Below are 126,391 nucleotides of genomic sequence, written 5' to 3'. Positions count from 1 at the left end.
GGGTTTAAGTACAAATTCAGAAACAAATCAATGTAGATCAATCTTAAAATGGTCCTGTAAAAATACAGAGAAACCACAATAAGTCAATCTGCTGAAAAGATTTGCCCTATATAATACAAAACAACAAATAATACAACAAGCTCTAGGATGGTAATGCAGATGATCAGGAAAAATAAATGAATGTTAAATTTTATCAGATGATTCTCTGTAACGAGCATGAGCAAGCCATCTTTTCCTACAATACCTTAACAAGGGCAACCTTACTCTAAGAAGCATTGGGCAAGGGTATAATCGGAAGGTGTTGGCTTTCGGAGTCTTCTGTAGAAGGCACTCTAACCACGGGTCAAATAACATTTTTCTTTTTTTTTTAAGTAGCATAAAGCTACACAAGCAAAAACATCGGTCTGCTCTCAATGAAAACCACCTAAGATGACTCCCCTATCCCTCTCTCCATTCAGCATGAAATATCAATTACAGCCACAGTAGAAAATCACACGTGATCTATGCAAGTGAATTTCCATAGCTGACAGTGGTTATGTCCCAGAAGAGGCGAACAGTGTTGTTTCCCTCTCAACAGAGATGTGCCAGTTTGAGCTCACTCCTCGTCATGTGGAGCTCCTTCCCTGCAGCTCACTGACAGTGTGAGGACCCTCCTTGTAGCAGTGCCACACCAGTGTGAAATACCGACAGTGTGAGGACACTTTGTAGCAGTGCCACACCAGTGTGAAATACTGACAGTGGGAGGACCCTCCTTGTAGCAGTGCCACACCATTGTGAAATACTTAGTGTGAGTACCCTCCTTGTAGCAGTGCAGCGTCAGTGTGAAATAGCATCAGTGTGAAATAGCGTCCGTGTGAAATACCTAGTGTGAGGACCCTCCTTGTAGCAGTGCCACACCAGTGTGAAATACTGAGAGTGTGAGGACTCACCTGGTAGCAGTACCACATCAGTGTAAAGTACTGACAATGGGAGGACCCTCCCTGTATCAGTGCCACACCAGTGTGAAATACTGACAGTGTGAGGACCCTCCTTGTAGCAGTGCCGCACCATTGTGAAATACTAACAATGTGAGCATCCTCCTTGTAGCATTGCAGCGTCAGTTATGTAATCTACATTGAACGAGCAGTACTGCCGCAGACGACTCTTCTTACGAGTGGTGATTCTTAAAATATTTCAACGTAGATACTCACATTCTTACTCGAGAGAGTGGCCTGGTACCTCCCCCATAAGTGAGGCCCCATCCGGGAAGATGGCGGGCACATTAAGATTGTAGCTGATAAAATTATATCGATTTGGGACCGTTGTGCAATTTTGGCATTAGTTACCATTGTGTCGTTCTGACAACTGGATCTAATACAAGTTTCCTTTTGCCCCAGTCCCGATGAAGCCCTAATTAATCGGGCTGAAACGCGTCGACACCACACTGTGGAGAAGCCCTTAAAAATCAGAACTGAGTAGAAAGAAATTTTAAGCACAGTCTAATGTTCCAAGAGGGCTTATTATTTTTCCCTCGTTTATGCTTAAGTGCATGGGCTATCTTCTTTGATACAATAATTATTGTGTTCTAAAAATCTTTTTTCGCATCCGTGATAACAAATAGGGTAACAAAGATCCATTTTTTGTACAGATATGTCTTTTTTTGTGCAGATAAATGCGTGATTGTTTATATGTATTGAACTCTGTGCGTATACATGTTGTGTATTCTACATGTGTATTGTCCCTTTTGAAAAATATAGATATATCTAAATACAAATAGAACTTTGGATCATGTTTTGGTGCTGGTCTTTGGATATATAAAAAATCGTTTGGACATAAAATTCCATGTGAAGGATTAATATAAATTTACTTCCAAAATAAGAGATTTTGAGATCTATTCTGCCGCATCAACTTTTTGTATTTCGGTGTGTCAGTGTGAAATACTGACAGTGTGAGGACCCTCCTTGTAGCAGTGCCTTCCTTGTAGCAGTGCCACACCAGTGTGAAATACTGACAGTGTTAGGACTCTCTTCGTTGCTGTGCTGCATTAGTGTAAAATACTGACAATGTGAGGACCCGCCTTCTAGCAGTGCAACACCATTGTGAAATACTGACAGTGTGAGGACCCTCCTTGTAGCAGTGCCACATCAGTGTGAGCTACTGATAGTGTAACCAGCCTAACCATAGCAAAGCCATGTCAGATAATATAAGGAAACTTCTTGTAGCAGTGCCAAGTTCATGTGAAACACTTACAGTGTAAGGGCCCTCCTCGTAGCAGTGCAATGACAGTGTGAGCTACATACAATGTAAACATCTTCCTCCTGCAGTGCCACACCAGTGTAAAATACTGACAGTGTGAGGACCCTCCTCGTAGCAGTGCCATGCCAGTGTGAAATACTGACAGTGTGGGAACCCTTGTCATAGCAGGACCACGCCAGTGTAAAATACTGAGTGTGAGGACCCTCCTCGTATCAGTACCACATCAGTGTGAAATACTGACAGTGTGAGTACCCTCCTTGTAGCAGTGCCTCATCAGTCTGAGCTATTGACAGTGTACTTGTCCTCCTCGTAGCAGTGCCATGACAGTGTGAAATACTGACAGTGTGAAGACCCTCCTCATAGCAGTACCACGCCAGTGTGAAATACTGACAGTGTGAGGACCCTCCTCATAGCTGTGCTGCGTCAGTGTGAAATACTGACAGTGCGAGGACCCTCCTCATAGCAGTGCCATGCCAGTGTGAAATTCTGACAGTGTGAGGACCCTCCTTGTAGCAGTACCGCGCCAGTGCAAAATATTTACAGTGAGGACCCTCTTCGGAGCAGTGCTCCGTCAGTGTGAAATACTGACGGTGTGAGGACCCTCCTCGGAGCAGTGCTGCGTCACTGTGAAATACTGACAGTGTGCGGACACTCTTCATAGCAGTGCCTTGCCTGTGTGAGGTACTGACAGTGTACTGGCCCTACTCATAACAGTGTCACGTCAGATAGTGTAAGGACCCTCCTTTTAGCCACATCAGTGTGAAATACTGACAGTGTCAGGGTTGTGAGAGTTTACCACCAGTAGTACCATCTCAGTTACTGCTCCTGCCCTGCATAAGGGTCTGCTGATTATCTTGTGCTGTCAAGTGAGGAAACCACAGTTCTTAGAATTTCTGGTAAATTCCATTCACAATCCACCTGCTGAGTTTGTTAGTAAAAGAAGGTCACTACCTCTGAGTTTGCCCGCGATATACTGAAGCTTCACCAGTGATAATGCATTGTCACTGAAAGAAACTCACTTCCTCTAAATCGGTAACACTGTGCCTTGGGCTCTGCTGCTCGTGAAAGTCAGACAGAGGCGTTCACTTCTGTCAGGCTGGCCACACTGGTTTACATTCTGGAGGTGGACGTTTGCCATTGAGAGATCAGTGCAGCCTGGATGGAACTACTCGACCCATTGGTTTGTTTTATCATCTGCGCACCCTCTATTAGACTAGATAATAATCCACCTCCAGCGAGATGGATTATTATTGGGGGAAGCCCTCTGTCTCGGAGGGTCCACACAGCCAACACTGGGATTAAGTGCTTGGAAAGGTTCAACTTAATTTTGCATGGAACATTCCTTATTTGCAGCCTGCTACAGTGCGACATCTACTGCAGAAACCCAAACCTCTCCCCCTCTCCTTTTTTCATTCAACATAGAGGGAGTTTCTGATTGGGCGCTTTCAGTGCCGGATTAAACCCTGTGGGTCCCCCCACCTCGTAAATTACCTAATAATAATTTTTTAATTTTACCAACCAACAATTTTAATAGTCAACACGTACGTAGTTTGCACCGGATTTATTTTTACAAACTGACTGCTGCCAGAAGATGAGCTTTTAAGGCACAAACTGTAATGTGAATCTGATTTCTCTGGTTTATGTACTTTAAGTTGTTAATGGGTACATTACATTAATACAGTATTTTCTCTAGAGAGTCTTTTATGTAATTTTTCGTTTCTTTGAGTCGATTCATTTTTCTCTCTTTGGAAACAATTTAAGAAAGCTTGATTGTAATTTTCTTTCCAGATCAAATCAATATTATTTAAATCTGTTGTCACAGGGCCCCTAAAAGAAGTGGGTCCTATAGGCAGGTGCCTACTTTGTCTATTTCACGCTGTGTTAGGCGTGAAAGAAGCGTGCAGTGGGTGTTGTGGTGGGCGTTCCACCGCAACACCTATTGATTTTGACAATACCACCTATTCACAAGGGCAGCGTAAATAGGCGGTAGGGCCAAAATGAAGACCAGGTAAACCCTGGTCTTAAAATGACGAAACGAGGAAAAATGCTTATTTTCTCCTTGTTTTATCTTTTTGTGTGCGTGCTGCTTTGTGCAGCACACATGGCAAAAGCAAAATGCCATGGTTTGTTTATGTACAGGAAGGTGTCCCTTCCTGTACTTAAACAAACCTTTTTTTTAAATGCTGTTTTGTAACTTACATGTGTGCTGCTTGAAGCAGCACACAGGTAAATTACAGACTGGCATTTTAGGTTTGTTTATGTGCAGGAAGGGACACCTTCTTGTACATTAACAAACCTCCCTGCTTGCAGACACCCTTGCACTCTGGTGCCCGGGTGCCTGCGTTGGTGCTAAGTTTTGAAAATTAGGGCCATCGCAGGGGAAAATGCAAGGCTGCACCATATCCTTGTGAATATGGTGCAGCCTCGCATTTCCAAAGTGGCGGAGAGAGGCGTTAAGCCAAGAAGGTTGATGCCTCTCTCCGCCACTTCCTTGTAAATATCCCCCTGGGTGCCTTGACATCTTAGCATTGGAGGGGGTGTTGAGGGGCAGGAGTGAATGCTTTTGCCTGGCAAGCAAATGAGGTTCATTGATGTAGGACCTGAAAAAGGTGCAAAAAAACAATGAGACAGAAGAAACTTAAGAGTAGGATAGGGAAATGTAGGAGAGAATAAAAGCTTAAATTGAGACCTGAATAAGTAATAGGTTTTCAGATTTTCACAATAACCCAGGCTTAATTTTGGTCAACTGTGTGTGAAAATAAAGACATTATTTTAATTCAAATTTTATTTCATTTTTGTTTATGGTAAATATAAAACCGTTACAGTTGACTTTCCCTTCCACGGATACAAGAAAAGGAACAGCAGGGTCAGCGTTGCGCAAAGTGATTCTTTCAGGTGCTGATGATTGAAACAAAAGACAAATGGCCGTCTCATGACATTGTGGGTTCTGCTTTCATTCTTGCATCTGGTGAGCCTCATTCACAATCCAGCAGTTTAGTCTGTCATAAAAGTCAATACCTCAGGGGGCGCCAAGGCATATACTAAACTCGACCAGTGGGGGTGGATTTGAGGTGCAGCACTATTCCTTGGGGTCTGCTGCTCATGGAAGTCAGTAAAAGACATTAAATGCCCTTCAGGCAAGATACACAATGGCTCCCACCCTGATGTTCTTCCCTTGGCAAGGAGAGAAGATCAGTACCCTTGGGCCAAGAACCATCTACCTTATCTTCTGCTGGTTATGTCAGTGAGAGAAGCAGTATCACATCTTGTACTTATTTAAAGTACTTTTATAGCAGTTACAGGAAAATGCAGTGATTAACTCTGGAGTATTGTACAGATAGAAAGAGGGCAGGCTGAGGTAACATTTAAGTCAGTCGGGGAGATGAGCTCTGAAAACGTGAGCTTTTAAGTCTTCCCTGGACACAAGAAGGTTAGGATTCACCCTTATGTAGTCCGGGATAGAGTTCCAAAATCCGGGACAGAGTTCCAACGCACAGTTCAACCAAACTTGCAAACACCCTCATTCTGGACATTGGACCCGGAGAAGGATTTTTTTGGGAGAATTTCCAGCCTTCGAGGGTCAACAAAAAGCTGCCATTAGGCATATGTCCAACGGTTCAAATTTCTTTTGTATTGCACCTCATTCCTGGCTTGTAATCTCAACTACATTGATAGCTCCAGCCTAGGAATCCAAATATTTTCTTCTTTCAATGTGGAGGGAGTTGTTGAGTGGGTACCCTCACATCTCAAACCTGCAGCATGATGTGGTGCCGAACCTAGCTAGCTATGGCGTCTGCTGATCTAGTCCCGGAAGCATGTGCTAGAGACAGGCAGAGGTGGCAGAAAATGGACAGCGGGATGCGGGAATGGAGGAGAGAATGAAGGCAAACTTCGAGGCATTGATATGCTTTCATTTGTGGATTTGTACAATCATCTAGACTTAAATTTGGTCACAAAAGAGTTTGTTATTTTTGTAATTTGAAATTGTATGTTTGCTTCTAGCCATCCCAACCGAAAGAAAGGCAATCTCAGCCACCACTTTATCACATTCTGATTGAATATATAAGAGGTTCCTCTTATGGGATCTTGGCAACTAAGTAAGTTGATTGAACGGGATCGCATGGATTTCTCCTACAGTCGAAGCGCATTATGTCCATGACACCTCTCCGCTTCTCTGAGGATCCAGTGCTGTGAGATGGGTGCAAGAACACCCTCTGAAATTTTACATTTGCAATGCCTTGGTGTCAGAAGAGGTCAGAGTGTCAGAGAAGCATCAGCAGTAAGACTGTCATAACAGGTATTGCTATGCCCAAAGTTCTGGCCAGACCAGAGAAGAGTTTGTGCCCTCGGCTGATGTTGAGAAGGACTGTATTTTCTGCATTCAAAGTAATGCTGGGAATGTACTGTTTGATCCAATCGGTATAGGATGTAACACGTGTGTAGACCCCTGGCCTGTTTGCGGCGGCGCATCCATAGCCCCAGCTCACGATTCCCGCCAGCAACCAGGTGCTGTTCCACTTGCAGACGAGTGGACCCCCAGAATCTCCCTGGAGAAAGAGAAATGTCTGTTAGAGCAGAGCAATCACTGACTAACTTCTCCACAAACACAAATCAGATGCAGCATTAATGACAGAAAGCACACCTGTACCACAAGCGTTACAGGAAAGCAAGAAGCTGGATCCATGATCAACAGGTTGATGAGCAGAAGCCCATTAATAAACACAAACATAGTGACACAAGGATTGGAGCACCACCATAACAAACGCAGAGACAGTATCAGACACACTTTTCTATAAAAAACACATATAATTTTAAATATCTGATTCAGGTGTGCACTGGAGATTATGTTAAAATTGGACACATTCTGTTATCGAGGATTTAACGGACACTGAGCTTATTATTTTGGGATGTGTAAATACTATTCCTGATGGGTACGGATTAGATTGTTTAAATACTTATATGTAATCTTTGAAGTTCCCCTGACGAAGGGTTATGAAACCCGAAACACATTGGGAAAAGAAGCAAGGGCAATGAAGCTTTCACTCAACTGAAATATTGACATTGAATATAAGCAATGTGATGTAACATTGTTAGAGATTTAACAGTATTTATTTATGTGTAATCTTTACTGACTGAGATCAAGAAGTACATGATTGGATATGCTATCATGATATAAAAATTAAAAAGTTGATTGCAGAAAGAACAAAGAATTACAAGAGTGGTTTAATTGTATTTACTTTGTTAAGTTTGTTTACTATGGTTAGAACCTCAGTGGTCGATGAGTATTGCTCTTTGTGTTTAGTGTACATTTTATGTACACCAATGTGGAGATGTATGAGCTTTACATCTCTATTTAAGAAGGAACTCTATGGGAGCCCTGCAGAAGTCCAAGAGGACGAAACGCGTTGGCAATGGTTTTAATTGAGTAACAACAGAAGAAAATGAATAAAGAATTGATAATAAAATACATCTGAAGGACATTTTGTACTGTAATGAATATGTTTTATGAACAGTGATTGCTTGTGAGAATTTTGCTGAACACTTGCTAATATATGGGATACACTTGATCAGTTCAGGGTGCTGAACTGTTAAAGATTAATGTGAATTTGGGAGTTTTTCTCCTTTAGAAGTTGATAGGGGTTAAACTTCTGGTTTGGTGCACCCCGCTTAGGATATATACAGTCACCCTTACTGTATGGTAGGTATGGTAATCTATTGCCCTAACCCCTTTTTGAATTTAATGTCCCCACATTTTTGTTGTATGCATGTGTACTAATATGCATACTTCTTCCTCGTGGGTGTCCATCAAATTTCAAAGTTACAAAGAAAATGTTGCTCACATCTGGTTTCCGAGGCACAAGAAAATGGAACATCTCTTGGCTGTTCATCTGATAGGAAGGTAGATGGAGCAAATGTTTCTTCATAACATTGACCATGTGATTCCCTCCCTTTCTAAAACCCATCAGTTTATAGCACTGGCTTAACCACTTTTTTTTTTTAATCTGGGTTTGACACATTTAATTTTTATGTCCTTTTGAATAATGTTGGTTGTGTTTTGTCGTATGTAGGATACCACAATTTTTTGTGTGTGCTCAATGACCAAGCTTGCGCTTGGGTTGTGCTGACTTGTCCAAACTCTCTCCTCTTGTTGCCGACAATAATGCAGTTAGTTATTACTCTAGACCCTTATATATCATTTAAATAAATATTTGTGCCAAAAAAACTTGGGATAAATGGTCAAAAGTCAAAATATGGGGCTTAATGGTCTAAAACCAACATTTTGCAGTTAGCAGGAATAAAGTAAAAGCCAAGTGGTACCTGGATAACACAGGCTTGATCAGGGAGATAATACCAAAGACCTAGGAAATATTTCTATGAAATTCTGGTCCTCTGTAGCATGCTTTGCTTTATTCAGTAGTACAAAAGGGGTGGTGATGGACGGAGCATCAGAACCAATCAAACACTCACACCCAGTCAACAGATCTGGGTTTGATCCATCACCGTTCTTTATCCCACTCTGCCACCCCAGTTCAGACATGGCCATATGCAAATCAGTCTGACCCTGTGCCTCATGGGAACAGTCCAGCCCGAACTGCCAAGCCATGCCTTCCCTGGACCGGAAACAAGCTTCCTAGGACCGGTTTCTGGCTTTTCAGCCGTCTTCAGCCAGGCTTGCTTGAATCCAGTGGCAAAGTGAGCAAGGGACTCACGTCTGAGCATACCCTGCCAACTTATGGCAAACAAGGCAGTACAAAAGGGGTGGTGATGGACGGAGCATCAGAACCAATCAAACACTCACACCCAGTCAACAGATCTGGGTTTGATCCATCACCGTTCTTTAGCCCACTCTGCCACCCCAGTTCAGACATGGCCATATGCAAATCAGTCTGACCCTGTGCCTCATGGGAACAGTCCAGCCCGAACTGCCAAGCCATGCCTTCCCTGGACCGGAAACAAGCTTCCTAGGACCGGTTTCTGGCATTTCAGCCGTCTTCAGCCAGGCTTGCTTGAATCCAGTGGCAAAGTGAGCAAGGGACTCACGTCTGAGCATACCCTGCCAACTTATGGCGAACAAGGCAGTACAAAAGGGGTGGTGATGGACGGAGCATCAGAACCAATCAAACACTCACACCCAGTCAACAGATCTGGGTTTGATCCATCAACGTTCTTTAGCCCACTCTGCCACCCCAGTTCAGACATGGCCATATGCAAATCAGTCTGACCCTGTGCCTCATGGGAACAGTCCAGCCCGAACTGCCAAGCCATGCCTTCCCTGGACTGGAAACAAGCTTCCTAGAACCGGTTTCTGGCATTTCAGCCGTCTTCAGCCAGGCTTGCTTGAATCCAGTGGCAAAGTGAGCAAGGGACTCACGTCTGAGCATACCCTGCCAACTTATGGCGAACAAGGCAGTACAAAAGGGGTGGTGATGGACGGAGCATCAGAACCAATCAAACACTCACACCCAGTCAACAGATCTGGGTTTGATCCATCACCGTTCTTTAGCCCACTCTGCCACCCCGTTCAGACATGGCCATATGCAAATCAGTCTGACCCTGTGCCTCATGGGAACAGTCCAGCCCGAACTGCCAAGCCATGCCTTCCGTGCTTTATTCAGTGGTACATCTTCTGTTCATCAGTTATCAGCATGAACTGCATGAATGGCAACTTACCCTGCTAGGTGTGAAATCAGTACTAATTGCAAAAGTGGAATCCATTGCCATATACAGGGCTATGGTCTGAAAGATGGGGTGGCAGAAACTAACCCACTTTCAGCTTCAAGATGGCAGAAGGGAAGTGGCATTTAGACAAAACAAAACAGACCTCTGGTTAGTTGACAAGGGTGGAAATGGGCGAGTCTAGTGTGTTGTCTTTGCTTCATGCCTATGCGCACCCAGTGGTTGCTAGGCAATTCTCTAAATAACTGGTGATTTACCACTTGCTTTTAAGTCACTTGGTTCCTACTGCACTGCTCATTGGATGTGAAAGATTTCTATCTGGCAGATGACTCTCCAATAAATAGAGTAATCAAAAAAGGGTGGCTTACTGTAGGAGGTGAGGAGGATTTGTAACTCAAATACAGAATGGCAAAAATGTATAGCACTCGAAGGCTGCTGTCCAATCAGAGCTACATCTTTATAAGACTGTAGGTCTTTATGTACAACAATAAAATGCTGAACAGGAAAATTTGAATGCACAAATAAAGCAGGCAGTTCAGTTGCTCCTTCCAGCTCACCTGACATGCCGCTACAAAGGATGTCTAAAAATTGATTGCTTCTGGATTGCTTCCAAAACCTCATTTTGAAATTAATACATTTACGCATTTGATATTCCACAGACTCAGTGCTCCATTATCTGAAAACTGGCAATGGTAATATTTGGGTGGCAGTCATTAGAAAATATTTAAGATAAAAAAAATGTACTACTTTATGATCTTGGAAATGGTTAGCAGATCCTAGGCCCCTGTGTGTCTGACCTACATAAGTACAAGGACTGTGTGTGCTATATATGTGGATGCCACACAAACATGCACCCAAGAGCTTTTATCAGCTGCAACCAAGGATCAACCAGTACGCCAGAAAAGCCAAGAAAGGCAGGGCATCCCAGTGTACCAATCTCCAGGCTCTCCAGGTTTCTATTGGATGTTTTATGTTAAAAAAAATATATTTGCTTTATATAACATTTGTCTCCACCGTAGCTTCTCAGCTATGGAATAATCTGACTCTTAAGCTTAAACCTATCTCCTCCTATTACATTTTCAGGAAAAAACACGCTCAGCTAATTTATCAACGTTACTGTCAGGAACTTTATATAACCATCACATCAAGGGACCACGGGATGTACATATAATGTATAAATATCCCTTGTAACATAACATCGTCACACTAGTTTTTGTGTGGGTATGTGTGAGAACTATGCCAGTGAAAGTTAATGAGGAAAGTAAACTGTTCTAAACATCACTAGAGGAGCAACCCTTAAAAAGTCAACAGAGAAGTGAGGTAGAGGTGTTGTAGGGCAGTATTCTTTCACCAAGGACATCTAGGTGTTATAGAGAAACACGGGCAGAGAAACACGGTTTAAGGCAGAGACGAGATCACACTTTGATGCAGCGCTTAATTTGAGACGGAGGATCCGTGAGCTCCAAACTGGCACTGAATTGTCAACACCGCACTTATGACAGTCTGCCACATGGTAGCGCTGCTCATCTGATTTAGAGATGAGAAGAACAAGGGTTGTTTATGTATACAAAATATATTAAAAATAAATAATACCACCTCCCCAACCATTCCTTTAGCTTTGGGGACCTCGAATAATATGAACTGTTGCACTTGCAGGCAAGAGAGATGGTTAGTAGTTTATTTGGTACCGTCATTGGCAGTGATGACAGGGGCACTGGGTGGTGCAAGCTGCAGTGGCCTCCTGGACAGGGCCCGGCACTTATTTGACAAATTAAGCACTGCTTTGATGATTGGTGATCATGATTTCTCAACTCTGGACTGTGAAAGCTCAAACGCAATAAGCGATACCCATAGGAATGTTGGTGCTTCCTTGTTCACGTACCTTGCAGGCATCCTTATTGCCCTCTTTGTACCCAGCACATATCATATCTGGATACACAATGGGGATGGTGGAGCTCACCGTTGAGTCGAGGTGGTACCACTCATCACACGTCTTCGTATTGATGATGGGGAGGTCAACCTTCTGCAGTACTTTGGGGAATGCAAGACCACCTGTGAAGAAACATGGCATTGCAATGAGTTTCATATATATGTCATTGAGTGAGGGTCTAGAAGCCCCATGTGCAGCACAATATTAAACATGCCTCCATCCCCCATTGTCATGCATTCATAAAACTAACACGTGAAGAGAATCTGGTAACATCATATATGGTGTCATAGAGTCTTGATTCTTCAGCTATATCAAAAGGTAAAGATCCATAGCATATGGAATTCAGCACTGCGGTTCATCCTATATAGAGAAAAATTCCCTCTTTCATGTAATATATTATGATATTACTAATTCATGGGCCATCACAATGCCGGGTTCTGTAGGGAAGGGGTTACAAGGTAAGATTTGTTAGAGGAAGCTCATGAGGAATATATGATATTAATCATAGAAGAGGGAGAAAATGTTAGAAATTGACTTTCAGCAATTTTGCTGAGGGCATAAATCACTAATATAAATAAAAATATATATTATACAGTCTCCATCTTTTGTTGCTCTCTCATGTGTTAACTGCGCCACACGGCTAAGGGCCTTATAATGAGGGAGGTTGTAATCCAGTTTCATCTGGACATGGTAGGTTCCATCTTTCGACCCCAATCAGAATTGCAAGTTATAAAGGCAAACCCGCCCTTTGTGTACACTTCACTGTAACACGTTGTAAGGAGAAACCTGATGGAAAATGAACTGGGAAAACTTCAGAAAAAGCCAACCCAAGCTGAAACCATGTGCCAAACCTGATTCCACATGACATGCCTCATTCTGGCTTGAACAACTCACAGTGCTGCTGCAATACTGCACCTAATTATTACTGCAACCCTCGGTATCGATAAATCCTAAGGGATAAATGTATTATTTTTTTCATGCAATGCAGCGCAGCAACCACAAGTGATGCGCTGCGTTGTCTAAAAGGCAGAAAGAGCAGGACAGCACCATATCTAAAACGATATGGCACGGCTGGTCTCTTTGAAGCACTCGCACACTTCCTGGCTTCTTTGCACCAACCACTACTTTACACTATAGTGCAATGTGTGTGTGGTGAGTCTAGCCTAGGGTTTGTACTAGAAGCTGGGCCAGACTGACTGTAGTGGACACAGGGCGTTTACCCAGTGGGCTGGAAAGGTGGAGGCTGGTTTTGGACAGGTGGGGCTGTTTTTGTTACTGGGGTGGTTTTTCAGCAGTGTTTCCCACCAGCACCCCGCCTCCACACCCACCCTTTTACTCCAGAGTAGGAGATAGAACTGAGGCTTTGCAGGGCTTCTACCTTTTGAGCCGCATGTCTGATGCTTTGCTCATGCTATGCTGACCCGAACCGACCTCTATGGAGGCTTCTGGGGTATAAGGAGTCTGCCAGCAGCCTCTCCGATGCAGCAGGGCACCGAGCCATCTCACTGCAATCACGAGCCATCTCACTGCAGTCACTGCCACTCACTCCAGACTCGGCCCCGTTATACCTGATGACCTCATCTTTCTTTCCTGCCCAGAGAGATGCTGCTTACATTTCCTTCTTTGGTTCTCAGCGGTGCCTGAGCAGTGGCGGCTGGTGGAATTTGAAACTGGTGAGGCGTAAGCAGAACTAATCAACGTATGTGAGTGAGCGCAGCGAGCGAGCCCGAAGGCAATAAGGGGGATTCAGGGGGGTTCTCTCCCGTGAAGAAATTAAAAAAAATTGGCATCTTTTTGGTGTGATTTTCAGCACTATTTCTGTGATAAATGGACTAAAAATTTAGTTCTTCTAGGCATTCATAAAAGAAAACTCATACATTATTTCAGAGAATTTCTGGGTTGCCAGGCAAGTCTGACTTCTGAAGGAGGCTAGGGTACTAAGCAAGAATTGTTTGGCTCTACCCTTTCCAATAGAAAACACTAGTTAGTGATATGAACAAGTTCAATGGACAAACCTGGGGTCTAGGGAGAGTCCCTCTCCTGAGAAAGAAATTTTAAAAAGATTGGCAAATGGTGCATTTTAAAGCAAATGAATGCAGCGATAAAGCAAGGCTTATTAAGCAGTGGGAACGTATGTTCTTGAAATATTAAACACATCAAAAACTGCCCAGTATCTTCTTGTATTAATTTGTTCAACAGTTACTGTAATATGTCAATTGTTCTGCATGACAACAACTTTAGCCCTTTAAAATGTATGCTTGCCCAGTGTCTTGCACTGCATGCAGCATTAACTTTGGAAAAATATGCTCTAACCAAACTTCGGGAAGCACCCACAGCTGCTGGCTGTAAGCAGTCATTAGAAATATGTGCAGACAGGTCTTTAAGTGAGATGAAAAAAGTGGGTGCTCCCTATAAAGGAACATGCCAAATACATGTCTGTGATTCCCATAGTGTGCCATCAGACCGGTATTTTGATTTCTCTCTGAGATGTAATTTTATCCAGATAAATGGCACAGCAACTGACATATACCTAAAACCTGTCAGTATGATTGGCTTTGTCATTGGGTTTATTGCTGTTTAAGATAAATGAGTAACAACAATGATTTCTTATAAATAATTAACATTGAAAAATTTTACATTCTGAAATAGTGAGTCTGTGAATTAAATAGCATTGAGGCCTAGGGAAGGAGCATACATACTGTGATGGCCACAATGTTGTGTAGCAGATGTTCACAAAGACACACATATTCATTTCAGATTGAAAAGGTTCTATGGAGGATGTACACCCAGCTGCTTGAAGCATTAGATGAAACAAAACGTACTCTGCCTGAACAGCCAAATGACTGCGACCACCCTCCAGGCCCTGCTAGCCCATCTTTGCCTCCTATCACTTGGCTAGACTCTAAGGGATTTTCAACGACTTCAACTTCCAAGGTGCAGAATGAGGGTGACTTGGTTAACAAAGATCTCACTTTTATCCAACAATTGAACAACATTACCATGAATGTATTCTGACATCTCTGTCTGGCCTGTGGTATCCTCACCGTATGTCTTCTTTCACAAAACGTACCTTGTTACTTCCATTGTTCTCATCTCGCCTAGACTACAGCAACAGGCTGCACATGGATCTGCCTGAGTAGACAATTAACAAACTGCAAAACTATCATGCTTGGTGTACATTTATTGTAATACCACTGGGTCTTCTAATACTCATGTTTAAGATCACCTCGGCCTCCTATCCTTCCAAGAGCAATAAACTGAGTGCATTAAACTAGCTAATTGAAATAAAGGCAGGGTGACCGGATGGGTGAGCAGAATCTGGTTATACAATCAATAAACCAACAAGTGGGCCTCCCAATGTAAAACATTTTAAGAGTCCCTCAGTGCAATAACCTTCACAGCATAACTCCATACGTGACATGCCAAATCCGGCATTGCAATTTCTTTTATATATTTTATATTGTGAGAAAATATGTTTTACATAAACAATGAACCCAGTTTGGGTGCATAGACGATGCAGTGGACTGTGGTCAAAATGTCTACAGCTAATAAGTGGTTCCAAGAATAATTTAGACATTATGTTTATGTGCAGATCAAATCTCTGGCCTAAATATTTATTTGCCACTTATTCAATTCGTTCTATGGGATTAAGGGCTACTTTTGTACTGCAGATACAACACTTATCATTGCAAAGAGCTTTTCATCGATTTGTACGTGTCCCGTATGGAGTTATTTATGCTAATACCATTTTGAAGAGATTTAATCGAGGTAAACCATTTGTTGCTTTTTAGATTACATTGGGTAATAGCAGCACCTTGTATTTGCAGCGCTTCAAAGCATCAGAAAGCCATTGGTCCACGCTGCCTGTTCCATTCCAGTTTTTTCTTTCCATTCCTGTGCTTGTAGTCTAATTTATCCCACTACAAAACAAGGATCACAAGCTCCACAAAGCAAAGTAAAAACCTGAACTGGAACAGCTGATCGGTAGTCACAAGTGCAGTATGAAGCGCTATACAAACAGAAGTTAGTATTATTTAAATGTGCCCTGTACCGGCTAAAAAAAAATGCTCAGATAAATAAATAAAATTACCTTTCTAGACAGTGGGCGTCTAGTTAGACTTTGTTGACGGATGCCTCCTTTTCGAATTCAGAAATGTGTGACCTCCTTTTGAATGATAAGGTCAAATGGGGGAGATACATCCAACTGGTTGCTAACGCCCTGGCTCATGGCGCACCTATTCCTGGTGCGTGGAAATTGGCGGAGATAATCCCGGTCTTCAAAAAGGGGGACCGTTCGCTCCCGGAAAATTACAGGCCTATTAGCCTGATTGATGCTACCCAGAAGATTATAGGCAGGTTGATCTTAAATCGTGTTCACCTGTGGGCAGCCTCAAACAGTATTTTGTCTCCATTTCAGGCGGGCTTTCGCCAGCATATAAGTACGGTTGACCAGGTATTCCGATTTGTCCTCCTTTACTGGAAAACCGTGACTCTGGGTAAGGGGAGCCTTTATGCGGTCTTTGTGGATCTAAGGGCAGCCTTCGATCTAGTCCCTCGTCTTAAATTATGGAAGGTGCTGAAAGATCTGGGACTTCATCCAGGGCTGTTGTCCCTAATACAGAGGCTCCATGATGATAATACCGCCAGAATTAGGTGGGGTGGACAGGGTGAGACAACAGAAGCCTTGCCGGTAGAACGGGGGGTTCGCCAAGGATGCGCAATGGCCCCTACATTATTTTCTTTATACATTAACGGTATAGCCGAACGTCTTCTAGCAGCAAGTATTGATGCCCCATCCCTTGCGGGTGTTAAAATCCCGATTCTAATGTTCGCGGATGAGACGCTTTTAATTACTAAGTCTCCTAGCGGCCTCCAGCAGGCATTAGTTATTTTTTAGAACTTTTGTGTGGAACGTGGACTTGAAGTAAATGTAAAGAAAACTAAGTTCATGGCTTTTAATCCTCACAGACATTTTAAAAACACGTTCTTATTGTTTAACCAATCCCTAGAACAAGTACAGGCTTTCGCGTATCTAGGGGTTAATATCCAAAATAATCTTAAGTGGACGCATCAGAAGGAGCTGGCAGCTTTAAAACATAGACAGCTCACTGGAGTAATAAATGGTGAATTTAAGAAATCCCTAACGAAACCAATTAAACTTGTGCTCCAGGTCTATAGTGCCAAAGCTGTTAGTGCAGCACTATATGGAGCTGAACTGTGGGGCTTCGAGAACTTGTCCTCTTTAACCATCTCAGAGAACAAGTTCTTTCGAGACATTACATCACTCCCCCAGAGTACGCCCCTAGTTCCCCTTAGGCATGATCTGGGGAAGAGCTCTATTGCAGATTTAGCCAGATTGCGCCCAATTTTATATTGGCGTAGACTGTGGTCAACTCCGGCATTAGCCCAGTATGCAGCGGGTTTCCTGGATGTTCTGTCCATGGTTGGATCTCGTAAACATTTTTGAGGCTTTGGGTATGAGTGATTTATGGGTGAAGCCCTCGGGTGTTCCTTTTCCATCAAAAACCCTGCTGAAAGAAAAATACTGGGAGTTGATTAATATAAAGATAATGACTGATGGTAACACTCCTTCTCTAACTGATGGCTTTCTGAATATAAAATCTGCCCCAAGGTCGGAGTCCTTTTGGGACCTTATTACTAAAGTTCTAGATAGGAAGTTGTACTTCCAGTTGCGGGTGGGATCATTGCCTTTGAATTCATTTACTGCCCGGTGGTCTAGTAATGTTAATAATTTATGCCCATGTTGTAAGTCTCAAGAAGAAACAATAACTCATATGCTCTTTGCATGCCCTGCTTATTTATTTCCAAGGCGGGTGTGGTTGAGACCAATATGTAAACAACTGGGCACTAGGCAAAGTGGCGTGGCAAGAAGGATCCTATGTACTAGTACAGCACCGGCTATAGTTGTGGCTGTGGCAAAATTTCTAGGATGGGTCTGGATTATAAGAAACCGCAGTATTCGAGAGTGATGTACTAGTTGCTCCTGGTTGCGTATCTGTATTTAACCTCGAGTATGTTTGCAATATCTACCTTTTAATCCTTGTATAAATTTTAAAGTTTGTTTTTAACTTCATTCTTAAGTAAGTTATTTTTTTATGGTCTTTTATGTGATTATGAATTGTATACTTGTTGTATTGTTGTTATAGATCTTTGTACTTGTCTTGTATTGCTTTTATGACAAATGTCGAATAAAGCTGTCTTTGGATTGGATTGGATTGGATATGTGTGATTAAATAGTCCCCGGAATTCTTCCTCTTCCTGCCCGCCCATTCCAGCATCTAGACCGCCCTCTGCCTTAGTCACGCATATGCGTGGTCAAGGCAAGCGTTGTTTGGGTTCAGTGGCGGCTCTCCCACTGGGGCGTGGGGGCGTCGCCCCACTGCTTTCTCGCCGTGCGAGAAGGGAGAAACATAAACGGTAAAAACTACCATTTATGTTTCTGCCTTCTTGCATTGTGAGAAAGCAGAAGTGCCTCTGTGCCTGGTTGGGGGCGGGCGGGTGGGCGGTCCTGCTCGAGAGCAGGGGTGGGAGTGGCTTTCCCACTGTTGTGGGTACTGACTGTTTGGTCGGCCCTGGAGCCGACCAAACAGTCATTACCCACAACAGTGGGTAAGCCACTCCCCCCCCCGCCCTTGAGCAGGACCGCCCACTCTCCCTTTCTCTCTATGCAGAGAAAATGTCCCGGCTGGGGCACTCGCCTGCTGCGCCTACCAGCATTGTAATTGGCTCGTGTTGCGTTGCTGTAGGGGAGGGAAGCTGCCTTCTGGCTGCTTCCTGCAGCAGGAACACGCGGAGGACCCACCAGTACAACGTGGCCGGCCGCGGTTTGGAGCGGAGACGGTGCGGAGGTACGTATTTTCACTGTTTAATTCCCCGCTGGTGACACCCTCCCCCTCCCCCCCCCCCGAGCATGCTGGCCGGCGGCCGCCGCTACTCGCTAAGGTCCCATGAACCCAGTACAGAGAATGAGAGCTTGGCTTTGGGCAAGGGGGACCAGGCAAATTCACAATCCGATTTGTTGACAAGATCCCGCTCCTGTCACTAAAAATGATCCAGACATGAACCTGAAAAAAAACACAAAAGGCAGCATGCTACCCGACATAACATCCCACATGGTGGTTTGCTTTTCTCTCTTCCGCAGTGGAACCCTCCCCTGCGCACGTATAGCAGGGTACTGGTCTCGAGACATCACACTGCAGGGCCTGTGATCTCTCAAGTGTTTGGTTCCCAGAGTTCAGTTACTGGTGGTGCTGCGGAGGCACGGCCGCTTTCAAATTTTAATTTACTTTGAAACCTTTTTTAATAAGATTATATAAAGAAAGAAAACAGGTTGACATCATTTCAAAAATGTTTTAGAATGTACGTATTCAACATAACGCTCCTCCTCTCAAACTCTCTGCACAGAGCACATTCGATTTATATGAAAGGATTCTCAAATCAATTTTAGAATGTACGTTTTTTTCTCACTTAAAATTAATGACATATTCAATATTAAGTTCCTCACAAACGATCTACACGGAGGGCATTCGATTTATGAAACGATTCTCACTAGGCCACATCCAGATCTCTGTATCTCATCTGCTACTCTCCTCATGACCAGTAATGTTGTTCAAACTTAAAAAAATACTTATTAGGAAAGACACTCATATATTCTTAAATTGCGCTTTTTTAACCCAAGTGACAAAAGGGATGAATCTATGACTCTCGCCTCAGGAAACCTGTAGCTCGAACCCTGCGTCATTTCGGTAGTCGCCTCAATCTACTCTTGTGCTTCTGGGGATCTGGCTTCTCTTGATGGACCTGGTTCTGCTGATGAGGTCTGGCCTGAGGCTGTGATTAGTGCAATATGGGCCTCATTTATGGGATTTGGGCTTAGGGTAGTGCAGTAAGGCACCTTACTGCGCTGCTCTAGGACAGAAGTGAAAGGGCAGGAATGCACCATACTTAAGCAATATGGTGCATTCCTGTTTACTCTTTCTGCTCTTGCATTGTTTCAGCATCCGAGCGCCAATGTAGGGGAGTGTTTTTGTGTTGTTTGTGACAGATCAGAGGGGTCTGAGGATGCGTCGCAGGACGTAGAGTGCAACGAAGGAGGTGGTTAAAGATAGAGTGCTGTGGGATATGGGTGCATTTTTGGCAGGTAGATACGGTTAGCAGCCCCTTAGTATGATGGTTTTATTTAAGTTTTCTGGAGAGGTGCATGAGTGCACAGGGAAAGGACGGAGACAAACAGATTATTATAAGGTCCCAAGTAGAGCAAGGGACAGAGCGATAGATACGAGATAAAGTTAAAGGCAAAAGTGAAACAGATAGGAGAGGGAAAGACACAGTGACTGATGCAGAAGGGGCACAGAGAGCAAAGGATCTAGGAGTGGTGGATAAAGGCAAAGGGGGTTGCGAGGGATAGGCACAGGGAAAAGAATATATACAGAGGAGTGATCTGTAAGGGCAAGTGGAGAGGCAAAGACACAGAGGTGTGATGTATAAGGGCAAAGGGAGAGCAACGACACCGAAGAGTGATATGTAAGGGGTCTGAGAGAGCAGAGACAGACAGGAGTGATATGCAAGGGCACAAGAAGAGGAAAACAAACAGAGGAGTGATATGTAATGACACGGGGAGAGCAAAAACACGCAGTAGTGATATGTAAGGGCACATAGAGAGGCAAAGGCACAGATGAGAGATATGTAAGGACACGGGCAAAGGAAAGACACACAGGAGTGATATGTAAGGGCACAGGGGGAGCAAACATACAGAGGAGTGATATGTAAGGGCACAGGGAGAGCAAAGAGACATATACTGAATAAGCAGCTACCTATGTTATATGACATCTCTTTATTAATGTAATAAATGCACTTTCACAATTACTTTATTAACCTTCCTGCTTTCTCAAATTCGCTTGAAAATGCACCATTTGTCCCCTCTTTTTTCAAAATTTTCTCGGGGGGGGGGACCCTCCTGAATCCTCCGTAGGTAGTTCCTGCTCGCTACGCTCGCTCGCTGAGGTGCATTAGGACAATAATTTTACGCCCCTACCACTTTTAAATGTCACCAGCCGCCACTGTTTGGGTTGCGGGGAAACGGCACACGTGGCTTAGCCCGTATTGTTAAGGCCGTTTCCCAATGCGCACAGCTGCTCAGGCCCAGCAAACACAAAAAGTTCCAGAGGCCAAGGAAAAAATTTGCAAAGGGAGATGAACGACCACCCTTGGAGAAAAGTTCCCCAACAACCCAGGGCGGGAGTAAATTGGAGAGCTGAGCTACATAGACTCCCACAGAGGGTCAGCCCTGTTTATTTAATTAATTAACTTAGAAAGATTTCTCTTGCAACAAACGACGTCACAATACCCCATTATACACAGATATTCCTGATACAATAAATAACAATGTGAGTTACACAGGGTCATTAGGGCGTACTTTGCAGGGATGGTAACACAGAGAAAGAGGAAGGCTTTCATCATCACTTCAAGCCTGGTGAAGAGGCCAGCAATAGAATGGACACGAGGGCCGAGCATCCCTAGTAGCACCCCTGGAGGAGGTGATCCAGGTGAGGCCAAGACAGGAATGGGCAGGGAGGCTGAGCCACCTTCCTCCTCACATTTGATCACCAGAGGCCAACATCTACCCCCACCGTCCCCCATTGAGGCCCTCATCCCCTGGCTCCCACAAGAGGTGGAGGGTCCAATGGGCCACGTTTCTGAGATACCAACGTATCGAGGTGGCCCACAAAGAGGCCAAGAGTTGCAAGGGTACTGGGGCCAGAGAACAGTGTATGATCAAACCGCAGCTCTGTAACTAGGCTTCGGGTCGTTGCTTGGAGGTGTGTGGCTCTCTTGGACCTCTGCTTGGAGTGACATCCCCCCGCGTTTTATATAATTGACTTTACTCTATTAGCAATAGGATGGAATACATACACTCAAGAATTACATCTTCAAATTGTTCTAATTTAACCAGTGCGTTTATTAATATTGTAAATGAACAGCAGACACAGGTTGCTCTTTGGCTTGATTATGCAGATGAACTTTCCGAAGCAGGGGAGCCGATTATAATTTGTTAATATTAATAACTCGCGGGGGTCGTGCGGAAAGGGGGGGGGGGGGGGGGAGATAAAGAAAATAAATTAAACTTACCTGACTGGGGTCCCGCATTTTCTACAGGAACAGCAGCCGCGTCACTGGAGTGGCAACCCCTCTCAGCCAATACTGGAGCTGCTCCAGGATTGGCTTAGAGCAGGGTTACTCGCTGCCCGCCTGCCCATTAGGAGACCGAGGTTTGAGCCTTTGCTCAACCCTCGCTCTCCCAATGGGCATGCGCCAGCCAGAGCAGACACTAGTGCACATGACTGGGCACGGCGGAAAAATTTGACGACCATCACCAGTCATGCGCACTTGTGCTGCTGCCCCTGGTCTGACAATGCATGTCAGTCAACATGACGCCTGACCGCCCACCCCCTTCAGAGTCTGAAAGTCGGAAAGTTCATCTGCATAATCAAGCCAAAGAGCAACCTGTGTCTGCTGTTCATTTACAATATTAATAAACGCACTGGTTAAATTAGAACAATTTGAAGATGTAATTCTTGAGTGTATGTATTCCATCCTATTGCTAATAGAGTAAAGTCAATTATATAAAACGCGGGGGGATGTCACTCCAAGCAGAGGTCCAAGAGAGCCTCACACCTCCAAGCAACGACCCGAAGCCTAGTTACAGAGCCGCGGTTTGATCATACACTGTTCTCTGGCCCCAGTACCCTTGCAACTCTTGGCCTCTTTGTGGGCCACCTCGATACGTTGGTATCTCAGAAACGTGGCCCATTGGACCCTCCACCTCTTGTGGGAGCCAGGGGATGAGGGCCTCAATGGGGGACGGTGGGGGTAGATGTTGGCCTCTGGTGATCAAATGTGAGGAGGAAGGTGGCTCAGCCTCCCTGCCCATTCCTGTCTTGGCCTCACCTGGGTCACCTCCTCCAGGGGTGCTACTAGGGATGCTCGGCCCTCGTGTCCATTCTATTGCTGGCCTCTTCACCAGGCTTGAAGTGATGATGAAAGCCTTCCTCTTTCTCTGTGTTACCATCCCTGCAAAGTACGCCCTAATGACCCTGTGTAACTCACATTGTTATTTATTGTATCAGGAATATCTGTGTATAATGGGGTATTGTGACGTCGTTTGTTGCAAGAGAAATCTGCTGACTGACATGATTGTCAGTTCTCCCTCGGCGTCTCTGAACTTAAGTAAACTGGATCAGTTTACTTAAGTTCAGAGACGCCGAGGGAGCTGCGGGTGGGGGGGGGGGGGGGGGGGCAACGCCCCCAATGGGCGCACCGCCACTGTGCCTGACACAAAGTTTAAACAACCAGTGAATCTGGTACAGTCAGTCTTGGCACGCTTCCGCACACGCGATGAATACTTTATTTCCCCATTCATCTTTCCTCCCTATTTTCTTGTTCTTTCTTCTCTCTTTGCTCTTTCATTTGTGTCCTTTTGTTCGCTACCTTTCTCTAAATTTCTAATCTTTGCCTTCCTTTTGTATTTCTTCAGGTTTCTCATTTTCCTTTTCTTTCTAGTCCCCTTCACTCTTTCTTCTTTTTGATTATACATTTTTTCCAAGTTTTCCCACCTAGCCTTTTCTTCCACTGTATTTTCTTCCTATAATATTAGGATCAAGGGAAACCACTAGCTTTTGCCCTGTTGCCTGCCAGAACTGGAAGATTCTTAGGACTTCACAGCATGAGAGAAGCCCCAGGATTGGAGGGAGTGGCTTGACTCTGCAATCTCAAAAGCAATGGAGGCCTGCACTTTCTCTAACACAGCTGTTTAAGACAGCCAGTTAAGAGAAGTTTAAAATGCCCATTTCTGGCTGGCTATCCCAAGACAGCTGGCCAAAGAGACATGTGCATTTCAAAGTGCACAGCTCCCTGCTCCTGCTGCTCGGCAGCACTGGCCCTGCCCCTTCCTGACACTTAGGGCCCCATTAGGATGGCGGGCGGATCGCCCCCGCCGTGCCGGTGGTAGTCACCGCCGGCCCGGCGGGGGCGATCCGCCCGCCAACTGTGCAGCAAAGCCCCCCCGCCATATTACAATGGCTGGGGGGTCCGCGGCAGACGGAAAGACCGTCTGCCGCTTTTCCGCCCGGTCGTCAAGTTGACCGGGTGGAAAAAAAGTTCAATATGGTGGCGGTGTCTGTTAGACACCACCAGCCATATTACAATGTTGGCGGGAACATGCCTTTCGGTGGCGACATTGCCACCACAGAAAGGCATGCGGAGTCTGCTTGCGGGGGCCCATTGTGGGCCCCCAGGGATTCTGGAGGGTGGGGGGTGCACATAGGGGGTACCTATGGTACCCCCCTGCCTTTCAATGAACAACATGTCAGGCACCACGCGGTGCCTGTCACGTTGTGCATTGAAACGCATAACCTGCCTTTGTGGCATTGCAGCGGGCGTTTAAATAAACAACATGGCAGGCACCGCACGGTGCCGGTCACGTTGTGCATTGAAACGTACAACCTGCCTTTGTGGCATTGCGGCGGGTGGTGCTCTCTGCACCGCCCGCTGCAATGTTGCAGATGCGACATGCGCCCGCCAGTGTGGCGGGCGCATGCTAATCGGGAGTGCGGGACCGCCGCACCCTCAGCGGGCGGTCCCGTTTCCCGAGGGTATGCCGCCATACTAATGGGGCCCTTAGTTCGGGACGGGTTGCTGAAGAAGAAAATGGTAATAAATAAACTTTATTACCATTTTATTTTTCAGCTCTGGGGCTCGTGGGGCGACACTCTTCCGCTCAAATGGAGGAGCAGCCCCTTCGTACTCTTACACACTTTTGCAAATTAACCAGAAACATCGAGCTCCTCATTAATAAAAGTGCAGAAAGGTCCCAGTCCTTTTAATATGCACTAATTGTATATGAATATTCCCTGATCATTCCTAATTTTCCAAATCCATGTAAGAGGATGTAAAAGAGTACTGAAGAAGTACAGCTAGAAATACTTTAAAATGCCTCTGTGAGCAGTCCCCGGTATGTGCAACATAAAATAAACAATAAACCACACAAATACCTCCTGGTTGGATGGAGCCCCAGCCGGTGGCCCAACATTTCAAGCCCATGGGAAAGGTTGTGGTCATGGATGGCAAGCAGACGGGCAGTATGTAATCGGTGTACCGGACCACATCCCGGAGCTCGATCAGGGCAATATCCCCACTGGAGCCCTGCCATCTGTGCGTGGGGTAGACGTTAATGGCCTTTGCCGGGATGGTAACGGTAACGGGCATGTAGAGCTGAAAGGCCCCGAGAACAACTTCATATTCCAACAGTTTAAATCCCCTGAAATGAAAAAATAGGTTGAAGTGCCACAGTATATCAGGAGCTTCGGGCCCTCCTGCTCTGAGCAATACCAAAGCTTTGGCATGAAAGGCTTGGGTCTGACTTGGAGCCAGGAGCACCGGAGGAGAATCTTTCTGGTTTGATGGAGGTTCTTTCACCATATTACTGACTAATATCCACCACTCAAATTACTTTCATATTTCACTGTAGTAATTCACCACTAATTCTCTATGGGTTCCTGAGTAGCGTGCTACTTGCCAAAAAAGCACTTCAACCCCCCCCCATCAAGGGTAACAAGCGATATATAAATGCACACCTTTTGTCCTCTTCTATCCCTCCGCTATCCTTCTGAATCCAAATAACTGATTAACATATCCACCACTCAAATTACTTTCATATTTCACTATACTAATTCACCACTAATCCTTTATGGGTTCCGAAGTAGCGTGCTACTCGCTGTAAAAGCCTCGTCAGGGGTAGTAAGCACTAAATAAATGCAATTAAAATACAATATTATCTACATAGTGGAGGAAGTACAGCCAGTGATTTTCCTCTCTATTTAGGTTTTCCTCGATAAATAAAGTAAAGTACCACCTGAACCTACCAACTCCTTTATTTCAAGTGGGAATTAGGGTTCTCTGTACAAGGGCAGCGAGTAACGCGTCTAGATAAGACAATGTGCTTGGCTGAGTGTTTTCTTAATTCGGAGTTTCCAATTGAATTGTTGATGATGTGAACCACAGGTACATAACAGTGAAATTGACATTAAAAACAGCACAAATCAAAATGGAAATTTACTGATAAATGGACACAGATGCAGTGGATGAGGTGACGTCGATGAGCAGCCTATCTTTGCATCCAGTCCTTAGGTGAAGCACAAACAGTCAGGCATGATGTATAGAGGCACCCAGTTTTATAAATGAGGAAAGCCTGCATGACATTTTTAATGAACAACATCTGCCTACATGGAATATTTATCTAGCTTTGCTATGTGAAAATTAAGCTGGTGGACTTCTACTACCCAACTCTCGCCTCACAAAACCAACATCAAATAAAGGATCTAGATAAATCGTGGAAGTTCATCCCGGTGGAGTTACTTAAGGACATTTAGCTGACCAATTACTCATTTCCCTGAAGTAAATCTTGGGTAAGCCATCTGGTTGGTTGTGTGCAAGCCCAACAAGTGAAATGGTGAATTCAGAACCACACTGGATAGCTTCTGATCTCTGGTCAATCAGGGTATGACTGGTCTCACACACTGAGACCTACAAGAGACAAAGGGCTTGATTACACCTTAAGGTGTTATATAACGCACCTGATAAATAACAATACCACAGGGTACGTTATTCATCGGCTGCCATAAATATCATCATCATCATAAAAATCTTTATTCGATTGTTACATCATGAAAGATACACTACAATAGAAAAATAATAAAAAGAATACAAATAGAAACGAATACAAAAATCACAATTCGTTATGAATATTAGAAAATCTCTAAATGGGTCCTGCCCTAGAGATCAGTGCTAAGCATAAATAACCAACATAGCGATCTTCCTACCTTGGTAAAAATGATGAAAACTAAAAGTGACAGGGCAACTAATACATTTATGCATCTAAAACTTGGAGATCTAAAGGGTTGATCCTATTCTCCATAGATCTACGTATGGCCCAGGTCCAGCTAAGAAATTTGGCCATAGCGATAACTATGTGCTCTCGAGTGTTAGTTCTCAAGATACGCATGGCTGTTTTATGCGATCTAGTACCTAAGTTAGAGCAAATCGGCATAAGCCATATTTGCCTAGGATGAACAAAGACAGGACACGCAAACAAAACATGAGTGGTTGACTCTTCCTGTGTTGCACAAGTGGGACAATACCTATCAACTCCGCCCTTCCACTTGTACCTGTAGGAATTCAGAAGGAGAGACCCCACTCTAAATTGGTGAAATAGTTTGCGGTCATCTAATCTGGAAATAAAATTCCAGTAGGGTTCGAAACTACTTATGTACTTGTGGTCCATAAAAAGGCCAGTTAGTGAGCTGCTATTTGTCACGGGCCATAGTTTCCGAGACCTGGATTCCCAATATAGGGCTTTAAAGTCTAATTTACTGGGGAATTGATTACCCCTGGGATCTGACCACAAGTGGCCCAGCCCCATATCAAACAGGCCACTTCTGATATATTGAAGCCAGACTATTCTTCTATGTATGTCTAGGTCCTTAATATACCAGATTGCATTGGTGTAAGATAGTAGTTAAGGAGTAGTCCACAATCTTCTCCAATAGGAGAGAGGTCTAAATCCGGTGTCATCATCGAACGCCCTACACCCCAAGTCTAGCAACAAAGGCTGAATGGGTGTTGACTGGGGAGGGCGGTCAATATGCGCAGAAACTTATTTTGGGTTTTGACTAGGGGCGATTAATTGTCAAAGCCCCATATCTCCGCTCCGTATATAGTTGATGCTCTTACTTTCCCGTTATACAGAGTGATGGCAGGTCCCACCGGTTTTGTATTGGAAGCTCTATATTCTTTCAATAAGGCACCAGCTAGTTGATTGTCTTTAAGTACAAGTAAATCTACTTGTGGCTTCCAGGTCAACCTTCTACTCATGGTGATACCCAAATATGTAAATGTGTCAGTTTGTTCTAGAGGTATACCATTCAATGACACTTCACTCTTGATTATTTTGTGTTTGTGCATCACCATATACTTAGTCTTATCAACATTGATTACCAAGTCGTAATTATTACAAAAGACCATAAATTGATCCAAGGCCCGCTGCAGACCTGATTGTGTTTTGGACAATATAAGCGTATCGTCTGCAAACATAAGAAGTGGGACCTTGGAGCCATCTAATGAGGGAGCATCGATTGGATAATTTGCAAAATAGGAAATGACCCTATTTATATACAGGGAGAACAGTGTTGGTGCTAAGATGCACCCCTGCCTTACGCCCCTATTTACAGGGAATTTATCAGTTAGCTCGCCCTGTTGGCCCCATCTAACTTGTGCATAGTTAGAAGTATAGAGTTTAACAATAAGGGATAGGAGCGCCAAAGGCATGCCTGCCTCCTTGAGAGAATCCCACAACTTGCTGCGGGGGACTAGATCATAAGCAGATTTTAGATCTACAAAAGCTGCAAACAAAGTCCCCCCCGATAAAATAACCGTTCGCCAATAAATCATTATGAACCTAAATACCTGGTCAATTGTGCTTACATGTGACCGAAAGCCAGGTTGGTAGATAGATAATACCTGGAACTCGTCTATCCATTCATTAACCCTGCCTAATATAGTCCTAGCCACTATTTTTTGGAGTGAATCAATTAGACTGATGGGTCTATAATTGCAAGGACAAGAATGATCTCCTTTTTTAAAAATCGGGATAATTTCCGCACCTTGCCAAGTAACAGGCAGTGGTGCACCCCGAACCAGAGCATTTAACAGAATAAAAATGTAATTTGCCCAATTTTTTTTATCAGATTTAAAAAGGTCCGTAGGGATACAATCCGGACCAGGTGCCCGACCTACTGGAGTCGCTTCTATGGCTGCCTCAATTTCCGCCAAGCCGAAGGTTAAACCTCCGTGGATGCTATATCATTGTAGCCAGACACGGAGGTTAAAGGACATGTAAACTAGGCTTGATAATGGGAGACCCATTTATCAGGAGGGACATTATTATGGGGGATGGGCTCAACCGCTCCACTACCCCATTTTATTAGATGCCAGAATTTCAGCCAATTCTTCTCATGGGAAGCTTTCGTTAGCTCCTCCCATCTATCCTCATCAAAGCTCTTTTTTGCCTTAAGGAGCACCCTTTTATACACAGCCCTAGCAGATTTAATTGCCTTTACGTCTTTTGACTTAATCGCTAGGGGAAGCAATTTAAAAGCTGCTGAGCAATCTTGGTCATACCATTTGGCTGCCTTCGATAGGGTGGGTTTACTTTCCTTTCTTTTAGTAGTGAGTAATGATTTCATTTTACTAAAGAGAGCCTCATGTTCTGAGGAGGTTCATCTAGAAAGTTAAAAGCTGAAAGGGTCGAGAGTGTTTCCTCAAGAGTCTTTCGAAGCAGACTTTGGATACTTATATTTTCAGATATTAAAGCCCACTTCAATCGGCGAAGATCGTTTGTTACTACAATGTCTCCTACCAACATTTCCCGCGGGAAACTATTACTCACCGGTGGCTTCAGTGCCAACCTCATAGAAAGAGGATCGTGGACACTTTCTGGTCTATTACCCTCAACCATATCCAGCACAATAGACCATAAATCTAAACTAACAGAAATGTAGTCGATCCTACTGCCACTCTTCCCATTAAAGAAGGTATTACTACCATTAATATCTGATAGGGTTCTCCCATTTACAGCTCTCAAACCCCATCCCAAAGAAAAGCTTTTGAGTTGGAGGGCCGCCTCAGTCCACTTTTTAATAGGAACTATGGACAGAGATGGAACACCCCAATTAGAGTCCTCATCTGCGCTAAGATTGCCATCTTCGAATCCTAAGGGCTCAAAAGTGCAGTTAAAATCACCCATAATCACCAATGGTTTAGGGCCTGGATGCTGGATGGTAGGGGATGATCTACCCCCCGCTAGCCCTCGCGAATAGATGTTAATTAAGATGAAAACCAGCACGCCTTCCCTCATGATTTTTAAGGCCAGGGTATCACTATCGTCCTTAGGCATTTCTCTAATGTGAAGGGATGAATGCTGCCTAACCCAAATTAATAGTCCCCCACTAGGACGTCCTTTCCCTTTAGTAGTAGCCGCTTTCCCAAAAGCCAAATAGCCCGGGCGATGGATAGTAGTCATCGACCAGGTCTCTTGTAGCGCTACAAAGTCATGGCTATCCACCAGGTCCGACCATTCAATGGAAGGAAGTTTGGAGGACAGACCAGCAACATTCCATACATCAAAGAAGAGGAATTCGCACAAAATATATTCTCACTGGGGACCTGTGTTTCCATGACAGGAGAAATCGGTTTTGCTCTTAATGATTGAGAACCTTGATCGAGTTTTGGGGCTACTAAGGGAGAAGACAGATGGCTGTGACCTTTTTCGCACTCCTCTATGGAATCCATAGTAGGAAGAGTACATTGTAACGGTCAATCGCAGGCGTCTAAGTCAGATAGTGGTGCAAACCTATTGTGGACAGGGGCCTCATAATATCTGGGGTCAGGTCTCAAACTTGCTCTCGATGGGCCATATCCCTTAGTGGAATTCCGGGGACAGGATAATTGAGGACCTTGCTTATAGAAGAACCCTAGTGGTAGAACCACAATTGAATCAGCTTTGAACCTTGAAGGCCCACCCAAGATGTCCAGTATCACTCTGGGAGACTGAGTGTTATCAAAGTTAACTATCACACAGTCACCCTTCAGTTACTTCTTTCGAGGGCCGACCCACGAGCTACGTCTTGCCATGATCATATGATTAAGGATATCCTCATCCCAGAAACCAGCTCCCTTGAGTTTAGTATTGAGCCAATGTCTGGTTTTGAGGAGGAGTTGCCCTGTAGATTCAAGGTGGCTACTCTGACTCTGAGGCACATTGCTCAGAATAACCACTAGGGGTACTGCGGCCGGCGGTAGGTGAAGGGATCCGCTATTCGAACTGGAACTTTGCATGCACCTATCACCATCCGTATAGGCTTGTAAGGGAGTTCTTACACTAAGTGGGAGATTACTATTTATACCATTACTACCATCATATGGGAGACCATTAGTCTTGCTAACTGGGGTCATTTTAAGCTCCACAAGGGAGCACAAGGATGTTTGAGCAAATTCTCCCGGCGTGTTACCCTGGTCGGCCAAGTTCCTAGGAGACGAAGGCGGCCTATTAATTGAGGTTAGAAACTTAACAATACCCTCCCCCCTAATAATTGGATCCCTGGCAGATAGTCTTAAGGGATCTACTGTGGTCTGGGGTAGAGGAATACTATCATACCTAACATTGCTAGAATCAATAAGGGGCTGTGGAGTGGCCTGTTGGCCTTTTTTAGCAGAAAGCTCCTTGTTTACAGAGTTAACTATCAAAGAGAGCTAGGTTAGATTTTCCTCTATTTTATTCAATCTGTAGGTGATAGGAGTCAATAAGGTGGACATAAGATTCTCTAATCTACGCCACTGTCCAGTACCCTGATTAGTTGTCGCCGCATTAGCTTGGATGTTAAGCCTCGAGACTTTGGCGGCAGATGGTCTTTGTGGCCCACCACCCCTCTTCCTTTTAACAAAAGAGTCTGAGATAACATCGGAGGGCTTAATCTTGTTGACAACAGTAGCTCTGACAGAGGCTCTTTTCTTTTTACTACGAGCAGCTACTTGCACAGAAGGGGAGGAGATGGGGGAATTCTCAGCTGCCTCATTAATGCTAAGAAGTTGGGTGCCCGGTAACTCAGTGACCACCGTCTGCAAAGCCAAAGAAGAGACGTGGTCAGGGGAGCGAATTACGGCTAGTGGACCCAAGGTAGATCTCTTATTCAGCAAGGGTTCCAAAGATAACCGGCGCTCCGTATGAGCAATATCTTTTTCCAGCACTGAGGCTGCTCCTATTATAAATTGGTCAAGAGTACCCACCACTCCTCCCCCAGAGACCCTGGCAGCCTTTTTGTTATCCCTCCTATTCATTATTACAATACTCTAACAAGGCTGATATGGCACAATCAAATAAGTAACTTTCAGCAGATAAAGACACCGCCGGGGCAATGTGGTAGCGTTGGGGGGGTAGCCCAACCCGACCTGCTTCGACCTCTGACGGCCACAGACGGGCCCGCCCTTGGCCCGGGCTACGCCCGCGCGCGTCTCGCGCAGCGGGAGCAGCGAGGTCCTAATGAAGCCCCCGGCACAGGTGAGGGGAATGAGAATGTCACAAAGGATCCTGGGACTTCGAGTCCCTCGTAGCGCTCGGCAGCGTCAGCACAGCACAATATCAATTATTGCTAGTTTGTGGGGAATAACGTGAATTTTGGTGTTTAACGCGTCAAGATTGACATGATGCAGTAATTACCATATGCTTTTGCCCATTAAATTTTGGCAGGTTTGACCTGCCGAAATATAACAAAGGTTGAGTTATTTTACACACCCGATAATTACTGGATGCTTTAAATACCCTCAGTAATCCCATTAATGCGCAAACAGGGGTTTACACATGGGTCGGAATCTACCGATCCACTTGTAACCAGGCCCTAATCTATACTGCCCCGTATGAGTTCGGAAAAGGCAAACAGCTTCCAATATGGCACAAGTAGTGTCACAAATCGCCTGCTTTACCTATCGCCTGTGGTTAAATGGCTGTCTAAATTAACTAAAAAAGCTCTGAGATGATTACCTGGCGCTCACGCTGCCCCGAGTCCCCAGGATATCTTCCCAAGCTGCTCCCCACCCGCTAGCCATATATTTATAAAACATAACAAAATTACGTCACAAATCTGAGAACTGCCAAGCTAGGATGATGGAATGCGGGGACACCGCTTACCTTATAAAACAGTGAGCTGCTGTCACCACCCAGGTTTCTGCAATCAAGGACCCTCCACAGATGTGCACCCCGTTCTTGCGTACGCTGGCCTGCCAGGGCCACTCCCCATTGGTGGCGTCCTGTCCACCCACAATTCTGTCCGCGCTCAACGGTCTTCCGCATCCTGTGGATCAAAGGTACATCCTGTCTGTTTAAACCAATCAGCGTATTTCTTTACAATTGATATAGAGTGCCATCTATGCATGTCCCTAGGCCAGCCACCTATGTGTTAGCTTATACTGGTTAGCCTAGTCCCGTTGTGTGCTGCGCCTATTGTCAGGTGTGCACACTCTGTAGGGCAGTGCTCGTGTGAGTGCCTGCAATATGGCTGCCAGGCTGCAGGTTGGAATGCAGAACACGGCTAACCATGTGCGCGGCCAACGCGGAGGGCCAGATGGGGCTGGTGCCCTAGAGTGGATAGAGCAGACTCCTGCTGCAGAGAGAATAGATGGTAAATATATTTGGCTTGAGGATTCGAAGACTGCCCTCTCTTATTCAAATCCTCACCTTTCCCTCTTCCTCTCCATATCGCATTAATTAGCGCAGCACTTTGGCCTGGCGCTTCTAAGATAGTCACATTTAATGTTTATGCAGAATAAATCTGATCTAGACCTCACCTAGGAAACAAGCATTGGCAAAGCCAATAAGTCCAGTCCTTGCAAACAACTAGCTTTGCCAGTAATTTTTAACAGTGCTGTAAAGCATCCCTGATGCTGTGCAGATTGGCTAAGGAAAGCAAAACTATAAAAAGAGCTATGATTCACCAGTTGCATTACTTTGTAGCACATGCACTGCAATCTGTAAATAAAACAATAAGTAGCACAAAAGCATTTCTTTAATTGCGGGTGGAGGAAGCAACGCAGAGAGAGCAGGTGGGGAAGCAGCTTGGTGGGAAACAGAAGCAACATCGAGGGTGGGGCAAAGAAGCAACAGGTGAGACAGTAAGAGGGTGCAGGTGGGGGAAAGCAACAGAGAGGGTGGGGAGGAGAAGCAACACACAAGAGAGCAACATGGAGTGAGCAGGGAGAAGCACACAGGCAAGAAAACAATTGGGGAAGTACATGAGGGCATGCACAATATGGAGGGGGTGGAACGAAGCAAACGGACGACAGAGAGAAACATGGAGGGCAGTGGAATGATTTACGAGGGGGCGACAGCTGAAAAAAGATCATGCAAGCTCATGGAGTGCTTAACCCAAAGGAGAAAAAAAAGTGCTTGAAAGGCAAGCAGTGGAAGCATAGAAGTATGACAGTCAAGAGAAATGGTAAAGAGTCTATGCTCCATGGGAGGATCAATGCAAGACTGACAAGCTAGAACATGAATAAGAAGCAGGCAGATGAGTGAGGCAGGAAAGCCAACCAATGATAAGCAATCCACGGGCTCCAAGCCCCTGTATGTTCCTGGTAAGAGCACAATATGTCTTTGGCAAATCGACACCTGTGTTGTCTGGTAGGCTTGACCTAAAACTGGACCTTGCTAAATTTGAAGTATTTCACCAACAGGATTGAGTCATGTTGATTTTTTGCCATTCCAAACTGCTGACCCTTTTTCCTCTCTTTTGCATTTGCTAGGCTACATGCAGGGCATAGGTCACGGGGCTTGAAATGCAGAGGTTAGGACTATCTGTGAGTTTGCTCCTGCTAGGTCCCTGCACTTTGAAATGTATTTGGCTTGAAAGTTGGCACCTTAGTCTCACACTCAGCGTGATTATAATCTGGCTTTTGTTGCCTCACAATTACTAGTTAATGTGCGGTGTTGTCGGTCCCGCTCTGTATGAGTGCAACGCCTGCGATGTGGGAGCCCTTGCAAAGGCCAGGTATCAGAGTACACCAGGAGCCACAGGGTTACCATGGGAGCAGAGGAAAAAAGGCAAGTATAAAATGTTTTGGATTGTTGGGTTAGTAACTGTGTAGGATGTACTTATGATTGTCTGAATGCAGGCAGGTGTGCATGTGTTTTTTGCCACCCCCACCATCCTTGAAAGGGGAGGTAAAAAAGTGTTAATTTACCAATAAGTTTGTCACTGTGTAATGATTCTGCACAAAATTTGACAGAAGCTAGAAAGGATAGTTTTCTATTGGTGTGTCACGTTTTGCACTAATCCATGAAGGGGGGCATACAGAAAGGGGGGGTAACAGCATTATCTTTTGAGCAACCTGTGTCAAATGTGTCAAGTATTTATCAAGTGACACTCAGTGCAGGTTTCATGAGCATCCAGTGGTGGAGGGAGGCAAAGTTAAAGAGAAGGGGGTCAAAAATACTTTTGATATAATAATACCTTTGCCACCCTTTTGTTGCTTTTTAGCCTTCTTTTAGCATTGGTGGGTTTGTACAGATCCACCAAGAGTGAAAGTTGGATGGGTGGGTGAACTAATGGGGCAGTTGTAACTAAATGACCATTTTCTAAATACAAGTGGCACTGTGTGATTGATCTTCACAAACTTGACAAAAGGTCTGTTTTTTGATTGGTATATCAAGATTTGTGCCAATCAATCAAAGGTGACGACCAATAAGAAATCCACTTTTCTCATAACTTTAGCTTTGTTTGATGAATCTGCATCAAATGTGGCAGACTGCCAGTCAGTTCAGGTATTTTAGGTTTTGTGCAGATCTAATGGGGGAAGGGGTTAAAGAGAGGGTCAAAATGTTTTCATTTATTGATAACTATGGCTCCATCAGGTGGATTTACACAAAATGTGGCAAAGACTTAGCATGTTTAGCCTACTCTGTGTGTTCTCATTTCATGCAGACCCATCAGGGTAGTGACTTTGACTGGGAGATGAAACTGGTGTTCAATTGCTAATAAATCTGGCAGTGTCTGATGGATCCAGAAAACATTTGGCAGATGTTTAGTGGGATTAGCGTTCTGGTGGTTATATCAAACTCATGTATCTTTGCCCACCAGGGGACAGAGATAAATGTGAGGGAAATATTAGTTTCCTCACTTATAACTTTGGCTCTCTTAAGTTATTATGTATGAAATTTGGCAGGGAGTAAAAACAAAGCTCGGTGGAACTCCAGCACGGCCTTAACCTGCCTCTGCTGCACACAGCTAAGGGTGGGTGGCTGTGGCAGGTTGGGCACACTATCTGGCCCTACAGCCAACCCCGCAGCACACAGTCAAAGTCATTGCACAGCATGGGTTTGGCGACCATGGGGAGTTGGGAGTTGACAACAAGCAAGCAAGGGTTGAAAATTAAGTAAATCACAAAAATAAATCATGGAATTCAATGGAAAAACAAGACAGTTAAAAACAGAGTTATATTTGAGGCTGTTATTATTTTGGTGACATGACTAAGCTAGTAGGCCTGGCTTTTAATGACTACACCCTATTATCTTGTGTACAGTCTAGGCGGTGAGGATTCTGTTCCTCACCTCTGCTGCACAGCACCCCTTGCACGTTAGGCGCAGGGTCTGAACTTATATTCACATGAAATGTTGTCCACAAATAAGCACATAACGCAAACAGTTCCACCTTTTTTCTGCTGAATGAAAACCCACCTCTACGCAGTGTTTTGCCAAAGGCAATACTTTGGGTCTTGGAATGGCAGATCTACAGCTTGCCTATCACTCTAATATGCTATTGTGAAGAAAACCAAAATAGATGAAGCTCTAAAAGAGCAAAGTCTTTAGCATAAAATGGGGCAGGTCAATGAATTACCCCCCCCCCCCCTACCCCAAAACTGGTTGGATGATTAACCAAGACTCTCAACTTAACACCTAGATCACCAATAAATAGATTCAATAAGATGTGTGCAAATGTGCAACTCTGTGTTATACAGTGAGTTGCAAGACCTTGCCTGGCCCTCATCATGCTCCTCTGAGATCACCCAGTTGTTACAATAGAGAGACTGCATCATTGTAAGCTGTAGTACTGCAAAGGGTGGGTCAAGATGCAATGGAGAAAAGCAGCTGTCTGAATCGAGTAGGAGAAAAAGTGAAATAAATGTGGAGCTTGAAGAGTTGCAGAGCCACCTTTATGATGAGCTGAAAAAATTAAGAGGACTCTATACACAAGCTTTAATAGTTGACAACTGTTGTGTAAAGGGAGACTTTAGAAAGAAATGTAGGTGTAATGTTTGGTGACTCCCAGAGTCACCAGAGGGAGAATGTGGTGGATAGATTTTTCATATGTATTTGACTATTTTAGTGACCTTAACAAGTACTCACGCAAATGCATTTATAGTGTGTTATTCAAGTTCAGATTGACCATAGCTCATGTAGGCTTGCATTTAGATGATTATTGTCTGGCTGCCATCTTGCTTTCCCAACACATCTTTCTTTTTTCCAGGATAAGTTGACTCCACATGTTTTTTTTGATGTGGCCTTGAATTTGTGTTCTCATGTGAAATGTTTTCTTTTACCTGATACTCATAAAATGTGTTAGTAAGCTGTTGCAATGTACCTGCAGAGTGCAGCCGGGTCAAATGTATCTTAATATGTTGCCGATAGCTGTAAGTTTGAAAAGCCGCATTGTGTAATAACTTGAGAAAATAATGAGATTATATTATCGGTTTATGCTTTAACATGCTTAGTCCAGTGTGTGGGAACCATGTGTTGGTGTATCAAATGTTAGAATTGTGTGATTTAAGCTAATGCGATGCAGACACTTGCTCAGGAGATTTGTAACTTTGCTAATCATTTAATGAACATTTATGGTTTGAAACTTAAACACTCTTTCTTCCTTGTGGAGCCTGATTTACTTCATGTTATGGAGATGTATTGAAATATGATGATTAACCTTACTTGGAACTAAATATTAATTGGAGATCACGTTCACAAACCTGAATTTGTACCAGAGTTTGTAAGAAGCAAAGCGCTTTATCAAAGCTGAGAAGTGAACTTCTTGAAGGCCTATTTGCCTCTGTGCCTACCTGATGGCATGGGGGCGGGAAACAGCCATCACATTGCATGCGAAACAACTCATGCAATTACAACGTGGTTGTTACAACAACCGCATTGTTACATCGCAATACCATTACAACGCAAGTCGTTTCAGCGACTTGCTCTAGGGGGCTCTCTAAACTAAGGAATAGTATAATTTACTATTCCAACACCTTCTCTACTGTTGCACACACTGACGTTGGAATAGTAAATTATACTATTCCTAAGTCCAGCTTGCCCCCTAAAGCAAGTTGTTGTAACGCATTGCGTTGTAATGGTACTGTGATGTAACAACGAGGTCGTTGTAACGACCATGTTGTAATCGCATGCGTTGTAACTGCATGCAGTGTGAACGCCTATATTCCATTGGGGCAAATGAAAAGGATTCCTTCATTTGAATGGGGGCCATCATTATTAATCAGCCCCAGTTGTCTGGGTATCATCAGCGTATGATTGTAAATAACATTTTTACAGGGCTGACATTTCCACCAAGAAGTGCTCGTATATGTTGACGAACGAGGTTTAATTTTGTTATGTCATAGAAAGATGGACGATTGAGTATGATTGGAGCTACTGACACCAATAGATCCACCTAAATGCCCATCAGAGTAGTTTCATGTCTACTCACTGGTCTGGTTGATGGTCATGAAAGAGGTCTCAGACCTCCTTGTTGTAAAAGGGAGTTCACAAGTGAACTCCTTAATTTCGAATCAGAATATCAGAGATGGGAAGGTAGTTAGACATGTCATTGATATCTTCAGTAGGGACAATTAGCACATTAAAAAACATATCTGGCCCCTTGCCTTGTTGTAGCGGGTTAGTGAAGATTTCTCTTTGTGCAGGGTCAATTGCTTTAATCTGGTTATTGAAGCTGCTGACTGCACAAGGCAGTGTTGGGGTACATGAAGATGTGATGCCCTTTACTGTTCTGGTTACTGCTTGCAAATCTATCAGGGTTAAAGTTACGAAGAACAGTGCACTCTCGGGGAATGGTAGGCTCATCTGTGCTGGATGATTTCATTTGTTTGGGAAGTAAGATGACATTGTCTCCCAACTTTTTGGACAGGGTATTTAAGTCCTTTTTATCTACTCTGGGGCACTGTTTTCTTTGAAATCATTCATGGGTTGTGCCGTATTGCTGCTTTGAAATGCATCGTAGCTGGTATGGTACACATTCTTTTGGCGCCTCGCTGCTTTATGGTAACAATTGCCATGTATTTTGCAGAGTAATCTGTCTATATCAAGTTCTGATTTCTGCCTGTGTCCTTCAGGTACCCTGTCTTGTCTTTTCTGCGCTGCTAACTTTGCTGTACCCCTTGTTGGCTACCTTCCATTCCATTCGACACTGGATTCCTTGAACGGAGCCCCTATGTCTCATTTGTTCTGTTTAAAAGCTGCTCAATCGTTCACTCTGGAGCACAACATCGAGTTTGGTCAAACACAAAGGTATTGTGGGATGTTGCTGAGGCCATGTTGGAGTGGTATATACTTCTGAATCTTAGGTTGCTAAAGAATGCCTGGAGCTGCAATTTAAATTGTGAATTTACAACTTGGAATCTGGGTTTGAATCCTAGCCTCTACCGAGCATCATGTGTTTATGGACAAATCACATAAACTTCTTGCGCCATACAAAATATGTAACATAGTCTGGTTCTGTTGTAAAGTTCTTTGATGCCCTTGGGCTAAGTCTGTGCTAAATAAAACTGGGAAAAAACTTCACATCTGTTGACAACACATTTTTAGGAGATTGCACGTAATTAGGGTATGAATCGACCAGAATTGTGGAATTATCTGAAACTCATCAATTTCCGTTCCAAATGTAGCAGCAAGTTATGTGCTTGCCGGCTGGTGCGTCAGGTCATTCTTTAGATGGGTGGAACCTCAAATGAACCACAGAAGAGACAACATATTGGAAAAGTTTGTTTAAATCATAAATGCCTATAGCTACAGATTCAAAACAGTAGCACCCCCATGAACCTGGGGTGTGTCTCCCTGGGCACAAACCAAATCCTGGATATAGGATTCCCAAATTATTACTTCTTTCCAAATAGCAACAGTAATCAAAACTTAATCTTTTGGTAGTTCAATGTATTGCTTGTTTATTCGTCACAAGACATAAAGTGATTATTCAAGTCGAATTGTGGTGTCAAAACCAGATGACTTCGATATCCATAACGCATTGTTACATCATCTTCAGTCGTAAACATGAATTCAACTCATTAAATTGTCATATATCCCAATGCATTTTGGGCATTTCGCCCTTCATCAGGGGGTAAATTCGAGTGATAGTGAAGACCTGTTTCCATGACTATAGCTTCAGATCTCATAGAAAGATAATCTTACAAGCCAATGGCAGAAAACGTAGGTCATATTCAGAAATTCATCCAAGAGTGTATATGATGGCCAGCATGTTGGAGTTCTGGTGGACTAGAATACATCCAAGGAGTAGATGTTAAAGGCTATTTCAGATTTTAAGCAGTGCTTACTTTGTAAAAAAATTAGTGCTGGGGCTCTCGTCAGGAGGCCTCTGAAGATTGCAACACCTATTGCCCCTGCTGCCAATAATAGTACCACACAATTACTAACCATCAAACTTCTACAAGTGAAATAATTCAGAGTATTCCAGTCCCCCAAAGCTATAAGAATGGCCAGGGAGACAGTTATTAATAGTTTTTAAAGTATATTGAATTAATAAACAATCGTTGTTCTGCTCATCTCTGATTTACTCAAACAGCACCACCATGTGGCAGACTGTCATAAGTGCCTGTGTTAGCAATTAAGTGCCGGTGCTGAGCACCGGAAACCACCAGCACAAATTAAGCACTGATTTCAAGTAGTAACACGTTTTATTGGCATTTGAACTCAACCCCACAGCACAAACTCTTGTTTAATAAGAATAAATGCAAAAGGAAAAAAAGTTCTCTCTCCCAACCTCACCATTCCAGCTGCTTTTAGTGTGAAAGTACAAATAGGAGTTCTGAGTTTAAGAGTTTTTAAAGAGTCTGGCAGGAAGAGCACCATGGGAGCTGGGGGACAGAAATTGAATACAAAATGAACGTGTAAACGGTATAGAAGATTGAATAAGTCATGGTAAAAATAAAAGAGCTGGAAAAAAATACAAACAGAACTGATGTATGTAGACTGAAGTTGAGAGAGAGAGAGAGCAGGAGCCTAGTGAGAAGAAAGCCGAAGTAGCAAATCCTCTCTGTACGTTGTGGTTCGCTCCTGTCATGTGTGGCTTACAATGTGAGGAGACAAAGTAAGACTTCAGATTTTTTGTTTGCGGAGTTCTACAGTGTTTAGACACAACGGAGGTGGGAAGAGAACTTCCGGCATAAATGGAACGTCGCAAAGAAGAATGTGGGAGTAAGATGGAGGTCTAGGGGCAACGGGTTTATAGGCTAGAAGCAGAAACGAACTAATGATACTGCACTCATGTGCATTTCACAATAATGAAATATTCCTTACCTGAAAATGCCCAGGTGCTGTGGAACCCTAAAAACAAAGAAATGTAAATTAAATGTAGGTTAATTCAGGATATGGGGTACATTTTGAATACACAGACCAAGTGTTATTGCTTTGGTGAGCATCACTCCCTCTCGTGTAAGGAATTATTACAAAACGTCATAACAGTGAGACAAGTGTTTCTTGAGATATTGTGTATTTATCATATAACGTGCAAAAATGATTATAATTTCTATTCCCAATGAGAGGCCTATAACCGTAGAACCACAGCTCCTCTTAGTAACGGCCAATATTAATAATATCAATAATTAAAAAGTGACATTATTTGTATCTGCTTTTAGATTGCTGCTCATCAGGAGCGGCCCGTGCAGATAAGAGCAGTGGGGCAGTGGGGACGGGTGGGGGGATGGGCGGGATCGGACAGACAACCGTGAGGGAAAATTAAATGAATAATTAATTTTCCCTCGCCGTCAACTGCCAAAATCCCCCCCCACACCACGCACCACGCACCACCGCTCTTACCTGCACAGGCCACGGCTGCTGCTCACCAGAGCTAGAGCGGCCTTCCGGGACATTGGGCAATCAGGGGTGATCAAGGGGGCTACAGACTCAGACCCTGCTTTCTCACAGCTGTATACCCTTCCCATTGAGACCTGAGACGGCAACCGTTTGAAGCACATCCATTACTAGAGCCAGTGAGCCCCAGCCCAGTTACCGCTGTTTATATTGCTCTTGGCTGCCATGGTTGGTGGGTGAGGCACCGCTGGCTCCCCAGCACAGATGTGTCGTTTACAGAGTCCACTACCTCTGGGAAAGCTGCAGCCCTTGCCTGTGCCCATCAGCCACAGGCACACAAATGTGGACCCAATTCACAAAGAGCCTCTGCACTCGTGGGGAAGGCTCCGCACTCATGCCGGCATCATTGCGGAGATTCTGCCACGACTGCCGAGCCTCCGCCACAAGAGTGAAGGACATCTAACATGGGCTTCAATTGGAATTCCATAGAGCATATTATCAAGCCCATTAGCGCCGTTTTAGCTGCAGTTTTCTACCGCTAAAGCGGCGATATTGGGCTTGATAATATACTCTATGGAATTCCAATTGAAACCCATGTTAGATGTGAAGGACATCTAACAAGGGCTTCAATTGGAATTCCATAGAGCATATTATCAAGCCCATTAGCGCCGTTTTAGCGGCAGTTTTCTGCCACTGAAGCGGCGATAATTTTATCGCCTGGCTTGATAATATGCCCCTAAATACTTCATACGGCATTCTATTTGAGCCAAGAAGGAGAAAATAATTTTGAGTTAACTTGTAGATTTCTTAAATAGTAAGCCATCTTTTTGATGAGAGGAAGTACCATGGGGCATATTATCAAGCACAGCGTTAAAATTATTGCCTCTTAGCGGCAGAAAACTGCTGCTAAAGCAGCGATAATGGACTTGATAATATGCCGCAGAGAATTCAAATGGAAGCCCATGTTGACACCAGAACATGGGCTTCTATGGGAATTCTCAAGGGCATATTATCAAGCCCATTATCGCCGCTTTAGCAGCAGTTTTCTGCCGCTAAGAGGCAATAATTTTAACGCTGTTTCTTGATAATATGCCCCCATATTTTCCTAAACCCTGTGTTTACCCACTTTTGTACTATTTTGGATGGCAATTTAGTCCCTGATTCCAAAACGAGTTATGACAAGGTTGCTGCTGCATTAATATAAGGGATAGTGTACCTCCTAAAGAAATCCCTCAGTTTCGGAAGGAACCACTGCATACTCTTATATCGGACGTTTTAGCCTGATTTAACAATTTTTAGCACATTACCTATCTGATGCTCTGTGCAAATCAGCTGCATAAAATAATTCGAAAATATTCCCATGTGGAACTTTGCTTTTAACCTGGACAGCTACTGTGCAGAATAAGTGAAATAATAATCCCTGAGATTGGGGGCGCCAACCCCTTTCTCTTGTTTCTCATATAAAGTGCTTAGTGCAACTCTGGCTATTTTTTGTTTGCCAAAAAGAGGACATAAAACATAGACTCTACCTTTTAAAAAAAGAATACAGTTAAAACACATGGGATAGTGGAAAGTAAAAAGTTAAACAGCGGAAGAATAGACATCTTAATCAAGGGGACCCTCTCCAAAATGGTCAAAGGGGGGGAGATCCAGCGTGAAAATAGAACTTGTCTTTTTAAAAGTAGCAAATAGAGGTTAAGATCATATAAATCCTCAATACGTGATGAGAACCTTATTCCCAGATATCTCTTTGGATGCGAATTCATGCATGAGACAATATCTGCATGCAGGACATCTGGGTTGCACCCACTTGATAATATTTCGCATTCCTTTATTATTAATTTTCTAACCTCCCAATCTCTCGAACTGTGCAAAGATCTCAGATCCATTCTCCTGGGCCCCCTTACTGTTGTCAAGGATTAACATAATATCATCGGCATGTAGTTTTATTTTTCCCATTTGTGGAAGAGGTAGACTAATATCCTCATTTTCCATTATTCCTATTGCCAATGGTTTAATAAAGTAGGCAAATAGAATAGGGCATAGCGGACAGCCCTGCCGCGTTCCACGCAAGACCTTTATTTCTCCCGCCTCTGTTGTCTTAACAGTAATATTGCCTTCTGCATTACGATACATCATTTGTATCAACTCCGTGATCTGGGACGGTATACAAAATCTTAGTAGTACACAAAATAATGTTTCCCAGGCCACGGGGTCGAATGCTTTCTCAGCGTCCAGGAGGAGCACTAAGGCAGATGTATTATTAGTTGGGAAGTAATCTAATGCTTCAGCCAAATAATGTGTGTTAGTCCCCAGCTGCCTCCCAGAGATGAAACCATTCTGGACTAAATGGATTAACTTTGATGCGATTAAATTAAACCTATTAGCTAGACGTTTTGTGATGATTTTATAATCCGTATTTATTAGTGTGATTGGGCAATATGAATTTGGGTCCTCCTCATCCTTCCTCTTTTAAAAAAAACTAACAACATTCCCCTTAATTTATGATGTTCGTATAGGGCCCCCCTCTAGCATTCTATTGGTGACCAGTAAAAAATATTCGCTTCTACAAAAGATTTTCAAAATTCTGCAGGATGGCCATCTGGACCACAGGCTTTACAGTTTGGGAAATTCCTGATAACCTCGACCAATTCTTCTTTAGAGAAGGGTCCCATGATATACGTCCCATCTTCTTCAGATAGCACCGGGATATTCTGTTCCGCTAAAAACCTTTCAAGGGATTCTTTATTGGTTGATTGATTTTGAGTATAAATCTGTTGGTAATGTTCCAACATAATCTCCCCCACTTTTGCCAAGTCCTTACACCTGATACAAGTAACGGGCCATTTTTAAACGTTATTCCGATTATTAGCTGCTTGCTCATGGGTCTGCCAAGCTAGAAACTTTCCAGTAAAATTGCTTTCCTTGTATACTTTTTGCGTTTAGGCACAATTTAGTGTTTCGCATTTTGCATAATACGCCTTGCTTAGCACCTGTTTAATCTTCTCCAGTCTTCTTTTATTTGACAGCTACTGATTTTTTAAGAAACATTCATAGCTTTGCTGCACATTCTTTTCTAAGTTTGCTTTTGTAATTTATACTTTTTAATGTTTTCAACGTCCTAACCTATCCCTAGCCCCTGGATACATGCCTTTAAAGTATCCCATACAATACCAAGGGGAGCCGTACCCTGGTTTAATAATAAGAATTCCTTTATTTCATTTTTGCAAAATTCCACCCAACCTTCCTCCTGTAGGTACTGCTTATTAAAAACCCAGGGCCTAGAGTGTACTGGGGCTTTCCCTATCTCGAACTCTAGAGGGATAATGGCATGGTCTGAAAACCCGTTTGGTAAGATTTGTTGAGTGTTAAATACCAGAGCCCTGCAGAAAAGGAAAAAATCAATACAAGAGGAGGTGTGGAATCTTCTGGAAAAACAGGTATATGCAATTTTTGTAGGAAAGGCCTCCCTCCAGGGGTCAATTAATCCCAAAGCTTTACAATAGTTATGGATAACTTTAAAGGTTTTGGGTTTTAACTGCCTCTTTAATTTAACTGAAAAGTCAATTTTCGGGTTTTGCAAAAAGTTGTAGTTCCCGCCTATGATTACTTCAGCGGGAGTTTGCAATAAGAACTGGAATAACTCCTCATAAGGCATGGCATTATCTTCAACTAGGGCATAAAAATGTACAAACGTCAGGCGTCTTAACCCCACCATGCAGCTCACCCAACACCACTTTCCGTTTTTATCACTGGAAAAATTTACCACTTCAGCACCAAGCCTTTTCCTCACAAAAATCGCGGTGACCTGGTGTGCTACCTGAGAGAAAGAGAAGCCCCTATATACTGCCCAGGTTTTAAACAGAGAGAATTCTGACAGTTTCCCCATCGTAATATGAGTTTCCTAAACTAATATCACTGATGGGTTCTCAGTTTTGATCCAAGTTTCTATAGCCCACAGTTTTTTTTGTTAATGAGACCCTTGACATTGAACGAGATTACCTTCAAAGTATTCTTCCTTGTCATCTTATCGATCTAGGCCGAATGAAATCCAGAATTAGCAATGGCTAGATCAACAATTAATCCCTTGAAAATAATACAATTGGGTTTAATTGAACCAGGCACCTACTCTGTACCTTTAGTATCCATTCTGCACTAATCCCCATCATTATGCGGGATAGTAATAAAATCAATGCAGTGGTAATACCCTCTTTTATTGAAAAAATAAAATGTTGTGTCACTACCATTTATGCATGTAATTGCAAATTCGGATCTCTTTTTGCTAACCCATTCACCCCCAACCATCACCAACCATCCCTCCCCCCTTTTCCCTGACCTTCCCCCCTCCCTAAGCAGCAGTGAGTGGATCGCTCTCTCACTCACACCTGACATGCTTACCACCCCCATTCTGGCTGGCACAGTGACCTTGCGCCAGGATTTATCTGCCTTCCTCCACCAACCTAACCCCGTCAGGGCATTCATAGATAGAAGGAGAAAAAAAGAGGTTTCAGAGATTCATCCAATACCAATCAGAGCAACAATATGATCATAACTCCAATTAGGTAAATAGTAGAAACTTAGACTTGTGAAGATGCATCGATTAATTAGGACTTAATAGAAATTTGCTGTAGGAGTTCCTGTGCCTCAGATACATCACAAAATAAATGGAATTGCCCTTTCACCAGCACCTTCAGTTTGGATTGCAGCGCAATCATTGCCTGGACGCCCCGTGCTTTGAAAAGGTAAAGCATTTTTACAAACTCCTTCTTTCGTTTGGCTGCGGATGCTGACATATCGGGGAATATGCGACATAGAGGTACTTCTGGTACATTGAACTGTCTCTGTTTAATAGCTTTCGTTACAACTTGTTCTTTCACCCGATAGTCTACAAAGTTGACAAGAACTGTACGAGGAAATTTCTGACTTGGAGACTGATGTGCAGACACACAATGAGCTGTTGTTAATATGGGGTCCCCAGAGTATTTCGGAAGAACACGTGTTTTAATAAAGGCATCGACCCATTGGAGTGTTTGCTGTCCCTCCAGACCATCTCGGATCCCCACAATCTAGAGATTGGAGCGGTGGGAGTGGTTTTCCAATTCCTCCAGCTTGAACTCTAATGAGGATTTTTGTTTTTCAAATATAGCAACCTTTTCTTGCATTACGACAACTTGATCTTCTAGCTGTGAAATCTGGTCCTCCGCATTTTGAGGCTTGCCGGTATTTGAGCCACAGTCTCCTTAATTTTGAGAGTCTAACATATGAAGCTGCAATCTCTGCTTTTTGTGAGGCTTTAAGATCCCTTATTTCCTCCAAGATAAGATTGAGCATAGACTTGGTATCCTACTGCATAATGAGTGGTGGATCTCCAGGAGGTGAACCCTCTTGTATCAGGCCCGGGCCGATTTCACTTTGCGCCTTTTCGCTTCCAAAAGCATTTTGCTTAGTTTCTCCTGGCAGGCATGGAACTACAAACATTTGCACAGGTGAAGTTGATAGTTGTAAACTGGTGGAATCAGAGCCCAAAGAGAAAGTGGTGGTTGTCCGTTAGGGTTGTAAAGCGACAAGATGCAATTTCTCTCACTTCTCCAGATCTATGCCGGGACTCCAACGATATTCAAGCCGGATGTAGCCTTCGTGAATAAAGGATATTCTATAATTCCCTTGGACTTTAAAGTGCTAACATCTTGTCCCTCCCGCTCCTGGGAGGTCTCTGCGGGGCTTATCCGGAGTGGTTCTTTAGTGTTGTTGAGTGAAACTGCATCTACATCTGGGCAGAAACCACGGGGGGTATTTACAGTCTCCTGGTCTTCCTCCTGGCTATAATCCTGGTGTTGTCCTAGAATACTTGTGTTGTCTTCTTCTATATTAATGGACACTGTGCAATCTTTGCATGAAGAGGCTGTGCAATTAGCGTGTATCGTTGCTTGTCCTACTTGTTTTTTACCTCGTTGAGTCAGGACCGAAGTATCAAAGTGAGTTGCAGCACCTGAAGTTTTGGAGTGGCTTCGCATTTTTAGCTACTTCTTGTGTTTTGCTTATATACTTTTAATAGGGATTGCTTCTCTGATAGTAGACAATGCTGTCTTACAAAATACCTCTTTTAGAAATGGCAAGTAGATGATTGAAAACACCCTGTGGCCGGCCTAGTGACTCCCGACCGGGCATGCTCTTCAGCAAGCAGAGCATGTGCACTTACTCCCCCGGTGGGAAACCTGGCGGCCACTGCTGCGAGGAGAAGTACCATAGACTCACTTGTCTTCCTTATCCTTTCAGACTAGGTGAACAGGAGGTAGTTATGCAAAAGTGATCATTCTTTAGGAATCCAAGCCGGGTGAGAGACAGGAAGCTCCCGGCAGTAGACTGAAATTACTGCTGTCGCAATGGCATAGTCTTAGCCTGCCGCCCTACTTGACAGAACCGAAGACGCACCACATCCTTGCCACCATGCGTTCACCCGTCGAGGTCCATTTTCCCGCTACGAGATGACGAAGCTGTGATTTGGCGCATCTCCTTACACCCGACAGCCATGATCCACCATCAGGGGCATGCATCACAGAGCATAGCACGTAGCGCCTTGACGTGGCAGAGGAGGAGCACTGGAAAGTTCTGCTGAAGTTCACCATCCCAGATCAATCTGCACTCGTCGCGAAGGCTCCGCAGTCATGCTGGCATCTCCTCAATGAGATTCTGCCATGACTGCGGAGCCTCTGCCAAGAGTGCGGAGGCTCTTTGTAAATAGGGCCAGATTGTGTTTAAAAACATTCCATGGTTCTTAGTAATGCTGTGCTATATAAATACTGTTTACAATACTGAATATTGACAGAATTGACCAACAGGTCATGCTCCCCCCTAAAATAGCTTTCTGCCTATCTGTTGATTTAATAAGTATACAAAACAGTGATGGATGGAAAGCTTGAATTAATTTGAGCCACTGGTAAGCACTTGGCCTGCTACCCAATCCATTGTTAATCTGCACACCATGCCACCTCAGTTTGGACCCAACAGTATGCAAATTGGTCCTGACCCTGCTCCAATGGGAATAGACCAGCCCAAACGGCCAAGCCAGGTCCTTCCTGAACTGGAACACATGTAACCCATGACCGGTTTTGCCCTAGTTATGGGTTCATCGGCCTGGTACATCTTGGTTCCAGTGACACAGTGTGCATGGGACCCATGTTTGTGCACGTCTCAGCATACCCATCCCACTTAGGTCCTAGGATGCTTGATTTTGGTCCAGGGAGGACCAGGCCTGGCAGTTCGGGCTGGACTGTTCCCATGGAGAGCAGGATCAAGATTAATTTGCATATGGCTGAGTCCAATCTGGAATGGCATGGTGAGCAAAAAAACTATGGATTTAGGCCCAGATCTGTGACTGGGGCCAGTGTTTGGAATTGTTCAACATTCCGTCCATCAACATTTCTTTTTGAATTTGCCACCCTAAGTGGGATGGGTATGCACAGATGTGGGTCCTATGCTCGCCATGCCACTGGAATCAAGCTATACTGGCTGAAGGTGGGTGATACCCCAAAACAGGTCCTAGGATGCTTGTTTCTGGTCCAGGGAGGACGTGGCCTGGCAGTTCGGACTGGACTGTTCCCATGGGGAGCAGGGTCAAGACTGATTTGCATATGGCAGGGTCCGAACTAGAATGGCATGGTGAGAAAAAACAATGGATTTTGGCCCATATCTCTTTTTGGGGTTGAATGTTTGACATTGTACAGGATTCCATTCATCAACTGTTCTTTTTGCATTTATCTGATGAGTTAAAGAGGAATTAAACACTAATGTCAAAGGCTTGACATCACTGGCTGTGCATCAAGACCCGAGCTACAACAAGCACTGTGAGTCAGTACTACCCTGTTCTACATGTCCCACAATTTATTATTTCATTTTGTCTCAAGACTTTCCCCATAAAATCAAGATTAAAAATTAAAGCATTAGTATAAAATGACAGATGGAATGATAGTAACTTCTAAAATGTTTCAGATATGTGTTAAAAACAAATACCCAGAAGAGAAAATATTTAAAATTAAGTTGAGTTGATTCACACACTCGCCTCGCCCCACACAGAGATGAAATACTGTTATGATCTCAGGAGATGGGCCACTTTACTCATCTTGTGGTTCCATCCATTTCGCGCCGCTGCACTCTGTTCTTGCCGCTACTACGGTACTTGGTTTTATGAAGTCTTGTGCATAGTTTCCAAAGTTTATTCAGAAATAATTCCTCCATGCTAGGCATAAATAGATCTTGTTCCCAAAGGAGAAGCGGCTTTGCCATTGCTCTGTCTCTAACACCCTTTTTTCTCATCCAAGGAGCAATGCTTTGTTCTCAAATCGCTTAATATCGTGGCAAATTAAGATAGATGTTGTAAACTTTCAGGGTGTGTCAAATAAGGTTTCAAAATATCCCCCATTTTCAAGCTCCATCTTACCTAATTCTTTGCCATTGGCCACACATTACAAACATCCAACTTTGCTAACCAGTCACCAGCATCTGTGCATAAGGTTGTTGATAGTTATCAACAGTACATACATCCTTCTAGCCAAGTCACACTATGTTTCCCAATTGGAGCTCTGCATTTTTCCCTGTGGGAAAACTCCTGAGTCTTCATTGTTTTTTCAGATTACTTTTTTCCTCTTGTTTAGATGGACATCCAGATGAATCCAGGCCAAGATTTACTATGATTTGGCATCAGAGTAGTGTCAACTTTGTGGCAAAGTCTCGATGCAAAATCATTTTTGCCATTTACTAAGCCACGCTAGGTCTCTTTCAATGGTTTAGTAAATACAAAGTAACGCAATGAATTGCATAGCGCTGCTTTGGGTTACTTTTCGTTTGGGTAGGTGTTACATGTGTCAGGGATCAGGTGCAGCGGCGCCTACATTGTGGAATCCCTAGTACAAAACTACAACTCCCATGATGCTCTACGGGGGGAGGGGATAAAGGCGCTGTGAACGCGCGGGCCAGAGCGTGTAATTCTGACGTTGTTCCCGTCCTCGATTGGTAGTGGAATTGCGGGCTGGTTCTGGAAGCTTTGACCTGGCCGTGCGGAGACTCGAAGACGGTTTCTGGGACTGGAGAAAGTCGCGTCCCGAACTGTGAGTAGCCTTGTGAGTTGGCCGCTGCCTTTCACGGGGTTTCTGGGATTCTTTTGGAGGTTATCGGAGCGGAATACGGCGAGCGGCTGCCACGTATTCCCGAGTAAGGAGAAAGGGACACTGTTCTCCTTTCATCTTCTTTTCTTTCCTTTCCATGGCATAGCGGAGTACAGCGGTGAATTGGAACCGCATGCTACCGTGGGTGTCCTGTGACTATTTGGCGGGACTGCAGAGGTACATGAGAGACATACAGCGGTGAAGGAACCGCGGACTTCTATGGTGGTGTACAGGGTTGGCATCACATCAAACCCAGGGGAAGCATAGCGGAGTACAGCGGTGAAGGAACCGCGTACTTCCGTGTATGCTGGGGGCTCCTTTTACGAACCGTTTTCGGCTATTCCAAGACACTCTAAAGATGTGTGCATTATAATAGTGACTAGGACAAGTCCCCCGCAAATACCTTGGTCTCTTGAACCGTGGATTCTGGGGCTGGAGAAGGAAAACGGTTTGTCTTCTCTGCTCTCAGACATTCGTAATTCACTCCTGCTTCATGAAAGCGGGCCTCTGCAGAGGGTTTTTTTCCTTGAGTCTGCACCACCGTTTGCTTCAGAGGAATTAGTGCCTGGGGGTACGTGTGTATGAGTACCTGTTTTTGCATGATTGCATGGCTTAGGGGAAGTACCATTAATACTTGTAGTGTCTCGTTGCAGATATGGTGCTCATCGACGGACGTTGGGGTTACTCCGTTGGATGGTAGACGGCCTTGTCCCTTCCCAGGTACATCAGACTTCTTTAGCGAGACCGAATGAGAGTAGAAGTTATCTGCATAATTATTATATCTGTGTTCTTTTATGTTACAGGTTCTAATTCCCCTGCTGTCCCTTCCCTATCCTTTCCCTCGCCTGATCCCTCGAACACCCTGTCTTATACCCAGGGGTGTTGGTGATATCAGGAGGTGGACCTTTTTCTACTGCCGCTGGATCCTGTGGAGCGTATCCTGACAACATGCGCGGAGCATGAGAGTTCCAATGTATTTTGATTCATCCCCAGATTCACAAAGACTCGTAAACCTGGGTTGGTGCCAAATTGGTGCGCCTACCTCTAATCTTTATTTTTTGTCATTACTTTGTCTTTGGATTCTTTTTGTACAGGAAGGTATCTCTTTCTGCACACAAACAATAATTCCCGTAATGCAGGCAGCACACTGCACTAACACAATCAGAGAGCAGAAATGCTCCTATCTTTGTAAATATGGAGCATTTCTGCTCTCTTCCTTTCACGCAATACAGGACAGCAACTTATTTGCTAGATTGTGTTGCATGAAATAATAGTAAACGTGTCCCCAAACTTTCGATATTGTATGCACAAAGATCTTGAGTATGAAATTAAATAGTCATTGTTTATTCAGTTTTGAGATGCTCTCCTCATAAACTATTGATCAAATTGTCAATACCAGTTGTCTCCCATTTCACAACATGCATCCCCAGGCTATTCTGTACCCTCTTTTGAGCTGACTTGTAAACAAAGTCAGCCTCGAGAAGAGAGGGGCATATTTACAAGAGCTTATTGCCTCCAGAACGTCACTTTTTGTGACATTCTGGTGGCAATAAGCCGTTTGCCTTATTTGCAAGGTAGCGTTAAGCCACTTAACATGGCGTAACGCCACCATGTGAATGAGGCCCCCTTTCATGCAGCACTTAGCGTGAATGGGGTGGGCAATGGGTGTTGCTGTGGGCGTTCCACCGCAACACTCATTGCATTTTGACGCTGCTCCCTATTTACAAGGGTGGCGTAAACATGGGGCCGCGCCAAAAATAAGACTAGGAACAACCTAGTCTTAACATTGCAAAAAATTATAAATCTCCCCTCGTTTTTGCTGTTTCCATGTGTGCTGCATTCTGCAGCACACATCGATACAGCAAAACGTCACTGGTGATTATACATGTGCAGGAAGGCGTCCCTTTCCTGCACATAATCAATCATTACAAAACGGAGAGTTACAACTTCTATGTGTGCTGCATAAAGCAGCACACATAGAAGTTAAAAATCACCATTACTGATTGTTTATGCGCAGGAAGGGACGCCTTTCTGCACGTGAACAATCATTCCCCATAATGCAGGCACTTTTGCACTATGGTGCAAAGGTGCCTGCATTGGCGCTGGGCAGCTAAATTTAGCGCCAGCGCTAGGGAAAACACAGGGGTGCACCGCATTCTTGTGAATACAGCGCACCCCTGCGTTTGGAAGTTTGTAGGCTAACGATGCGTCTGCGCAGCGTTAGCAGTCTTGGCTTAACACCGCGCTCTGTCAGTTTCCTTGTAAATATGCCCCAATGTATAGAAAGCCTTTTGATAATATCCACAGGTTTCCGTACTGCTCTTTCACTTGCTCCAGCGATGGATACATTTCTGTCCATTCCCCAAATGTTGGCACCATGTGCCAAATTATTGTCATATTTGCTGTCAGAACTTCGTCTACATCTGGAGAAAGAGCATAACCATGTTTCCCAGCATGCCTGAAGACCACGCTGCCTGCTGCTTTACTGTTCACTAAATTAATTATTATATTAACAATTTTATATCTTGCAAACCCATTTGTAATTTATCAAATGTCCAAATTACTTCTGGTGATAAATAAAGGTTGATCAGTGTAATCTTTCTACCTGGCCCGATCATTACTTAAAGGCAGCCTCCAATACTAAACCCAACTCAGGCTGAGAGTGTATGTAGAGCCGCTGTGGCCTACCTGACTTGTACTAAGAGTTCACAGATCAACACTGGCTGCACCTTGGCAGTGATGAGACATTGATTAAAAAGAATCAAAAGTTGCTTATGGCTAGATAGATATCGTTCCCAGTTTCTTATATACATGCATACTGATGGCAATGTCACAAATAATGTAATCCTTAACCCCAGCAGTGAGATGAATGCGGAACCCTGCGATATTCCAAAACAACATTTTAAGTCAAAACAAAGTCCTCGTAGGATCTGTGATAAAGAACTTTGAGCCACTTCATAGAATGGTGACCACAGTAGTGCATCATGTCGGTGTTTCAACTGTTCACATCATTAGTAAAGCTTCATCCGGAGTCTACAAATACTCTCTGATAATTTTACCATTGTTTATGCACCCTATGATGTCTCTCGTTGACCCTTAGACGTGTTATTTAATTTTTGAGGTCATCTGATTTTATTTTTCTGACCTTTAAGAAGTTATTCCTCTTCCTTTACTTAACTTTTCTGAGATCAGGTATCTAATTAAATGTGGAGGAAGAAAAATGTGAGCATTTGGGATTGATAAGTAAAATCTTGGGGTAAACCACAGCCTTTGCTGAAGCCCATCTCTCTGCTTTGTCTCCTCTTTCACGATCTCACTCCCATGAGTTCATTTCTGTGGGAGGAAATAACTAAATAACTGATCTTAGTTTAGCCACAAATCTGTGGGCTTGGTAATATGAAGTTTTATTTGAGCAGAAAGTCCAAATTTCTGAAAGTTAACACCATGCTGTGCCACTATGTCTCTTAGAGATGAGTAACAGAGCAGCTTAGGTACACGTGCAAGTGAAAATGGGTAAGTGTCATAAAGAATTAACAACACATACAGTAACTAACGACTTCAGCTGGATGCAGTGATACTCAGTGGTTGGAATGAGCTGTTGACTCTTTCATAAACCATAGTTTTCATTTTGTAGCAATCATGACAGTTTTATTATCACTTGTGAATGTGTTAAGGGTCACTAGACTGAGTACCAATCCCCATCCCGTTTGATCCTCATTCTGAAAATCTCAGAAATCACAATTTCGATGGAAACTGGGGTTCCCAGCCGATTCCAAGGACAGCCGTGACACTGCATTTGTGGGTTTCTGCAGACACATTTTGCCAGGTTAAACATGGCGGAATAAGTGCCCGAAAAACAGCCCAAAACGTTGGAATTGGCATTGAAAAGGGCGTGCTGCACGGATTCCCGTATGCAAAGGAAAACACTTGGAAAAGTCCATAAATTTGGCATCCTAGAATAATCGGAATGGGGAATTCCTGTGCACTGACCCTCATTACTTACAATGAGGGTCTTTGCATTGTAATTGGAGATGATGATGGGGAAATTAAGCGTATACATTACTAAGCCAGGTGCAGTTTATTCATTAACAGAGCTACATTCCCGAGCACTCTACTGACCGCCGACTCCTCAAACATTGCCCGCGACTAACTAAAAGTACTGCCATGCTGTACCAATGGTAGATTGTGTGATAAAGGAGTAGTGCTGGAAATAGGAAAACATGCTCTGGGATCACACAGATTTAGGGTGCTGGGATGGCTTCAGAAAAAATGGGGGGTCATGAAAAGCCAAATTTTACTGTAAATTTACACATTTATTTAAAACAAATAAACTCAGCTGGAAAGAAATTAGCAAATAGGGCAAATATGATAGTACCTCTTACTCATTGTCACAAACAATCTGCATTTTAGAATTCTATTTGAGGTTAAGACGCCTGCTCCAGAGATCTTTGTGAACATGGCAAGTTCTCTGGTGGTCAATGCACTCACTGGCAATATCTGTATGGAGTGTACTCACAACGTTGACTCACTGGCATAGAGGGCTAATGTGCCTGCTGCGTAGCACTGGTTATAATAGGCAGATTCACAGGTTTGTATTTTATGTTGATACCTTAGTGAGATGCTGCTTCTGTTGCAAAATTCCTTGCAAAAGCCCTAGCCAAGGGGGGGCACCAACTTGCTTATATCGTGTTTAAGGAGAGAGCAATGGCGGTGGAGCTAAAAATATGGGTAAACCATACAAAAAAGGCACTTCTCTACACTTATGGGCCTTTGAATGAGTCCTTGTGTTGGACCCAGTTCCAACTGAAATGAAGAGCCCTAAGTCACCCCCTGAAGATGGGTACGCTAACAACAGAGCACACAACTGCAGCTGGCCCGGATCCAAGTCAATAGTAGCTGCCGGGTCTAAGATTTGAATGGATTCCGCTCATTTCCAGCTCTGTATACAAGCGTCAAAGAAGAAGAAGAACAAAAATATGTACAGAAGACGGCACTTGGTGTTATTGGCATCCAGTGCTTAGAAATTAAAAAGTAAGCAAGGTGATATCAGTAAACAAAGACTTGAGGACATTATGATGCATGTAATGTATAGAGGAAATGTTCATTTGTTCATTTCTTTAATGTTAATAACTTACCTACACAATCACTCTACAATATCAGCTTTGTATAGTGTCAGTCCCACATATACTCCACTTTAACCATATGTACACAATATAAAGAGTGAATATAAATAACACTCATTAAAACCAAGAAAGACGACTGATAGGGATGGGATCATCAAATCAAATCAAATCAGGTGTTTGTTATGCGTGACTACTCACCCGTAAGGGTCTCAAGGCGCTAGGGGGAGGGGGGAGTCGCAAGTTGCAGTCCATCAAGGAGGGGGTCTGTCGAAGAGCCAGGTTTGGAGGTTTCTTGCGAAGATGGGGAGCGATGTTATTTGTCTGCTGTGGAGCGGAAGGTCATTCCAGGCTCTGGCCGTGCGGAAGGAGAATGAGCGGCCTCCCGATCTGGTCTTTCTGGTGCGGGGGACCACGTCGTAGTAGAGCAGGGCTGATTGTAGGGTCCTTTGGGGTGCGTGGAATTTGAATCGGCTATTCAGGTATACTGGTCTGGTGTCGTGGAGGGCCTTGTGAGCGTGGGTTAGCATCTTGAAGTGACTCTAGCCTTGATGGGGAGCCAGTGGAGTGTGCGCAGGTGCGGGGAGATGTGGCAGTGTCTTGGCAGGTTGAGGACCAGTCTTGCGGTGGCGTTTTGGATGTTCTGTAGCTTGCGGGTGAGGTTTTTGTTTATTCTGGCATAGAGTGCGTTGCCGTAGTCGAGCCTGCTAGTGACCAGGGCGTGAGTGACGGTCTTTCTGTGTTCGAGGGGGATCCATTAAAAGGTCTTATGTAGGAGGCGGAGGGTTTGGAAGCAGGAGGACGAGACGGAGTTGATCTGGCTGTCCATTTTGTGCTCTGAGTCCAGGATGATTCCCATGATGCATGCGTGGTCTGTGGGGGTGGGCGGGGGACCACCAGGTGTCGTTCCAGGCATCTGAGTTTGGGCCCATGATGAGTACTTCCGTTTTGCTGGTGTTTAGTTGTAGGCAGCTGTTTTTCATCCATGTGACGACCGTTTCCATGGTCATCGTTTAATCTGTCTGCAATACTCATCAGGCAGAAACATCTCTGGTAACCATATAGTTACGTACGGTATGACATTGCAACAGTTGATAACAAAACTGGTTACCCTCTGTTGTTAAGTCATAAAGGCGTGCCAGGCCAGGCTGCCAGGGCTCTCTGAGAGCCTGCCAGTGCAGTTCTGCTCCTCTGCTTTGAATGAAAGCTGAAATCACATCTGCAGGAGGGGGAAGGAAGGCAAGGAAGGTGGTTGGATTTGGTTAGGGATTGCTGGTAAGTTTTTATTTTATTTTTTTATTTGGGACAGGGAAGAGAGGCTGTGTTATGTATGGCTCTCCCATCACTCCTCTGCCCCTGCGTAGCAACTGAAAGGTGGGAAGATGATTTCGGGGCCATACATTACATAGAATTATAGATTGGGAAAAAAATGAATTACGGGGATGTTTTTCAACTCTGAGTGACATCAGAGAACTCGAGCTTCACTCTCCTTGTCTATTTGATGTCAATCAGGGCCCCTCCATGAAAACACCCCATAATTCACTGTTACCCATCTATATTCTATATATTAGGCATTTTTTCTTGCTCGTCCGCAATGTAAACATTTCCAGAAGTCAGTAGAATGTGTGGCGGGTATACTACTCATATCTGTAAATAATTTTTAGATATGGTGTTTTTTAATATTTAAAATATATGTGGGTGTGTGCGTGTGTGTGTGTGTAATATACATACTCATAGGGGCTTTCTGGAAGCCCTCTTCGTTCATTGGTCTGTTGTTGTGCATTCACATATTTCTTCCACCCACTACTGTATAAAGCATGGAGCAGTAGGTCAGCCCTCTTCAGCCATTGGCTAACTTCACAGTCAGTGACAGCCTTATGCTCTTTCATGAGGAACACATCTCCACACAAAGTAGTTCCTTTTGGTGCCAGGAACTGCTACTATATCTGCTTTCTAAGCAAATGTATTAAAATTTGTTTGATTTCCCCCAACTGTAAAGATTTTTAAAAGTCATGATAAAACAAAACAAGCATCAGCAACACCAGTATGCTAGCAAACAACACCAGCCCTATTGGCTTTGCCAATGCTTGCTACAAAAGATTCCAGCTGACTTTAGCTGCCAGAGAAGAGATCTGGAAATTACTGGTGGAAGCCATGTTACCACCAGTTGCCCTCGAGTCTTTCTGGCCACCTCCTAGGACAGTAGGCTCGAGATAATGAATTTAACCACATTTATTGTGCGAGGTTTAAATTGGGGCCTAGAACTAGTTTCAATTCACACAAGTTGCATATTTGGAACCGTTTTTTGTTGAATTTGGAAGGTTTTTGGTAGATCTCAGACCACCAAAACTGCAACTTGGTTCTACCAGACTTGACCAGATAGTAGGACTTTGCAGTTAGCCTCAGGTCGTAGACTTCCAGTAGCAACTTTATTTTTGGTGTATATGTGACGATGCCTATGTGGAGGGGCAAGACATAATATATGTCAGATGTAGGGCACATAATGATTTATTTCACATGTGGATTTACGTTTGAAACACTGACTTGACTTGAAACCCTTCTGAGCTACTAAAGCTGCAACAGTAAAATTATGATTACAGTCTCTGAGGCCCATGGCCAGCATGTCGCCTCTCCAATAATCCTAAGGGATGTGCAAAATGTGGGAAATTTCCTTCTGCACAATGACACGGAATTTGGGAAAAATTAATTGAAATTACCAGAAATGAAAGTCAAGCATTTAGCACTATATTTCAACACGAAATGCGTTCTTGGTCCATTTTGGCCATGAAAACACATTTCCCCTTAAAAAAAATGGACATTGTACAAGTGCTGGGAATAGCAGTTGACCGCACTGTGTATAGTATTTTACTTGAATGGACGTGTAATTATGCCACGTGGCATTTTGGCACCATTTCAGGAATTTCGCATAACAAGCATAATGCCAAAAGTTATGCAAGATTATGCCACCGTAATCAACATTTTGCAGGTGCCTTTTGTAAATACTTTCAGCACACATATCCAATTTATGCATAGCAAGAATTTAGCCAGTAGCAGATTTTTTGGCAACTACCCTGTATCGGGGATGGTGAAAGAACGAAGAACATCTGACAAGAATACATTATATATATGCAACGCTTGGGAATCCTTTTCCCTTTATGATGCAAGAAGGGGGCAATTAAAGTGTTTTCTCCTTACTTTTATGCAACAAGAACTCGGCCAGACTCATTACAATGCTTTACAACAGACCCAGACCTTGCACGTTTTTTAAGGGAGGGGAGATTATATGATTTACCCAGAATCAGAGGATGTTGAGCCGAAGCCTGGGTTCTAACTTCGTCCCCTGCTTCAAGGCAGCAGGTTGGGCCGCTAGGCATTTCTTCTCCTCGTGTTCTTGAGTTGAGCTGTGATCAGACATGCGAGCTGAAACTGATCCCTCGGTTGTTTATGAATTAATTAAGAGCATGCCTCATGCCTCAGCCAAAAGGGCGTTTCTTGAGCTCAGGGCCCATTAATGAGAAAGAATATCAACCTATAATTGTTTGAATTGCTCAATTGAAGGTCCCGCAAACCAGATGTAATATTTTGATTTTTTATATCTGCTTAATGTATGTGCCTGGGCTCGATTGCCCCTGAGAAGTGGCGCAACACAAAATCACTCCCCACTGCAGCATCGGATGAGAGGCCCCTGATACAGATATTCATTGATCTGTGGTTGAACAGGGGACGTGAATGGTTGCCTGCCCCCTGGAGGGTTGGGGCCACCCTGTGCCACAGGGGATGGACGGACTGCATGACATCCCTGCTCCTGAGGTGTTTTTTATCTAGAGGAAGATCCACCCCCGGGAAGTGGGTGTGTAACGAATCCATTCCACAGTACATTTAGGGCCAGCTTTAGGGCCGTGCGACCAGTGCAGCCGCACAAGGGGCCGTATCATGAATAGGGTGTACTTTCCCTGTTTGCACCATGAGGCACCTTAAAACAGGTGCGCCATACGGAAACAGTGAAAGTGCGCCCTGTCACATTCAATGCGCTGTCCCCAGGGCAGCTGCTTACTCGCGCAGCCCTGGGGGCAGCGCATTCATGCAAAAAACAGAGCGGTTTTGAAGATGTGTTTCACAGTGCAGGCAGCAACCCGCCAGCACTTTTAAAGGGGATTAGAGATCCCCTTGTTGGCGGGTCCAGTGAGTGACTGCACCCACCTGAAACGAGGTGTCTGGGGGGTCCACAGGACCCCCTTTCCCACCTCTGGAGGAATGCCATCTGGGGACGCACTGAAAGTGTGCCACCTTTTAAGTGGCGCACTGTCAGTGCGCCTCCTGACAGTTTCTTTGCCTTTGCACCCACGGGTGCAGAGGCAAAGGGATTCCCTCATTTGCATGGAGCCACAGCACCATGCAAATGAGGGAACGCCCTCTTAAGAAAGTGATTGGTGCTGTATGTGCGCCAACACCCATTGCGCCCCCGGGGCACTTCCATAATATGGCCCTGGTGCTGACTTTGGTGGTCGCTATGTTTATAAATAACTACTATTTTTAAAAGCCCATGCTGCAGAGTCCCTTGTGTTTGCAGCAGACTTCAGGCAACAATAAAAATGTCAAGACAACTTTGCTGAATACTATACCTGCTGGAGAGAGATAGGAGTTTTATCTAGTGGCAGTCTTGCCTCATCATAAAGTAGCAGAGAACATATCCTAAGCAAATCACAGAATTGTATTTTATGTGGATAGCTCAGTAGGTTACTGCTTTTATCACAGAGATCCTTTTGTGACTTGCAGTTCATAAGTTTCAATCCTGATACAGCACAGTGACCGATGAACTGTCATCAAAGAACTGCATGCTAACTACATAGTATAGGTTAGGACCTTATGTTTTTTTCCCCAGTCCATCATTATCTATTCCTAATGTTCGTTTGGGTCTAAATACATTCTTATTAGTAAAATCAACCCCAACAGGCGCTTTAAAACAAATTAAACGGATGTGAAAGAGGGGCTATGAGGAGATGAGGGGCACTGGTGGAGGGCGGTAGTGAGAGAATCTGTGGAGAAGCCGGTCATTGGAATAGGGGATGGCACTGCCGGACTGGGAACTGAAACCGGCCCTGGCAAACAGCTTGGTTGGCCCCCAGGGTGGTGAGGGGGGGGTGCTAGTTAGAAGCACCACTCCCGTCTCACTGCTGCCGCTTTTGTTACAGGGGGTCGATATTGCAGCTATGCTACAAAACCAGCCCCTGGTAAAAAAAAATAGTCCCCAGGGGTCCAAAACCAGGCCCCCACCTTAGCGGTCTATCGGGTAAACTCCCGGTGCCCGCTACGGTCAGTCCAGCTCTGCGGGAGGGGGCGGGGTAAGGAGGAATGCAAAAAAAAAAGTCACACTGGGTGCTACCAGTGCTAAAGTCGACCCTGAGTACATTTAGAGTGTATTCATAAACATAGGATTTCTGTGTCATTCCTGATCACAGAGCGTGTGAATGGACCCGTCTTAAACGTCTTGCCATCCTGGGAAAGCTGACATTTTTGAGTATGGGTGGAACTGAGAAATCTTATTCTGCGTAATGCGTACGAATTCCATCCAGTGCTGAAATAACTGGCGGAAGAGAAAAGGCAGCAGGACGGCAGTAGTTCAGTGTATTTCTGATTTCCGATAATTGAAGCAGATTTCTGAGATTCCGATAAAAAATTCTCAAATATATTAAAGAATTTTGTGGTAACTTCCATGGAAAATTGTAGATATAATAGCTGACATTTGAGAAACACTCTAGCTTCTCCCAAAAAGTTGAGATTTTGCAGAAGCATAGCTAGTTTCAAGGAGACTTTTTGCCACCAACATATACACAGCTGACAAATGGCCGGGTACCATACGTCAGTCTTTCTGGGCCTGACCTATTTCTTACCTCCTGGCTCCGGCAGCAGCACTGTGATTAGAGGTGGGCGAGCCAACAAATTAACAGCAAGAGCCGAGTCAGAGCTGAGCCAAGGGCCTGGCGTGGCTCTAAGAGCCCGTGCACAATCTGAGCCATGAACATGTTTGGCACGTAAATCATTTCACTCAATTACATCACTGCATTGAGAGGTAATTATTAAAAGAGATCGTTTTTAAACATGAACTTAGAAACAATCGTGTTCAATACCCAGGCAACAAAGCCTTTAGTGAACTAAAAGACCAGTCAGTCGTCATGTGCACCCTATTAGTGGCTAGATTGTTATTTTTGATGGCGCATCACTATAGTCTATTCAATCAAACACAAAAGCACATATCCTGAGCTCACATATTTGAAGGTGCTCTCCAATGTGATAATGAAGGAAAAGGAGGCTGAGAGAAATAAAATAGTTGCCTAGTACCACACAATTTGGTTGCTGGCTACTGGCACTGGCTACCAGTCCTGAAGAGATGCCAGTACAAGCTACTCACCCACGCATACAAGGCATTACACAACGAAGGACCTGCGTACCTCAACCAATGCGTGACCTTTCACCAGCCCACCAGGAAACTCCGATCTAGATCCCTTGCCCTAGCTGCCACCCGTCGCATACGCCAGACATACAGCGGAGGCCGCTTCTTCTCCCATCTTGCGGCCAAGACCTGGAACGACCTCTCCCTGCACCTCAGAGCCTCACCATTGCTCCAGCAATTCAGGAAGGACCTCAAGACATGGATGTTCAACCCATAGGAGAACAGGTAGTTTATCAGACAGCACCTTGAGACCCTCACGGATGATACAGCCATGCTCCACAAATCCTGATTGATTGACTCACAGTTTGGTCAAGAGGGGAAGCCAGGACAGAGCCCTGATTTCCACATTATGCAATTCCACCCCTAGATGGGTATCTCTGTCTCGTATTTTTACAGAAAAAAATTATGCTTTGTTTATGGTTTGTTTGTAATTCTTGTTGCATGAGGGTAGCGCATGAGTGGAAAGCTCAAATCAGATGAGGGCAAAACTCCTTTGGGGCTTGAGGGTTCAAGAGGACCTCGAGCTGAGGCAGAGCCAGACATCTGCCTCTAACTTTGAGTGGCTCACCCACCTCTACGTGTGATAGGATAACTGTTTGAAAAAGCGCTACAAGATTGCTGTGGGCCTTACTGATTCTTTTCTGTGGATATTTGCATATTTTGTACACAGTAAGTGTATTAAATTCTTATTAGAACATTGGAATGTTGGGAGCTCCATTAAAGACAATGGAGTGCTCCCTACTTCTACGGGCCGGTAAAGGCCCGCAGAGCAACATTCCAATGTTTTACAAAGGCCTCTCGGAGCTCGAGGGGATTTAACCCCTTCCCTGCTCATGACGGAACCGTTCCGTCATGAGCCACGGTTGTCGTGTGCTCATGACGGAACGGTTCCGTCATGACAATCCTGCCGGCGGCCGCTCCGCCTGCGCGGCGCTGTTTCCCCGCCTGTGCGGGGCGACAACGCAAATGGGCGGAGTCATGACGGAACCGTTCCGTCATGAGCACAGCTCAACTGTGGCTCATGACGGAGCGGCTCCGTCATGAGCACAGGCCCGCCGCGCTGCCCCCCTGCCCCCCCCAGCGCTGCAGCGGAATGTCCGCAGCAGCGAAGGGGTTAAATGCCCTCGAGCTTCGAGGAGCCTTTGTTTTTATTTGTTAGAACATTCAGCCCTCAGAATGTTCTAATAGCCTTAACCCCTTCGATGCTCATGACGGAATGGTTCCGTCATGAGCATCGGTGCCCCTGTGCTCATGACGGAACCATTCCGTCATGAGGCCAGGGGCACGAAATCCCTCTGCTGCAGACAGCACAGCAGAGGGATTTCTATTTAATCCCTTTGACCTTGGGAGCTGGGGAAGAGTTTCCCCAGCTCCCGAGGCCCCCTCCCTGGTTTCTGTGCAATAAAGATCAGCGCGCACGTCGCGCTGTCTTCATTGCACAGAAACCGAAACTGAAATGAGCCTTTAGGCTCATTTCAGTTTCACTTTGTATGTGCTCAGGGAGCTATCTCAGCCCCCCGGGCACATAGAAAGACGGGAGAGGTATCATTGGAAAGGGGAGAATCACCCCTTTCCAATGGTACCCCTCCTCAGTGGATCCCTGCTTGGGGATCGCCCCAGGAGGGCGATCCCCAAGCAGGGATCCACCCACTAGACACCAGGGAGGGGCGAGCGGCCCCTTAGGCAAGGGCTTTTGCTCCCCCGAAATATTTGGAGTGTCATTTAGTCTTTTTGCCCCCCCTGGGGGGCAGATGGGGGCAGTAGCCCCCAATCTGCCCCCCCGGGGAGCAAAAAGCCTACTAGTCACCAGGGATTTTTACTTGGCACACATAATTTATTAGGGTGGGGGCTGCCCATGAAGGGCATGTCCATGCCCCCACCCCGCATAATGTACAGCCTTTCTGCCCCCCTGGGGGGCAGTTGGGGGCAGCAGCCCTTAATCTGCCCCCCGGGGGGCAGAAAGCCCACTATACGCCAGGGATTTATTTTTTCTTGTAATTTGTGGTGGGGGCTGCCCAATATGGGCATGCCCATGCCCCCACCCACCCTCCGCAAAAATGACAGCCTTTCTGCCCCCCCTGGGGGGCAGATGGGGGCATTAGCCCCAAATCTGCCTCCCCGGGGGGCAAAAAGCCCAGTAGACACCAGGGATTTTTAGGCAAATTTTAATTAGGGTGGGGGCATTGGCCTTCCCGTTTTGGGCAGCCCCCACCCTAATTAAAATTTGGCCAAAAAAACTCCCTGGCATCTTGTGGACTTTCTGCCCCCCCTGGGGGGCAGATGGGGCCATTAGCCGCCAATCTGCCCTGCCGGGGGGGAACAAAAAGCCCACTAAATGCCAGGGTTTTTTTTGGGGGCAAATCTGAATTATGGTGGGGGGCTCCCAAAACGGGCATGCCCATGCCCCCACCCCCTCCTCCGCAAAAATAACAGCCTTCCTACCCGCTGGGGGGCAGATGGGGCAGTAACCCCCAATCTGCCCCCCCGGGGGGGGGGCAAAAAGTCCGATAGAGGCCAGGGATTTTTTGGGCAAATTTTAATTAGGGTGGGGGCATTGGCATGCCCGTTGTGGGCAGCCCCCAACCTAATTAAAATTTGCCTAAAAACTCCTTGGCGTCTAGTGGACTTTCTGCCCCCCCGCGGGCAGATGGGGGCATTAGCCCCCAATCTGCAATGCCAGGGGGGCAAAAAGCCCAATAGACGCCAGGGAGTTTTTTGGGGCAAATTTGAATTAGGGTGGGGGCTCCCAAAACGGGCATCCCCATGCCCCCACCACCAACCCCCGCAAAAATAACAGCCTTCCTGCTCCCCTGAGGGGCAGATGGGGCAGTAGCCCCCAATCTGCCCCCCCCCCCAGGGGGGCAAAAAGCCCACTAGATGCCAGCGATTTTTTTGGCAAATTTGTATTAGGGTGGAGGGTCCCAAAAAGGGCATGCCCATGCCCCCACCAAAATTACAGCTTTCCTGCCCCCCTGGGGGGCAGATGGGACAGTAGCCCCCAGTCTGCCAACCCGGGGGGCACAACACCCACTAGACACCAGGGATTTTTTGGGGCAAATTTAATTAGGGTGGGGGCATTGGCATACCCATTTTGGGCAGCCCCCACCCTAATTAAAATTTGCCCCAAAAACTCCCTGGCGTCTAGTGGACTTTCTGCCTCCCCCGGGGGGCACATGGGGGCGTCAGCCCCCAATCTGCCCTGCCAGGGGGGCAAAGAGCCCACTAGACGCCAGGGAATATTTTGGGGCAAATTTGAATTAGGGTGGGGGTTGCCTAAAACGGACATGCTCAGGCCCCCACCCCCTCTCTGCAAAAATTACAGCCTTTCTGCCCCCTGTGGGGGACAGATGGGGCAGTAGCCCCCAATCTGCCCCCCTCCCCGGGGGGCAAAAAGCCCATTAGATGCCAGGGTTTTTTTTGGGCAAAATTTAATTAGGGTGGGGGCATTGGCATGCCCGTTTTGGACAGCCCCCACCCTAATTAAAATTTGCCCCACAAACTCCCTGGCGTCTAGTGGATTTTCTTCCTCCCCTGGGGGCAGATTGGGGCATCAGCCCCCGATCTGCCCTGTTGGGGGGGTAAAAAGCCCTCTAGATGCCAGGGATTATTTTGGGGCAAATTTTAATTAGGTTGGGGGTTGCCCAAAACTGACATGCCCATGCCCCCACCCCCTCCCTGCAAAAGTTACAGCCTTCCTGCCCCCCGTGGGGGACAGATGGGGCAGTAGCCCCCAATCTGCCCCCCCCTGGGGGGCAAAAAGCCCACTAGACACCAGGGATTTTTCGGGGCAAATTTTAATTAGGGTGGGGGCATTGGCATGCCCGTTTTGGGCAACCCCCACCCTAATTAAAATTTACCCAAAAAACTCTCTGGCGCCTAGTGGACTTTCTGCCTCCATTGGGGGGCAGATGGGGGCATTATCCCCCAATCTGCCCCACCGGGGGGGCAAAAAGCCCACTAGACGCCAGGGAGTGTTTTGGGGGAAATTTGAATTAGGGTGGGGGTTGTCCAAAACGGGCATGCCCATGCCCCCACCCCCTCCCCGAAAACATTACAGCCTTCCTGCCCCCCGGGGGACAGATGGGGCAGTAGTCCCCAATCTGCCCCTCCGGAAGGCAAAAAGCCCACTAGACACCATGGATTTCTTTAGGCAGATTTTAATTAGGGTGGGGGCATTGGCATGCCCGTTTTGAACAGCCCCCACCCTAATTAAAATTTGCCCCAAAAAATCCCTGGCATCTAGTGGACCATCTGCCCCCCGGGGGGGCAAATAGGGGCAGTAGCCCTCAATCAGCCCCCCTTGGGGGGCAAAAAGCCCACTAGACGTCAATGATTACGCTTGCTTTTTTATGTGTGGGGGTGGGGACTGCCCAGAATGGGCATACCAATGCCCCCACCCCCCAAAAAATAGCCACAGTGTTTCTGCCCCCCTTGGGGGCATATCGGGTCAACCCCCTCCCCCCCCGATGCCCCCCGGGTGGCAGAAAGCCAACTAGGCACACAGTTGTTTTTAGCAATATGCCTACCTGTGGATTTTGGGCCCTAGCGCAGCCGGCACATAGGGAAACCTACCAAACCCACACATTTCTGAAAACTAGACACCCGGGGGCTTCCAGGGAGGTATGGCTTGCGTGGATCCCCCAACATTTCCTTACCCAGAATCCCCTGCAAACCTCAATTCTAGCTGAAAAAAACACTTTTTTCACATATTTTTGTGTGGGAAAGTTGTGGCATCAATGAGCTCACACAAATTTCCCACCACCCAGTGTTCCCCTAGGTCTAGCGGTAAAAATAGTGCCTCACTTGTGTGGGAGGCCCAAGTACCAACGACAGGCAAGGGCCCAAAACGTAGTGAGGCAACATCAAAATGGCCTATCGCAAAACCACCTGGTTTTGCAAGGGGGGTCACTTGGGTTTTTGGCCCGGTGCTCGGCGGCCATCTGGGGAAACCTACCAAACCCATACATTTCTGAAAACTAGACACCCGGCGGCTTCCAGGGAGGTATGGCTTGCGTGGATCCCCCAACGTTTCCTTACCCAGAATCCCCTGCAAACCTCAATTTTAGCTGGAAAAATCACTTTTTTCACACATTTTGGTGTGGGAAAGTTGTGGCATCACCGGGCTCACACAAATTTTCCACCACCCAGCGTTCCCCCAGGTCTCCCGGTAAAAATGGTGCCTCACTTGTGTGGGAGGCCCAAGTACCCGCGGCAGGCAAGGGCCCAAAACGTAGTGAGGCGACATCAAAATGGCCTATCGCAAAACCACCTGGTTTTGCAAGGGGGGTCACTTGGGTTTTTGGCCCGGTGCTCGGCGGCCATCTAGGGAAACCTACCAAACCCATACATTTCTGACAACTAGACACCCGGTGGCTGAATTCAGAATTTTGTCTACTTTTCAAAAGTGTATAGCTTTCCAGGATCCATTATTGCTTTTGTACCCATTTCTACCATTAACTGGAAGGAGGTTGAAAGCTCAAAAAATAGCAAAAATAGGGTATGTCCCAGAAAAATGCCGAAACTGTGTAAAAAATGTTGGTTTTCTGACAAAATTCTGTCATTCCCTAAAAGCTGGAAAAATGGTTATTTCAGCCCCACAAACCCTTTTTTGATACCATTTGCAGAGAAAAACCCAGACGCTTTCATTTGCAGCCCGTTTATCCCATTTTTCACAAAAAAATCAAATATTTGCTGTATTTTGGCTAATTTCTGGGACCCTTCCAGGGGAATCCACAAGCCCTAGGTACCTTTAGAATCCCCATGATGTTGGAAGAACAGGACGCAAGTTTGGCATGGATACCTTATGTGGTCAAAAAGTTACAGGGGTCTAAGCGCGCACTACCCCAAATAGCCCATAAAAGGCTTAGCACAGGGGGGGGGAAAGGCCTAGCAGCGAAGGGGTTAAAGCCCTTCGTAGCAGAGCTATACCAGCTATTAAAGGCCCACTCCCTTGTACCTCACCAATGCAGGAGTGGGCCTTTAATAGCCTTATAGCCCGCTACGGCGGGCTATAAGGCTATAACATTACAATTGTACACAGTGCCCTGTATCACATGTTGTCTCAGCCTGGACTTCTCAAGCGCTGAATGAATCATCTTTACAGAAACCGGGCCACAAATATCAAAGTTAGTTTTCTAACAAGGCCACAGCGCCTGCCAACCTCTAACACCAGTAATCCACACAAAAACAAGACATAATCTCTGCAACATGAGGCAATCCACAATTCATGAGACTTGAGAACACATTAGCTGCAAAACCTAAGCAGCCATGTATTTCTATATTCCCTCTGTGTTTACCACGCACCTGATGCCCCCAACTTTTTTTCTGCTTCCTGTGCAGTTTTTCGTTCCCATTCCCTGCAATTTAGTTGAAGGAACACATTTTTGCATTGCGCTTAGACAACGCCCTTTATTCTACTAAAATAATCTGAAACAATGGCACAGCACAAATTCCTTTTCTATTGAGAAAGTAATCTTGATTATATATTTAGCTGTATCCCCTGCTGTTTGTAATAACATTTGTGAATTGATTTTATACCTGCCTAAACTGAAAAATGAATATAGCATATATATTATGAGCCTCATCTGATCAGTCGACGAAGCGCAGGTGAGCTGAAAGGCAATCTGCACTTAGAACATTTTTCTTGCTCGCTAGTTATTTTTGTATTAAATGCATGTTAGTCCTCTATACGCTTCCCGAATGTCTGTTTCCTTTCACACTGTGGGTTCAATTTCCATGTTGTTACTCTTTGTCTATTAGTGATTACCACGAGGATGGCTTTATTGATCCGCTGCCAGCGAGGACCAACATAGGTAACTCAAGACTTGGACAACTTGCCAATGTGGACCTGACTTGCCAATTACTTCAGCTACCAGCCACATTGGGAATTATGCGCATCTTGTAACGAGGGTCCTTGTGACCCAGCCACAAAAATATCTGAAGTGTCACACACACAATGCACAAACCAGGCACACTACACACATAATACATATCACCGAAGGGAAGCACGAGCCACAATTACAGGGATCTGGTTTCTTTTTACAAGTGCCTGCCAGTAGCTTTCCTCCCCACCAGTGCAAGTAAAGACAACTGTGCACCTGGGTAGGAAAATCAGGCCCCCCAAAGACTGATATGAGGGGGCAGTAGACACCGTCAACTATTGTTGAGTGAATGTTTTGGGTAGATCTCATTGGACAACATAAGCTGGTGCTCTGCTGGGGAGACATTGTGAAACATGAACCACCTCCAGTCATCTCTCAGACTAGCGCTCTGACCTTTGACACTTTGTGGCCTACCCACCAGGCTCTTCAGTCTTGTCAGGCTAGCACTTTGGCCCCTAGGCATCCACTAGAGTTGCACCCCGGCATGTACATTTGTCTTGTGCCTCTTTAATAAATCCATCCCAGTCCTCTGCCACAGCCCAGAGAGTAAACATTTATGAGTCAAGCAGTTGCACCATTCAATAAGATAGTAAGTCACTCTGAAATGAGTACAAAAGCAAGAAAAAACCTGTAGAGAACAGTATGCAAGCTATATAAATAAATAAACATATTGCTATCAGAAATTGACACATTACCACCAAGGACTTCATTACATTTTGTCAGCCCTTGAGTACTGCGTAAGCCCTCGTTAGGTCGAGCCTAGGTTCAGCGCGCACGCGCTGCTCGCTCTGCGAGACTGCTGCAGTAGAGTATGGAAGAGAAGCCAGCGCCCACTCTCCGGCCATATTTTTCACTGGCTTGTGTCATTGTCTTTCGTAAATGCTGCCTTCGGATTCATTAATAGGCTTGCTAGTCCCTCCTTAGAACGGCCATGTCTTCATTTGTAACCTCCCATGACTACTGGCCCCTTTACTTCGGTTGTTACAGGGGACCTGTTATCTAGTCTGTAAGCACTATCTATTGAGTTTCCCTTACTGCAGGCCAGACATGCACTGCTTCAGCGGAAACCGCTTGTGTTTTTTTAAGCAGCAAGGCCGCCCCCGTTACACAGGCGCCCGCTTTCAATCACTTTAACCCGGCATCATCTTATGTCTGTTTCAACCCCCCAAGTAAAATGGATTTAGAAATGATTAGCGAATTAAGTCATGTGAATTCCAGGTAGCACATAATCCTGTGGTAATAGACTGAAGATGACAGCAGGATATCTGTGTTACATGTCATCTGCACTAAGCCACCTGACGGGTTGTTTTCAAAAGCCTGTTTTATTAACAACAACAACACCAATACCACCACCACCACCACCACCAATACCACCACCATCAATACCAGCACCAATACCACCAACACCAATACCACCAGCACCAATATCATCATGATCAATATCACCACCACCAATACCACCACCACCAACAATGCCACCAATACAATCACCACCAATACCATGACCACCAATACCACCACCACCACCAGCAATACCACCACCACCATCAATACCACCACCAGTACCACCACCCCCACCAATACCACCACCACCACCCCTCCAATACCACCACCACCAATCCAATACCACCATCACCACCACCAATACCACCACGTCCAATACCACCACGTCCAATACCACCACAAATACCATAACCAATTCCACCACCAACAACAATGCCACCACCACCAATACCTCCACCACCACCAATGCCACCACCACCAATACCACCACCAATACCACCACCACCAATACTACTACCACCAATACCAACACCACCACCACCATTACCACCTATACATCCAATACCACCACCACCAATACCACCATCAACTCCACCAATACCACCACCACCAATACCACTACCGGCACCAGTACCACCACTAATACCACCACCAATACCACCATCACCAATACCAATACCTCCACCAATACCAGTACCACCACCACCAATAACATCACCACCACCAATACCACCACCACCAATACCACCATCAATACCACTACCACCAATGCCACCACCAATACCACCACCACCAATACCATCAGCCATACCACCACCAATACCACCACCACCAATACCACCACTACCAATACCACCAATACCACCACCACAAATACCAATACCACCACCACCAATACCACCACCAATAACACCACCAGCACCAATACCAATACCACCACCAATACCACCACCACCAATACCACAAATGCCACCACCACCAATGCCACCACCACCAATACTAATACCACCACCACCTCAGTGCCTCTCGCTCACTAGTAGCAGGAGCACTCTACGAGGCTGGAGCTGCAGCCGAGACCATCCCTCCCTCCCTCCATGCCTGCCATAAAGCACAGCCCGCCTTGCACCAGGAGGTAAAGCCAAGGTCCTACTACAGCTGGAGTGTTTTTTATTAGATCAAAGATAGCAATGGCATTACGCAATGCTACACTGCACACTCAAATCACTGAGAGGGCAAGAAATAGCCCCCCTCCTTCTCTTCCTCCTGAGCAGCGACAGTGTAATCACAGAGCGAAAGGTGTTGGAGCGCTTTGTTTGTGTTTATAGCTCGGATCATATGTAACTCTTACTGCACACTTTGTTTCTGTGTAATTTACAACACTTACACATCTTCTTCACTGCACTATTTATCACTACTTTGAAGACATCGCAGGCCGGTCTCTTCCTCTGATACTTACAATCTAACAAGCGGTCGAGAAGGCCCTTTATTGCAATGCAATGGGTCTCGCGTTTGCAAGAGTTTAAGCTATTACTATTGTAAATGACAATGCCTTTTATTTATGTTTTAAAATCCAAAACATAAATAAAAGGCATTGTCATTTGCAATGCCAATAGCTCAAACTCGCGTGAATGCGAGACCTATTGCATTGAAAGTGCTTGTTTTTTGTTTATATTAACGAGACTTCGGCCAACTGGCCTTTGGTATATCAGACTAACAGCAGTAACATTATGCAACTTCCTTAGTTATGGGGTAGCATAGAAAGCCTTCCCACCATCACACAACACCAGCATAATTAGTTGGAATTGCTACAACAAATTCCCACTCAACAGTAGGCTACGCCACAGAAAAAAATCATCACAATACCAACGAGAAGCCAGCCCGGCACAAGGCAACATGCAACCTGTGTACATCCCAGGTTGCTTTTCACTAAGGAACAAAACAGTCCCCCTGGAGAAAATCACAGTAGCGATTTCAAGATGTACTTAGGCGCATGCGCCTAGGTAGAGGAAACAAGAGTGACCTAGAACCTCCCAGTAAGTAGGAAAGAGTAACACAGTGCTTAATTTGTAAAAATATAAATAAAGGTTGCCAGGACCCTTATCAGGAGGCCACTGCAGCTTGCACCACTCATTGTCCCCGCCAGAGCAGCCAGCGCCTGTAACAACAAAACTGTTAAGCATCACACTCCTACTAGTGTGAGATTTCAGACTAATCCAGGCCTCCAAAGCTATACGAATGACTTAGGTGGTGTGTATTAGTCATTTTCAATGTATATTGAACTAATAAACAACTTTTGTTGTTCTCATCCCCAAATTATACAAACAGCGCCGCCATGTGGCAGGCTGTCATAAGTGCCGGTGTTGACAATTAAGTGCCGGTGCTGAGCAGCGGAAATCACCGGCACAAATTAAGAGCTGGAGTAACTTCACTTCACTGACATCATACCTAGAAACTCTCCAAGCACAGCATCTACTTCTGTGTGATAATGCCCCATCACAGGCCACTGTCCACTGCAGCTAACCTTGTTGTGTAGAGTGCGGTGGATGGAGGTAATCACCTAGGACCCAGAAACGCACAGGAGGGCAGAGATGCCAATCCCTCTGATCATATTGATGGTTATTATTTGCAGATCTGTAAAGCATTCAGTTACCCTTGCAGGCTTCTTGGCACCTGGATTATAAGAGTTACATGAGGGCACTTACTTAGTAAGGAGAACATGTTAAGGTACTTACAGAATGCAAGATGGTGAGAGGTGTTACCAGGTGAACGGGAAGAGATTTGCAATTGCTGGGAAGCTAAATAGGAGAAAGATATGCTGCCTTGTACCCTTCTGATTTTAAGAAGAGAAAGAAGCGTAGCAGGCAAGCAGCGAGGATTTCTGGTAGGGGATTAAGGTTAGAAGACGCTCTGTAGAAATGTTGGTCCAAGTCTGTTAATGCATAAGCTCTTGAAAATTATTCAGGAAGGCAGACTGATTTTTTTCTTGGCTTCCCCTGCAGGGCCCATATCTTAGATCAGTTGGACAAGTTCCATGGACCTTCTGTGGATAAACAAATTCCCTGTATGTGACTCAGGTGGTAAATAGGCAAGCCAAGATATAGGGCATTACAGTGGCTTAAGTGGGATCACGGACTAAATTACAGTGAAGCATGAGTCAAAATAGTAAAAGTGAAAGGATCTTATGCAGCATCCTTAATAGACAAATAAGGTGGAGGCAGTTTTGTTGATCTGGGAACTAGTGTGAGGAAATTAGCAGTAAGAAAGCTCAGATTGTGGATAGCTTTGACAGAGGCAGGATGGAACCAAGGTCACCCAGCGACCTCTGGTTAGACAGAAGGGGGGTAGAACCTCACACAATATGAATTTTCATCTTGTCTAAATTGTGTTTTAATGCGTTCTTGTTCATCAAATCGACTTCGGCTAACAAGCAAATTTGGAAGCTGTGTTGGGCCAAGCATGTGCCCTCATCGAGTTGAACGATTACCTGGCAATCATCCGCAAAGGTTTTGAGAAAAAAGTTGAAGACTCTTATGAGGGCAGGCAAAGGCATTAAAAAGTTCAGGGGCGATGAGTGATCCCTGCAACAGTCAGCAAGAAAGAGGTCTGAAGGATTAAAATGCACAAAGAGAGATTGTGGCTGAGAATATCGAATCCCAAATATCGACAGGACAAAATATTGTTACAACAATATCGAGGGACAAAATACTGAATTGTAAGTGCACAGAGGGAGAAAGTATTTACTATGCTTAACCATTGAGGTATGTGTATCCTACATTTCTGTGTAGCTAGTTTAAAATACATATAACTAATACAAATATATATTTTTGCAACTGACCCAAACTGTTTGAACTTTTGCACACGGAGCATTCACTAAGAATTATGTTGTCTAGGGTGTTGCTTAAACCATCTAAGAATTTGTATGTGACAAAAGCACAAGAGAACTGTTACATCTATAGTCTGTTGCCCAGATATATTGTACAACAGCAGTCGTTTTCTTTATGTTTCTCTTGATTTTGAAAATGTTTCACGGATATGTTTTGTCACTATGTTGTGCTCGTAATTATTTAGCACTTTTTCGTTTACTCTAAATATTGTACTGAATTATCAGCGCGGTTGCTGTGACAACCTTCCAAGCGATTCATGTATTTAACGATTGATGTGAGTTTAGCCTGGTGGTGTGACAAAGGCGGCTTGCCGTCGAAACGCGTCATGGCCCTCTTTTTGTTAATAACGTAAATATTCTTGTTTAATCCTCACGGAGTTGGCGCCTGTCCTTTTCATTGTGACGGGATTGGTTATATATTGAAGATTACCCGGAATCTCCACGCCGACCCTTCTCGCTTTGGAGCACCGCGTAAACAGGAACCCTGTGGAAAGTATCTGCAAAGATAGCACGGAGCCCCCCACAGCAAGCATTTGCCCCGCCGACCACGTAACTCACATTTTTGAGATTCCTTCAGTTTTTCCGAATAGAGGGCGGTCGGAATAGCAGGTGAGAACCCGAGTGTGAGCAAGTTGGTTGTGCGTGTGAAATTACAGTGGCTGATGGGAGAGGTAGTTCCAAGTATCTGATATTGGAAGTGAGAAACAAGAAAATGTTTATCTTTAACAATAATGGCCAAAGAATGGGCAGGGACTGGGAAGAGGTAGCGGTGGATATATTCAGCGATGATATACCGAGCATTTCTACCACGTCAGCACAGGGCGCTGGAGTTTCTTCTAAACCAAATGACATTTCAAAAATAATGTATGAGCTGGAAAAATTACGCAAACTGGAGATCTCTAAGTGGTGGGAGACTAAATCCCTTCAAAGATATCTGGATGTAGGGCGCATACTAAAAGGCTTGCGTATTTTAGTAGCCCCTACTTGAGAATCCCGATCCTAACATGCTACGAGAATGGGCCGAGAACAGCGCCGAGTCATCCAGACACATGTTGCAAATTCTCATCAAGTATGCTATTAGTGATCGGGAAGCTACTCTGTTAAAAATCACAGCTTTACAAAAAGAATTGGAAAAATTCTCAAATAAAGAAGAGGTTGCCAAATTGGAAACGGAAATACAGAAACTTCTAACCAAACATGAACAATCGATAAAGGAAAGAAAAACAACAACATTTCAAAGAGATAAGTGGGACTATCAAAATGGCAAAATTTACACTTTTTCTAAAAAGTTTGAGAATATCCGCAGGCAGCAATTATCCACAGTGGCTAATGTACCAACAACATCTGTAGACCCCAGTGGCTCTGAGCTGAGCTCTGAGGTGGAATGTGACTTAGAAGAGATCACTACAGGCCAGACACCTTCGGTAATCCAAGAACTTGTTTTTTTACGACTAGAACGTACTATGCACCTGCGACCCCGACCTCCAAAACAAGATCACCCAAACAAGGGACGTGGACAAAGAGCAGGAGGCGCAAAAACAGGCGATGGGGCAGACAGCGCAGGTACATCAACGAAACAGAACAGACGTACGAAAAGGAGGCAATATTAATGGAGAATGTTGATAACACAGTAATAAACCTTACAGACATGGCACTTTCTAAAGAAGAAGAGAACATTCTCGCTCTTCATCTCACGTGGTGCGCACCCACAAACTTTGACTATGTTCAAACACGGATAGACGTTTTTCATTTTGTGCGTAAACTCAAATTAAAAAAATATTTTATGAATGTTTCAAACAATGCACTGAACCTAGGTTCTACCACTAATGCAAACGAACAACTTATGAATTTGAATGTGGAAGATATGGCACTTCTACATGACTTGGCTGAAATAGAGTCTGGGGATGAATCACTAAGAATATCTTTTGATATGCTTGCATCTGCGTCAGGTTTGGATATTTATGGTAGCATTCGTACTCCCTATAAACCCAAGTCAGTGTTTTTACCTAATATGCCCAGAGATGGACTTGATATCTTTTCCGACAATCTGATTAAAGATCTCAAAGATCTGGCTATGAAAGAGAGCAAAGAATTAATCCGCACCAACCACAACAGAAGGACAGAATATGAAAATCTAATGTCCAAAATTAAGGAACGCCAAGACATTGTTGTGAGACGGTCCGACAAGGGCGGCAATTTGGTGCTATGGCCACTTGAAAAATATAATAATGAAGCACTTAAAAAACTTCAAGACAAAGATTGTTATTGCAGAATAAGCCCGACTACCATCATCAGTGTACAAGAGAAATTTCACAAAGCGCTCTACGAGTGGAGATCTAAAGGACTTTTATCAAAACATGAACTAGAATTTCTCAAAACTGATTACCAAGTCACACCCCTGTTGTATTTAATACCCAGAATTCATAAAAACGGCACTGATCCCCCTGGAAGACCTATAATTACAGTTATAGGGGGATTGTTTGAAAATACGTCCAAATACATAGATTTCTTCCTGCAACAACTTGTGTGTGAACTCCCATCTTTTATAAAAGATACAGGAGATTTCCTTACTAAGATTTATGATATTCAATGGAAAGATAACTATGTTCTGATGACTTTAGATGTCAACTCGTTATACACGAGCATCAGACACAAAGATGGACTAAATGCCCTCAAATACTATCTGGGGAAAAGACCTGTGTACTACTACCTACACACAACTATGCTACTAGTCATGGCTGAGTGGGGTTACGATAGCAACATTTTCATTTTTGATAAGTTGGTTTATAAACAACTTCGTGGCACTGCCATGGGTACCTGCTTTGCCCCCAGCTATGCTAATTTGCATATGGGCTGGTGGGAGGAACAGGTACGCATAACCTCGCACAAAGAAGCCATGACTAACAATGTATTGTTATATGTTCGCTTTATTGATGAGAGGGCACATCGCAGCGCGGGACGCGCTTACGAACCTGCTAGTGGCTGTTTGGTGGTCGGGCAGACTCCTGACACAACGTTGCCGTGAGGGGAACGGCTGTTCGGTTCTTTGTTGAGCCGGGAGGTGAACGGAATAATTGCATACTGAGAACTCCATTTCCCAGAAGCCCCGACATCGCGCACAGCACTCGCGTCATAGAGACGGCGCCTGGAGCCCTCAAAGGCAGCGAGGGCACATCGCAGCGCGGGACGAAGCCCGGGCCAAGGGCAGGCCCGTCTGCGCCCGTCGGAGCCTGAAGCAGACTGGGCTTGGCCACGTCCCTATCATCTGTAAAATGGGTAAGAGGAACCTGGCCGGAAATCAGGTACAGGAGGGTTCTAACGCTAAAGTACCCCGCAAATCCACTTCTATTATCTCCTATTTGACTACAGCTGTGGGAGTTTTGAATAATGAAATTGAGGTTGCTGAAAGGGAACTGGGTATAATTTCTAAAGAGGATGAAGATCTGTTACCTGCTCAAGTGCCTTTTATACCCCTGGATCCTGAGGTGATTGTAACCAATGCCCCAAATATTGCCTCTGTACTCCCGGAGATTGTTGGAACTGGTATGGGGGAACGGGATCAACTATTGGAAGTCCCTGCTATTGAGGGGGTAAATATGCCCAAATGCCAGGTTGATAAGTCACAGGGGTCACGGGCTTCAGCTAAAAAAAAACAGTAAAAAACAAAGGGGCCCCAAAGTAAGTCTTGCAAAGACTGTCTCTGGGTTGGATGATAACATACAATTGGCACTACGGAATCTGGTGGAGGAGATTTTCTCGTCTCGGTTTGAGGCCATATTGGCTAACGTCGCTAAGGATGTCATTGACACTATGAACACCTGTGTCGCGGACCTGAGGAGAAAATGTGATCGCCTGGATTCTATGATTGTCTCATTTAAATCTGATGCAAAACGTCTTTTACAGAATAGCGGGCGGTTAAATCCAGAGTTGAATCCCTGTCCTAAGGTTGATCTTGTTGATATGCCCCCACAAAGGAATCGCTCTTTATCTCTGGTTAATCCAAATCTAGAGTCGGCAGTTACCCATTTAGATTCTAATGCCCGAGAAGCTGGTGATGGCCTTCTTTTGGCTGGTGACAAGAACTGTATTGATCGTACTGTGGGTAGTAGGAATGATTTATGTAAAAAGAATATAGTGCAGCCGGGGAAAACATTGTCTCCTAATACCTGTACAATTAATCTACCACCAGAGGCTACTCCTCTGGTTGTAGTTTTGGTTGGGGTTCCTCCTTTAACAGTGGACGATGTTGAACCTACAGCTGCCCTTTTGCGAAAGACCACGCATTGGTGTGAGCGTCATTCTTCTGGCCCTGCTGGGATTTCTGCTAATATCATCATGGCTAGACGAGTCGGCTGGGTGGGTAATGGCCCCAAATGTGTTCCTGGGGACTGTATTATAGTTAATTTTAATAATTACAAAATACCCGGCAGATTGCTTTGGAATGTAACGGATCATTTTGGTGGGGATATCAGAGCTGTGCCCTTGGGGTTCTTTTATCCCCCCCCCTAGGAGAACGTATGACCTTATCAACCTTCCCCAAATGGGTAGGTTTGTCCCCCTTGATAGTGTCAGTAGACCATTTAATGGTAGGGATAGTAAGGCAGTAACACTACCAGTACAACAACCATCTTTATTGCCCATTCCCAGGGATAAAGGGCTGTTGATTTCTAATAGTTTTTTCCCCTTACCCAGATGGATCAGAATGATTGACCACTGGGGTCAGGGGTGCCCAGAGTAGACTTGATTCCTATGGTCCAAGACCCAGTTGAGAGCAGCGAAGATTTCAGCCGAAATTGCAAAATTATTACCTGGAATATCGTTGGCCTCAATTCAAAGAAAGACGATCCTCTATGGCTGAACACCATAAAACAATATGATATAATTGCCCTACAGGAAACATGGGATAAGGGGGACGGTTTTTGGATAGATGGGTATAGATCTTTCTCCCATCTGTCCATCTAAGGCTGGTAGAGCGAAGGGTGGATTGATGTTCCTCTTGTCCCATAACCTTAAAGGTTCACTATCAAGACTAGAGGTCGATTCGGCCAACATATTGGTATTAGAAGTAAGCCGTCCAAAATAAATTGCTACTGATTAATTTTTATAATTCAAGTGATAGTAATGTAACTAATCAGCACTTGAATAAACTGAATCATTTTTTAGTTGAATATATGAGAGATCAATCCACTATTCGTCATATATTACTTTTAGGGGATTTTAACACGCATTTATGTGACCATTTTTGTCATATATCTGATAACTGGGTTTACATTAATTCAGAGACTCCGCACTTTGAGCACTCCCCTCGAGGTGTTGCCCTGGAGAGTTTTTTGACTGAAATAGATCTTTTTGAACCCTCTTTTGCTAATTTCACTGATCGTTATCATACATTTAAGAAAAGTGAGACAATTATTGATTATATTTTTTTGTCTCATAATCTACTTGATAAGGTAATTTATTACAATGCCATATCTTCCCCTTTTAGCGATCACAATCCTGTTTTATTGGAATTGGCTTGCAATTGTGGGTTCTTAGAAATGGGAGAGGGAACACTTGGTCCTAACAACATGGTAACTCGCGATCAAGACAGGAGGCTTAAGTGGACCAAAGTGTTACCTACTCTATTTTTTAATGACTTATGTACGAACACCAGGGATCTCATAATATTATGTAACGACCCCTTAAATTCAGAGGTCGATACATTGGGAGCTTTTGTGGGTATCTGTTCTCAGATTGCTACAGATTTGATTACTAAATCCAAAGGGTATGTGCAATTGAAAGAAAAATGGTTTGATGAAAATTGCTCGCAAGCGCATCGTGCTTTAATTCTAGCATTGAAAACTTCTCCACAAGATAGGCCCTTGATAGCGAGTCGAAGGAAACTTTATAAGCTCGCGATCCATAGGCGAAAATCAGAAATTAAAGCTGAAACTTGGGAAGCCCTCCTTTCTGTCAATATTTTAAAAGACAGTGCCAAGTTTTGGTCCATTGTCAATACTCCCCTTTTTACAGGTTTGGATGACAACTGCCAGGACAATAATGTTACGGAAGCCCAATGGTTGAACCATTTTGAAGGGATTTATGGTTCTAACGATTCCTGTGATCTAGTGTCTAATAACTTCTCGCAGCAAGGTTTACCTCCTCTTACTTTTGATGTCAAGGATATAGAAAAGGCCATAAAAGATACATCAAGTAATAAAGCACCAGGTCCAGATCATGTCCCAGCGGATATTTATAAGCATAACCCCAGTTTCTGGGCAAAGATTTTGGTTAATGTCTTTAATGCTGTGGCCTTGATTGGGCCTCCTCCATCTTGGTGTCACTCAACAATTATTCCGGTCTTTAAAAAGGGTCAACGGAGTGAACCAAGGTGCTATAGACCCATATCCCTGATTGATTCGGTTGTTAAAGTATTAGGCAAAGTCATACTAGGTAAGATCACAGATTGGGCTGACGATAACAAAATTATAAGTAATTTACAATATGGATTCCGTAAAGGCCGAGGTACCATGGATCAATGCTTGAACCTTTTTATGCTAATAGGAAAATATACTATGGCTAAGGAGGGCACGTTGAAGCTGGCATTTATGGACCTGACCTCAGCTTTCGACCTGGTTAACAGGTCGAAACTATTGTCTATTCTGTTAGAAATGGGTCTGGATCCGCCTTTGGTTTATTTTTTAGTAGATCTCCATCGCGATCTTACCGCTTCGATTAGGTTGTCCCAGGATGGTAGGTGCTCCAAACCTTTTAAATCCAGGAGAGGGGTTCGACAGGGGTGCATTATGGCACCCCTGCTTTTTACCTTATACATTAATGCCCTGGACAAAACCTTGGTTAAAGCGAGTTTGGATATTCCGCGAGTAGGAGATACTTTAGTTCCAGTTCTCCTATACGCAGACGACGCTGTACTACTGGCTAGAACGGCGGTAGGTTTACAGCGTCTTTTAGATGCATTTGGAGAGTTTATGCTGTCCCTGGATCTGATTGTAAATATTGGTAAATCGCATGTTTTGTCGACAGGCCGTAGAGCTATAAAATCAAGAACTTTTTACTGTTATGGAGGTTTAGTGTCTTCTCTTCCCTCTTTTACTTACTTAGGGGTAGTTTTCGACGAAAAGAGTACTTGGGCCCCACAGCAAAAATTAAAAAACAACGCAGTAATTAGATCAACCTCTGCTGTATTAGGTTTTGCTAAACGATTGGGGGCAAGACCAATGGAGGCCATTATTAAAATATACACTTCTAAGTGCTTGGCCATAGCAGGATACGGTATTTGGGGATATAAACCCCAATTAGAACTACAGGTAGCGGAAAATAGTTTTTTGCGGAAACTCCTCTCAGTACCGCAATCTACCCCTAATTTTTCTTTGCATCAGGAATTGGGATTGGGATTTCTATCTGACACTCTGAGCTTGGCGCCGTTACTTTGCTGGCTCAGAGTGTGGCTTAATCCAGATTTAACCCTCAATCAAGAGATACTTCGGGATTGTGTTAAATTGGATAATGTGAGTAATATTAAGTGGTTGGTTTATGTCAAATCTATGCTCTCTAAACTGGGTCGCCAGGAGCTATACGATCACCCAGAAAACATTAGGAAGGATGATCTGAAATGGGTGAAAAGTTATTTTACAAAAATGATGATGACGGAAAGGGAAGGGAATGAGTTACAAAAACCATTAGTAAGGGCTCATTCTCTAATAAAAACAACTTTGATAATAGGACCCTACCTGCTTACAGTTACTAAACCATTTCATCGTTGGCTCCTGACTAGATTTAGTTTTAATTTAATACATTTGACCCTGGGGGACTATCTGATTTGGTCTAAACCTGAGGATGCAGGATTATGTTCCTGTGATAATCACTCTATTCAAGATACTTTACATTTTTTACTGTTTTGTAATCATTACTCTATGATTCGGAAGAAGTTTTTGGTTCCCTTACTTTGTAAGAGGGGCTTTCTTCAGGCCAAACCTGCTTTACTTTATTTACAAATGTTAACCAATACCTGGGAAACTTTTTGTATAGCGTCTTTTCTAGCGGCCGCAGTTAGGTTGAGGGGTAGAACTATAGCCAATAGAAACTTTTCGTTTGACAATATATAATAGAATGACGGATTTTTAAGGCTCGGTACTCTTTCTGTGACCATGCTTTTCTATGCACTTTAGCTTTGAGAGCAATGAAATAATTTTTATGAATGGTTTTATGATGAGTTTAACATTGTTATTTATTCTATTTGTATTTGTATATGATTGTAAATGTTGTCTTGTACTTTTATGATTTTAATTAATCGATTAAAGTGGATTGATGATGATTTATTTATTTTGTGGCAGGGCACTGTTGAATCAGCACAAACTTTTGCAAATGAAATTAATGAGAACTGTCTGAATTTAACCTTTACATGAAACATCTGCACTGAAAAGATTTACTTTTTAGATCTTGAAATCGTTATTGATAAAGGTAAAATTCAATTCAAAACATATAGGAAACCTATGTCAGGTAATTCTATTTTACATTCTAGTAGCTTCCATCCTATTAAACTGAAGGAGAGTATCCCTTACGCAGAATGCCTTCGGATGAAGCGTAACTGCAGCACCAAAACCAGTCTTAACAACAGCTACTAGTAATCTTTTCGAAAGACTTGAATCTCGTGGATATAGTCCAACCACACTTGAGACAGCTCATGCTAAAACAAAGAAGATAGAAAGCCAAAATCTTCTGTTCCCTTCGGCTGAAAGGAACAATCTAAAAGAAAAGAAGAAAACAGAGTTAGGTACTCCCAGACTCATAACGGGATACAATACTTGCCATCGTACTTAGTGACCCAGTTCTTGGGTCTAAAATACCGAGAGTACCCCCCATCTCTTTCAGGCACGCTAAATCCATGCGTCAAGAACTTGTTCGCAATGCGCCTAGCTGTAACAAAGGTACCAATTGACTTAAGACCCACAGGGGCTTCCTAAAGTGTTCCAAATGCAAAGCCTGCCATTACGGAATTAGCACCAAAGAGATTAAGATACCTTTTAGACAATCTCCTTTTGTTATTAGAGGTGCTTACACGTGCAAGAGCGATTTTGCAGTACATGTTTTACAATGCACTTGTTTGAAGCATTACGTAGGGAGCACTATACACCCTGTACATGTCCGCATTCCTCAACATTTGAGGGCCATCAGCAATGATGACCACAACTACCCAGTTGCCCGACATATAAACACATGCCATGGAGGAAATGCTAGTGATCTTTCGTATTTTGTGATTGATACTGTCCCTAAGAATCCTAGAGGGGGGAATAGACTGCTAGCACTCCGGAAACTTGAATCCAGTTATATCATTCTCCTTAATTCTAAGATCCCCCATGGCATGAACGCTGACGAAGCTCTTTCTACGCATTTATAGAATCCCGCTGCTTGTCCTGCTCTCTGCCTAGCTCTCCATTCTGCCGCAGGCTTTACTTTTTCATTTTTTTGTACTCATCCCAAGGTTGCTTTGGACTATACACCCCCATGCCCTGTTAGCTCTTTTCTAATATCCGAATGCCCTGATTGCGTTGTTACTTGTTTGGTTTACAGTTGGCCCACTTGGGCAGTATGCTTACCTTGTTATTTCTGATTCCATAGGCCCACTGGGGCTTTTGTTTTCTGACATAATGTGTTATCACTGAAACGCCATTGAGGTATGTTTATCCTACATTTCTGTGTAGCTAGTTTAAAATATATGTAACTAATACGATGATATATTTTTGCATCTAGCTTGCAACTAACCCAAACTGTTTGAACTTTTGCCCACGGAGCATTCACTAAGAATTATGGTGTCTGGGGTGTTGCCTAAACCATCTAAGAATTTGTATGTGACAAAAGCACAAGAGAACTGTGATATCTATAGTCTGTTGCCCAGATCTATTGTACAACAGCAGTCATTTTCTTTATGTTTCTCTTGATTTTGAAAATGTTTCACGGATATGTTTTGTCACTTTGTTGTGCTCGTGACATCTTTCCTAATTATTTTGCACTTTTTTGTTTACTCTAAATATTGTACTGAACTATCACTTTCATGTCCATTACGAACGAGGTTGCGGTGACAACCATCCAAGCGATTCATGTATTTAACGATTGATGTGAGTTTAGCCCGGCGGTGTGACAAAGGCGGCTTGCCGTCGAAACGCGTTGTGGCCCTCTTTTTGTTAATCAAGTAAATAATCTTGTTTAATCCTCACAGAGTTGGCGCCTGTTCTTTTCGTTGTGACGGGATTGGATATATATATATATATATATATATATATATATATATATATATATATATGTTACCATCCTGACAGCATCCATCAAACAAGCACCGACTCTGTGAGTAATTAGCACAGAAGGATTTATTCCAACTTCGACCCAGCCGCGTTTCGGCGGAACAACCGCCTTGTTCACTGCATCCAGTTCTCTGTCATTAGTACATGGTTATATACAAATTATCTCTTCACTCTCTTAGGGTTGTCACAGCAACCCACAGATAAAAGTAATAGACATTGAAGGGTCATGTTGTAGTCAGTTGTTATGGCAACAGGAAAACAGACCCAGCTGAATAAAGATACAGTTAACAAATACGAACAAAAAATAACGTTGATGTTAAAAGCAAAATTATGCTACGGTTATATAGTCACACATTAGCAGTTGAGAAAATAGAATTACAACATGTAAAGTGATAATGTGTTTATGTTCTTATTTGTTAGGTGTGTATATCTAAAGTGAAACGTACCCAATGAAAATAAAAAACTAAAATAGAGGAAATGATGATCTTCCTAACGCCATGAACTTCAAGGGCTCGGTGAATTGTGAATAGATGCACCTAATGCAAACGTAAGTGTGGAACACGTGCTATTATCACAGGTTAATCCCATGTGTGAGATAAATGCTCACAGTAAAGGGATAATGTCTAGGGTGAGAGACAGATAATAGGTTGCGTGAAGTTGCAAGGTGTGCCTACAGACATCGAAAGTATAGTGGCGATGTGTGTGGATTGGGGAAAAAAGGTCTCTAGGGACTGCACGCTTATTCCCGCCCAAGTGGGCACTTTAATAGTAAGCAGATTAGCAGTCCACCCCAATGTTAAGTCTTATAATAAAATAAATAAATGTTAATATGGCTGTAATAATCAAAAAATCGTCCTGGGTACGACAACCACAATAAAAAGGAAAGTGAAAAATAAAGAGAATAAAAAATAAGATTATGAAGTACGGGAACTAAACGCTATGAGGAGTGGATCAGATGAGCGGTTAGTTATTAAAGATGGACACTAAGCGCTTCGTCGGCATTCATCCCGTGTGGGATTTTGGAGTTAAGGAGAATAATGTATCTTGACTCTAGTCTCCTTAGTGCCAATTGCCTGTTGCCTCCCCTTGGGTTTTTCGGAATATTGTCGATGACAAAATAGGATAGATACTGGGATCTTCCGGCATGATGTGAGTTTATGTGTCTCGCAACTGGATATGTCTGATCATTATGCATGATAGCTCTTAGATGTTGCAGGATGCGGATATGCACAGGGTGGATGGTGCTCCCTACATAGTGTTTATTGCAAGTGCATTGTAGGACATATACAGCAAAGTCTGACTTGCAATTGAAGCTACCCCTTATTTCATATGGTGTTTTTCTGAAAGGCATGTGTACTGTTTTAGTGTTGGTTCCATGCTTGCAGGCTTTGCATCTACTGCATTTAGAAAATCCCTCCCTTTGGTGTTTGAAGCCAATTTGGTGTTTTGGCAATGGCGGGCGCACTACGCACTAGCTCCTGACGCATAGATTTAGCTCGTCTGAAACTGATCGAGGGGACTTTAGCACACGTGGGTCCCAAAATAGGATCATTGCGTATGCTGTTCCAGTGCTTGTAGAGGATTTTTCGCAGGGAGGGATGATACGCATTAAAGCCTGTGATTAATCTTGGAGTGTCTGTTTTGTTGGTTTCAGTTTTGGTCTTTCTATTTTTTTTGTTGAATAAGAGATCCTCTCTGGTAAACGTGTCACTCCTAGTCTTTGCATTATCTAGGGTTTTGGTCTCGTATCCCCTTCTGCGTAATCTCTTGAAGAGGTCAGTGGTGGATTTACGTAGACTCTCTTCTGTGCTGCAGTTGCGTTTCATTCTAATGCACTCTGCATAGGGAATACCCTTTTTGACACTGTTGTAGTGAAAGCTATTTGCGTGCAGGATGGCATTACCCGCTGTGGGCTTCCTGTATGTTCTCATCTGTATTTTGTTCTTTTCTATATACACTTCTATGTCCAGAAATTGTATACATTCTTTGCTAGTGTGACTGGTAAATGAAAGGTTAAGTGTGTTATCGTTGAGTTCTTGTGCAAAGCATTCAGCACTTTCTTGTGTGCCCTGCCATAGAACAAAAATGTCATCGAGGTACCTGCTATATATTATTACATATTCCTTCATAACCAAGCTATGTGTTTGCATGAGTACTTGCTCCTCCCACCAGCCCATATGCAAATTAGCATAGCTGGGGGCGAAGCAAGTACCCATGGCTGTGCCCTGTAATTGTTTATAAAACAATTTATCAAAGATAAAAATATTGTTTTCCAGGCACCACTCTGCCATTTGCAGAAGCAAAAAAGTGTGTCCATGTAGGTCTATTGGTCTTTTAGTCAGATAGTGTTCGAGTGCATGTAATCCGTCCTTCTGCCTAATGCTTGTGTATAATGTGTACACATCAAGTGTCATAAGTACATAATTGTCATGCCATGTGACATCATACATTTTGGTCAGGAAATCGCCCGTATCCTTAATATGTGATGGTAAATTAAATACAAATGGCTGAAGAAATAAGTCAATAAACCGTGAAATGTTTTCAAACAGTCCACCAATAGCAGATATGATCGGTCTACCAGGGAGATTGGTAGCATTTTTGTGTATTTTAGGAATTAAATACAATTGAGGCGTAGTGGGATAATCATTTTTTTAAAAGTCAAATTCTAGTTTAGTGAGAAGACCTTGGCTTCTCCATTCGAAGAGGGCTTTGTGATATTTTTCCTTGACACCTATAATGGTGGTTGGTGCAATGCGACTGTAACATTCTCTGTCACTCAATTGGTTCTGTGCCTCAGTGTTATATTTTGTCAGTGGCCACAGGACCACATTGCCGCCCTTATCCGACCATCTCACAACGATATCTTGTCTTTTTTTTATTTTGTCAATGACATTGTTGAAGTCCCTTCTATGGGCGTTGTGTGTTTGGTTAAATTCTTTGCTGCTTTTGAGGGCTAGAACCTTAAGGTCTTTTATCACATTATCAGCAAAGGTGTCAAGGCCATCTCTAGGCATCATGGGCGTGAATATTGATTTTGGTTTAAATGGAGTGCGTTCAAATGCAAAGGTGTCGAGATTGCTATTAGTTATTCCTTGTCTTGCCAATACTAGGCTAACTCGCTCTTCGCTTTCCAATTGAATCATGTCTTGTAGGAGTTCCATGTCTGCTACTGTTAGACCACTGTTCATCTCACCACTGGGTGTTTCACTTATGTCCTTTCTAGAGATGGAGAAGAAATGTTTTTTCAATTTGAGTTTTCTAACAAATTGGAAGAAATCAATTCGGGCTTGGGGGTAATCAAAATTAGTTTTATCACAAAAAGATAGTCCTAAAGCAAGCGTGCTTTGTTCTTTATCTGTGAGTTCCATATCTGTGAGGTTAATTACTGTGTTTTCACTGTCTTTTGGTGAGTTTATCTGCGCCTGTTCCTTCTGTAAGCTTGTTTGTTTGTGCTTTGCGTCTTTTTTGCCCCATCATCTGTTCTTATGCTGCCTTGTTTTTGTTGTTCCTTGCTTGTGTCTTTGTTCTCTTGGCGTGGGGGTCGTTGGCGTAGATTCATGGTCCTTTCTATGCGTAAAAAAACAAGTTCTTGGATAACCGTTGGGGCAATGCGTTGTTGTGTAGAACTACCAATAGATTCTGTTTCCGATTCTAATTCAGAGCTAAGTTCTGATGCGCTCGGTTCTGTAATTTTTGTTTGTGACTCAGCAGCAGTTGACAGTTGTTGTCTTCGTATGTTATCGAATTTTTTAGAAAATGTGTATATTATTCCTTGTATGTAGTCATTCCTGTCTTGTTGAAATTTTGTTGCTTTTCTTACTTTAATTGATTCCTCATGCTTTACCAATCTTGCCTTCATTTCGCCCAGTTTCTTTTGTATATCTTCCTGATTCTCACATTTCTCAATTTCCTTTAGTAGTGATTCAATCTTGGCCAACATGGTGTTGCGGTCACTGTCCGCGTATTTTATTAGTATTTGGAGCATTCTCTGCGACGATTTCGCACTATTGTCCGCCCAGTCTTTCAGCATTTCGGGATTAGGATTCTCGTATGTAGGAGCTACAAGGATCCTAAGGCCTCTTGGGATTCTACCTACATCGAGGTATCTCTGTAGAGATTTACATTCCCACCATTTAGCCATTTCGTTTTTCCTCATTTTCTCCAGTTCTTGGAGCATTCTGACACTGTTGTTGACTGACGTTTGCTCCATATTCCTATTTGCACTTGTAGTCGACCCTGTGCTGGTTTCCCTATCATCAAAAACATCCAGCGCTGCCTCTTCACGCTCTCTAATCCATTCCTCGGCCATTGCTGGAAAACCGTACACCCTCTGTGCTACTGACTGCCCGTCCTGCGTTTCACGGGACTACCTCTCCCAGCAGCCACCACTCAGTACCCGCCAACACTCTCACATCCGCTCCAAGGAGCTTACCTGATGCTCTGATCGCCCTCCAGCCACCACGAGGATCAGTTACTCTCCCTCTGTGCGGGATGCCCGGTGTTGAGAGTATAGAGTTTAGTCCGATATATATAAAAAATAATCTATATGGCTCATAAACAGAATGCTGCACACCACAGCTTTTGCTTTATTTAGAAAATTACACCAAGTGCATCACAACATAAGAAAGGGGGCCTACGTGTTTCTGCCTTCCTCAGGGCCTTTATATATATTATATATATAATCTCGAAGGTACGTGTATGTGGAGTTTGTTTTAGAAAATGTATATAAGCATACCTTCCAATATTTCGTCCCTCTATATTGTTGTGACAATATTCTGTCCCATCAATATTCTACCCTCAATGGCCTCTGCCTACCCAAAAAAGGGGGACTGCTTAAGGGTGGCCATTAAAACAAAAGATAAACACCAGTGTAGTCCTGAATGTTCACCTCAGAGAGGTGAGACAGTATGGAGTTATAGTCATCTTTAAAGTGGGTTCATCCTTCTGCCGTGTTCTGACTAAGAGCAGAAACGTCTCTACTTCGGGTCTTTCAGTCCCTTGCTGTTGCTTTGGAGGAAGGTGGGTACTTTAGTCTTTTCTATAAGTAATAGAAAAGAAGCTACAGCTGCCTTCTGATCTTGTTCATTTATTGAGATTGGGGGTATCAAATAAGGTGGCATCTGCCTTCTAACTGTTTAAGAAACTTCTGTGCTAATGTTTACAAGCCTTATCAGAAGCAGAAAGCTCTCAACATGTTGCAAATTCACCATGTCTCCATTCAGCTGTGATACTTTGAAAATCTTTTATTTCATGTGAAATGGTTTCAAGCGGGATTAGATAAATCCTCCTTGTGTTTTCAGCCGGCTGCGACCAGAATGATTTGGGAACCTTGGGGGAGTTTACCTTCCGTTAAAGGATATGCTTCTCTTCTGTTTTGAGGGTCTGAGTTACGCTCCCCTCCCCTCCCCAACAAATCGTCCATCGTCCTGAGATCTTTGCCGGATCATTCAAGAACGATGAACGTTCCATTTGAAACTTTAGAGAATGTCCCTCTTAAATGTCTGACTTTGAAGGTGGTCTTTCTGGTGCCCAGTGAGTGTGCTAGATGCTTGGGAACGATTGGGGCTTTGTTGTTAAGGAGCCTGGTTTGAAATTCATCAGTGATGGGGTTGGTGTTGAGCACTTCAACTTTCCCAGCACCATATCCCTAAGATCATGGCCAGTTTTCACCTTTTTCAGGACATATTGTATTGTATTGTATATTGCTTTTATATAATATCTTCACCTACTTGGGCTTCTGGGGACGCTGATCTATCTTGTCAGTGCATTATTTTCTTAGATGTTGGACAAGGAGGCAAAATATATTTGGCTGGGATGAAAGCAGTCTGTAAGACAGATAGTCCTTCTGTATTCCTTTCCCAAGGCTTAGATCATATGAGTAATAAACCTATTGGTCCCTTGATTAGCAGTTAAAGCCATTCAGCAATTGCTTCTTTCATGAGATTCCCCTTTCTTTTTCTTTTCCAGGGCGTTCTACCAGAGGGACAGTTGCCTTTCTGGCTGAATGTAACTGAGTATCCAAGGCTGACATCTTTAAGGCAGCTACAAGTGTTTCCCCTCATACATCTGTTCGTCATTATAGGCTGGATGTGTCTGCACCTTCCTTTGGGGCTGGTGTGCTTAGCATGACTCCCATCTCTTCTGCCTAGGCAGTTTTGGTTCGTGGGTATCCCTTGTTAATTAAGGACATGTTAAACACAGTTCAATATAGTTCACAGTCTGTGGCTCTGTGTATGTCCTTTCCGGAAGGTCCCATTCCTACTTGCTACAACTTCATTTGTGAGGACGAGGAATGCCTGGATAATTTTCTTTACTGTAAGTCCTACTGTTCCTTGTCAAAGTCCTACATGGAGGGGGGGGGTTGTCCAGTGGTCAGGTATTGAAGGCCTTCTTTTCTACATGCAGGATGTACGGGGGGTCGCTCACTCTTATTGGTAGGCTCCACGTGGTAGGAGTTTATATTATTTTTTGCTATCTGCTTATGGTCATGCCTGTGTGGGTGTCAGATCCGAGCCTCAATTGGATGTTTCCACACAGGAGCAGAATGACGCTAAGTTCCAATGCCCTTCTCAGAACTGTTCCTGCTAGGTTATCTTAGAATTCCGTCGCAGGTAAGTTCTAAGGGGGGAAAGGGGTAGGGACAGAGAAGAGACAACTCCAAACTCTGCCTGCTCTGCTTCGTCTTCTTCTTCTTCACTCTGACAAGGCTAATACATATACATTTATCAATTGGCGTCAATACCTTAAAACTTCCTTATTTTAAACTAAGGTTTACTTATCTTACCAGGGAGGTATTTGGAGCTTGCCCCTCTTCTTACTTCTCTAATATGTCATATGTGTGTGTAGAGAAGACTTCACTCAGCTCACTGCAGTCTTTATTTTCTTTTTAGATTTCTTCTGCTCCGGATTCTGCACTATAGTGAAAGAGAGAGATTTTGGTGAGTATAGTTCCTATATCTTATAATGTGTGTGTTGTTTTCTTTCCCTTTCACCTATTCTACTCACTGTGAAGAGCTAGGTGGAGTCTGATATTTGGTGACAAGAATCTTTTAGTTCCTCCGTAAGTTTAACAGGGGATTTGTATTCCCAGGAACTGTTTCATTTTATTGGAATTCAGAATCTTATTGGGTATTATACCATTGGGCAGCAGAGGGCGGTAATTGCATGTGCTGCTATTTTCTCTCTAAAATAAATGGATTTGTTTTAGCTCTTCGTACTGTGAACCTTCGAAATTCAGCTGTTCTAATTTGGTATAAGCTCACAGTATTATTTTAATAATTTATTGGTCATTGTATTGACGCATGCCAACTGAAAGCATCTCACTTCTTATCACAATGAGGTCGCTTTATTTTTTTATTTGGCCTCAAAACTTGTATTGAACGCTTCAGAGAGAAGGTCCGAGCTGCATCAGAATAATTCTCCCCAAGGCTTCTGATTACATCTCGAGCGCGAACACGGAGGTTCTGACAAACGCGCTCGAGCGTTTCCAACAATTCTTTAACTTGGTTTCAGACGGCTCGAATGATTGAGGAGCCAACGAATTGCTTTTTCAAATACTTAGTTACAGAGATGCGTGTAAATTGTACACGCACTCTCTGTCAAGTTCAGAAAGGCTTCCTTTAACTATTTTCCTTTGGTTAGAGAAACGCCTAAAACTTATCGGATATTGTGTTAGAGATTCTTTAGTACTTCACTCCTAGGAAATAACAGTCTTCCTTTCAGAAATTATTTCACACAGAATTTTTCTCTTCAAAATAATTCAAGAATAAATGTGCTAACCTGGTGTCGTGTCGTGATGCCCCCCCAGGAACGACCGACACAAGGGACTTAATTGACGGAACTCTTTATTCTCCTTCAGCTCACTTTCTCGTCCCTACTCTAACTGCCCGCTCTTCCCGTCACCCCTCCTCTTCCCCTCACCCCACAGCTCCGCCCCACCAACTACTAGAATGCTCACAACATTACATCTCCCCCTTTGTTAATAAGGCTTGTGACCAGTGCTCACATCTCTTCGATCAGCCGTCTCGGTTTTTGAATGTCTCTTCTTGGCCGGAGGGACATGCCTTCAGACACAGTTCCATTGTCGCCCTCAGTGTCCCGTTCCTGACCTATAGGTGTCCGATCATGTCCTTCACAGTATTTAGTCACAGACGTTGTAGGCCCCAGCGTGAGTGTCTCTTTCATGGTGGGACTGCATCTTTGAAAGTGGGGGACATTGCGAGTGATGCGCCTGTTCTCCGACTCGGCCGTCGGCGTGGTGCCCGTTCGTCTAGTGACTGTGAGGGGCTTTGCCCGGAACCAACAGTCCGTTTCCTTACTTGGCTCTTGTTTGACCACGACGCAGTCCCCTTCATGAGGCGAGAGGGATCTAGCTCGTCTCTTGTGGTCCGTAGAAGTTTTCGTGCTCTCCTCGTCAGCGCGATCAGCATCAGGTGCTACTTCTTGGTGAGGACGACCTGATGGCACCGGTCTTAATGCATCCTCCCACGTGGGTATCCGCGTCCAGATGGGGCGCCCTAACATGAGTGTCGCTGGACATTTGCCTGTCGCGGCATGGGGTGTTGTTCGATATGCTCGAAGCACTTCGTTGAGAGCCATTTGCAAATCTCGTCTATCACGGGTAGCCTGCTGGAAAGTCTCTTTCAGTATGGCCATAAACCTTTCGCCAGTGCCATTGGCTTGTGACCACACAGGTGGTATCCGCCGATGCCGGACACCCACGGATTTCGCAAAATCGCTGAATGTCCGTCCAGTGAACGATGGACTATTGTCTGTTTTCAGTTCCTTGGGCACTCCCCAAGCTGCAAAGACTTCATCTAGGACCGCAATGGTGGCGGCAGCACTGGTGGACGGCACAAACTGGGCAATGGGAAACCGGGAGTATTCGTCCATTATTACGAGAACATATTTGCCTGATTGCATTGGGCCATAAAAGTCCAGGGCTAGTTCGTGCCACACTCCAGGCGGCGGCGGTGTCATCTGACTCGGGGCCGGGGGATCACCGTGCCCTACTGCTGGACACTGCGGACACTCTTTCAGGGTGGCATGTGGGGTGGTCTCCAGGGAGACCGCAGGCGGTCGCGCTTGATCCTCCACTAGATGGACATCTTCCTCCACAACAGACAGTCCCAGTGGGTGTGGTGCCCTGGGGTGTCGCGACTTGTAATCAGCCAGGCTGACTGATTTGCCTGGCTTGTACGCGATGTCAGTGCCATTGTTGACGCGATAGAGAACCTCCACCAGACGCAGCCGCTCGGCCGTCGGCAGGCTAAGAAGACAGTCAGCCTCCGGCCCTTCTATGACGTGGATCACAGCGGGAACTGACATTGTGTTGTGTCTCAACGTAGTTGAAAACTTCCCGAGACAGGGAAGGGGCTTCCTGGACATCCAGGTGTAGACCCGAACAAATGCAGGACTCAGTCGCGGGAGGGGGTTCATTTTTTTGTACTCCGTCACCGGAATGTAATTTAGTGACGCTCCACTGTCCATCACAAATTTTGTGGCATGTCCGCCGACGCTGATGTCCAGTCGGGAATATGTCTCCAGTTGGTCCGGGTCAGCGACCATGCTCGCGTATTCAACTGAATATTCTTGTTCGTCTGATGTCGATCTAGAGTCCCGAGAGGGTGATCTCCTTGACCATCGCGATGTCCGCGACTCCCTACTGGAGTGCGATGATCTTTATGACGACTTCGGACGACTATGCACAGCTCGCGCATGGTACCGGCGAGTGTCGCTCCGCGACGTCACGGGCGAATTCTTTTCTTTCTCGCGGCGATACTCTCCGCACATGGCTTCAAAGTGATTGCTCCGACCACACTTGCGGCACTGCTGTCCCATAGCCGGGCACACTCCGGAGTGTGGGAAGTCGTACCCGCATCTGTAGCATTTTTGTGCTGTCGCCTTCTTCGCATGATCATGTCGTCTGTTGTCTCTCCCCGAGTCCGGTCGACGGCGCCCAGAATGGCGCCGGCGCGATGATGGCCGATCGTGTTGCCCGCGCTCCCTGGACCCTCGGCGAGGGCGACCGGTCCGCACCTGACATATCTGCTCTCGGCGTTCCGTACGCCCTGCTTCCATGGTCTTGGCCTGTTCCTCGGCCTGGTCATGCACTCTCGTCAGTTCTTCTATTTCGTCTAGGGTGTGACTTTTCTTTAACAATTTTCTTCGGAGGGTCTCAGACTGACAGCCGTCAATGACACGCAGCCGTATGGCATCATCCGTTGAGAACGCTTCAAAGTTGCAGTGGCGTGCCAACCGTCGTAGTCGAGTTATGTATGTGGTCATCGCTTCATCTTTTATTTGGTGCGCCCGCTGGAACACATACCTCTCGTAGTCTACATTTTTTTTGTGTAAAAATTTCTTATCCAGGGCTTCCCGTACCTTGGCGTACGTCCCTGCATCCGCAGCTGGGATTTCCTTAATTATCTTGCTAATGTCCTTCCCCACGAGATTGCGGAGTGCGATTAGTCGATCTTCATCACCAAGTACCTTAGAGCCTTTGATGTAGTCCTCGAAATCTTCGATCCACTCCTCCCAGCGAGGTCCCATGCTGCTCCCTACCACAAGCGCCAGAGGCTCTGGAGGTCGCAAGTGAGACAGTCCCAGGACGATGGGTTTCACCTCCTGACGCGCCGGTGATCCTTGATTTGACATCGTGCCTTCGCCTGGGTGTGTTATAAAGCTTTCTCTTTTTTGCTTTTACTTGTGCTTGTTTATTTTAATTCTTGTCTTGGCTTGGGTTTGTTGTGGATGTTCCTTGCTGGTTCCCAGGTGCCTGATCCCAGATGGCCGCCTACACAATTTGAAAGGGGGAGTCCCAAGTGACTGCCTGATTCAAAGACGGCCGCTGAGCTGACACGGTACCCGGAGCTCACCACGAGGTTTGGCAATCTTTCAGTCCTCCCCACTCGATCACGCTGCTCCTGAGCTTCACTCACCGGCACTCTGGGATCTCAGTCAGCGTAGGGTATGTGTGCTTCTCTGTCGCCGCTCTTCCTGGCCTGCACGCGACGCACACGCTTCCCGTTTTTCGGCGGGGGGGGGGGCCTTTGAATGTCGCGGGCCGATCCTCTCTCTGCGTCTCCGCTGGCGCCACGCTCCGGTCCACGCAGCAGCGAGCAGACTCAGGGGCTCACCATCACCCTGGTTATTTCATGACATTTACTCCGGCGTGGCTCCCAGCTGCAGCGCGCACGGCGGCGGCTTCACTTGCTGTTCACTGTTCTTTGTACCGGGCAGACCGCTTCTCGCCTTGGGGTTCGGGATGGCACAGCGCCGATCCCATCCTCGTCGCCAGCTGTCGTGTCGTGATGCCCCCCCAGGAACGACCGACACAAGGGACTTAATTGACGGAACTCTTTATTCTCCTTCAGCTCACTTTCTCGTCCCTACTCTAACTGCCCGCTCTTCCCGTCACCCCTCCTCTTCCCCTCACCCCACAGCTCCGCCCCACCAACTACTAGAATGCTCACAACATTACACCTGGTTCTGAGAGTGTAAGTAGACCGGCGAAACTAACCCCGTTATTTCGCGACTACCCTGACTAACTTCCACGACGCTTGGGTGACAGGTGCTCTTCTAGTGAATTCCTTGGTGAAGTGCGCAGTGGAATGTTGAAGCACACTTCTCAGGCAGTTAATGTTTGGAAGACTAGACTGCTAAACAGCGGTATGCTGTAGCAGGGTCAGGATGTTTAGCAGCCATGTTGGAATTCCTGCGGTGCCAACAAGCACTCCAGCTAAAGGGATTGCTTGCCCTTGGGTGCCTTTGCAGTGAGAAAATTGTAGCCACAGAGGAAGTAGAGGGAGGAAACCTCCCGTGATTCCTGACAGTGGGGGAGCGATTAACCCCGTTTGATAGGACTCCTATGAGGAAGACTATGTCTCAATATAATGACGCATCTAGGCATAAACAAATGTGTTGATCTGGGCACACAATGTGCACTGTACGTGTACTAGGTACGCAAAATGTGTGAAGCTAGTTTTATACAACCTGAGAAAGTGTTTTTTAAAACGTCACCAAGTCCTCGAAATTGGTGAAGTTGAAATAATATAATAGATGCAAAATCCGGTAAAGACTTTGCTTTATGAGGGACTGCACAACCTTTCAATCAAAATGTTGCCATTTTGTCTATGCTGTACTGATTTTTATTTTACACCCTGTGAAGGGCAAATGTATCTCAGGCAGAAATTGAAGCTTGTCTCTCTTTGGACAAGTGAAGTTTTCTCCTGATCCTTCCCCTTTATTATCCTGTAATACAGAAACTCTTTTAAAGTCAATATACCAGTACACTTCCAAGCTGTACTCAGAATACACAATACACAGGCTAACTGTGAAAGTCTCCTTCCTTCTATGGGTCATTCGGTGTCACATTCCTCCAAGCTGCGGCCGCGTGTCATCAGATGACTACATTTTTATTGCATTGTTTAGTTTGATTGTATTTTTTTATTTGTTGGATGATCTCATGATAAGCCTACTTGGGCCAACTGGTTCTGCGTGTAATTCTCACTACTATATGGCATGTTTGTTGGGCAAGCCAGAAGGCAGCATTTTACCCTATAATTTGCTTTGTGTATTGGCACTATATTTAAATAGGGTTCCTTGGGCAAGAAAGTCATATATCTCCATTATTCCGTCTTCCAGGACTACTCCAGCCTCCAGAAATGTGGGGATCTGTGCAGTGGCCTCATCTTTCACAAACGTCTTTTGATCAAATGACGTCAGTATGAAAGTGACATCACACTTCCTCTAACTGATTGGTAGCTTTACAGGAAGTGACATAAAAAGCGTCCCACTGAGGAAGGATCATTTTTTCACAATCCACAAGTTGGTTTCAGCCCAACGAAGCTGTCAAGAATAAAGACTCTCTCACTCATCTGAAACTGACCACACTGCGGTAAATGAGCTCTAGGTTTTTGCATTGTCCTCATATTTTCAATCACTCAGGCATTGTGAGTAAAATAATTTTACAAACTATAAAACAGAAGATTGAAGTAAGGGAGGATCTTGTAATACTTTTCAATGACGTGTTGCTCTTTGCAGTAGGAAATCTCTAATGTTCTATCTGATACTGAATGCTGTAACTGCAATATGTACATATTAGATATCCCATTTTTTCCTCCTGCTAATAAATGGATACCCATGGTTAGAAGGCTTCACTTGATGGGACCAAGGTTTCCCAAGGAATCAGTGCCTTGGCTTCTGGTCTTCAGTGATTGGCTCACTGGCTCCTCAAGAGAAGCATTCACGGTCTTATGAATACATTTCTGGTTAGAACTGTCCTTTGAGTTGGCAGCTGTATGACATCTGTAAGCCTGTGTTCGTCAGGTGAGGAGACTATTCCTAACAAACCTAAGATAAGGGGAATAAAAAAAAAACTGCTGGTATGAAATGCCGATACCAACTATAAACGGGGGCATTCATTTGCTAAAGTTTGCTCACGAGATTGCGTGGCGCAACATTAATTAGCACCCCACATACAGGCCTTTAATAAGGTGATTAAACTGACCCTATCTTTTGCGTCGCACCGGCTGCGGGTCTCCCTATTGCCTTTCTTAGTTTACATCTATATCGGTCAGTTTTTAACCTTTAAAGTGCTCTCAGTACCCTAGTGATGGTTAACCATCCTCCTATATGAATATAATTATATTCACGCTGCGTTACTAGCAGTCATTTAGGGCCATTTGTAATTTAATCAAGTGCTAAACTGAAGGAAACCATGATGAAACTGCAGGGCATATTCACTGTGCTGTACTGCCCTGCCATGCAGGATTGTTTTTGTGCAGGAAGGGGCACCTTACAGCACATAAACAATCCAGAGATGATTTTTCCTGCAGCACACACGGAGAGAGGAAAAACAGGTAGATATAAAGATATTTCTCCTTGTTAGGCTTCACCTGGGGACTCGTTCGATTTTGACATATTTTCAGATTTACAAGTCCTACTAAATCTGGGAATGCGTAAAAAACCGTGGGAGTTGCGTGGAACACCCACCACACTGCCCATGGAACACCTCCTTTGCGCAGAGTAAGGCAACGCAGCAATTTGCACTGAGTTGCTTTACTCCGTATTTGTGCAGCCATTCAAAGCCACGCAATGCCCAATGACTGAGAGGTTTGCGTCGTGCATGTACCACATTGCGCTGTGCAAACATGACCCAAAGCCCTCTAAAATATGCCCCTGTGTGTTCTCGCAACAGAAGATGTAAATTATGCTTTATGTTAATTTGTTCTTAGTGTCATGGAATTCAAAATGTGGGCTCAAAATCCATTTTAATGACTACTATAAGTAGTAGCTTCTGTTGATTCTAAGGTTCTGTGATTAGGCTTCATCTCACATCTCACAGATATTTTCACTAACCGACCTGGTTAAAGATGCCGTTTAGTGAATATTATATTTTCACCTGTTGGTCGGCGCAAATTTGTGTTTTGCACGTGTTGCGTAAAGTCATGTTTTGCACTCCGTGGTCAGTGCACCTCAGTGCAAAATCACACTGCACATGAGTCTGTGCAATTAGCTCGGTTGTTGATTTCGCCTCTACAACTTTTGTTTGGTGAATATCAAAGAAGAAAGGCTAACCCTATTCATGGTACGAGGAACTTTATTTATTTAAGGTTATCAGCCTGATTGTCATTTTTAAAGTACATTTTGTGTTATGTGTTGGATTTGATTCTACCTTCTAAAACTGAACTGAACGATTTATAGCCTTTTGGGAGCAAAATGTTTCTATTAAAAAGCATGAAATTAACAATGACATTGTGATAGAAGGCAAAAAGGAAAAAATGCTATATTTTTATCTTTTTTACAAAGTAAAGTGAGTGTGAATAAATGCACTTGTGGCATAAAAGAAACACATTCTTAATGCACTAGGTCTGATCTCCCCACGTACAACCACAGTAACGGACAACAAGGCTGTAGACAAATGCCAAATTCAGAAGGGTGAGACCGATGATGACTTACCTGCCTTCAAGAAAACAAGCACTGACAAAGCCAATAGGTCTGGCGCTGTCTGCCAGCGTTTTGGCAATACTTGTTTTACTTTGTCATGGTTTTTGTAAAACTTTATTATTTGGGAAGCTGCCGGGCCCTCATCAATCTAACCAAAAACATTGGCTAAAGAAAAAAATGTTGCCTTTGTATCAAAAAAGCACACACCGACATAATACCCTGGCACTGAAAGGAACTACTTTGTGTGATGATGTGCTCCTTGTGAAAGGGCAGCAAGCCGTAACTCATAGCAAAGTCAGCCAATGGCTGCAGTTGGCTGACACATTGAACCTTGATGCATGTAGGAGTGGATGGAAGACATATTTGGAAGAGAGAACCACAGACTAATGAACAAAGCCTAGTTGAAACCCCTTGTAGATGGCTGTGTTATAAACACAATTTTAATAAAATCAAAAGGCCTTGGCCAACACAGACTTAAAAAAGCCAGTCAGTCTGGAATTGGCTGCCAGCTTCTTGTCTTTGAGAAAAAAGGACAGAAAGAAACAAAAAAAAATACAACAAACTAAGAAAGAAGAGAAAGAAGGAAAGAAAGATAAAAGGAAAGAAAGAAACAAGAGGAAAGAAAGGAAGAAAAATAAGAAAGAAAGAAAGAAAGAAGTAAAGAAAGAGAGAAGGAAGAAAAATGAAAGACGAAAGAATGAAAAAGGAAAGAAGGGAAGAAAAGTAGAGAAGGAAAGAACGAAGCAAAATGAGGAAGAGGAAGAGGAACGAGAGAAAAAAGAAAGGAAAGAAATAAAGGAAAGAAAGACGCAAAGAAAGAAAGGAATAGGAAAGAAAGTGGAACATAAAAGATAGAAGGAAAGAAAGACGGAAAACAAAAAGCATGAAGTACAGAAAGAAGGAATGACAGACAGGCAGGGTTGCAAAGATAGAGCATCTTCGTGAGCTTATATTCAGAGATCATATGAGCTCTTGGTCTGATGTAAAAAAGCAACAGTCAGGTAAATAGACAAAGGACATTTCAAAGGGAATTTACAACAACATTGGAAGGAGACAGGAACTGATAAAGCTGGAATGTGACCTGTGCTCTCCTCTGGTAGGTCTACAAACAAAGGCGATACTAAAGTCATAATGAAGTAAAAACAAATACACTGGCACTACCTTGTGTGTGGATGTGCTGCTTGTGAAAGGGCTAAATGCAGTCACTCAAAGTGAAGTTACCCGGTGGTTGAAGTAGTCTGATTTATTGCCCCATGCTGGATTCTGAAGTGGTCTGAAGCAAAATGTGAATGACGGAAGAACAGACCAATGGATGAAGAGAGGTGGCTGAAAGCCACTTCAAGTAAGTAAATTATACATCTAATTATAGTCAAAGCAAAAGGTATTGGCTAATGCCAGACCCAAACAGTGAAATCTGGAAAGTCTACATTGGTTACAGATTTTTTTTGTAACACCTCTTTATATTCACTGGGCAAAATATTTGAAGACACTACATTATGGTGTGCATTGCATCATTTAAAGTTTATAGTTTTTCTTTTGTAAAACTGCTTTTCAAAATGTAAAACATTTATTGATTGGCTGCAGTCTGTTGATGGCTATCACCAAGCCCATCTTGAATGTAGTGCAAAGGACAAGAAAAGCACATGAATGAACCAATGGGGTAAAGACGAAATGGGAAGAAGGGGGAGACTGAGAGACACAGAGGAAGGGTGCTAGACTCTCATGAGCGAATGATGAGTGCTACCAAGAGCAGCCACTGATGACACAGAAAGAAGGTGCCTTGGTCCCAGGGAAGTTCACACAATTCCTGTTTCAATGAAGCGTAATAACGACCAAAGATTGAGGAAGGGAAGAGGAAAAAACATGGAATAAAAGTCTGCGATTAGTGGGCACCTACCAGGCTTAATGAGGTCAGAACAAAAATTACAACATTGATTGCGACTAGTGCGGGCACCTACCAGACCAAATGAACTCTGAATGAAACTTATGGCACTGATTGCGAGTAGTGGGCACCTACCAGGCGGAATGAACTCTGAATGGACCTTATGGCACTGATTGCGACTAGCGGTCACGTACCGGGCTGAATGAACTCTAAATGAAACGTATGTACTGATTGTGGCTAGAGGGCACCTAGCAGGCTTTATGAACTCTGAATGAAACTTATGGCACTGATTGAAACTAGCGGGCACCTACCAGGCCGAATGAACTCTGAATGAAACGTATGGCACTGATTGCGACTCGCGGGCACCTACCAGGCCGAATGAACTCTGAATGAAACGTATGGCACTGATTGCGACTCGCGGGCACCTACCAGGCCGAATGAACTCTGAATGAAACTTATGGCACTGATTGTGACTAGCGGGCACCTACCAGGCCGAATTAACTCTGAATGAAACTTATGGCACTGATCGCAAATAGAGGACACGTACCAGGCCGAATGAACTCTGAATTAAACTTACAGCATTGATTGCGACTAGCGGGCACGTACCAGACTGAATGAACTCTGAATGCAACTTATGCCACTGATTTAGACTAGTGGGAAAAGGCCATATAAACGCCAAAGGAATCTTACGACATTAACTGTGACTAACTAATGGGCACCTGACACTTACAACAATGAGTGTGACTAAGGGTGCATGCCAGGCTGAAATAACTTTGAACGAAACTTACAGCTATGACTACAACTAGCAGTGATATACCAGGCCGAATGAACTCTAAATGAAACGTACATTGCACGGTACATGGTAAGTTCACACCCATACTTAATAGCACTATAAATGAGTTCTTTGGCATTTGGTCAACATTTGCTAGGCTAGTACATCGGTTTCTGGCATCCCTAGGTTTTAAACATTGTGCCTGTGTGATTATAACTCTAAGAACTTCCAGCAGTCCTTTTCACAGACTAATAATTGGCAGGTATGCTATTTTCCTTGTAAATTATGGGGCTTGGTACCATTATAATTTTACATATGAGTCTCATACAAATTACAATAAATCATATTTACACTAAATTAATGTATTATTCTTTTTTCTAAATAATCACCTTGATTCCAAAGAAAACCCACACATCTAGCCATACATGGCATAGAGGTAGTGTTAGTAAGACCATTAGTGATAGTACGAGCACAGATAGTTGTGTTTCAAGGTGTACCAGTAGTAATATCACTGCTATCACAATTGTAAGCAGCTGAAGAACTAGTAGCAGCAATATATGATTACTTTCAGAACTACTGCTACTAATGGTATTGTCTATGGAATAAAGTACCCGCGCCATACTTTATAAACATATTGCAAGTCACAGATGAGTTCCATGTCCATATAGAGGAATGAGGCTAAAGATTGAATTCCTTTGTAAGGTCATGAAATTCCAAGATGACTTCCAATTTCCTTATAATGTGCACAGGGGGAACTTTATTCCTTATAATACATGGTTATACCATCACCTTTGTCACACACCTTTCAAATCTTTGGAGTGTTGCTCTTTCATGTGAAAAAGATTGCATGCTTGCATACATAAAGAAGAAAAGTAAACTCTCTAGTGCAAAATTAAGCCCACCAAAAAAGCTGTCCTATATGTGTAGCAAAAAGATTTTAGAATCAGTTTAATACGCCAGATTTAAAAAGAAAACGCTGTAGCTAGGAATGTGTGGAAACATGCACAGAGATGAGATGATTTATTTTCTTTAAATACCTAAAGTGTGCAAAAAATATATAAGCATGTCTCCTTTTGGGTTATCACTGTCCATTTAGAAAAACAAAGCAGAAGAAGGAAATGCCACATTTCCTTTTCCTGTTTTTTAAACTACAGCTTTAATTATGCTCTACGCCTTTCACCTTCTCTGCTGGTTCATGCACCAGACATTGTGATGTCAGAACTCAACTGTAATACGTTACTACAATTGAGCAAATAAGTAGTTTCTTTATTACAGGCGACTAAGTCCATCACCAGTCACTTGTAATAAGGAAATTTGAGATGCGTTTCTATAAAGGGATTGCAGGATCCCATTTATTACAGATTCTTCTAATGATATAACTCTTAGAGTGACATTTCATAGTAATATAATGCACTAATAGAATTTTTATTGTAAAATAGCATTAGAATTGGAGGCAGCAGAATGTTTGTCACATCCTTATAGTAACAGGACCACACATTACATCCTATATTAGAGTTTCAAGTAAGAGAGTCAGACTCTGACACTAGCAGAAGTACACATTCTGGAGGATTATACAAAATATTATATTAATATGGCAATAATCTGATATGCTGAAAGTATGGAATCTGAGTGCTCTTTACAACGCTTCGCCATCTTTTGACCCACAAATTTCAGCCATTGTGAAATGTGCCAATTTCCCTCTATATACTTTATCAAAAATCTGCCCTTTCCAAGGACTGAATGCTACCGATTAGTACTGCAGGCAGTAGTGATATCAAGTGTACATTACAGCATGGCAGTATACATTGGCCTCCATAAAATATCGATTCAGAGGCGACAACAATCACAAAACAGAGCTACGTGCCCTGCATGTGTCAGAAGAAAAGCGATCCCATTTCCCTGCAAGACCTCAGCTGACCTGACTGTGCAGGGATCTCCCAATTCAACACAAAATCTGTGCCTGGACTGGGTAGCAATCCTCGGGAATGATGAAAAATACACATGAGATCTGTTTCACTTCACCGACTTCTGCATCCCCACGCGCCTGCGCTGACCAATGCTTGAAATGTAGGTTCTCCATGTCCCATTGTACCTGTTTGCTACTCAGAGGTGCTGCTACTCTTCAATCAAAAGCATTGGAGCAGCGCTGAAGAGAGCCGGAACCCTCCTGCTCAAATTACAGAAGTGCAGAACTCAGTACCTGACAGTACCGGCCCATTTAATGCACTGACACACATGCCAACATTTTTCAACTGCAAAGTCAGGAAATTTTGAACATAAAAGCAGGAAACATATTTTCCCCATTGACTTATTGAATAAAAAGCAATTTCACGCAGGGGACAGCTTATCTAAAGACATTCTTGGCTTCAAAAATGGGGTGTCTCCGGCCTGCACCGGGCCTGTTGGCATGTTTGCACTGGTGTTCACGGAAGAGCCATGGTGCTGTGCACTAGCAGTGCGTCACTCACCCAGGATGAGCAGCAGGCCCGCAGTGCCGCAGTGCAGGGGTCTCATGCCGTGGGTCCCGGAAGTGCCGCTGCTACCGAGTTCTCATTGGAAGGATCTCAGAGGTAAACAGGAATCACCCCTCAGCAGGATGGCGGGATGGTAGCGCTCGAGTGCTGGCATCAGGTACAAGTGAGCTGCTGGCTGCTACCAACCTCTGGGAGGTGAGCACAGCTCTCCAGCTGGTTTTTCCTGCCATACCGCCTCCTTCTCCTCCTTCCATCATTGTCTTCCCACATCTCACACAGCCTCTCCCTTGTGCTCATCGTGTTCGGCAATAAGAGCGTGAGTCACGGGCAAGAAGGCACAGACAGTGACATAGCATCACATTTCGACATTTTACAGTTATATTTTTAATACTGATAAACTGGGCTTCGTTCGCCATACTCTGTCCCAGATTTGGTTAAATACTTTAAACTTTGAGCAATGGTCATGCTAGATACCAATAAGAATAACAACAATAATGATGATGATGCTAAAACAATACTATAAATAAATAATATTAATAAAAATATAATAGTAGTAATTCTAGCAATAATGATGCTTATATAAAGTACCCCCTACTGCACATTATAAGGACATTGCAAGTTACCGAGGAGTTCCATCACCATATGGAGGACCGAGGACAAAAGGTCGAGTTCCCTTGTAAGGTTATGGAACTCAGAGGTGTCTAGCAATATCCTTATCATGTACGCCAGGGGGTAGTTTATCCCTCATATTACATGGTCACACCATCACCTTACCCACAAACCACGTAAAACCTTGGTGTGTAGCTCTTTCATATGAAAGTGTGAACAGATTTGCAAACTTGAAGAATAAAAATAAAACCTCTAGTGAAAAATAAGATATTTGTTGCAAACAGATATTAGAAACAGTTCAATACATGTCCGTTTTTTTGCAGTAGCGTGGAACGTGTAGAAAACTGCAGAAAGATTCTAGTTTTTCTCTATCTAAGTAGTGCTTGTCATTGTAAGCTATTAAAGTAGAGTAGAAGAAAGAAAAGCAACGTTCTGTTTTCATTGCTTTAAACAGCTGCTTCAATTATGCTCCGTCGTCACCTGACCTTACTTTCACCTCGGCTGCTTGACGTCAGGCTCAACTGTAATAACCTTACAATAGTCGAGTTCTGACGTCTTTTCTTTAGAATCGGTGACTTGGTGTGTCACAAGTCACTGACTATACAGAAATTAGTGACGTCCGTATACACAGAGATTACAGAATCCCATGTATTATATTAACAATAATGGCAATAATTACAGTAATATTATTATTATTATAGTCGTTGTTAATAATAATAATGATAGTAGATTGAATGTTTATAGACTCTACAAATCACCCAATTAATACGTACCCCTGTGAGCTGAAAACTGTAAGACCTGCTAGTTGTCCACAGATATCAACAGCTAGCATTTTACTTAGTGCATGCGTTCTTATCCACACACTATTATTGTAGAACACGTTAATTACCTTCGGTAACACCTTATCTGGAAGACACTCTATCTAGTCACAGATCAGTCATTCCCGAGCCTCGTTTGTGGACTGGCACAGTGAAGTCGAAGAGCGCTTTAACGTCTTGGAATTCTTACACTTGTGGGATAACCAACGATTTGGACTGAGCTGATGATCATCAGGAGCGGATACATGAGCGTTTCTAGGGCATTTTGTGTGACAGGGATCGAGAATGTGCTGGGTCATCTGACGTCGGGCAGCGTGGAGTTTCAGGGAACATTCTGATTCATGATGTGGCAGTCCTTGCAGGCCTCGGAGTCGTGGTCTCGCTCCAAGCACTAAAACAATCCAAGTGTGAGCTTGCCATATACATCTGTTTGTGACAGACACCCCGGGGTTTGAAATTTGCTGTTATTTTAGGGGACACTCCTAACATACAGGAGAAAAAAGTCTCAAAAATAGCTTTGACAAAAAGTCAAGGAAATGTCAGTCAAATTTTGACTAGGGGAAGGTTTCTTTGGATCTTTGTAGATTTGTGCGGAAAGAAAAGAACTGATGTCAGCTTGCTGGGATGGCGCCTATATAGGGACTGCGCACGTGACTTCTGGCACGGATTTCGCTGCCGTGCAGCTGAACTTCACCACCTACTGTTGTGCAGGGGTACTCCTCAAGATGTCAGGATCCAGTCTGACACCTGAGGATAATATTCAGGTAAGAAATCTGCGGTTGGCAGTGTCTATCAGATATATGAATATTAGCACACGCAATCACTCTGAATGTATTTCACCAATGAAGCACATATGAACGTCTAGCAGTGAAGTGCGAGTGCTCAAAATATCATAGTATCTGGAGGTTATGGTTTGTTCTTTAGTTACCACTTATGGAGCAAGGACTCGTTTATGTGAGACTTGATCGAATTCAATTCACTTGTTTAACTTAGTAACTTATTAACATGAAATTATTAATTGTGTCTTGTGATTAATCTTCACACATTACATTTACATTAAAGACAGCGAAGCTTGCCTATGTGTTTTCTAACCATTAATACAGATAGCGGACTAAAAGCGGGGCTCTAACAGGGAAAACTTTACTGCGCATGCATCAATTGCATCTACGTAATGTGAAGTTTAACAGCTTTGGAAGGAATTTCTCGCGCATGAGCAGAATGCACTAACATGGTGTCTTCAAGACACACATGCCTTGCACCTGCTTTGCTATCTAGGAAATGCTTTATTTACTAAGAGTTAATGCAGGGAAAGTATTAATGAATAAAGGGGAGTAGAGTAGATGTAGGTGGTATACAGTGAAATCATTTATTTCTTGAATTAATATTTTCTCTTTTCACCTTTTCATTAGTTCGTATTTGGGCCTTATTGCCATAACCCGAGTAATTGAGTGAAAGCCTTCTGCGCATGTGTGGCCGCTCCTTTCCCTGGAAGAATGATCCCATGAATTGGACTACATCCAAGGCCATCGACCGCTAAATCCTGGGAAACACAGATGTCAAAAGTGCAGTGGCTGAAGTCATATGAACATTATTGATAGAAATGTTTCAACTGTGAATAAAACTCGGGTGGAAATAAAGTAAAATGCATAATAATAAGGGGTTGGGTTTGGGGACAAAGAAAAGGGCTATGCCATCATGGTGTGATGACCAAACACCCTTTGCCTGTCCAATCGGAAATAGTATTTTTGCGATATTGCAACTTTAGGGGGTGGGACGAGAATCCCAAAAGGTATAACTAAGGCAGTTTAGTTAGTTGGGGTGTGCGTGATCTTGAGAGAATGCTGAGAGGGGAGATGCTACTGGAGTTATTGATGATGCTGATGCTGTGAGATGCTGAAGAAGATTTGAATAGAGAATTACTTATCTTAAGCAAATAATTAGAAGAAGATAGCGGAAGAATCTCGAGGAGGAAGAGAGTGTCAGAGAGGGGTGCGGCAAGTCGTTGGTTCTAGAGAGGTCCACTGTTCTGTCCAAAATTCCTGTCCTGAAGCCTTTGTCGCCTGATCTTTCCCAGGTGACCCTTACCAGCCCTTTGGCCAGGGGGTTGGTCTGTGGAAATATGGATTTTCCTGGTCAGTTATGTCCCCTATCTTGGACCCCAACGGTTTCATGTATAAATCACAAGTACGTGTATGTTCCCTCCAGTTCCAGTTATGAAGACGCAAATACATGTGCGTCCACCGTCAACATGTCCTCTGTCAGATCCGCCATGAATAGGCTGGATATTCCATTCCTAAATATGAAAGGCCACTGGCTTTATATGGTTCACTTATGCCATTTTACAGTCCAGGCAAGTAGGCCCTGATTCTGTCATCAAACTCCTCTTGCTTTCTGCCTCTGAAAACTCCAGTCTGAGCCTGCATCTGTGACCATGAACTTTGTCTCATTCTCTGCGCGGCTCACGAAGCCTGACATCAGCCTATTCTCTGCCAAGAACTGTATTTCACCTTCGAATTATCTGCTTCCCCCTCAGCCGATGCATTCCTGCCTAGTAGTTTAAGTAAACATTCTTCCAGTTACCAAGCAAAAGGCCCGGCTTCTCTGTCCTCATGCAAGTAATTCATAGCCCTGTTACCATGGAAAGTTTCTGCCCCTTGCATCTCATATAGACACTTAGACGCTTGTACACGCACTCACAGTCAGTATAGAATAGATTTTGTCCGAGAGCCCTTCCCTTGTGGATAACACAGTTCTTTAAACATAGGATATTAGATATGATTTGGGATTAGGTTGACATAACCCCAGACTTTTGTCTCCACATGTAGAGCTAAATGTCAAGTCCCTTTCTCCCTCTAGTTGCACGTCTATCACACGTCATGCTGCTACGCGCGCATCTCTGCCAAGTATTTCTGCTGACATTGCGAAATCATCTCCAGGTATCCACCCACACATGACAAATTACCCATTATCATCAAGTGGACGCCCACATGGACGCCCACCTTCACGCCTACTTACACGCCCACATGCTCTTATCTCATTCTCTCTTGCTCTTTTGCTTACGTACAATTGAGAAATGTATATATACTGTACTCTGTGAATAATGTTTTGAGAATATTGAGAATACTTTTCAGCCCCGTCCAGATCCTTTTTTGGTGATGGAGATATTCTCCCTTTGACTCGAGTTATTGGAATAAAGCCCTTTATGAATCTGATACCACAGACTCAGCCTCTTGCTTTATGCATGATCTTATTGATATCTGAAGAATTATGACAGCGTGATATTTTATTTACCACAGAATGGCGCCCGAATAGTTTAATCTCTTTCCCCACACGCCGGAGATGAAGGTCCAGTTTTGCCCCCTTCCATAGCCGTGATGGACTTCAAGCGCGCACGTCGCGGGTTTTTTCCCGCCAACTCCCTCAGGCCAATGAAGGGGACAGACTGCGACCAGGCATCCATACGAGGCGGTGAGGAACGCAGATTGTCTACCCAGAGCCCACCTGCGAGAGAGCTGTGTCCGAGGTATACAGAGGCCCACCAGGTTTTCAAAGTCCCGATGTCCAGAGGGTCCGATGTCCGCAGTCGTCGAGTCCAGTCCATTCTCCGAGGCCTTCCGTTTCAAGGAGCTACCCGGTGAGTACCATCGCCGGGGAGGCGTGTTGACGCGCACATAGGTTGTGCCGGTCAAGACGGATTTGGGTACACAAATCCGGTCTGCACTGTTTAGCAGTGTATATGTACTGTTTAGCAGTATATCAAGTATTCCGAAGTATCTAGTTATTGTCAAGAATTCTGCTTGGTGATTAGTTATGCAGACTGTCATCATTGTTGGTCATTTTTAAAGGTTAAAATGTTTTATGTTCAATGTTTAATGTGTTAAAATGTCCTGCATATTGTGGTATGAATGATTGTTCATTGTTGTGCTTTTTGTATTAAGTGTGTTCAAGATTAAGTATCAGATCAGTTGTCAATATGCCGCTCTTTTCGAAGTTAAGACAGATTACTACTAGAAAAGGGGTGCTTGAAGAAGCAGTTCCTATTCCTCCTAGGGACACTCCAGGGCACTTTATGTATCACAAGCATGGCTTAGACGCCATATTATTCCTTGATCTATGGGTGGACTACACCAAAGAGTTACCAGAAAGTCAGAGATGGCCCGTAGCTGGGACCTGGGATGCCGAATGTATCATGAAAGTCGAAGAAGAGTTGTGGAAGAGGAAAGCTAGACAGTCACAGAAAGACGCTGTTGAATTATGGCGTAAAGAATAGCATAGACGCACAGAGTAAGCGCTCAGAAAAGAAGAGAAAAGTAGGGAGGATTCAGACAAAGCCCGAGAAAACGTGTTAGTTGAGGAAGGTATCTGAGTAAAAGCAGAACAAGTAGACAGACAACGAAACACTCTTATGAAAGAGGAAATGTAGACCAGCTTGGAAGGATGCCATTGAGTTTTTGGCGCAAGGAGTGACATAGAAGGACAGAGTAAGTGTTTCACGAAGCAGAGAGAAGTGGACTGGAGTCTGGAAAAGCCAAGGATGAGATGTTACAGGAGGAATTTGAGCTGGTAAAATGAGCGCAGGCTGACAGAAAAAGAAATACTGACGTTGCTGGTATTTATCCCGTCCTTTCAGAGGACCTAGCAAGAGTGGCCCCAGTAAAAAGACCAGTTATAATACATATATTAATTACATAGTAGCCCAAAGGTTCTTGAGCCCCCCACCAAATGAACAGCGCATAGCTGGTGTTTACATGGTCCAACATTTGACTACGTTGTCAATAGGAAATTGAGAGGGGTGCAGCTAGAGAAGGAGCAACTCCTGTGATTTGATGACACCCCTAATGTTCAAAGTGTTAACGAAAAATAATTAGTGACAAGTTTAGCTTGGAAAAAGAATTGTGGGTATTTCGAATTTGCAAATTTTTCATGAATACAGGTTTGTGTTCTTGATGGTCCAGTGAGCCAATGTGCTGGGTCAAGTCGGTAAGATTATGACCCCCTGAGTGCAAATTGTATGTAAAAATAATTTTTCAATTGAGCGAATTATTGCAGTTTTTATGGAATTGAGTAGTCTTTTTGTCTTTGACAGCTTCAGAGTGAGGAGAAGGTGGGGGCCGTGTAGAGCAGAATGTGATACAGAAATCGGAGACAGATTCTGACCTTGTAGCCAGTGTAGGTGGGGGCCGATGAGAGGAGCAGAACAGGGCACTGCTTAGAAGGCTTCTCTGACATCGCATCTGTGTAATGCCTGCAGCTGGAGAGCCTTGGGGCCAGGAGTAGGAAAAACAAAAAAAAGATGGCTGGCAGCCCAGGCTCAGGCCGCGCTGAGGGGCTATTTTTAACTTCTCTGATAAGACAGGGCAGCTGAGAAATGTAAGTCGAGAAAGATTCCCTTGTTCTATTCTGTGCAAAACAAGTGCCCCGAGGAAATGTCTATGGAGAAGATTTGTTTTATTTTTTAGCAATTGTTATATTGCTTCTGGTCAGAAAGTAAAATGTTGCTCTTGCTTGGAATTTTAAGGGCTATGTGCCTATATAAAAACGATTTTCAAATTCAGACATTTTTGAATTGTGGCCACAAGCTGCCACCAGTTGCATTGGATAAATGATACAGTGGTTACGGGTCTGTGAGGAAAGATGTGGGATGCATCTTCGACTAGGACATGAGGGTACATTGTGTACAAAGATGCATAGCTCATTTTTATAAAAAAAAACAAAAAAAAAAAAAAAAAAACCAAAAGAGACAGGTTCGTGTGTTCGTCATTTTTTGATTATTATTGCTGATCCTGTGTGTCAGACTTGACGCGGTCATCATTGGGATGACCCACTGCCAGATGGGGTTGTATAGGGCAGGTAAATAAGTTATTGATTATAAGCCTGACAAATTAAGCAGGCCAGAATGTTCGCATCTGAGCTGTAGGTACTGTAATTACGCATCGCTGCTCATTTATATATGTTAGTGTAATTATCTATGCTTTCTGTGCCCGGTATACTGATGGCTTGGCACAATTACTAAATTTCACAGACATGATATTACCATTATCATGCTGTCAAAATAGCAGACAACACGTTATCAGTGTATGTCTAATTGGTGTTGGAGATGAATGAAACAAAAGAAAAAGGCTATGCAAGACTAAAATATTTTTCACATAACTGCCTTTCTCTTATAGACAGGCAGCCTCGGTCATATGTTTCCAGATTGGACATTAAGGAACAATTATGATCTGTGCACTTGCATCTTAACTCTTGAAGGCCTGTTTTAAATAAGGACTGCCACCACAGAGTGACATATGAGGCCCGGTATTTAGGGTAATGAGAAAATATCTGACAGGATTTCCTTTTTAAAGTTTGCTTTAGTAAGCTCATTCTTGTAAGTGGTGGCCCCTAAAGTTGACTTGTTTTTGAATTAGGCTATTTATTGTATAGGTGGAAATTATTGCAAAATGATTGATTTCTTTAGCAGATAAATTATTAATTATCAACATTAACAACTGTTCTTAAACTTGGTTTTCCGAATATTTAGGTAATTTAGCATTCCTATTAGGGCCTCCTAGCATTAATATTGACTTCAGGTTGGTGTAGGTTCATGTACTAGGGACATTTGCATATGAGATGTCATTTGGCTAGCTTATGAGCTAACACAATGAGGTTTGTACATTAATTTGAAGGATTTCTCGCCGTTTCACATACGCTGTGTATCTCCTATAATTTTGCTTACGCCCAGTAGCTACACACAGGGATTAATAGGGTTGACAAGACACAGGGTTTGATAGTGTTTGACAGCAGTGAAATCTGTTTCAGATTTCCTCCTGTCAAAAAGGGGGGGAAGGAGGAGAATATTGGCTTTCTGCTGGCCCCTGAGGAGGTTCGCTTCCCGCTAGCCTCTTAAGAAATTAAGCCCCTTAGAAATTAGCCCCCTTAGAAATTAAGCCGAGGAAATAGGTATGGTGCTTTCCCCTTTTTCTCATGTTTTATTGTGATCTTTCAGGGGAATTAGTTGTGGGCACCGGAACGTATTCAATTGATTTCTGGTTTTTCACAGCCCAAGACACAAAAAGACTAAAGTCCTCAAGAACACACTGTGGCATTTGAAGAATTAAAGAGAGCTTTATGCCAAGCACCAGTTTTAGCAAACCCTGATTACAACAAATCGTTTATGCTTTTTGTGACAGAGCGGGATGGAACAGCACTATCTGTCCTAACACAAGATCATGCAGGAAAACAGGAGCCCTGTGCTTATTTTTCTAGTACATTAGACCCAGTAGCACAGGCTGTGCCTGCGTGCCAAAAATCAGTTGCAGCAACGGCCTTAGCCATAAGACAAAGTGACTCGATAGTGCTGGGCCACCCTCTGACAGTACAAGTACCACACGCAGTAGAGGTTCTCTTGAACCGGACACAAACACAACACCTGACTGTAGCTAGACTGACGGATTATGAGCTGACGTTATTTCAACCACACATAGAGATCAGACGATGCAACATACTGAATCCCGCTACCCTTTTGCCCTCCAGTACAGAAAGCGTTTCACCACACAACTGTGTTGAAGTAATACATACCGTGACTAAACCAAGACAAGACTTGACAGATGTTGCACTCCCAGACCCCGAGCTAACACTATATGTTGACGGCTCATGCATGAGGACAGGGGCGGGAGAATTAGTGGCAGCGTATGCAGTGACTGCTGATACTGTAATAATAGAGACTAAAAGAATAGACATATTGTCAGCACAAGCAGCAGAGCTCATCGCCCTGACACAAGCGTGCATAAGAGCTAAGCACCTGAGAGTAAACATTTACACCGATTTTGTGGAGAGAAAGAGGTTTCTTGACCTCTCATGGGGCCAAGATACAGCATGGCCCCCTTATTCAAGCCCTACTGGAAGCAATACATTTACCAACAGCCATAGCTATCCTAAAATGTAAAGCACATACTAGAGCCACAGATACCATTTCCCAAGGCAATGATCTGGCAGACCGAACTGCTAAACAGACAGCTCAGACCCCACTAGACATGACAAAGTTACAGGTTCAATAAGTGTCCAAAGCCATGACAGTTAGGGATCCTTCCAAGGATGTACAAGACATACAGACACATGCTACTGTAGACGAATTAAAGAAATGATCGGAACAAGGAGGGGTACTGACTGATCAAGGTTGGATGACAAAGGGCAAATCCACATGGTTTCTTCCTGATACCATGGTACAAGTGATTATAAATACCGCACATAGTCCTGCACACTTAGGAGAGAAAGCAATGATAGATAGCTTACAGAATATATGGTTCAACAAGCACCTGCGTGCAGCAGCGAAACAAAAGGTCAGAACATGTATGATCTGTTGCCAATTCAATGCAGGTAAAGGCATTCCGATGGAACAAGGTGGATTCCATCCACCTGACCACCCTTTTGAAGTGCTCCAAATGGATTATATCCAAATAAACAGATGTAGAGGTTACAAATATGTCCTGGTACTAATGAAGCAGGTGTCCCTTCTGTTAGGGTATACCTGGAAATTCCATTGTGTGCGACATCCTGAAGCAGCAGGCCTTGTAGAAAGACATAATCAGACATTAAAAATTTGCGCAGACAAAGGTATAGACTGGATGGTAGCCCTGCCGGTTGCCCTCTTTTACATGCGAATTGTAGCTCATTCTAGAACAGGCTTATCTCCCTATGAAGTGGTCTTTGGTAGACCACCAAAATATGTGGGCACTACAATGCCTAAAAGATTACTTATGTTGACAGTAACATGCTGACAGATTACCTGGCTTCCTTGATGTCTGCACTACTCTCTTGTTGTTCGCAGGTTGCTGCCGCCTTCCCTGACAACACCCAGGTCAAAGAATACTCCATCGCTCCTGGATGAAAGGCGCCAAAGTCAGTGCTCTGGACCACGGGGACGGCCGTTAAAGTCAAAGTGCACCTTCACCACTCTTTTACAAAGGAAAAAGACTTTGAACTTGAATTTTGGATTTTAAACACCATTTTCTAGAGGAGACTCCCCAGCAGTTTCCACAAAGCTAAACTTAGATCTAAAAAAAAAAGTCAGAACCCGTTTGATCAATTAAGTCCACTAGGTGGTGAAGCGGTTGAACATGTATTCTGGCTCGCATAAGATCTTGGACAATAACATAAAGCAAAAATAAGAGAGCTAGATAAGAAGCAAATAGATGTATAGTGACTGTAATTTTTCAATCTCTTACGTGCATCACGATAATATGTATCAGCTTAATACTACATGCTATTTTTCCTCCTATTGCCTCACTCTTATACTCCTCCACTAATGATACCATAAAGCACACCATAAAGCACACATTTAGTGATCTGCCATCCTATGAGCTATCATATCGACTTGCCTTACGCAACAATACCTTTATTCAGATGCTGCACCATTCACATCAGACTAGCAATGCTACAGACTGCTGGGTCTGTGGCCGACTCCCCCCCTATCAGAACTATAAGGGAGTTTTTGCCCCTTTTTCTCTATCCGTTCACACACAATGGCTCCTGTGGAGCATGGTTTAGTTTGATTAATTCCCTAGATTCGAATTCCGCAGTTTATCAAGACAACTGGGTATGGGGAAACCTGAACTTAGTTTTGCTTAAAGTCTGCTACCCTAACAAGGAGGGACTTCCCAAAAGAACAGGAACTGATCTAAGAAATGAAGTATATGGATTAGGTAATTTTACACTTAACCTCATGATCCTGAACGTTGAATCTGAAACTACACCAATCTTGCCCGCCATGTCCGTATTCCCAGTAAAAGGGGAATTATGTATAAGAAAGAATGGCTCCATACACATGGGCCATAGTAAATGCACCACTGTAATAAAATTCAGTGATCAAGGCAAGTCTACATTTAGAGCTTCTCGTCATTCCTACTTTATATGTGGCCAGACCGCATATATACGCTTACCTCTAGATTGGGATGGTACCTGTTACATAGCATTCCTCCTACCACCTGTTTTCCTAGCTCCTCCTGATTATCATAAAAATACTCATTTAGTACACAATAGACAGCAGAGAGATCTCCCAATTGTCGATTACACTGAAGCAGCATGGGAAAAATACACAGATTTCAATAAAGGTTTCTTTCCCTATATAGGTACAGTTACCAATAGTAAGCTGATACGTAGATTAACCAGAACCCTTGAAGCAGTAGTGAACGAAACTATTTCCGCCTTAGGCAATTTAACAGAAGAGCAGTCTGCTATGCGGATTGTTGTGCTTCAAAATAGTCTTGTCCTTGACGTTATCCTGGCCGATAGGGGCGGAGCTTGTAGGGTCATCGGATCAAGCTATTGCATTTTTCATACCAGAAAATTCGCCATCTGTATATAAAGCCATAACTCGCCTTCATAAGATTGTAAGCCAGATACACCAGAATCCAGGCACCTGGACTTGGTCCGGTTGGTTTTGGAGTGTATTATCTACCTTTGGATGGAGGGTCCTATCCTTCCTAGGTATTGGCCTTCTCATACTATTCAGTTGCTGTCTATGTCTACAATGTGGACCAGCGATCTGTGGTCTGTGTGCCACATCGTGTATTCCACCACCAAGATTTCATTCATTCGTCACGGAAGAAGAAAGAAGAACAAATGATGCTATATGAACAGATCAATGGATTAATGAAGATCGATATCTCTTGAAGGGCAAGTAGGGGACAAGGAGGGAATGTGGAAATATGGATTTTCCTGGTCAGTTATGTCCCCTATCTTGGACCCCAACGGTTTCATGTATAAATCACAAGTACGTGTATGTTCCCTCCAGTTCCAGTTATGAAGACGCAAATACATGTGCGTCCACCGTCAACATGTCCTCTGTCAGATCCGCCATGAATAGGCTGGATATTCCATTCCTAAATATGAAAGGCCACTGGCTTTATATGGTTCACTTATGCCATTTTACAGTCCAGGCAAGTAGGCCCTGATTCTGTCATCAAACTCCTCTTGCTTTCTGCCTCTGAAAACTCCAGTCTGAGCCTGCATCTGTGACCATGAACTTTGTCTCATTCTCTGCGCGGCTCACGAAGCCTGACATCAGCCTATTCTCTGCCAAGAACTGTATTTCACCTTCGAATTATCTGCTTCCCCCTCAGCCGATGCATTCCTGCCTAGTAGTTTAAGTAAACATTCTTCCAGTTACCAAGCAAAAGGCCCGGCTTCTCTGTCCTCATGCAAGTAATTCATAGCCCTGTTACCATGGAAAGTTTCTGCCCCTTGCATCTCATATAGACACTTAGACGCTTGTACACGCACTCACAGTCAGTATAGAATAGATTTTGTCCGAGAGCCCTTCCCTTGTGGATAACACAGTTCTTTAAACATAGGATATTAGATATGATTTGGGATTAGGTTGACATAACCCCAGACTTTTGTCTCCACATGTAGAGCTAAATGTCAAGTCCCTTTCTCCCTCTAGTTGCACGTCTATCACACGTCATGCTGCTACGCGCGCATCTCTGCCAAGTATTTCTGCTGACATTGCGAAATCATCTCCAGGTATCCACCCACACATGACAAATTACCCATTATCATCAAGTGGACGCCCACATGGACGCCCACCTTCACGCCTACTTACACGCCCACATGCTCTTATCTCATTCTCTCTTGCTCTTTTGCTTACGTACAATTGAGAAATGTATATATACTGTACTCTGTGAATAATGTTTTGAGAATATTGAGAATACTTTTCAGCCCCGTCCAGATCCTTTTTTGGTGATGGAGATATTCTCCCTTTGACTCGAGTTATTGGAATAAAGCCCTTTATGAATCTGATACCACAGACTCAGCCTCTTGCTTTATGCATGATCTTATTGATATCTGAAGAATTATGACAGCGTGATATTTTATTTACCACAGGTCTTCACACCATCTGTGGTAACTATATGTTTAGTATATTTCCTGATGTACTGCTGTCTCTATCCTCTCCTTTCTTTGAAACGTCAATCTATTAAATTTGTGAGAGTATTTGAATTGATTGATTTTTCCTCCCTAATGATTGATGGTGTCCGTGGTGTATTTGAATGGTTCACTCACATTTAAACTTTAGATACAGGTTTTGAAAACTTCCAGAGTCTGTGTTTATTATTATAGATGAATTATTTACAAGAGAGGTTATGTGCATTGTCACCATCAACTAGTTCCTACTAATTTGCTTCATCGACCAAATGGGAAGAACTTATTGATCAGTGATAAGAATTTGGAAGGAATATGAATTACTGCAATATTGATCAATAGGTAAATAAACTTTCCCCCAGCGGCTAACCAGGTGAATTTGAGTTATAGGTCTATGTTTTGATGGGCCCAGGTGAATATATGGTATTGGAATATCTGTTGTTGGTGCGCCGCTGGATCAGTTTTCTGGTAGCAGAGTTATGGTTATTATTGACTAGTTTGGTGATGAGTATTGATTATTGATTTATGTTTTAACAAACCCGTTCGCGTCGCTTTTTTATGTTGTCTGGAAACACAGGTACAGTGATACCTGGAACTCCTGGGAAGGAATAGCGGGTGGTGGAAGTAGCCACACTGCTCAGAGGTTACTCGTCTGTTGGAATAGCACTGAGAAGCTTTGCAGGGCTGGCAGTGTTAAATTAGGGACTATGGGCCATATGTAGGTAAATTACATTTACCGATTCTTAAATACCGAATTTTACCGATTCGGTATTTATGAATCGGTAAATGTAATGTAGGTAAATAATTACTGATTCGGTATATGTCGGTATTTTAGAATCGGTATTTACCAATTCGGTAATGGCAACTGGCTTCCCATTCATTCCTATGGGCCTGGAGGCCCATAGGAATGAATGGGAAGCCAGTTGCCATTACCGAATCGGTAAATACCGAATCGGTAATGGGGGAGGCATCATCATGGGTGGCAGGGTGTCACATTGACACCTTGTTGCACCCCTGATTCGTCCATGTGTGCACATGTGGCGCACATACATGCCCTAAGGGCATGTATGTCTGCCACATTGCACACTTCAAATGGAAAAAAAATGCTTTTTTCCAGGTATTCGTCATTTACCATCAACTTATAGTTGGTGGTAAATAACGAATCCCCACACCAACGACACACTCCCCCTACATATCATTTCAGGATTCGGTATTTACCGAATCGGTAAAATTACAGATTCGGTAATTTTACCGATTCGGTAAATTACCGAATCCTGAAATATGCCCCCTACATACCAAAAGCCTAAATACCGGTCGGTAACGGGATATTTACCGAAAATCGGCCGTTACCGACCGGTATTTGGCTTCCTTCATATGGCCCTATATCATGTAAAAGTGAGTGATTGAAAGCAGAGAATTCGCTGGTGAAACTTTGGTGTGATATCACCTAGAAAGGGTAACACTGAAGGAGTAGCAGGTTGTTCTGAGCTTGAGTGAAGAGTAAACGGAAGACTTTACTCAGTGAAGAGTGAGCGGAAAGTTTTACTTGTAGTGTATGAAGGGTAAACGGCAGACTTTACTCAGTGAAGAGTGAGCGGAATGGTTTACTCGCAGTGAAAATAAATCTATCCTTTATTTAGTGGAACAGGCAGAGTAGTGAATGTTTTATGTTGTTACCAACGAAGAATTTAATGGAAAGTATTGAGAAAAGTTATCGCATTACCTTCTGAAGGGAGGGTCAGTCACTGGAGTTAGACTGATGTCACAGTGTGCTGCGCTGGGATTGGTGGAAACAGTGGGCGTGTGTGACAAACGCAGATTGTAAAGGAGGGGTCAGTGGTAAGGAGTGATACTGACATCACAAAAGGCCGCGCTGGGATAGGTCAAACCACGAGCGTGAACCCGAGTCTAATTGGTTGGGAAAATAAAAGCCACATTAGGATAGGAGGGAGAAAAATTGTATGCGAGATTGGGAATAGGCTATTGTTGGGAATCGCCCGGATAGAAGATATTTAGGATTTGCAGAATACAATTTTATACATCGATACTTACCCAAATGTATAGAGAAGAGAGAAAAATGTCATTAATAAAAATAATTAAGAACTTCTTTAAAAAAGACAAGCCCGTATTGACTAGAGAAGGGATTCTTATTCCTCCACCAAAAACACCTGCTTCATTTATGATGATGGAGAGAGGTTACCATACCTGTGTATGGTTGGAGAATTGGGTAAATTACACCAAAGGTGATGGAGTCTTAGCGTTCCCAGAATATGGTACATTCAATGGGTGAGTTCCTCAGAATTTGAGAATGAGAATGAATCATTTAGAACCTAGACCTAGATTAACTCAGTATGAAGATTTGGAAGAATGGGAGACTGAGTCATTTGAACATGATAAATCCGGAAGTAGTAGGATTTATAGAGGATTTTTCCCAAGATATTTACATGAATCACAAAATGGTCAGATGAATCAATGGAGAAATGTAATGATTACAGAAGAGTTATATCCAATGTTAATGGCTGAAGAACAGACAGGAAGCAATTGTAGAGAGAAAACAAAGCACATGAACGTGACTGGATATGGTGAATCAGAAGATGAATTTTCAGAGGATATTTTACCTAAAAATCCTCCCCATATCAGGAAGGACTCAATAGAGTAGTCACCCCAAGTGCCCAAGTATTAGCAATTCCTTTAGTTCCACAAATTTTGCATGATAACTCGATAAATAGAGTACTCCAAGATAAGGAAATTGAGGCTCTGAACAAAAATAGAGAAGAATTGCTACAGAAAATAAATCAAATAACTTTGCCTGCAGAAGCCCTGACAGTACCTGTAACTATGGGTCCTGTTATACCATTATTTGGAAATAAAGCAAATGTACAAAATTCTCAAACTGTACCTGCCCCAATGAGCAACTCTAGAACGGAAATAATAATTGCGGACGATCAGGCCAGTGAATGCAGTTCAGTCATTTCATTAATGGATCTCCCCATAGGAGAGCCAGTAATTGGAACTCCAAAAAGAAATTTACCTGAGCATGGGAGGGAAAGAGGGACAGTGGCACCTCCAATCACTAAAAGAACAACAGCGGTCACTCCAGAAGATTTGGAAAGGTGGTCACCGGGAATAGAAAGACGTAGTTCAGTCCCAAAGATTTTAGACATTTATAAATTGAAAGAGAAACTAGAGGAAATGATTGCTGGAAATGTGGGATTAGGGAGATCGAATGATTACAATGAAGAAGAATTGTTGTTTGTATGTAGGAGTATTACGCGAAATGCAAAGGTGTATCATGAAAAATGTATGGAAATGACTGCAGAGATTGGAATAGACATAGGGAAATCTAAGTAGTTTCAAAAGTCCTATCGAGTGGAATTCGCAGACAAGGATTTGGAAAACATGAATGTGTCTGGTAGAAAATTACAAGTAAAAGAACTGATGAACATTTTGCAGAAGTGGGGAGATATTGACCAATGGAAAACTAGGTGGACAAAAAGAAAGAGGAAGAAAAGGCTAAGGAAGCGTCAACATCTGCTTTCTTATTGAAAGACACAGAAAAGGTAGAGAGGTTGTGTCCCATGAGAGAAGTACCTGGTGGTGGATATGTTCATGTCCCATGGAGCAGACAGGATATTTTGTCATTTAGAAATGATTTTCCGAAATTGAGAGAAAAACCCGTGGAGTAGTACAAGCAGGTTGAGAGGTTCGTGAAGGTGTTGAAGGTTTTGTTGAAGGACCTGGATGGTTTGTTTGACATTGTGGTACCTGCAGATTTGTGGACAGAGTGTAAAATCACGGTCGATTGGTCATGTGAGGAGTATCCAAGAGATGCTAAAACAGGAGCACCCTCAGATGATGAGATGAAAAAGTATCACCAAGTGATTACTTTCTTAAAAGGGAAAATTCCCCCAAAAGAGACAGATTGGATAAAGATAGACAGGACAACTCAAGAATCAAATGAGTCTGTACATGCCTATTATGAAAGGCTGTTACAGGTGTTCAAGCAGTTCAACGGTTTTGAGAATATTGGCGATAAGGATATGGGACATTTTGTGTATCGGTTTGTGTATAACTTGAAACCAGAGATTAGTCAGATGATTCAGCACTATATGATTTGCTGGCAGAGCAAAAGCATTGACGATATTTTAAAGTACGCCAAATATTGTGGCGATGATATTGAGGCCAGACTTAAAAAGTTAAAAGAGAAAATGATGTGGGCACAAGTGAAATTGGCAGAACAGCAGCACTTAAAATTAAATGCAGAGACTGGCAAGGAGTTGAACCAGAATGATCAGGGAATGAATGATGGTAAATTGAGAGGGTGAATGAATAGAGAGGATGCAAAAAAGACGTTTCCATGTCACGGATGCGGGAAGCTTGGACATTGGAGAAACGAGTGTAAGAATATTCAGAATAATAATGGGCCAAATCAAAATTTAAACCCACAGACGCAGACTGAAGGTGTGGTGAATCAGCCACAGCAGGTAGTTAATCCACAGTATCAGGTGCCTCCAGCACCTATGCCAAACTTTGTGAACCCTCAAAAGTACAGCACGGATGCCGGATTTCCAGGAGGAAGTGGTAAGAAAAATTCTGTGGTTTCACAATATCTATTGGAAAGTACTGACAGTGACTTAGAAGATTGACAGTGCCTGAGAGGGGAGGAAGAGAAGTGCGTACTTGGCGCATCCTTACCGGTAGATCAGTCAGGTCCATTTATTGATGGGAAAGTGGAAGGTAATGATATCACTTTTCTATTAGATACTGGTGCTCCCCATTCTACTGTGAGAACAGCAGACATCCCAAACCTACCCCTCACGAGAGATAGTATCCAAGTCGTTGGTGTTTCAAACCAACACATTAAAGCCCCACTTACAAGGTCAATGGAGGTGCATATTGGTAATTTTAAAATTATGCATCGATTTATTGTTTGTGATTTTAGTCCTGTAAATTTATTAGGTAGAGACCTGCTGTGTAAGATGAATTACACAATCTATTGCACACCGGATGGTGTTGCTTTCCAAACCCCTGATGAAGATATTGTCTATAAGATAATGTTAGCAAAGCAAGGTACTTAAGTGAATGAGATGTTTTCTCTAATGACCTCAAATGAATTACCAGAAGAGTTAAAAATTACAGTGAACCCGGAGGTGTGGGACTTTGCAGGAAAAGAAATTGGATTGATGACAAATGTAGATCCGGTGAAAGTAACAGTGAAAGAAGGGGCAGTCTATCCAAACACCCGACAATACAAGATGAGTCCAGAAGTGAAAGCAGGAGTTGCTTTAGAAATAGAACGAATGATTGAACAAGGCATTTTAAAAGAAATAATGAGCAGCCCTTGTAATTTGCCCATAATAGGAATTTAAAAGCCTAATGGAAAGTACAGAGTAGTGCAGAATTTGTGGAAAATAAATAAAATTGTAGTGCCTTGTTGTCCAGCAGTACCAAACCCTGCAGTGATTTTATATCAGATACCCTGGAATGCAGACTGGTTTACAGTAATTGATTTATGCCATGCCTTTTTCTCTATTCCTTTGCACCCAGATAGTCAATATATTTTTGCCTTTAAGTTTGATGACCGTGTCTTGGCATGGTGCCGAGTTCCTCAAGGGTATACCGAGACTCCCTCAATCTTTAACCAGATCTTGAAAAAGTGTTTGCTAAGATTAGTCATGCCCTGAAAGTCAGTTCAGGTGCAGTATATTGATGACCTGTTGGTCAGTATCAAGGACACGCGAGGACTGTGTTACTGACTCAATTGCATTACTAAATCATTTGGCAGAAGGAGGACACAAAGTATCTCCTGAAAAATTGCAATTTTGTAAACAAGGAGTAAGATACTTAGGCCACACCTTAGAAAGAGGAGTCAGAAAAGTAACTACAGAAAGAATAAAAAATAATAAAACAAATGTCACTACCTCACACTAAAAGAGAAATGAGAATGTTTCTGGGAGTAGTTGGATAATGTAGACAATGGATTATGGCGTTTTCATTGTTGGCAAAACCATTATTACAGATGACCCGAAAATGTGCAAATGACCCAATTGTTTGGGCTGATGAATGGGTTGAAGCTTTTATGAGATTACAAGACTGCCTGTGCGAGGCTCCTGCTTTAGGCATGCCGGACTATACAAAAGAATTTGAACTGTTCTGTTGTGAAAGAGAAAATTGTGCACTCTCAGTTTTGACCCAAAGACATGGATTGAGCAGACGTCCTGTAGCCTATTTTTCTGCTACTTTAGACCCTGTAGCTTCAGCTCTTCCTGGCTGCTTCAAGGCAGTTGCTGCTACTTGTATGAGCTTAGAACAAAGTAAACCTATTGTGATGGGACATACAGTTAAAGTTCTCGTCCCACATTTAGTTGAGATTATTTTAGCCTGAACTCGAACTCACCACCTTACTCCCAGTCGGATGACTAAGTATGAAAGAGTGATTCTGGGAACAAAAAACGTCACAGTAGTGAGATGTACAGTATTAAACCCCGCAACGCTACTGCCAGATCCCACCTGTGAAGAGGTGATGGACGAGATAGATCATGATTGCTTGGAAGTGACAGAGCTGTGTACAAAGCCCCGAACTGACATTAGAGAAGAGCCCCTGAAAGTCCCAGATCACAAGCTGTTTGTAGATGGCTCCTGCTTGAGAATTGAGGGAGGAGGACTTAATGCTGCCTATACAGTTTGTAAAATTTCAGGTGTAATTGAAGCATCCCATTTACCAGGAGTAAAGTCTACACAAGAAGCTGAATTGATGGCTTTGATTAAAGCATGCAAATTTGGGAGAAATTGGAGGATAACCATATTTACTGACAGTCAATATTGTTACAGGATTGTGCATGACTATGGTCAGATTTGGCTGCAGAGGGGATGTCTGATTTCTTCAGGATCTCCAATAAGAAATGGGAAAATTGTGAAAAAGCTATTGGAAGCAATTCAGTTGCCAAAGGAAGTAGCAAGAGGTCAAGTGTATGCTGCTCACCAGTCAGGAAATTACTATCTGACAGCCGGTAACAGATATGCTGACCAAATTGCTAAATATTGTGCAAAAACTAATATGGCACTGAATCAAAAAATTTAAACAAGTGGAAACAAATGCCAAATTATGTTTTTCTCAGCTCCAGAAACATGGGAAGATGTGAGGCAGTTACAGGATGAGGTTGAAGTGAACGAAAAGGAAATCCGGTTAAGGGCAGGTTGCACCAGAAGAGCAGAAGATGAGGTGTGGATGTACCTTGACAGTAGACCAGTTATGCCAGACTGCTTACTTTCCCCAATGGCCTGATTGCATTATGGTGACACTCATGTAGGCAGGGATGCCATAATTAGACTTTACAGACAAAATTGGTATAATCCAAAGTTCAGGGTGGTTGCTGAGAGCCTTTGCCATAGATGCTTAATTTATCAACAGCAAAACCCAGGCAGAAAAACAGTAGTCAGTTGGGGAAAAATTGAAAAGACTGAGGGTCCATTTGTGAGACTATAAATAGACTTTATTGAGTTACCTCCATGTAAAGGACTGAAGTATGTCCTTGTTATAGTGTGTTTGTTTTCACGATGGGTAGAGGCATATCCCACTAGGAGAAATGATGTGGTCTCACAGTCACTAAGCTACTGTTGAGGGAACTCAACCCACGCTTCGGTTTCCCAGTCACTTTGGAATCAGATAGAGGACTCATTTTAACAATAAGGTAATTCGATTAATTTGGGAAGCATTCAAAATTGATCAGAAACTGCACTGTGCATACCGCCCAGAGGCTTCTGGAATGGTTGAACAAATGAATGGCACAATCAAATCAAGACTGGCTAAAGCGTGTGCGTCCACATCATTGTCATGGCCAGATGCATTGCCTCTTGTGTTGATGGGACTCCGAAGTATTTCTGACAGGAAAACCGGACTAAGTCCCCACGAAATCATCATGGGAAGGGCAATGAGACAAGCATTTGTTCCTGGAGATAAATTGAGGAGTATAAATGATGATTTGGTATTGGACTATTGCAAAGGATTGGCTGACCTAGTGCATTCTGTCTCTCATCAAGTTGGAGAAGACGCATTTGACAGGCAGCCAACGCAAGCGCATGATTTGAATCCTGGAGACTGGGTGGTAGGGAAGAAACACGCCAGGAAAACATGCCTAGCACCGAGGTGGGATGATCCTCGTCAAGTCATCCTGCTTACTACCACTGCAGCAAAGTGTGCAGGATTACCCAATTGGATTCATGCTGGTCATACCAAACGGGTACCAGCCCCTTCTGAGACTGAACAACTGACTGAGACAGTTGAAGTAGCTGAAGGTTGTGAAGTCGAAGAATCTAGAAAATTGGATTCTGAAATAGTAGACTTGGAACA

At 43.8% G+C, this 126,391-nt stretch overlaps 1 protein-coding gene across 2 annotated transcripts; it reads right to left on the bottom strand.

Annotated features, from left to right (window-relative positions):
• Positions 1–5,005: 5,005 nt before the first annotated feature.
• Positions 5,006–104,891, bottom strand: LOC146811586 (serine protease 27-like). 2 transcript variants are annotated; one of them, XM_085618560.1, is made up of 6 exons: positions 104,711–104,891; positions 41,049–41,075; positions 32,658–32,820; positions 24,913–25,178; positions 11,795–11,964; positions 5,006–6,782 (listed from the first exon to the last, which is right to left on the bottom strand). In XM_085618560.1, the coding sequence occupies exons 1-6, from the start codon at positions 104,754–104,756 to the stop codon at positions 6,498–6,500; spliced, it is 957 nt and encodes a 318-aa protein (XP_085474686.1). In that variant the 5' UTR covers positions 104,757–104,891; the 3' UTR covers positions 5,006–6,497. The 2 variants fall into 2 exon arrangements, with proteins under 2 accessions (XP_085474686.1, XP_085474687.1); XM_085618561.1 differs by having other exon boundaries at positions 11,873–11,964.
• Positions 104,892–126,391: the final 21,500 nt, after the last annotated feature.

Source organism: Triturus cristatus, chromosome 7 (genome assembly GCF_964204655.1).
Source record: "Triturus cristatus chromosome 7, aTriCri1.1, whole genome shotgun sequence".
In the NCBI taxonomy this organism is placed as follows: Eukaryota; Metazoa; Chordata; class Amphibia; order Caudata; family Salamandridae; genus Triturus; species Triturus cristatus.
Note: the sequence above shows the minus strand (reverse complement) of the source record. Positions and strands in the feature narration are given on the sequence as shown.

Coding starts and splice junctions, on each gene's coding strand:
- LOC146811586 (XM_085618560.1), bottom strand. CDS start 104,756: ATGAGACCCCTGCACTGCGGCACTGCGGGCCTGCTGCTCATCCTGG. Junction 11,965..24,912: donor GGGCTCCATCCAACCAGGAG/GTATTTGTGTGG, acceptor GTTTCTTCACAG/GTGGTCTTGCATTCCCCAAA. Junction 6,783..11,794: donor GCAATAAGGATGCCTGCAAG/GTACGTGAACAA, acceptor CTCTTTCTCCAG/GGAGATTCTGGGGGTCCACT.